At 39.1% G+C, this 136,848-nt stretch overlaps 1 protein-coding gene across 6 annotated transcripts; it reads right to left on the reverse strand.

Annotated features, from left to right (window-relative positions):
• Nucleotides 1-8,446: 8,446 nt before the first annotated feature.
• CNOT6L (CCR4-NOT transcription complex subunit 6 like) lies at nt 8,447-93,402 on the reverse strand. 6 transcript variants are annotated; one of them, XR_014775099.1, is made up of 13 exons: nt 92,576-92,657; nt 64,438-64,559; nt 61,377-61,563; nt 59,772-59,857; nt 46,383-46,472; nt 37,842-37,910; nt 32,689-32,846; nt 29,574-29,728; nt 23,849-24,000; nt 20,512-20,739; nt 17,053-17,255; nt 13,158-15,587; nt 8,447-13,077 (listed from the first exon to the last, which is right to left on the reverse strand). XR_014775099.1 is itself a non-coding variant. In XM_084759925.1 (12 exons), the coding sequence occupies exons 2-12, from the start codon at nt 64,547-64,549 to the stop codon at nt 15,375-15,377; spliced, it is 1,653 nt and encodes a 550-aa protein (XP_084616051.1). In that variant the 5' UTR covers nt 64,550-64,559; nt 92,853-93,402; the 3' UTR covers nt 8,447-15,374. The 6 variants fall into 6 exon arrangements, 4 of the variants coding, with proteins under 4 accessions (XP_084616051.1, XP_084616048.1, XP_084616050.1 ...); XR_014775100.1 differs by having other exon boundaries at nt 13,118-15,587; XM_084759925.1 differs by lacking the exon at nt 92,576-92,657 and adding an exon at nt 92,853-93,402 and having other exon boundaries at nt 8,447-15,587.
• Between the last annotated feature and the right edge of the window lie 43,446 nt (nt 93,403-136,848).

A 136,848-nucleotide genomic window follows, 5' to 3' on the forward strand; every position in this document is an offset into this window, starting at 1 on the left:
GGAATTCCCGAAATTTGTGGATAAATGGATTGAGCTAGAAATGATCATAATGAGTGAGTTAACCCAGAAGCAGAAAGACTCAAATGGTATATACTCACTTATATCTGCATATTAGCCCAAGGGGCATGTCCCACGAAAGCGTTCACTTACCAGGAAACTGAGACAGAGGGGAGGACATTCTAGTGGGACTCTAGATGAGAGAAGCATGGGAGAATGGCAAAGTAGATGGATCCAGAGGGTCCTAGAAGCCTACAAGTAGAACATTATGATAGGCAGATTTGGGCACAGGGGTCCTGCTCAAACTAAGGCACCAGCCAAGGACAATACAGGCGGTAAACCTTAAGCCCCTACCCAGATCTAGCCAATGGACAGAACACTCACCACAGTAGAGTGGAGAGTGGGATATTACCTTCTCACATACTCTGGTGCCTCAACTTTGACCATGTCCCCTGGAGGGGGAGACCTGGTGGCACTCAGAGGAAGGACAGCAGGTTACCAAGAAGAGACTTGATACCCTATGAACATATACAGGGGGAGGTAATCCCCCTCAGGAACAGTCATAGGGGAGGGGAATAAGGGGAAAATGGGAGGGAGGGAAGAATGGGAGGATGCAAGGGATGGGATAACCATTGAGATGTAACAAGAATAAATTAATAAAGTAAAAAAAAACAGTCAACTGGTGAAAAGGAAGTCTATAAAATGGGAGAGAATCATTGCCACCTACACATTTGACAGAGGTTTAATATCCAGAATATACAAAGAACTAAAAAAAAGAAAAAACCTGGGGGGGTGGGGAAGGAGAGGAGAGGAGAGGAGAGGAGAGGGAGAGGGAGAGGGAGAGGGAGAGGGAGAGGGAGAGGAAGAGAGAGAGAGAGAGAGAGAGAGAGAGAGAGAGAGAGAGAGAGAGAGAGAGAGAGAGAGAGAGAGAGAAGAGAGAGAGAAACCTATTTGAAAAATGGGACTCGTGTTCTGTTCAGGAAGTTGTCTCCTGTGCCGTTGTGTTCCAGGCTCTTCTCCACTCTTTCTTCTAGCTGATTTAGTGTCTCTGGTTTTATGTTGAGATCTTTAATCCATTTGGATTTGAGTTTTGTGCATGGTGACAAATATGGGTCCAATTGCATTTTTCTACATGTAGACATCAGTTAGACCAGCACCATTTGTTGAATAAGCTATCCTTTTTCCATTGAATAGATTTGGCTTCTTTGTCAAAAATTAAGTGCCCATATGTTTGTGGATTCATTTCTGGGTCTTTGATTTTATTTCATTGATCAACCAGCCTATTGCTGTGCCAGTACCATGCTGTTTTCATTACTGTTGCTCTATAGTACAGCTTGAGATCGGGTATGGAGATTCCTCTGGAGGATCTTTTATTGTATAGGATTGTTTTTGCTATTCTGGGCTTTTTGTTTCTCCATATGAAGTTGAGAATTGATCTTTCAATGTCTTTAAAATATTTTGTAGGTATTTTGATAGAGATTGCATTGAATCTGTAGATTGCTTTTGGCAATATGGCCATTTTTACTATGTTAATTCTCCCGTTCTATCTCTTTCTTGAGAGATTTAAGGTTTTTTTCAAACAAGTCCTTCACTTGCTTGGTTAGAGTTACTCCTAAGTATTTTATATTGCTTGTGGTTATCATGAAGGTTGTAGTTTTCCTAATTTCTTCCTCTGCATGTTTGTCATTTATATATAGGAAAGCTACTGACTTTTTTTTTTTGAGTTAATTTTGTATCCAGCCAATTTGCTGAAGGTGTTTATCAGCTGTAGGATTTTTCTGGTAGAATTTTGGGGTTCACTTATATATACTATCATATCATCTGCAAATAGGGACAGTTTGACTTCCTCCTTTCCCATTTGGATCCCCTTGATCTCCTTGTGCTGTCTTATTGCTCTGGCTAGAACTTCAAGAACTATATTGAAGAGATATGGAGAAAGTGGGCAGCCTTGTCTGGTCCACAATTTTAGAGGAATTTCCTTGAGTATCTCTCCACTTAATTTGATGTTGGCTATTGGCTTGTTGTATGTAGCCTTTATTATGCTTAGGTATGTGCCTTGAATTCCCAGTCTCTCTAGAACTTTAAGCAAGAATGGGAGTTGGATTTTGTCTAATGCTTTTTCTGCATCTAAGGAGATGATCATGTGGATTTTTTTTTTTTTACCACGTCCCATTGATGGGGAGGCCTGGTGGCACTCAGGGGAAGGATAGCAGGCTACCAAGAAGAGACTTTATACCCAATGATCATATACAGGGGGAGGAGGTCCCCCTCAGTCACAGTCATAGGGGAGGGGAATAGGATGAAAGTGGGAGGGAGGAATGGGAGGATAGAAGGGATGGGATAACAATTGAGATGTAATATGAATGAATAAATAAATTAATTAATTTAAAAACAGTCGGGAGAGATGGCTCAGAACGTTAAGAGAACCATCTGCTCTTCCAAAGGTCCTGAGTTCAATTCCCAGCAACCACATGGTGGTTTACAATCACCTGTAATGAGATCTGGTGCCTTCTTGCCTTCTTGTGGTGGGCAGGCACATGTGTGGGCAGAATATTGTATAAATAACAAATAAATCTTTAAAAAAAAAAAAGAAAGAAAAATGGGACTGGGACCTGAATAGAGAGCTCTCAAGAGAAAAAAAAAAACAAGCACACAATATTTTAAAAATTAAAAAATATGTTTATCTTCTCCAGCAATTAGGAAAATGCGAATCAAAACAACTTTGCAATTCCGTCTTACTCTAGTCAGAATGGCAAAAATCAGCAAAACAGCCATTGACAAAGGCCCTTATTCACTGTTGGTGGGATTGCAAACTGGTGCAGACACTATGGAAATCAATGGGAAGAAGTCTCAAAAAGCTAAAAATAAATCTACCGTATTACCCAGCTATAGCCTCTCCTAGCCATATGCCCACAGGACTCATCATACTCCACAGAGATTTACTTGCTCAGCCACCTTCATTGCTAGGAAGTGGAAACAACCTAAATATGCTTTAACTGATGAACGGATAATGAAAATGTTGTACGTACACATTATAGAATAGTGTCCAGTGGTAAAGAAAAATGAAATAATGAACGTTACAGGTGAATGGATGGTACTAGAAGAGATCATACTGAAAGATGTAACCCAGACCCAGAAAGAAATATACCACATGTTCACTCCTATTGGAGGCTCCTAGCTCCAAATCCTCACATAATAAGTACATGGCCTGAGGTAACTACAGAAACCATGAAGGTAAAATAGGAGCACTGTCAGGACTGAGGGGTGGGGGAACAATAGAAAAAGGAATGGTAGGGTACAAATAATTTGACAGAGAAATGAGAAAGGGGGACTCCTTAGGGAGAATATACAAAAATTTGGAGGAGAGTAAAAAGGAATGACAGGACATACATAAGTGATTTGATAACTGTCAGCCCTGAAAACACACAAACAAGTAACATTATATGAACTCAATAGGTTATATTTGGGAATATATATCTACATTCAAGTGTGTGTGTGTGCGGTGTATGCCTGCAGTAAAATATATATATTATATATATATAGGCTGTGAATTTGAAGGAGACCAGAGAGAAGTATGTGGAGGACTTGGGGGAAGGACAAAATATTGTAATTAACATAAAATCTCAAAAATGAACAAAAACCATGAAAGTGCATTCATATTTCTGCCATAATTTCATCTCTTTTGGATTTATCCAGGAGTAAGATATAGTAGCTTTTAGTTTTAAAAAGGGACCTCAATACTGCTTTCCATAATTGTACTTATTTACATTACTACAGTGTACAAACTTTCTCTGCATCTCAGCCAGGCAGCATTTGTCTTTTCTTTGTGTGTGTGTACATGCCCACACATGTGCCTGTGGAGGTCAGAGGTTGACGTTGGGCATCTTTCTCAATTTCTTCCCACTTTCTATTTTAAGGCAGGATCCCTCATTGTTGGACCAGGAACTCAAGTAGCTAGACTGACTGTCCATTGAGTGTCCCTCCCAATCCTGTTTCCACATCCCCAGGACTGAGGATCTGATCTTTGGGACATCTTCATGCAAGCGCTTTATCCACTGAGCTGTCCGTCTCTCTAGCTGTTTTCCTTTTGTTGGCAGCTACTGTGATGAAATAACTCATTGTGGTTTTGATTTGCCATTTCCTTAGTACCCACATTTCCCAATGGCTTCACAATTGCTGAGATCTTGCATTTTCATGTACTTTTTTTTTTAAATCAATTTGTACATCTTCTTTTGAGGACTATCTAGCTCACTAGCCCAATTTTAATTGGTTCTTGAGGGACTTTTTTGAGTTCTTATATATTGTGGATATCCATCTTGCCTTTTAAATAACTTGCAAATAATTGTCTCATTCTTTAGTTAATTTTTAAAACGGTATTATAGGTATGTATGGTGTATGTGTGTGTGTACTTTATAAATTCAATTCTCTTTTTCCACTTTTCTGAGGGTAGTTTTCAGATTACCTTTATATTTCAAGTACCTTTACTGGCTGAGCTATCTGAGCTACCTTAACAGCCTATTTATTATACAGTTTTCCTGTAATTTCTTTCATTGTGAAAAGCTTCTTAGCTTTACAGAACTACATGTGTCTATTTTTATTTTTGTTGCCTGTGCCTTTGATGTACTCTCTAAAACCATCACAGTCTACACCAAAGTTTTTAAGTGTTTCCCCTGTCAGAAATTGCCAATTCAAGTACATAATTGCCATATAAGCCAGTGGAACTGTACTGGATGGCACAGCACAGAGGACTCTGGAGAATCTTAGATGTGACAGTTTACTGAGAAATCGTCATCTATTTAGCTACTCCCAACTCCACCCTTACCTGCGAGGACTGGATAACACTCTTTTCAGTCAGGTAGTCATGCACTACAGAACAAGGTTTCAGCCAACTATAGGCATTTATACAATGACCACACAGGACAGTATTCCCTAGTGAGCCATGCTTGTGCAGCTACATCATATAAAGCCACACAATAAGACATTTCTCAGAAATTAACTCCATCATTAACTGACAGATGGCTGAATTAAGTGTATCAACAAAGCCATGCTCACAGAGAGGATAGTTGTATCCTGTTACATAGCAGCATTGGATTCTGATGGAATTTACAAGGATTGGATTGTGAGGATGGATGTCAAGTAGTAAAAAGTCTTATGTGCAATCATTTGCTTGCTTGCTGTCATATGCGTGCCACACTAATCCTTTGTTCTCAAAGGATTAAAGCCACATTTTCAGGCTTCTTTACCAGTAAGTTCTGGTCAGCATCATTCACTGGAAAACATGGCAGAAAACAAAAAGGAGGAAACCTGGGGGTTTTTTCTTGTTCTTGTTTCCTTAGGTATCACTTCCAGTCAGCTCTGGGTCTTCACTAAGATCAAACCCTACAGGCCGTTCTTTCCCTGAGCTACAGCCTACTCTGGGAATGTTTTCCCATAGTTCTAGGTAAATTCAGCTTCTCAGATCTGATAATTCTCTGCCTAATTTCAAGTTTACTGCTTTAAAAAAAAATGGTAATATCTCCTAATTGTTACTAGTCTGTTTCTCTCATTTGGAAATGTTTCCTTACCCACTTATGAATTTATGTATTATATTAATGTTGCCTCAAAGTAAATTTGTTTATTCAATGAATCCCAAATGATAACCTTTCACTGTAGACCACCTGCATGATGAGACCACAAATCCCTATAGTCTCCATGGGCCTTTCATTAAGGTCAATGTTTTTACTGATATATTTATGAACTATATATACACAGGATGTAGTGGTTTTAATGAGAATGTCCCTAATAGGCTCATGTATTTGGATGCTCAGTCCATAATTGATGAAACTATTTGGGAAGGATTAAGAGGTGTGACCTTGTCAGAGGTGAGCCTTGAGGTTTCAAAACCCATCTCCTCTCCTCTCCTCTCTTCCCTCTCTGTCTCTCCTGCTCCTCCTCTCTCCAGCATCATGCCTGCCTGCCTGCCTGCCTGTGCTATGCTCCCTGCCATGATGGTCATAGACTCTAACCTTCTGGAACTGTGAGACCCCAAATTAAAACATTTTTAAAAATTGCCTTGATTATGGCATCTTATCACAGCACTTGACAACTAACTAAAACAGAGAGGTTTTATCTTACATGCCAAGGATTAAATCTTTCTACAGCAAGACTTTTTTTTTCCCATAATGCAAGGACTGAGGACCTGGTATATGAAATCTTTCTGCTTGACACATGATGGGCTCTCCAGGAAACGCACTTTTGAGATGGAGGCAGATGTTCAGAAAGCTTCCGTTATAATTTTCAGAGTCAAATTCGTGGATGAAATGATACTGCTGTAATAACAGCCTTAAATGTTTGCACAGGGAACTTTGGGGCATTCAAAAATACCCAAACATTAACACAAGGGAGCTAATCCTTAGCTCTTTTTGCCAGTCACTGGTCTAAGGAACCACCCTACAGTAAGTCATGATGTTGAGTAAGACAAGTTCTCTCTCTTCAACTTCCTACACTCCCAGAGGGGAAAAAAATTAGTGTTTGAATTGTGAAGAGAATCGAGTCAGTATACTACAGAAGTGTCCTGGGCTACTCAAGTCACTTAACTTGTGTACCTTTGGGTATCAAATACATTACAAAGCCTCCATTATATTAAAGCATTGGAGCACTGCAGCTGAATCATGATGCAAGAGCTCTGTGGATACCATGGCCCAGTAAGGCCTCATTGTTACAGTCTGCACTTGCCTCATAGCCCTATCATTCATTCACCTGTGCCTAAGATCAAAACTCAGTTTTAGAGCCAGGTGTGGTGATACACACCTTTAATTCCAGCACTCAGGGGGCAGAGGCTGGTGGACCACTGTGATTTCAAGGCTAGACTGGTCTACAAAACAAGTCCAGGACAGCCAAAGCTACACAGAGAAACCCTATCTTGAAAAACAAAAAAGATTAGATGCAGAAACGACACATAATAAATACCCACAAATGCTGCTTTCACTTTCAAGATATTCCATGATCTCCTAAAATCTAGGATGGGGATGTCTGGTTCTGACAGGTGGAGAAGGTTGACTCTAACTATGTGTTTTACCTTTATGTGTGCCTGAGCACCATATATGCTGGTGCTTGAGTAGGTGGTGAGTCTCCAGAAATTGAACCTGGGTCCTTTGCAACACCATCAAGTGCTCTTAAACCCTCAGCCAGCTCTTCAGCCCCTTCAGTGTCTTAAGAGCTTCTTAATGAGGCAGACACTTTCAAATCTGGACTTCAAGACCCCCTTCACAAGAGCTTTCTTGCTGGGTGGTGGTGGCACACGCCTTTAATCCCAGCACTTGAGAGGCAGAGGCAGGTGGATCCTTGTGAGTTCGAGGCCAGCCTGGTCTACAATGTGAGTCAGAACAGCCAAGGCTACACAGAGAAACCCTGTCTTGAAAAAACAAAAAACCCTAAAAACCAACCAACGAAACCCCCCCCCCCAAACAAACAACAAAAAACAGAAACAAAAGCAAAAAACCCACCACCACCAAAAACCAGACTTCTTAGAGGCTGCCCAACATAATTGCTTCTGGGAAGAGCCTCAGGGCCAATTATAGGCTTGTAGAAAATCCTTAAATGTCAAGTAAGTAAACACTAAGTTCTGTAGCCTTAGGGATCTCTATAGATGCCAGCAATCTGTTCCAAGATAATCTAAAGTGTCCTTTTGAGCACTAAGCTGGTTAGCCCAATTTCCTCTGAATGTGACTCGTGCATCTCAAAATCAATTTTCAGCTGAATTTATAAGTATTTTACTGTATGACCTCTCCTTGCCTTCTTTCCCAGATCCTAAGATTTAAAATTACCTTTATACTAACTAAAACATATTTGGGTATCTTGTGTGATATAGAATATTTAAGAAATTACTTTTTGGAGGATAAGAACCCTATCATCTTTATAACCTCTGGAGCAGCTTGTTCATCACAGATATATAACCACTGAATGAATTTACTCTGAGCCTTGACAGGAACATCAAACTTGTTCAGTAATATTTCACTGGGCTTATTTGTCTGATGAGAGTGCCCTGTGGGTCAGACTAACGACAGTAAGATCTTGCAGTTGCTTCGTATTCACAGTACATTTCCAAAGGTCAACAGGAGACGTCTGCTCACCAGCCACTCAGGGCTCCAGATGAGAGGTTTCTTCTCAGCATAAACTTCCATGATTATCAAATGACATACCATCTTATACATACGCAGGGTGATACAGGTCCTTTTGTTTGGATTTCCTCTGTTAAAGATGTCATATAACTTAAAGATCTAGTCTTTATGAAATCTTTAAGTAATTTTCACCAAACAACAACAAAAAAGCAAAACAAAAATCCTCAAGTAGTATGGATTTGCAATTGTTTCATCTAAATCACCTTGGTTTTCTAGTTTACTAAGAGAAGTACCAACCCCAAAGCAGGAACTTAACATTGCACAAATAATCAAAACCCAAGACAAAAGTATGCGGTTGCAAAATGGCCATTTATTGCCTACAGGGAAAGGAAAAGTAGGAGAGAAGGGGAGAGTACACAGGTGCGAGGAAACAAGCATATATTTAGCCCTATACATCGTGTGTGAGCAGTACCCAATCTCCAAAATGGAAAAAAAGTATTTTGTCATCTGACATATAGTTAAGGTTCTTAAGCACCTCCCTTCTGAGCTGCCACAAGATTTCAAAGGCAGGACTGCTTTGTTTAGTCAATGTTCACATTAATGAAAAAGAATACCACCACCCAACTGTGTCCTTTTGCACGCATATCTTCTACAGTGTCTACTAAGAAAAACACCTCAGCTGAGCAGTTCGGTCAAGATCCCGACCTTATCAACTGTTTAATAAATAGAAAAATAAAGCAGCTGGTGATTTTATCAGAGAGAATAAGAGTAGAACCATCTCCAGAGATAACAAGAAAGAGTTAAATGTTTAGAGTAGCACAGAACCAGTCTATCAAACATTATTAGTAGCTGCAATTACATGGCACTTCATTAAGTCCTCTAATTAAAAAAAAAAGAAAGATAAAAGCTTAGATTGTAAATGATTAACAGAACATAAGTTGATTTAGTGCTTGGCTTTTTCTTAGGGTAAAAATAAAAAAATACACAAATTAAAACAGTAGAATCTGCTTAGAATGGTATTAATAGTAATTACCAAGTATTCATGGGGAAAATTACTAAAACATCTTGCTTAGTTTTAAGATCATGTGCTTTACTTTTGGACCATTGTAATAGTTACAAAAACACTACACAGGCCACAGAATGACTAATGTATGCAAAATAATAAATTAGTCAACTTAATGCCAGGAAAATAATCCCTTTCCTAGTCAAATGGTAAAAAGTCCAGGGACAATTACTTGGCACTTATACAATTGAAAATTAAATACAACTTAATCTCTGGTCAACATAATCAAACATCCTGGCCTTTCAAAGAGAAAAAGTATGTATTTTTTTCTCTTTAAAAAAGGGGGGAAAGGGAAAAAAAAGTGCTACTCCATTTCAGATACAACAGAGTTAATCATTTGCCTTCCTTGAAGTACTCCAAGGACTCCTATTGAACCCAACACCTCAGCTGCTTCTGGATGAGGGAACTGACTGCATTTGGACAACTGTACGAATGCCCATGGTGCACTTTTCAGTGCTGCTGGTGTTTAAGAAATCTGCCGCTCATGCGACACTCAACAATTCCAGATCCGATGTGCAGTAACAGCCATCCAATCCCCTCCTCTCTTTCATAGGTAAGGGAATATACACTTTTAGCAAGTTGAGCACAGAGAAAGGACAGTAGTTTCTGAATAAAGAGCAACCCACACACTGCAACACTTACCGCATTACAATGGAAACAGTAGCAAGACACTTGGTCTATCTGGCAAGAAGCAAAGCCATTGTTTGGTACACCAATGCTAGCCAATATTCGAATTCAAGTAACTACACACAAATTAAACAAATGTGGTGCACTGAACAAGCGATAACTAAGAAAATATGTTAGTACTCTGACATAATAAGCAGGAAAGGATCGCTTTTCGGAGGGCTGTCACCATGACTCCTATGCTTTTTGGAGTGACAGATATACAAGCAAAATTAAATAAACGCAGGAAACCCGCTGATGAAAATAACCAGTTAACAGGTGTCAAATTATACCTTCTAAAATATTTTGAAAGGTGAATGCACTGTGCCACCATGTCAAATCATGGTTTCTGATGGCACACTTCTAATTTCAGTTCAAGGCTACTAATTTTATAGGCTGCACCATTAAAAAAAAAATCAACATTTAATAGGCATGCCTTAATTTATATCCTTTGAAAGTCAGCTTACCTTACTAAAAAGTACTTCAGTTTCTCTTTTGGATCCAAGAATAAACCAAGTCTAGCGTAAACTAAGCTAACCAAACTTATACCAAAACTTCCATGTTAATAAAAGTTCCCCTGGAATCTGTGTCTTCCTACAGGCCTTTTAAATAAGACACTTACATGAATGCATTTAGTCAAAACAAGTACACATGCTCTTCCTTACCATGTCCCTGAACAGGTTCTGTTCCCTTCCCTTCCCCTCCCGTTTTCCTCTTTCTGTGGCTCTTGCTCAGAACACATGAGGGTTTTCTTTTGTCTTTTTAAGCATTTAGGTGACAATTACGAAAGATGCTTTTGGCATCCTTAAAGTTTGTTCTTATACTTTGGTAAATAAGCAGGTTAAAGATGTACTAGCATTTATTTGTGTTTGAATTTAAATTCAGGAATTATGGTGCAATTACAGATTTAAAATCATCCAGAGCAGTCATAAACACAAATGTTCCCTTCTGTCTACAGATTCAAAACTTCAGTGAAGTTCCTGATTTAGGAAAATAACTCTAATTGCTCTACTTAATTTATCTACTTCTAACAGACAAAAGTCATACAAATATGATACAAACCAAACAGAAAGTTGGTAAACAAATCTTTAACACATTAGAAAGGTGTTACTTTGGGTTTTATGGGGGGACAGGGTAAGGAAAAAAAAAACCTTACAAACATTACGGCTCACATTTCAGTGAAAACATTTGTTACTTCGAACATGTGACAAAGAGTTTTTGTTTGCTACAGGACCACTACTGTAATACAATTTATGTTTTCTGTGACTGAAGCCACAAGCCAGTTAGTATACTTTGCAAAACTATTAAAATACTTCAGCAACTCAGAATATAAAAGATGAAATTTTAAATCAGTATTACGATGAAGTAAACTTTTAATATGAGGAAATCTAGCCTTGGACTGGAAATAAAGTTCTATGCTCCCGGCTCCTTCAAAGAACACACTCAGCACACTCAGCCTGTTTTTCCTCTGTGCTTTCCCTTCCCTACTCTATTTGCTATTCGATATACAGGTGGTATTTGTGATTTTCATGAATTCTTGGAAATATAATTTAGACTTAGAATTTCACTTATTGACAAGATATACTCAGGAGTCAGAATTTTTAAACGAAGCACAATTTTGTCCACGTTCTAGCTTTAATCGCCACACCCTCAATCTTAACATAATCTGCCACAGATTCAAGTGATATGAGTCTTGGATAGTTTTCAACTTTCTCCCTTCTCAGTGATTTATGACTTTAAGACAAAAAAAAAAGGGGGGGGGAATAAGTTTCATATTTCTACAAATTATAACACTAAAACATAGTGGCTTTTAAAATACATTCACACAGGATGCTTATTAATAAAATTAAATATCTGCCTATGGATACCAGAAACATAATTTGAAAAGAAAGAGATTGGAACAAGGCAAATGGGAGGGGGTGAGGAAGCTGGTCTCAGAACCCATTGTGCCATACCTGACTTTAACATGTGATATTCAAATGAATGTTCACACGCCTTACATCAAATAAATCAAACAAAAATATTCAGCTATGTTGTACAAAAATTTTTTTTTACATAAAACATCATAAATCTTGAACAGATTTACTGTATCTGAATTCTAAAAAGTTGCCTATAGAATGGTGCTGGGATTCTGTTCTCTGCTTGCTTTTAGGCAGTGCTGTTGCTTAAAAGTTGACACCAGGCACAATATTGTAAAACAAAGTCAACAAGCAAGGAGCAGTAAGTGATTTGAGCCTTTTCCAGATGTCAGTCCTGAGGATGCTGCAATATTCCCCATCAAAGTGTGTAAAGCTATGAGGAGGATACTGATGCTTGACAGTGGGTGACGTGACATGCACTTGTATGACTTATAATGGCAAACAGTGCAGTTTCCTCTTCTTCAAACAACACCACATTTTAATAAACTTAACACTCCAGTTCTTAAGACAATTACTAGAAATCATATTTAACATTTAAAAAAATACATAGCACAATCTAAAATGCCCAAGTTTTCTTTTATCAGATAAAATATGCAGTAGCCCAGTGACATAAAGCTTATTAACTTATTCTGAGAGCTAGAAAGTATATGAGCATATATATTTCACTTTCATTGAATATATACCACGTCATTCACCTTGTCCTTTGGGCTTCTCACTGCCAAAGTTCCAAATGGCATGCATTTCATAAGATAATGCTGAGGAGAGCAGCATTTCTGATCATCTGAACTGGCAGCTCAAAACAAGATACCACTCCTTTTACAAAGGGAACAAAGGGGAAACAGTGTGTGAAATTTGGGCAAGAGGCTAAAGGGAAACCGTGCACATGAAATTTAAGATACCATGCCCTAGGTGTGTGCCACCCAAAACAAAACACAATCACCTACTTCAACAGAGCTACTACCAACATTTACGGGAACCACATTAAACTACACAGGACAAGGAGTGGCTTGGAAGAGTGCACTTGGAAGCAGAGAGACCCAACTGCACATCTTCCTGCAACAGAGTGCCTCGGTCATACACAAAATAAACTTAAGCTGTTTACAATGTTTCCCAATTTTTTTTTTTATTTTCCCCTCTACATTTAACTATTAAAAAAGATTTGTATTAATAAATGGGCTCCTCTGTGGTTCATATACAATCATAAGTGAACTTTAAATTTCATTTTATACAAACATTTCAAAAAATATCGGGAGTGAAGTATGGTAGGAAATATTGCTCACATTGCTAATTAACATGCGTCTATGAAAGAAGAAGAATGTTCTGTTAGTGCATATACCTCCAGAGCAGAAAACAACCTGTTCTGTTAGTGCATATACCTCCAGAGCAGAAAACAACCTGTTCTGTTAGTGCATATACCTCCAGAGCAGAAAACCCACCCGAACAAAAGCCCTAAAACTAAACATACAGTAGCTGATTACAGAAAAAGGTAATGTCCACAAAATTAAGTTTTCCATGCTATTCTACTTTCCAGTACTATGCTTCAGGTAATCAAACTGCATGGCTAGCTGATGGATGCTTGAGGTATATAAGAAGGGATACCTGAACACTGAGGAAAATCTGCCATCAAGGATTTCTTTTGCTTGTTTGTTTATTCAGGTAATTTAACTTTTTAAAATAATATTTTATTTACATCAAACTTTGCTGAACTACAGTGACATTCCAATTACAATAGATGACAACGCCTCTGTCACTAGGCACTTTTAAAGGGGAGTGTAAGCTTTACAGACCTCTTCTGGATGCAATCCTGTGTGGTATTACAATCATCCCACCACCCTCATCCCACTACAATTACCCTTGGGGGAAATATTGTTTCATATAGCCTGATCAGTAAACTATGGAGGAAATTAGTATAAAATGACCACAGACAATGTATCATTTAAGACTAATAAAACAGCCTAAGATGTCAGGTTTGAAAGAGGAGACAATTTGTATATATTTAAAACTAATTAAATAATTTAAATTTGACTTGTACTTTTTATATATTAGTGAGACACAAATATAGGCTATTTTCTTTTAAAATTTCATCACATAATGGAAAATTTCTTGTTTATTAAAAATATCACACTTTGATACTAGAAACAGTAAAGTGCATGAAAAGTTTAAAATATAAATTTCAGAAAACTCTTATAGCAGCAAAAAAGCAGAATAAAGAAAAACTTAAAAACACAGACACAACCTTTTCCAATGTTACTGTGCCATAATTAACATCAAGCAGCCAACTAATTTTTTTCCCCACAAAATGGTATTTATGCTCTCTGCCTCTTAAGTGAGACTTTTAAGTGGCCCCTCCTGGCCAACAACAAGGGGTGGTGGTGGTTCCAATACATCTAGAGGCATCAAACTTTGGGAATAAAACAGTAGCTTAATTCAAATCTAGACAGTATGGCAACAAAGATTAAAAGCATATGATGGCCATTTGGCAGCTAGAGTCAGAGAAAAATGATTTAAGGTTTTGAACTACTTCCCCAAATCTGTCCTCTCCTCAAAATCTTCTCTACTATTACCTTAAAACAAAACAAAAAACAAACAACCATTTTACTTTGGAAAACATGTGTAATATTATATGGCTTTCCCTTTTTTAAACTTTGACCAGGGGCTTTTCATTCATTGCAATTTTCTTTAAACATTAAACTGTAGTAAAGATGATATAAATCATGTTTTTTGCCCCCCTAGTACAACCAGACAGAAAAGAAGAGCGAACAAGGAAAATGAAAAATACCAGACACTAATTTTGTGGGCACCCTAAAAATACCAAATTCTAGTTTCAAGATATATGGCAGTATTATCTGCTATTTCCTTACAAATAAACTGGAGAGACAGATTAGAGTTAATACTTCTAAAAATATTACAACTAAAAGCAGATTTTAAAAAAAGTGATTCCTCAAAACAAACAAAAAAACAAACAAACAAAAAAACAACCAATATTTGGCCAACAAACTGTCACATACTATGCTTGATTTTTAAAGCATGTTGTGCAATTATCTTTCATTTCTCAAACTATCTTGTTATGACTAGTGGCTATATTATATTTAATGTACAAATCAAGCAAATTTAAGTGCTTTGTTAATGTGCAAATGACTTGGGAGCCAAAAATCAGCTTGTTATGAAGGAAAACATAAAACTCGAACGTTTTTCCTATAAGGCATGCCATCATTCAATTGAAAATCTTGTATTTGGAGTTTGTAAAAATCACCTTTTACAAAAATGATTGGCTTATTTGAAAACATCTAAAAGAATGTATTTGTTTTTAGAGAGCAACACTGGTGCTGGGCCTCAAATTAGTGATTTATCAATTGTGAATGTTGGTTCCTAATATGATAGGAAAAGAAATCCAATTTTAAAGTATATTAAACTTTTGGATAGATAAGAGACAGACAGTAATACTTTGGTTCCAGCCCTAGTGCCAAATGATATCAGTATGCACAAAAATATACAAAGTCTTACAGCAAACACATAGTGAAAGGAACCTGAAGAAGCAGCTTAAGGACAGCCATACTTCACTCCTACATACTTTGATTTACAACTGTACAGGTCCATAGCGGCAGATCCCCGACTCTGCGGGGCTGTACTCCACTACCTCCGATTAGGCAAGTGAACACCATTGACAAGAGGCAGGAGTGGAGGGTGGAGTTCAAGTTGTGTTAACAGTGAGAAGTGGTCTGAAGGGATGTGAGGGTGTGGACACCCAGTGATGTTGTTCTCAACCAGCCATTGAGGATCTAAAGGCCCCAGGACACCAAGCACGTTCATATGAGTCTTGGAATAGAAAATGTAGTCAATCACACCCTGGGAAGAAATCAGGGAAACAGGGAGGGGAAAGAAAAACTATGTTTAGAAAAAGAGAAAAACTCCATAAAAAGGACAATCCTTAATTTAGAAAAGCTAAATAACTAACAAACTTGTTCTCCTGGTCCTATTATCCTGACTGTAGATTCAACAAGGCTCTAATCTGTGATGAGTTATTAAATGACTAACGGTGGCTCACTGGAGACACACAGCATCCTACCAAATCATAAAGCTTTCCGTTTGTATATAAATTATAAAACTAAAAAGCTAAACACACAAGTTTATGTCTAGGCACCTACAGAACAGACTTTCTTGGTTTAGTAAAATATAAAATACAACCAAACTACTATACAGTTAACTGTCCTAATTTGCTTAGTTTAAAATACTCATTTCTACACATATATACATATATGTGTAGAATAAGACATACAATTCATTCTGGAAATGACAGAAAGTCAAACAGAGGTAAAGAAAAGAGCTACAAATAGACAAACTGATCTTTTGCTTAATTAATATATTTGATGAAGTATGTACTATATTTGCAAGCATTCCCTAGAAGGACCGTAATAAAAGTTACCCAAGTGTTCAGTAATTAGCTTTTATTGTTGCCTTGGTATTTGTTTAGGTTAAGAGAATTAATTAATATAGATTAACTATATTAATATATACCCAAGTGCTTTTAACAGTGCCTAACACATAGTAAAAAACTAGGAAATATTGGTTATTATCACTAATATCTGAAATGTGAACAAATAAAACTTAAAAAGAATGTAAATGACATCAATAACCACAAGCCTAACAAAATTCTTATTTAGTTTTTTTGTATGTATGTATGTATGTATGTATGTATGTATGTATGTATGTGTATAGCTTTTAAAATATTTATTTATTATTATGTATACACTACTCTATCTGCATGTACACCTGCATGCCAGAAGAGGAAATCAGATCCCAGTATAGATGGCCACTGTGAGCCACTATGTGGTTTCTGGGAACTGAACTCAGGACCTCAGGAAGAGCAGACAGTGCTCTTAGCCCCTAAGAGCCCTCCTTTCCAGCCCTCCTTTAGCTGTATATTTAAACCAGACATTTTGAGACTTGAATTTTTTGTTTGTTTTTTTATTTTATATGTGTGTGTGTGTGTGTATGTGTATTTTACTAGCAGATATGTCAGTGGAACATTTGTGTGCCTAGTGCTGGCAGAGGCCAGAGCCCTGCAAACTTTTTCTTTGTTTTGTTTTGAGAAGTCTCTCTGTGTAGCTTTGGCTGCCCTGGACTCTGTAGACCAGGCTAGCCTCTAACTCACAGAGATCTCTGTCTCTGCCTCCCTGAGTGCTGGGATTACAGGTGTGTGCCACCACACCTGGCTGACCTGCAAACTCCTAATTATAAGGGTTTATATTTTTCTTTTTGACATGCTTTTATTTGAAACAGTTCATATGCCAGTCCAAAGACTGCTACTTACTTTGAAATCAAAGGTGTAATTAGTATAAGGCATCAAGTTATTTTCATAGGCGCTCTTAAGTTGGAAGCCATGTGTGATTCTCCCTTCTGAGCTTCCATTCTTTCCACTACAGCTGAAGTTCATAAGACACTCATTGTACCTTAATTCCTTGAAGTCTTTATGGTTGTCAGCTACTCCTCCATTGCTTAAATATTCCACAACACCTAGCACAATAAAGAAAGGAATACTACCTGTTATTATTTAGTGCAAAGCTGTATCACTAAACCTTACTGTACAGACACACCGGGTTTAGAGAGCTTTGGTTAAGTCCTAGAAAACCCTCAGCTGGGCTTGGTGGTACATGTCTTTAATCCTAGTACTCAAGAAGCAGAAATGCAAGCTCATTTCTCTGAGTTCCAAGCCAGCTTGGTCTATACAGGAAGATCCAGGCAAGCCAGGGCTGCATAATGAGGTTCTGTCTCAGAAACAAAACAAAACAAATTTTAAAAGTGTTTTTGTTGCTGGTGTTTAAAAAAATTATTTTTTAAAAATTTAAACACTAGGAATTTAATTGTCTGTTTCAGAATATAGTATCAGGATTACCTAGGAATACCGTCAATCTTAGTGGTTCTTTAGGTTTAGGTGACTTCACTAGAAAGGTCTTTACCTTATACACTTTGGAAATATTACTCTAAACCACTATTTCTTTAGCAGTAGGCACAGTAGTCAATCAATAACATTAGGGTGTGTATATATATATATATATATATAAAACACTTATAGCCAGGTGTGGTGTCACATGCCTTTAATCCCAGCATTCGGGAGGCAGAGGCAGGCCGACTGCTGTGAGTTCGAGGCCAGCCTGGTCTACAAAGCAAGTCCAGGGCAGCCAAGGCTACACAGAGAAACCCTTTGTCAACCCCCTCCTCAAAACACTTATAATAAAAAAAAAATCACTTACAATAAAAACAAATTATTTTTATCAACAATTCAATGTCCAGGGTTAGCTTAGAAAAATCATTATTTCTTAAATTTTATTTATTTATTCATTTTTGACAGGGTTTCTCTATGTAGCTGTGGCTGTCCTGGACTCACATGGTTGACCAGGCTGGGCTCGAACTCACAGCAATCTACCTGCCTCTGCCTTCCTGAGTGCTGGGATTAAAGGTGTGTACCACCAAACCCAGCTTATTTATCATCATTATTATTATCTTACTATTTTACTTGTATGAGTGTTTTGGTTGCAAGTCTGCATACCACACACATGCCTGGTGCCTCTAGAGGTCAGAAGAGGGTGTCAGGTTCCCTGGAATTGAATTACTGATGGTTGTGAGCCACCATGTGGGTGCTAGGCATCAAACCACAGACTTCTGGGAGAACTGACAGTGCACTGAGCTCTCTCTCCAGCCCCTCACATACTTTGAGTTAGTATGAGTCTCAGGTCTGACACCTATGAAGAACATTTTATGTATAAGTAACATTATATGCCAGAGAACAAAAGTATTAGATGTGTCTAAAAAGTTGAAAAGGGTAACAACTTTAAAAAGTTTCCACTGGGGCTGGAGAGATGGCTCAGAGGTTAAGAGCACTAACTGCTCTTCCAGAGGTCCTGAGTTCAGTTCCCAGCAACCATATGGTGGCTCACAACCATCTATAATGTGATCTGATGCCCTCTTCTGGCCTGCAGGTGTACATGCAGTTAGAGCATTCATATACATAAAAATAAATAAATAAATCTTAAAAAAAAGTTTCTACCAAATTAGCAGACACAAAAGTCTTTCACCCCGTTTATACTTAGTTACCAATTATATTAAATTCATCTATTAGTGATTAAGAATGATACCAAAATATGATGGTGTAAAATGATTATCAGTGTTGTGACTAATTCAAAATGAACTGAAAATTATCTAGCATTTATGATATGCTAGGCTAACAAACAATTTTAATAAGGTCAATAAATGCTTATCTCCTTATTCATACTGAATAACATATATAGCTGCTAAGAAGCAGAATCAAGGTCCAACCCTTACAATCTGATTTGAGCCAGTGAACTATGTTATGGTAACAATTATACTAATAGCTACTATAAATGGTTTCAGGAAATCATATGAAATAACACAAGAAAAACTTGCACTTTTAAAGAAATTAAAATAACTATTTTTTGTAACAGACTAAGAAATAAATGTGGGCTGGGGAGACAGCTCAGTCAGTAAAGTGCCTGCCATGCAAGCATAGGAGAGGCTGAGTTCAAGCTTCAGAATCCATGAAAAAAAGAGCTGAGTGTGGTGGGCAGCTCTTGTATACCAGCACTGGCAGGTCAACCTAATCTCCTGGGTGATCCTTTGGCCAACAGGGGCCCAGTCTCACAAACAAGGAGGATGGCACCTGAGGAACACCCAAGGTTGACTTCTGGTCAGTTGTGTGAGCACACACACACACACCATGTATACATGCACATACACAAGGTAGGCTGGGAGAGGCAGAGGAAGGAAAGGAGTTCAATTGGTCTAGGGGTCAAAAGCAAAGATTTGCAAATATTTCAGCATTTACTTACTATGAACAAGTTATTTTCTAAGCTTGGTGACTATTTAGAAATTCTAAGCATAAGCATTCAAGTTATTTTATATTTGCTACTGAGTGATTATTTTGACTAGTCTAAAAACTGCTAGGGACATAATTTAATGGTAGAACATGTGCCTAACATGCAATAAGCTTGGGTTTGGTCCCTAGTGGGGGTGGGGATTAAACAGCTTAATAAAAATATATAATATTCAGAATGTTTTTGCTAATAGTACCGACTACTCTTGTTTAGCATTTGAAATTCAGGATCTAAAATGGAGAACTAAGTTTCACAAAGATGAAATTTAGGCATAAAGTAGTCCAGTGGTGTAATACAAAGCCTTACTGGAATTTTGATCATTCTATACCTACTAGTAAGAAAAGAAAGATCAATGAAAACTTGCCAAGATTATTAAACGAGACAGCTATCTGTGATGACTATTCTCTGAAGAACACCCTTCTTTGCTGAATTCTGTGCCTGAGGTTGATCTTGCATCGATGAAACCTTTTCCTAGTTCTATGGGTTCTAGGCAAACTTGGTTAAAGGACAGCCCTGGCAGATCAAAAGGCAAGAGCAGAGTGGGGGGGGGGGTCTCATCCTCCAGCTCCTGTCTTTTTATAATTTGGCAGGCTCTGGTTGTACCATTCAATTCCAAGCCACCATTTCAATTATTGGCCGTCTCCTGTAACTGAACTTGCAAGTTCCGATGACAGCTCCCACCATTTCCCAGCTGAGACCAGGAGTGGTTAGAGTACTTCAGCCTGAACACTCCTTTGGAAACAGGTTCCTTATTAAGCCTTTTCAATTAGTCATCAATTCCAACTGATATGTTTCTTGATTTAGAAGAGAAAGCTCTGCTAGGGGCTTTCAACCAAGACTAAAAGTGAAAGTGAAAGCAAGGAAAAAAATGATTCAAATACCTGAATCTGGCAATGAGTTAAGATCTGCACATAGCACCAGCGGGATGGAATTGGGATCTGCAGTTGGGCTGCCAGGCCTACTTGAGGCTTTCTCCAAAATGTTTTTAACCTCTGAGACAAACATCATGGTCTGAATAAGCTTCACATCAGAATACTCTGGGTCCCAATGCATGTGGGCATTTGCCACTATAAGCAGTTGTTTGTCTGCAGCATGAATAGGCTTCATACCTACATTTAAACAGCATAAAAAAGATGAAAAAAGTTATGCTTATGTTTCTTAAAAAGAAGTACCTTAAAATTTTCTGAAAAAGATCCATAGCTACTTCATTACTCTTTTCTATATACATTTATACTGATTTTAATCTCAAACTTATCTGAGGCGCTAAAGGGTAATTCTGAAAACCATGATATATTAGTTATTCACCTCCCATCTCCATCATACTGACAAATGGTAGCTTATGGGCAAAATCTGGTCCAATACATATTTCCATTACAGCCTTTGTGAGCTAAGGACAGTTTCACATTTTTAAACAGACTTTATGTGTCCCATAGAGCCAAAAGTATTTAGTATCTAGACCATTATAGATAGCTTTGCTGATTTTTGCTATATATGCTTAAGCTAGAAATTATTTCATGTATAATCAGTATTTGGGTTACAATACTTTTCATGTGCTATATTCTTAGTTTAAGCAAGCAAGTTATTTATTTTAATTTTAAATGGCATGTGTGTGCATGTACGCTTGAGACAGAGAGATGGGTAGGGAGGAAGGCAGGAGGAGGAGGAGGTGAGGGAGAAAGGGAGGGAGGGAGAGAGAGAGAGAGAGAGAGAGAGAGAGAGAGAGAGAGAGAGAGAGAGAGAGCGAGCGCAAGCATGCGTGCGTGCGTGCGTGCGTGCGTGCGTGCGTGCGGTCTGTGTATGAGTGCAGTGCCCCCAGAGGCCAAGAAGAGAGCTGAAGCTAAATTAAAGGTGGCTGTGAGCCACCCAATGTAGGTGCTGAGAACCAAATTCTAGTCCTCTGAGAAAACAATGTATACTCTCAACTGCTAAGCCATCTCTCCAGCACCAAGCAAGTACTTTTAAGTGGCTCTTATTTAAAGAGCATAATAATCAAGACATGTTTCCAGTTGAATTAACCAATTGTATGAACCTACAGAAAATAAAATACAAAAACAAATTCGCTGTCCAAGTAAATTCCCAAATAAAATTAATTGTAAAATGAAAACTGTAGGACTGGATAGACGGCTCAGCGGTTAAGAACACTTGCTGCTCTTGAAGAGCATCAGGGGCAGTAACTCAGCTGCCTGCAGCTCCACTCCAGGGGATCCAGCACCCTTTTGGTCATCACACAGAGGACATACATACATATATGCAGACATTCACCTTGAAACAAAAATTAAGAGATTGTGTGCTTTCAAGAGTCTGGATATGTTACTTTTAGACCTGGTTTTACTTCTAGTTACTTTTTATGGACTCAGGCTAGTTAGCCACTTAATATTTTTGATACTTGAATTAACTTGGAAAAAGATATTCATAGACTAGCTTATACTATGAGAAATAAAATAGTTCCTCATAATTGAAAAATAAATTGAAAATCCTTTCCCATAAAATTCTGTTAAAAATAAAAATTAACATAGTATTTCCAAATGGTGGACATGGTAATGAATACAAATATAAACTAATAGGCACTGGCAGAAAGACAACCTGAAAAAAAAATCTATTAAGTCTCACCTTTTCATTTTAAAATTAACTTTATTTGATAATTTGTTTGGGTAGCAAATTTGTTTATTTCATTTTCCACAGGTTCATATAATGTTACTGATTTTTACTACTGATCTCTCACTATTAAGCTTGTGAAATGCAAGATGGATAAGTCTTACAAGTGGCAAGAAATTAAGTTCAAGGCATAAAATTCAATATTATGGTACAATGCCACTTTAACATAAACTTACATACATATTTTCTAGATGTTTGGATTTATATAAAGAAATGGATAGGAGCCATTTATAGGGTATGACTGGGATGAGAATTCCTCAGTTTTTAAGTTCATGTACTTTAGAGCTGTTGAAGTATCAGTGAATATTCAAAGCTAAGTTTTCTATTGAAATTTCCATAAAAATACCTTAAATTTTTCTACTGAAATATGAACTCTAAAGAAAAAGGCCCAATTTCTATGTCTGAAATTTAAGTAAAATTACATTTCCTTCTAATCATATCAAACTGTAACTTTTCTCAGTGTTGAGAAAATAACTTACCAAAGTAATATGCTATAGGAAACTGAAGAAATATTTTAAAAAATTTTTCAAAGCTGTCTCTTTTTCTTAGAAGTTTTAGTGTTACTCCTGGCTATAAATGAATGTTCACTATAATTAAATATTAAAAATGTGTCCTCAAAAAAGCCATTTGCTCCTACCCACTAAATTTTCCTTCTACAAGGAAAGGTACATATTTTACAAAGTAGAGATGTATACAATATAATTTAGAATTACTCTTCTGTAAATTAAAAAGGGGTAAAACTTCAAAAGAGGATATTATTATACAAGCAAAACAAAACACATCAGAAGAACAATGTGATGGGAAAAGACATTTAAAAAATGAAAAGGCTAAAAAAGAAGTAAACACAAAATCTCACATTGAAGATTGACTGTTTACTGATAAACTGAAGAACTGTAGAAGAAGGAGTCTGACACTATGTATACTCTAAATAATTTAAACTAGTACTCAAGGCAGCTTTCTTCCATAGGAAGCAGAGAAAGAGAAATGCACTGATGTGGCCCTACCACCTTATTCTTGCTGGAGACATTAATAAGTAATAGAGTGCTCCAAGTCAGGCAGCAGAGAGGCCAACAAAAGACCTTGATAATGCCAAGTACACAATGAGTTTCTGACTCTCTGGGAAGCTATAAATAATCTAAAAACCCTGAAAAGTATCACATAGATAAAAGATGTCATTCTCACCCTGACAAAGACTTGAGATTTAACAAAGAAATTAAAGAAAACATGCCAACTATTTAACCATAAAAACCAAAAGGTTCACAAGAGAGGACTAAGTCACTGTAATGGCTAACTGAGCCTAACCAAAACATAGCCTACTTTGAAGAACTTTTTCAATTATGGTATGTTAAAAGGGCATACGCTACCTCTTATGTAAAAATGCTGATAGAAACCATAGGGTATATCATGAAATCACAAGAATATATAATTAGCACTATTTTCTTGTCCATCTCCTTTAACAGCTCTCATAAGACAAGAAAATAACCTTGTAAAGAACAGTAAGATTCTTTTTCTTAGGAAATCTGGAATGGTGTTTATTTTTAATACAATTTAGATTGCACTCACCTGTTCCAAAGAGTTCCTTGTGGACCTCTAATACCACAGCAACACCAATATTATCTTTTGTCATCACTCTATTCAGCATTGCTTCGGATCCATCTGAATTCGCCATTGCTACCTGATTGAATTCCACAGTATGCTTCTGCACCAATGTAAATCTAAAAGGCACACATGTTCAAATGACTTAGGTAGATACACTGTCATGCTAAGACATTGAAAGTGGAGGGGGCACGAGTACAGACACCACTGATAATCTCTGTAATTTTCTAGGTACAGATGGTCATGTGGCATTCTGGCCAGTGAGAAGGAAGAACTATGGTTATGGGGCCCTATCTAGCAAAGATGAAATATCTATCTCCTTCATCCTTTTTATATCTTTTTCCTCTCTATCTAGCACCTACAGGACTAATAAACAAGTGTGAACCAAGCAGATGGTAAGAGCCAATATTCTAAAGACTGAGTAGCAGCCGAGCCAATTCTATCTATTTCTAAACTGGATGTTGTATATGAAAATTCATTTACTTAAGCTACTGTCCAGATTTCCTGACAATTAAAATTTAAAGGTACATACAATCTTAACTGAGTGAGCAACCTAAAAGAGAAAGAAAAGAGTCTATTTTCCCTATTTGCAGATTTGTTTTTATACCATATCAAGGTAACTGTCAAGGAAATGAAGGAACGCATCTTTTTAGTAGCTAAAAATTATCACTTTTTAAAACTAGGTTTTACAGAGGACTGTCCTCTGTGATGGGTCTCTGTGATGATGGAAAATTGTAAGTATAATAACATTGTAGGATATAATAAAAATGCTAATATTTAAGAGCTGCAAATTTGGTCAAGCCATCTGTATTGGTTTTCAGCTTAAGACAAGTTAAGAGTTATCTGGGGAAAAAAAAAAAAAAAAAAAAAAAAAGAAAAAGAGTTATCTGGGAAGGGAAACCTCAATTAAAACAAACCAACAAACCACCACCACCACCACCACCAACAACAACAACCCAAGCCTCTATCAGATTGCCTGTAGGAAGCTGCTGTGAGAGAGCACAGCTCACTCTTGGACAGGTGGCACTGGGTAGTATAATAAAGCAGACTGGGTAAGGCATATATGGCAAGCAGGAAGCACTGTTCCTCCATGGCTTCCGCTTTAGTTCCTGTCTCCAGTTTACTGCTTGATTTTCCTTGGTGACCAAGTAACTTGCTTCAAGTTACTTTTGGTCATAGTCTTTATCAGAGTATTAGAAACCAAAATAAGATACTACTTAACATCATTTACCCAATTTTATTATTAATTTTTTAAAATATTTACAGAGAACCAAAATAGTACTTTGGGGTAAGCGGGAGTCCCTGACTGGCCTTGAACTTGCAGCAAATTCTTTTTTTTCCTGCCTTTGATTCTTAGTAATGAGATTAGAGCACAAACCATGGTTTAACATGATATTTTTCACTAGAAGTTAAAAGACATTTTTTATTTTCATAACAATCTCTCTACCACCTTAGATTCTTTCTAGCCATGAAAATTAAGCCACACATCCTTTCAAAAAATATTGACTAAAAAGCTTACAGTGCTGCAGTATAGCATGCTAGAAGAAATAGTAGTCTAACCATCAAATTCTTGTTCCAATTCCTCAATGCCTCAGATGCGCTTAGAATGTGTAATGTGTAAACTGTCTGGTCATGTGACCTGTTTCAAACCCAGAGTTCTTAAAGAAAGCAAATTTTACCCTGCACTGGTAAAGAGGTGGTCCTTAAGCTGAAAAGACTACCAATGTGAAGAATGAAGTTAAGAGCATTTCAGGTGAAAGAAGGGGAAAATACTAAGATAACAAATAGCTTGGTGGAAAAAAAACTAGGGAGGAGGAGGAAGGTGAGGAGGAGGAGGAGGAACAGGAGGAGGAACAGGAGGAGGAAGAAGAATAATTAGAAAACAGCAGAGTATGAAATGGTATTGGAGATAAGACAAACAGGACAGCTAAGTAGATTATAGGTAAAGAGCACTTGCTGCTTTTCTAAAGAACAGAGATGGGGTCCTAGCATACAAAGCAGGTATAACACAACCAATGGAAATTCTAGCTTCAAGGTATCTGACACTCTCTCTGGCCTCCACAGGCACCCACATATACACGGCATGTATGTATATGTATGTACATATACATAGATAAAAATAAGAAGCAGGTGTAGTGGCTCACATCTTTAATCCCAGCTCTTGGGAGGAAAAAACAGGTGGGTATAAGTTCAAAGCTAGCCTGGTCTACATAGCCAGTTCCAAGTCAGCCAATGCTACATAGTGAAACTGTCTCTAAATATTTCACTTTTAATTTTTTGAAACAAGGTTTCTCTTTGTAGCTGTGGCTGTCCTGGATTCGTTTAGTTGGCTAGCCTAGCTTCGAATTCACAGAGATTTGCCTGCCTCTGCCTCCCGGAGTGCTAAGATTACTGGTTAGTCTATAAATAAATAAACAAACAAACACACACAAACCGTTTTACAATCTACCAACACTAATTTAACACAGTCACTTACGTTCTTCCCTATCCACCATGTATCAAGTATGTTCCATGTGGCTTCTATTTTCTGTTGCACAGAATGCCATATAGGAAATTTTGAAATAAAGCATTCTTTCTCTATACTATTGGAATTTTTCTTTTGACTAACATGCATTGGTTTATAGTTTCCAGCTATTAATTCAAACTAACAATCTTTGGTAATGTGTAAAATCTTAAGGCTGTCATTTTATTCAGTATTTAAAATTCATTTGGCATTTATACCCTGGTTGGTGTACTCTGTTTTATAAGCATCACTCCTGATACTATTTTATCATATAAGAATTTTTCTGTATGTTTGCCTTTTTTAAAAAATTTAAGCAGCTCAAATGAGTATAACAAAAGAACCTACATAATCAAAATTGAAATGACTAAAAAACTAAAGCTGTAACAGCATAAAAAAATCCTTATATAGTTGATGATTATAATGAATCTCATGTGTAGGAAAACATGTCCAAAACAAGCTTACAAAGAAGAAGCAATTCCTTAACAGTGTGTAGTCTAAAAGTAATTTGCTGTGTTGCCATGTGATCACACTAAAGATAGAGAGACAACACTGAATACCAACTGTGAATAACTAAAATAAGAGGACAGAAATAGTATTCTCCCTCAAATTATTTATAAGTAAAAAGGACACAGAACACCATCGAGAGGCTAGTATGAGCCAGTGAGATGCTCTGTGTGGTAAAGGCCCTTGCCATGGTAACCTGATACCCTGAGGTCAACCCCCGGAATCTGCAGCACACATGAAGAAAACTGACTCTGCTAACACGCTGCAGTGTAACTTCCACACACAGGTAACTGGTGTGTGTGCTGTCACCAACCACCCCACATTCATACAGAAAAAAGGAAGCATGAAAAGAGGAAGAAGTAGAGGAGGGGAAAGTACCAAAAGTTATATAGTATCTTCCTTTCTCTATCATTTCTCTTAAAAACCACAGAGAATTTCTTAATTTATATTTAGCATGAAATGACCTTGAATCTCCTCAATCACTAGTATGTAAGAAAACTAAGCTTGTACATGCAAACTTACAGACTTGAAATAAGTATGGAAGAAAAATAGGCAAACACTATTCTATGTTTGTACAGCATTTAACTATTTGTTATTGTTTATTTGTTGTTGTTGTTGTTTTTAAGGTATCTCTATGTAGCCTTGACTGGCCAAGAACTTACTATGTAGACCAGGATGGTCTTGAACTAACAGAGATCTGCCAGCCTCTGCCTCCAGAGTGCTGGAATTAAAGGTGTGTACCACCAAGGTACTCTTAACATGTGCCATCTCTTGAGCCCCATATTTAATTGATAGCAAATTATCATGAGAAACCATAAATCAAGACCTCATTTTAAAGAATTAAAATCACAGACTACTAAATGCAGTAAAAAAAAAAAAAAATCAATAACACAGCTGGCCAATGAGAAAGGAGTACCACAATATACTTTAAAAAAGGGGGGGAACAGTTTGAAATGGCACTAAAACTTCTAAATGAGGTAGCCTTGTAAGAAGCAAAAGTAATACCAGAGCTGAAGCAAAAACCTAAAAAATTGTATTTGTTATAAAAGTTGATAGTGTGAACTATAAAGGAAGGTCTCAAGTATCAAGTAGCCTTGCTCATGGAACCTGTCTGCCTGTCTTGTTTTCATTATCTAAACAACAAAAAGCAAAACAAAACAAAAAATTAGAAAATGGTTACCTACCTATTTCTGACAGTCACTTTAAAATTTAAACAAGACAATCCATAAATAATTAGAAAGGACTTTTTAACGTAGAAAAATGAAATTTGTAAAAAACAAAACAAGGAACTGAGTATATTCCCCATTATTTATAGAGCTCTACACTATTATTTAGAGATCATGTTTATTAAAAATTCATGGAAAGATAAAAAATTGGGTACATACAAATAAGAAGTGAGCCAAATAGCTTTCAAATTCATTGACTTGTTCACATAAAATAGTATGTTATGATGGAAAGATGTGCTCTCAGAAAAAAAAAACTGACTGATTTTGTTATAATGGGGATTAAACAGGAAAATATTAGAAAAATAGGCACAAACGTGTGTATAGGATCCTGCTAATGTGTCAAGTCCAAGTATTAACCATGGAATTCAACTTCTCTCACGGTTCTATATATTTACTTCTCACTAAGTGGTGTTAATCTTTTAATTCCCTGCTTCCCTAAGTCCTATGCTCTCTATACCTCTACAACTTTCTTATCTACACTGTACTATATTTGGTTGTCCTTTGTTCCTATCTTTTCCTGCTATATTTGAATTTCTAGTGAGATCTGGATTTTTTTATGCCTAGCACAGACAATAAGCATTCAGTAAATAAGTTATTAAGTACATACATAAAATATTAGCTGAAAATAAAAAGGATCATATGAATGAAATCTCAGAACAAAATCCACATCAATTATTGCTATTAGAAGGTACTAATTCTACTTTACATGGAAACAATATTTTACTTTATGATAATATTTTTAATATTGTATTTTAAAATCCATCTATAGTGAGAATTTTAGATTCTTTAAAAACTGTTATGTTATATGAATGTTTTTGTTTTAGTGCCAGGTGTGGGATATGGGGCTGCTTCATACTGTCCACACCTACTAACTAGGATGCGTGTCATGTCTAGCAGGGGTGTGATTTTTGTGCCAGCTGCAGATAGTTTATGTTTGGAATTCTGGGGACTCTTAATGGCTATAAACGTAAGAGTCCTGAGAGGACCTGTGGAGGCTGCTGCTCTCCCTGTTCCTGGAGGTTCCTGTTGCTGCTTTTGCTGTTGTTAGATTGCTGGCTGCTACATGGGAGATATTCTGATGACAAAGAGCAGACTTGCTTCAAGGAACTTGACAGCCTTAATCATCAGGAAGTAGTCTAAAGAGAACTGCGGCCCCTTTTCCCTCTACCTAGCCTTGGGGGGTTGGAAGGAATTGGGGTAGAGATGTGTGGTAGATGAAAGAATCCAATAAAGTAGCCAAAAAGCCTGGCTACATCCAGCTGTGACTATTTTGCCAGTAAGATAGAAATAATACAATAAACATCATCATTTTCAGTATGCTGCCTAAGAAGAATAATTTTAACTACAACACTTGCAATTTCTAGTTTTACCTCTTTATAGTCAAACTAAAGTCTATCTTCAATGTATGAAACATAAGTGTAATTAAGCATACATTCCCGTGATACATCTCTTGACTCACTTTTCTGTTTTGAAGAATATTGCACAACCATCCACATGCTTTCTTTCCTGCTCAGACATGATTTTGGCACGTGACTTTGGGGAAAAAAATCCATCATATCCACGATCCTTCAATGCTGGCAGAAAGAGAGTAAAGTATTGCTCTGTTTCCACTTCCTAAGATGAAAAAAAAATCGTTATCTACATGACAGAGTGAAAATGACTAAGACATAAAAATATTCTGCAGTGGTAAGGCGTGACTAAGACAAAGCACTTCCTGTAGCGTGCTGCCCGGCTACCTTATCATTAGCACTGTACTTGACATGTGCAGCATTTTAAACCTGGCTTTCCTATGTTCACAGCACTGGTGAACCTAAGGATAGGGGTAGCTCTCAGCTCTCTTGACTCCTAAGTTAGGGTTCACTCCAAAATATCTCACTTCCTCCACATTGTAATTAAAGCATGGATGGATGGTAGGTTAGGTGATAGGAAATAGTAAATCTTTCACCTAAAGAGAAAAATGATTACACATTAACTATTCTCTTCCAATTGTGAAAGAAAGAAATGAAACCTGAAGAGTGTGAAAGATACTCTTTCAACAATAATGAAAAAAAAAAAACCCTAAAATTGCTCAAAATTTTAGAAATAGCAATCGTAAGTCTCTTAGTTTAATAGTTAAGTTAGATTTTATTCTTTAACCCATAGAATATTTTAAATAAGCCTTTCCAAATGAAATAATCAAATGTGGAGGTGTTGATATTTACATATGAAGGTAAATATATGTATGTATGTATGTATGTATGTATGCATGTATCTATGTATGTATGTATGTATGCATGTATGTATGTATGTATGTATGTATGTATCTATGTATGTATGTATGTATGTATGCATGTATCTATGTATGTATGTATGTATGCATGTATGTATGTATGTATGCATGTATCTATGTATGTATGTATGTATGTATCTATGTATGTATGTATGTATGTATGCATGTATGCATGTATCTATGTATGCATGTGTGTGTGTTTATTTAATTTAATGGGCACTGGTGTGAGGGTGTCAGATCACCTGGAATTGGAGTTACAGATGGTTGTGAGCTGCCAAGTGGGTGCTGGGAGTTGAACCCAGGTCCTTTAGAAGAACAGACACTACTCTTAACCACTGAGCCCCCTCCAGTCCCATGAACGTGCTCGTAACAACATGATTTTATAACAAAAATCTAAGTGACTGTCCCACTGTATAAAAATTGTATTCATGGAATTATATTCATATACTGATTTTAAGAGTTTGAGGAACATGAAAATGCATTTGCATTAAGTGAACAAACAAAATATGCCAATAGTAGATTCTCTTTGTATTAAAAAAACAAAAACAAAAACAAGAAAAAACAAACATAAATGAAGCGCTGGGCGGTGGTGGCGCACGCCTTTAATCCCAGCACTTGGGAGGCAGAGGCAGGCAGATCACTGTGAGTTCGAGGTCAGCCTGGACTACAAAGCAAGTCCAGGACAGCCAAGGCTACACAGAGAAACCCTGTCTGGAAAAACAAAACAAAACAAAAAAAGTAATAAATAAATAAGTTAATTAAATGAAAAGAACAAAAAGTATACAAAAAATGTTTCAGAGGCTTCAGCATATTGGTTGTCTTCGACATATAGGAACACATGTTTTTCTTGGTCATACTTTGTAATTTTTCGATTTTTCCAGAATATTCTATAATATACTGTGGCTTTTACAAAAGAAAAGCTTTCTTAAATCCTTATTTATCTTTCAAACTACATTTCATATACAAAGGCACAGCATGTTACTACTATAAATACTGTTTGCTTCCTTCTCCCCCAATTCTGGCCATTCTTACTATTTATAAGAATATTTAATCTTTAAAGATTTTTACTTACTACGTCTCAGAAGATGTAAAATACAAAACAAACAACTACCAAGCTATTTTATTTTTTAAAAATGTTTTCCTTGTTTGGTAGGTTCTCTTTTTTGAGATAAGGTCTCACTGTGTAGGAATGGCTAGACTGAGGCCTTTTATGTAGCCAAAATAAATAAATAAATAAATAAATAAATAAAAACGAAAAACAAGTTCAGGTTTTTTCCCAGGATATACTGAAAGTGTATGAAAATACTACAATAATTTTAAAGCATCCTTAAGAAATGGCAACTATTTTAGGTGATAGATATATGTACAAGCCTGACTTAGCCATAACATACTATATAGATATATTAAGATACTAGACTATATCTAAGAAATGTATATAATTGTCAACTTAAAAATTTCAAAACAAAAACACTTAATATGCTTTAAAATTAATAAAATTACTAAAAAAATCCTATTCAAACATTGTGGGCTAATAATTGGTAAATGCTGAAAAGAAATTTTAATATCCAAAGAATACATATTTTTTCCTCAGTTAATTTCAGTAAATACAGTGCTATTAAATACAGTGCTATTAAAGTAGACTCTAAAGTCTACTTCTTCAACTCAAGGCTATGTGACTTTTACAACTGGGCTCTTCTTCTGTGAGTGGCCCACCTCCTGAGCCCATAAAAAGTATTTAAAGGAATTGAAAGGAATTTTTTAAATGATTTTAGAGAAGTCAAACAGATAGAAAAAATTACCAATATAGATCTGTATAAATGTACCAGAAAAAAAGAAAAAAAATTAGATAAGTCTAAGTTTTAGAAATAGTTTATAAAGTAAGGTAAAACTTATGATTGTGCAGTTTTTAAAATGTTTAACCTTAAGAAATATTTTTAAGGAAACACTTTCTTCTGAACTCAACTCTAAGTAAAATTTAAATTCCTGAAAGACTAGTAATCTTTCTGCAATTTTCTCTTTCAATAATTCTAATAAATTGTTCTTGGGGGGAATTGTTAACACGGATAAGAGGCAAGATTAAAATCAGAAAATAGTAAATAAAAATAAGTGCACATGTTCCCAGACAGCAATATAGTCACACTGTGGAAATCTCTAACTTTTATTAAAATTAACCCCCCTTTAAAGGAGTGAAACTTTTTTTTTTTTGAGTTTTGCTCTGAACACAGACTTCTCTCCCAGAGGTAGGATCTTCTACTATTTTTAGCTCACCTTTAAGCTAAGCACAACTTAATTTCCATAGTGTTACCTGAAGACTAATGATATCTGCGTCCCAGTTAACAATTTCTTCCATAATTCCCTTTTTCCTGTATTCCCAGTTTAATGCCCAGGACGGGCAATAGCCATATAGCTGCCGGGTAGCGTATTTATCACATAACACATTGTAACACATAACCGTGAATGATGCTAAGAAGCAGGAGAAAAAAAACAGACAAAGGGAGGAAATTAGGCAATTTTTTGTTAATCAGTATCAAGAATATACCTGCATAAGCACACAAATACAGTTCATATATCATTCCAGGCAAAATGCCAGGAGAAGTAAATTCTGATAAAGTATTTTCCTTTGTTTTACTTGGAATGCAGGATTTCTCAAAGAGATAGGATCTTCTATGCTTTTATGCTCACCTTTTAAGTAAAAGACAATTGCACTTACAGTGTTACCTGATGATTTCACTGAAGTACATTACATCAATGTTTATTTAATAGTCTAGAATTAACGATCCATATTCTAAATTTAAGAAAATTTAATAAATTCAGAATGTGAAAATCAGAGTATCAATTGTTTGCATGTGATTTACTGAGAAGAGGGTTCATTTTAACTAAAACAAAGGCAAATTCTATTTCAGTCAAAGGGTTCTAATTTCATTACTTTTTACAAAAATATTGATAGTTAATATTTTGGGGACCTATTATTACTTCCACTAATCTGAGCCAGAAGAGAATGAACAAAATTTAGCCATAAGAGAATTCTTTTTGCCAATCTAGTGTTCATTTCTGAAATAAAATTATCATTCTATAAGACTCTTACTTAGTGGCACACGCCTTTAATCCCAGCACTCAGGAGGCAGAGGCTGGCTGATGCTGTGAATTCGAGGCCAGCCTGGTCTACAAAGTGAGTCCAGGACAGTCAAAGCTACACAGAGAAACCCTGTCTCGAAAAACCAAAAACCAAAACAAAACAAAACACAAACCAAAAATCCAACAACTATAAGTTAGCTAATAATCCAGGTGCCCTCACTACTCCAAAATATGCTCTAAGACCAGTACCATAAATGATCACTTTGATGATTGGCAATCCACAACTTCTGGCCCCTAAATATCCGTGAAACGGGAAGTGAAGTTTAACAAAATTCTGAACTGACTCAAATTAAAATGCATGTTTAACTATAAAAAGACCTAACTACTCTCAACATTCTCCATCTTGAGTATGCACCCGTCTCACTTTGTAGACAATTAAAAAAAAGCATCATTAACAACAAAAAACCTGATAACACAAATATAACTCTACACTAAGTCCGAGCGTTAGGTTCATGGCATGCATACTTTCAAAAGGGATACCACTTGAGTATAATAAACCTGCCATGTTTAGGAATTACCAATTTCATAAATTTGCAAGCAATTCAACATGAATTATCTTTATTGGAGTTGGGTTCACTTTCAATAATGAGAAAGGCAGGAAAGTATCTGATTCATGGCCATTTTGTATACTGAATGCTAATGTTCGGTGGAGTTATTCATATCCTCTGTGTTTACTTTGGAGATGACCCAGAACCAATCGTAAGCCACTACACTGTGAAGTGAGCACCCTGAGTTTGCCATGTTCTGCCTCTCCAGATTTGGAGTACCATTGTGAAGAGGAAAAGAAAAGGAAACTGTTACTGTTATTGGCTTCATTCATATCTGAGACTTTTTGAGGATTTTTCTAGAAAGGTCTAGCAGAGAAAGTTTCTCTAACAAAAACTAAAATTCTATACCATCAGAATGTTTGCAAGCTTTAGAATGAAAATTAGGCTGCAGTAATAATTTCCTTATCCTCCATTTCTACCTGAAAGATTTTTCACTAACTGGGCTTGATTATTGTATAGTTAATTATTATAATCACTTGATTATAAATTATGCTTAACTACCCTGAGTTATTATACACAGCTCTCTATTCAGTAAGAGAACGGGGCATTTTCAATGCTGACACTCGGCATCTATTCAGTTAGTACCACACTAAGAAAAATGTTTACTAGCTGTTCATCACAGTTAACCCTAAGAATACATTGCTTTAGGAATCACTGACTAGTTAATATTAAGCTCTCTGTATTGCTCCTTTTCTTAATAGAAATGTGGCTGTGTAAAAACCTTTCTTCCAAATTATGTTCATCCTTAATATATAAAACTCATTTTACACTCTTTTTAATTTTAATTAGTATATGCTCATTGTACAAAATAGTGAATCTCATTCTGACTCCTTCATACATCAGATACCTTGTTCATATCCCCCCTCCTGAGTGCTCCCACCCCTGCTGCATCCTCCTCCTATAACGTTCATATCCCCCCTCCTGAGTGCTCCCACCCCTGCTGCATCCTCCTCCTATAATGTTCATATCCCCCCTCCTGAGTGCTCCCACCCCTGCTGCATCCTCCTCCTATAATGTTCATATCCCCCCTCCTGAGTGCTCCCACCCCTGCTGCATCCTCCTCCTATAATGTTCATATCCCCCCTCCTGAGTGCTCCCACCCCTGCTGCATCCTCCTCCTATAATGTTCATATCCCCCTCCTGAGTGCTCCCACCCCTGCTGCATCCTCCTATAACGTTCATATCCCCCTCCTGAGTGCTCCCACCCCTGCTGCATCCTCCTATAACGTTCATATCCCCCTCCTGAGTGCTCCCACCCCTGCTGCATCCTCCTCCTATAACGTTCATATCCCCCCGCCTGAGTGCTCCCACCCCTGCTGCATCCTCCTCCTATAATGTTCCCTTCCTCTTCCCACATAACTTCCACCCTTTCTATCTTCAGGCCTTATGTGATTGTTTTTTTTTAAATCTGGATTTCAAATATAAGAGAAAACATGAAGTATTTGTATTTCAGTATCTGGCTTAATTTCACTTAACATAATATAAAAATCTAACCAAGGAAGGAAAAGAAATTCCATTAAAAAAAGTTTTTAGGGTATAAAGGACATAAACCACACTCCAGAAACCCAATTGTAAAATAAATCCATTTAATTCAAGGCACTCTAGAAAACTTAAGTGTTCCTTTTACATAGATTACTTAATATGCATCATGCTAAAACAATTGTTATTTGTGGTTTTGGAACAATGTCTACTTAATAGGCTGATGCTTTCCTACAGTGTGGTGACTTTAAAATAAGCCTAGGTAAGATGTAAAACTGTTTTGTGCAAAATTATTTCTCAGCATCATTAAAATACAAAGAGAACCATGAAGAAGTTATACTTCCACATAATACTGAAATATTTTTGTTTTGAATCCTCTTATATAAAAAAAAAGCCAAAAGGCCAGGCATGGAGGTACACACTGTTAATACCAGCATGTGGGAGGCAAAAGCAAGTGGGACCAGCCTGATCCACTCAGCAAGTTCTAGGGTAGCCAGACCTACAATAATAAAGAGACCCTGACTTTAAAAAAAAAACCCTAAAATTAAAACAACAACAAAAACAGAAAACAAAAACCCCCCAAAAGGCAAACCAACAACAACAAAAAACTCCTCAGAAACAGAAGAAGAAACTTCTCAAAATGTAGACAGTAACGCCTAACTGCAGTATACCCTTTTAAAATCATTAAAGAAGTAGCATTTGGTGACTGGTCTAACCCATCAAAGTTAAAATTTTCATTTAATTTTTAAATTGAAATTAAGTATCATAAAAATATTTATGGATACAATTTAAAAGGCACCTAAATAATATTCACAATTTTTAATAAAGGTTTTATTTTATGTGTATGCATGAGTTCCTGTACCTATTACACCACAAGCAGCCTTACTTCCTGAGGAGGCCAGAAGAGAACCAGATCCCCGGGAACTGGAATTATGCGTGGCTGTGATGCCATGTGGGCACTGGGAACTGAACCCAGGTCTTCTTTAAGAGCAGCAAGTGTTCTTAACCACTGAGCCATCTCTCTAGCCCCTTCACAACTTATTTTTTTCACAACTTATTTTAAGCAGAATTCCCAAACCTAAAATGTCTTCACATGTAGTTAATGTCAATCCTGTTGACATTTCTACCAAACTCATTTAATGTATAAAACTCATTTTACACTATTTTTAATTTTAATTAATAGTGAGTTTCATTCTGACACTTTCAGACACGAGACACTTTGTTCCTATTGCCCCTCACCTGAGTGCTCCCACTTCCTGCTGCAACCCCTCACCTGAGTGCTCCCACTTCCTGCTGCAACCCCTCACCTGAGTGCTCCCACTCCCTACTGCAGCCCCTCCTCACCTGAGTGCTCCCACTCCCTGCTGCAGCCCCTCTCACCTGAGTGCTCCCACTCCCTGCTGCAGCCCCTCTCACCTGAGTGCTCCCACTCCCTGCTGCAGCCCCTCCTCACCTGAGTGCTCCCACTCCCTGCTGCAGCCCCTCTCACCTGAGTGCTCCCACTCCCTGCTGCAGCCCCTCTCACCTGAGTGCTCCCACTCCCTGCTGCAGCCCCTCCTCACCTGAGTGCTCCCACTTCCTGCTGCAGCCCCTCCTCACCTGAGTGCTCCCACTCCCTGCTGCAGCCCCTCCTCACCTGAGTGCTCCCACTCCCTGCTGTAGCCCCTCTCACCTGAGTGCTCCCACTCCCTGCTGCAGCCCCTCCTCACCTGAGTGCTCCCACTTCCTGCTGCAGCCCCTCCTCACCTGAGTGCTCCCACTTCCTGCTGCAGCCCCTCCTCACCTGAGTGCTCCCACTTCCTGCTGCAGCCCCTCCTCACCTGAGTGCTCCCACTTCCTGCTGCAGCCCCTCCTCACCTGAGTGCTCCCACTTCCTGCTGCAGCCCCTCCTCACCTGAGTGCTCCCACTCCCTGCTGCAGCCCCTCCTCTTTCCACATCGCTCCCTCCACTTCTACCTTAAACACTAAATACCACAGTTGTCTTCTCAAGAAAGATAAGGCATCTAAGAAATTCAACTTTCTTCAGAAAAAAAGTTATTGCTCATTAGATAATTTAAGAATCATCTACGGTTTCTTAAAGAGCTGCATCACAAGGAGTAACTTTCTAGTCCCGTGTGCCAGTGTGAAAAATATAAGATGTTTACTTGTATAATAGGTCTATCTTAATGTTGATGCTGTTTAATCAAGCTATCAATACTTTTGAACCCATCTATACCGATGGTGGACAAAATGTTAATCTATTAATCACAAAGCTCAAAAAAATTTTATTTTAAAAGCCAAAGATGAGAAAAGCTACCTGATGGCAGAATTTGGTCTCGTTCTTTTAATGTAATCCATGGCCTCGGAGGAAGCTGCTCTGGATGAACTGAAAGAAAAAAAAATTAAAAACATAAAGTAATCCTATATGTTTGTAAAATCAGTATCATTTAGTTTCTAATACCAAATCAACCTATTTATTATTTGGCTATAAGGGCCTACAAATGGACTTAAAAATCCAATCCTAGAATTTAATTAAGACTTCAAATCTAAAAGATGTTTAAGAAAAAAATAAGTAGGAATCAGAGGTAAAAACTCCTGTTGTACCAGCCTGAATGAACTCCACCTCCATCCTCGGAGCCTATGTGGAAGCCTCATCCTTTTGTACATGTAATCCCTGAACTCCTCTAGGATGAAAGGAGGCCAGAGAATTGGCTAGAAGCTCAAAGCCCGGTAACACCGAGTATGCAGTACAGTGACAGCAACACAAGACAAGGTGAAAGGAATCTTGACAAAGTTGTCCTCTGACCTCTCCAAGTACACACAGTGCCCACACACAGTGCATACAAATACAATAATGAAATTCATTTACATTTCTAAAAAGAATGATGCAAAGGACATAAAACTAGTATTAGAAAGGAACATTAAGAAACTCATTAATGGTATTTCCACATGTGTGATTTTATGAAAAGTGCTTTAAATTTAAAACCATAAGCAAAATCTTTTTAATTACATAGATAGGTTATAGTGACTTAGCTTTGTTCCCTTCTGCAAAATCAAAGCTATGTGAAATTTTAACAACCTGGTAAATCAAGTATCTTAAAAGAGAAAAAGAAAATGAATGTAAAACAAAACAAAAAATAACCCAGACTTTTCTAATGAAGCTTTCACTGTCTGCTCATTCTCTTCAAAGCTGAGGACACAAAGATAGTAGTTGGAGTATGTTGCTGTGAATTTTCTGAATGTCCTATCCCAGAGTTCCCAAAAGGTCTGCAGACATTTATCTCAAAGCTGCAATCACCTTGGATTCCAGGAAAATTACAGTCTTAGAATAGTCCTGCCCAAGATGAAGCAATTATCTATGATGCTGTGCTACATTTGTACTTCAATCATTCCTTGAGAAACATCGTGTGCTCTCAAGCTACTGGACTTTTTCAAACCCATCTTGTTGAACAAGAACTGAGACCACTGAAAAGACACAAATGTACAAAAATTACAAAAGAAAAAACCATTTACTTTTAGAACAAATGAATGAATACAAGTTTAAAAAGGAAAAAACAACAACAAACAAACAAAAACAAACCCTCAGGAAAAAAGACTTTGAAAATGTGAAAACACACCTGGTGGTGTTGGGGCACGCCTTTGATCCTAGCACTCGGGAGGCTGAGGCAGGCATATCTCTGTGAGTTTGAGGCCAGCCTGGTCTACAGAGCAAGTTGCAGGCTATCCAGACAAACCCTATCTTGAAAAAATAAAAAGTAAAATAAAATGTGAAAATACTTATGGAACTATAAAAAAAATTTAATTCCTATCTTTAGAAGTCTAGAAGAAAGAATAGAAGGCTGAAAAAGTTTTCTAAAAGATAATGGATAAAAATTTCTATTCAACTAGGAATCAAAGAAGTAAACTAAAGTCCAATAATTTTAATGAAATCTATTCCAAGACAGATTCTAACTAAACTTTAAAACTAAAGAAAAAAAATCAGAAATACCAAAGACCTAACAGATTACCTATAGGAAAACACCAGCTTAAATTACATTGAAAGCCCAAGGAAACACTACATTTTAAAATGGCTACATGAAAAGAATTGTCAGCTAAAAGTTAGGTATCCAGCAGAATTATCCTTTGGAAATCAGGAGCTGGTCATGGGTGCATGCATGTAGTCCTAGATACTCCAAACTCTTGTGAGGCTGAGATGAATATGAAATAAGGTCAGTCAGTATGCAATGGAAAACCACAAGACTGATCACTAACAGAACTGCCTTTAAGGATGGCTAGTGCTACAGGAAGCACTCCAAAGAGAAATACAGTAAAATATGAAAAAGAGACAAGGAATGGGCAAAGCTAGGAGCATGAACATTACCTACTTCACTACCTGCTCTTAAACTGCATTTGATGGCCAAAGAAAAGATTATTAAAAACTGTTATGTTACCAAGTATGACTACCTAGACTTTAGTTAAAATAAACTAAAAGGAAAAATATCTTGGTGGGTTGAATAAAAGGTATGGCTCAACTATTCTCCGTATCTTCAAATATAATATTAAAAATTAGAAAATAACTTTTAAAAAAGCAAGAATGGCTATGTAATATTTAATAAAACAGTTTCACAATAAAAAAATAGGAAGAACACAAAGGGCAATTACATAATGAAATAATTAATCCACTAAACCATAAGAATACTTAACAACAGCTTAAAATATCAGAAGCAGGGGCTGCAGAGACAGCTCAGTAGTTAAAATCATTTAGGGCACTAAACCCCAAATGGTGGCTTGCAGCCTTCGGTAACTGGTTTCAGACACCCTTTTCTGACCTCCTCAAGTATCAGACATTCTCATGATAACATGTATACATGCAGGCAAACTCTTATATACATACAAATAATCATATAAAATAAACATGTAAAATAAAGCTTTAAAAAATGAAACTTCGCCGGGCGTGGTGGTGCACGCCTTTAATCCCAGCACTCAGGAGGCAGAGGCAGGCGGATCACTGTGAGTTCGAGGCCAGCCTGGTCTACAAAGTGAGTCCAGGACAGCCAAGGCTACACAGAGAGACCCTGTCTCGAAAAACCAAAAAAAAAAAAAAAAAGAAAAAAAAGAAACTTCTTGAAAGTAAACTTCAGGCCCAGATATATTCTGCAGTAGCAGCAGCAGCAAAAATAAATAAACTCTCCCAAATAATACAATTCTCAACAGATTTCATGAAATCACCACCTCAGAAATAAAAATTGACAATGACAATGAAGAAAAAAGTTGCTTGCAACTCTGACTCAAACACAGATAAAAACAATTCTAAAAGTATTAGTAAATTAAAACTAGTGATACAGAAAAAGAAGTACAATATATTGCAATCTACTTGAGTTTATTTAGAGGATACAAAAATGGCATAACATACAAAAAACAATTAAAGTAAAATAGAAAATTAAGAGAAAAATGACTAACAATATCTATCTCAATTATCAGCATTTAACAAAACTTAATATCTACTCAAGGAAAAACAAACTAGAAAATATCCTCAATAAAACTTATCTATATAAAAGATACAGTGAATATATTTGATTCTAAATTATTCAAAGTAAATTATATTTGACAAGGATAAGCTGTATCACCACTTTCAATTAGCTTTTTACTGCGTATTCTTTGCAAGCGCTATAAAGAAAAAAATAAAACGTGTAAGCATTGGGAAAAAATCAAATTGTACTTGTTGGCAGACAAACATTGTACAAAGTGAAATAAAAATGTATTATAGGAATTTAAAAAAAAAAAGCTTATCAAACTGTGTGGTATAGTATTTCAGGGCACATATACCAAGTGTTAAGAAATATGACTGTTAAGAAATATGACTGAATATCGAAAAAGTGTATTAAAATAGCAATTCCACAAATCAGCAGTAATCATTAAGGTACCAAAGCTTTATTCTTATGACTATAAAAATGTCACAAAGTCAAAATTAAAAAATAAAACATGGAAGACTGATTAAAAAGCCTAAAATTCAAAACTGAAATTCCAGAAGGTCCCAATTAATAAAGCAATAAAATACAACGTTGTTGACATGTCAATTCTTCTAAAGTACTGCATGGATGGATTTAATATAATACAAAATAACATTACTATGCTGAAAAATAGGATCTTATTACTGTATGTATATGAGTGTTGCACCACATGTGTGCCTGGTGCCATGGAAGCCAGAGGGTGTTGGATCTCCTAGAACTGAAGATGAGGAAGGTTGTGGGCTTCCATATGGGTGTGGAAATTAAACCTGGGTTCTCTAGATCAACCAACCAGTGCTTTTAAAGGCTAAGTCACTTCTCCTGCACCTTTCAATGGCATTATGAAAAAAGTGATTTGAACAGTGGCTTAAACACAAACCCACACGCAGTCAAATGTAATCCTACTAAGGAGAAAATTTTACTCTCAAGACTTTTTATACTACTATGATCATACTGTTAGATTACCTAAAGACTATGAAAACCAAAAAGCTGAAAACCATTCTATATAATGGAATTTTTTAAAAAGTTTTTTTGAATCATCCACTACCTCTGGTTCTTAAAACCTTAATACCTCCTCTTCTGCATAGACCTGAAAGCTTCGGGGGGGGGGGGGTTGAGGAGGGCTCCAAAGTCTCTCAGTCTCTGCACATGATCTATCTGTGGGTCTCCAGACACAATAGGACTGATACACACATGAACTCAGAGACTGTGACAACATGCACAGGACCTGCATGGTTCAAACCAGAAGTCTGAGCATTGAAAAGTGAGGTACACAAAGTCTTACTAAGGCTATTTCCAATTGATGCCTTCTAGAAAAGGGAACATCTATTTTTCTCCCAATGGAGTGTCACTGAGTGTATCAACCACAGTCCTGGGCAAGCCCCATCCATGCCCAGGAGTAGCTTCTGGCCAACACAAAATGGACACCATTTGGGGGTGGGATGGCTTTTTATTTTGATTTTTTTAAATTGGTTTTTGCTTTTTGTTCAGTTTCTGTTTTTTGAAGGATAGAAAAAAAACATGTAGTTGGGTGGATAGGATTTGGGAGGAGCTGGGTAAGAAGAAAGAATATAACCAAAATACATTGTATTTAAAATCTTTTAGATAGGAAAATTTGTTTTAATGTATTTCAGGCTAATTTAATTGAATGTCAAATGTAATTGAAGATGACCTTTAACTTCTGATTCTCCTTTGTCCACCTTCCAAGTGCTGAGATTACAAGCATATGCCACCACCATAGCCAGGTTATATGGCACAGGGCTCTTTGAATGCTAGGCAAGCTCTTTACTGAGTAACATCAGCTGCATCACACTTATTTCTGATATGGCATTAAACATCAGCAAGGAAAGACTAGATTAGATTATCAATAAGTGGTTCAGAGTTTAAAAAAAATACACCTATGGGGGTATCATGGAACTTTACTCCTACTGTAGAAAGATTATCTTGTGTACTGTATTGATACATACGCTATCAATTTAAAAAACCTATGGCATATATAAGAAATGATAGAATAAGACGTGGGACATCTGGCAGACTGAGGAAGATGTGAAGAGGACAGATGCATGGTACCTAAGCAGAGGTAACCAGCCACATGGCAGAATGTAGATTAGTATAAATGGGTTATTTTAGGTTATGAGCTAGTCACAGAAGAACCTAGCTATATGGCCTAGGTATTTATAAAATAATAATTGAGTCTCATGAATCATTTATTCCAGAAGCTTGGGACTGGGAGGAAAAACATGCACCCTACTATACCTACCTTATACAAACATCAATTCCAAGGTTATAGGTCTAAGTATTACAAGAAAGACAAAGGAGTTTCTAGAGGATGCATTCATGATCTTATGGTACGGAGACGTTCTTAGAGAGGACTCAGAAGTTGTAACCATACCAGGCCTGCTACTACCCACCCACCCCCACACCCAGTACATTTAGTATGCTAAAAGTATGCTCTTCATCAAAAGATAAGCCAAACACAGAAAAGGGTACTGGCAACATAGATACCAAATAACTCACATAAAGAACTCCTGAAAATATGTAGATGGTCAACTGGCCACACTGATAGAGATAACAAAAATATTGACTGTAAGTTGGGAATAGCATGCATGTATTATATACAGAGCTTAATTAAAAGTTCACATATTACTAGTGTTTTTATTCTTTAAACAGAATTTCAAGAATCTCAGACTGACTTGGAACTTCCCGTGGTCTAAAGATGATTCTGAACGTCTGATCTTTGTTTCTCTATCTCACAAGAGCTAGGATTATATATGTATAATACATACCTAGTTTATTTAGTGTTGAAGACAAAACCAAATGCTCTGTGCATACTAGGCATGCAGTCTACCATCAGAATCACATCGCTAGACCAATTCTTGATTGCGTACTAAAAAAATTCTGGAGATAAGTTTACTAATTTGTTTGTCTTCCATTATTCAAATTCAAGTCACTTTGAGCCAAAAGCATTTTAAGTAAGATTAAGTGCTTTTCCTTTTATTATAAACATTAGATTTTGTAAGGTGGAAAGAAGTAGAAGGTCTTTTATGATAAAGCTCATTTTAAGAGTACAGCTGAAAATATTAACAATGATCTCTATGAAGAAACTTACAATTTCTTTAGCTCTGTTTACAAACTATATAGGGGTAGAAGAAATGGCTCAAAGGTTAAAGATGTTTGTGGTGCAAGCCTGGCTTCCTGACGTTGAATCCTGAAACCTATTTAAAAGTGGGAGAACGCTGACTACAGGTACCCTTTGACCTCTCACCTTCACACGTGTGCCACGGCACAGATGACTACACAAATAACAAATTAAAATTTTGTAGGGTGTGGAAGATCAGACCTTGAGCACCTGGGAGACAGAAACAAGTCTCTGTGAGTTCATAGCCAGCCTGGTCTACACAGTATATGCTCTTGGCCAGCCAAGGCTATAGTGAAACCCTGCCAAATAGATAGGTAGGTAGATTTTTTTTTTTCTTAAAAGAGGCCAGGAAGACATCTCAGTGAGACTCTGATAAACAAACATTTGGGGGGGGGGTAGGAGGGACATGAAGATGGCTCAGTGGGTAAGAGTGCATATTCTACAAATATGAGGGCCTAAAATCAAATCCTCAGCACTACACTAAAAATAGAACATATCTGCACACATTTGTGTGAGAGGGCAAAAACAGGCATATCCCAAGAGACTGCAGGCCAGACTGTCTAGCTGAAAAAGCCAATTCTGGCCGAACGATTGACCCTGTCTCCAGGAATAAATAAGGAGGAAAGAAATAAAGACCCTCACTATATGTGCCCATACGTAGATATTCATATCCGTACAGTCATGTTCACAGACCACAAATACACATTAAACAACACACATATATAACCAAAAAATGTGTATTTTTAGAAATGTTACTCCAAAATATGTAAATCCGAATTAAGATATATAAATCCGAATTAATCTACACACTTATACCCAAAATTTGAATGCTTAAGTAAGCTAATAAAAAGTTGTAACATAAAGAATTGCCTTCTTATGTAAGACAATTATACATATGTACTCCAGTCATTTTATTGCTCTGTAACTCTGGTATTCTTAAAGACTGCTTGTACACTTTCCACAAATGTACAATGAGGGGAACTATGAACACCTTGAGGTATAATGTAATTGTGTTCCAATTAAACCCATAGACTAAATCAAAAGAGTATTTAAAACACTTAACCTGCATCATAGCTTAGCTTAGTAGGCTAAACATGGACAGAATACTTTAGGTAACTTATAGTTAGGAAAACTATGTAACAGAAAGCCAAATGTATAATAAAATGCTTATTATCTTATTTAATTTACTGAACACTATACTAAAAGTGAAGAACAGAATTGTTGTATGGGCAAACTTTTACATAATGCTAAAAACACCTTAAGTTAAGACACCTTGTCTAAGCATTACTGATAGTAATCTTTTCAATTAAAAATATGTGCACAGATCAGGTTGCAGGTCATCTGTATGAAATTTAGGCCACTAGTAACCATTAGTGATTAAGAGTAAGACCATCTTGAGTTCATAGCCTTGGAATTACTAACCACTTTTATGTCAAAATTTGTACCAATAAAATGTACAGATTCTGGGGATGGAGAGGTGATTGTGCAGCTAAGAGAACTTGATGCTGTTTCAAAGGGACCCAAGCTTGATTCTTAGCACTTAACACCAGCCTACAGCCACTAACACCAGCCCACAGCCACTAACACCAGCCCACAGCCACTAACATCAGCCCACAGCCACTAACACCAGCCCACAGCCACTAACACCAGCCCACAGCCACTAACACCAGCCCACAGCCACTAACACCAGCCCACAGCCACTAACACCAGCCCACAGCCACTAACACCAGCCCACAGCCACTAACACCAGCCCACAGCCACTAACACCAGCCCACAGCCACTAACATCAGCCTACAGCCACGTATATAGAACTCCAGTTCCGGGGAACCTGACACTCTCTTCTGGCCTTCTCTAACACCTCTACATACGTGGCATTTACAAATGATCTTGTGCTTCTAATTCCAACACTCAGGAGGCAGAGGTTGCCTGGTCTAGATTATAATATCCAGATGAGCCAGGGTTACACAGTAAGACCCCGTCTCAGTAGTAGTGGTAGTAGCTGTAGTAGTAGCAACAGCAAATCATTTTAAAATGTAAACATTCCACAAGACAGTGTAACTAAAACTCTCAGCTTATCACTTTGTAAACAGAAAGTACCCATACATGAAAAAAAGGAATGTCCTACCTGCATAAGGTAGAAACTCCAAACCTGTAAGTAGCTATAAATGCAATTTGTGATCTACCAGCTACTGGTAACATCAACAGAGTTCAATGCTTTATCACTAAGAGTTACCTGCAAGATTGTCAAGCATGAAGTTCAGTAGCTTTCGAGTTCCATCTGGGTCCTGGTATAAGCTCATAATATCCTGTGATAAAGGATTGCCTTAAACAGAAAACAAAAAACAAGACAGTTACAATTTCAGGGCATACATTATGAAACAACATACTAATATCATAAACTGAATTTTGCTGTTTTATCTAGTATACACATCTAAAGAAAACACTTTAATATATCCATAAGTAGTAACTTCAAGAGTTATTTGCAGATTTCAGTGTATGAGCTTGAAATCTGAGCTTGACAAAAGAAATACACACATGCATATACATAAACACACATATTATTCATTATTTGTTTTAAAATAACCTTGTAAAGTCTACATCACCTTTAAGGATAGAGTGCTATCCAACACATAACAACTCTATTTAGGAAAGAATGAGTGGTTTCATATGAAAAAGCGGTCCCAGGCCAGCAAGATGACTCAGAAAAAGTTGCTTGCTGCCGAACTTCATGACCTAAGTGTTATCCCCAGGAACTACATGGTAAAAGAAAACTCAACTACTATAGCATTGCCCTGTGACTAAAACATGTGCCTCCCTCCCACACAAATAGATAAGAGTAAAATAAAAACAAATTGTTTTAAATAAATAAGTCTCCTTAGAACATCTGTATTAACATATTACATGAGGAAAATAAAGAGAATCTGTTGCCAAAATAACAGCAAAATGTGGAGGGACAATTTTGTTATGACAGTGATAAAAAATATCTTGAGTATTAGTTGCTAGAGACCATGTGGATGTCCAGGGGACGCACATAACTGGCCTACACCCTCACTGGACGCAGCACTCTGGAGAGCCGGGCCCATCTCTCACCAGAGGCACCACTTGGGAGAGCAGAACCTCCACCTTGACTAGGTAGCACAACGGAGCTGACCCTGGTGACAGGGGTGTGGATGAGCCGCTTGTATGGGGGAGGGATTATGGAAAAGGAAGATTAAATAAGAAAAAAGGTAAAAATTATATATATATATGAAAAGGCTGTAATCAAACCCTTAATTTTGAATACTAACTTAGGAAAAAAATTAATGAGTAAGCTGATGCAGGATGTACAACATATACAAATGGGTTTAATAAAGGGTTGTTGTACAAACTAGACCATGATAATGACAGACAGAAGACCTTAAAAATAAACTAGATAAAAGGATCAAACACATCAAAAGATGAGAATGGTGACATCTTTCAAAAGCTAAAACACCCAAGACAATATATTCCCAAAAGGCCATACAAATTATATTAGTAATTTCAAACCTTATTCTCAATTATCAACAGGAAAAAAGTAGACCCAATCCTCCCCCAATATGTAAAAGAGCTTTACAACTTTACCTAATTACTTATATAGCACCAGTTAAAAACCAGAAAAACAAACAAACAAAACAGAACGAAACCTGGCTAGAAGTAGAACTCAGTGGAAAACTGCTTTTGAGAAATGTATAAATTTCTTAAAAGTCAGAAATAACAAGCATTCATTCAAGGATTAAAAAAAGTAATCAAAAGTGGCAGAATATGGACCTTCAAATAAACCTCCACACCCTAAAAGCAAAACTGATAAAAATAAAGTAGGTTTACTATCAGCTTAGATCAGTAACATAGCCACTTCTGTGTCGCAGGGTCGAGAGAATGACTGACTAAAACATAATTGTGGGGACAGAATATTACAAACTGACAGCAGAATTATCCTAGCCTATCTTTAATCCCCTTTCATAGTTATTTATTACCAACCCCTGGATTAGGTCTAACATGTTTGTGACTATTAAGGGAAAGTTTTGGGATATACTATCTTTTTAAAAATTTTACTTTATTGATTTATTCATATTACATCTCAATTGTTATCCATCACTTGTATCCTCCCATTCCTCTCTCCCTCCCACTTTCACCCTATTCCCCTCCCCTAGGTCTATGACCGAGGGGGACCTCCTCCCCCACTAGATGGTCATAGACTATCAAGTCTCATCTTGGTAGCCTGCTTATCCTTTCTCTGAGTGCCACTAGGCCTCCCCACCAAGGGAGGTGGTCAAATATGGGGCACCAGAGTTCATGTCAGAGTCAGTCCCCGCTCTCCACATAACTGTGGAGAATGTGCTGTCCATTGGCTAGATCAGAGTAGGAGTTCGATGTTTACTACTTCTATTGTCCTTGGTTAGTGCAATAGTTTGAGCAGACCCCCTGGGCCCAGATACTATCTTAATCTTAAGTAAATGATCAGCTTCCACTAGCCCTAAAGCTAAGAATAAGGTATCTGAAATCTATGAAGAGAATTCCCACTTAGCTGATACTCCTCTATCAATGTATTCAGTAAATGCATTGATTTACGGTTTCCTTATGCTCTATAGCTATAGAAGTTTATTTGATCTCTTGTTCCATGGAACATGCTCATGGCAACTTGAACAGTCATGTCTGGCCCAGAGTCTACTATCTTATTCTGTCTGGATGCAAGAGCAACAAACTAGTTATATTATGATGATGATGATGTCAATAAGAGATGATATGTAATGGTGGTACCCTAAGAATACAATGAAGCCAAAAACATTTTATTATCATGCAACATTACAGTTTTGCTAACACCAAAGTATGATGTACTCATGTATTTGTAGTAATGTGGTGTTAAACAGCCAGTTGCATAAGATTATAGGATATACAGTTATGTAGAGTACATAATATTTTATGACAATAAAACTGCTAGCAGTTCATGAATTACATTATATTACAACATATTACTCCCACACATTTTTAAAACGTTTATTCTAAATCACATGTCTTGTCATATCATAGCAACTCTGCCATCTCATATTTATCATATTCTTGGACTGAACAAAGAGATGAGACAGGGTTCCTAGCTTTACCATCTAGGCTTATGTAAATACATTCTTTGATATTCACACAAAGATGAAGCTATCTAAAAACATATTTCTAAGAATATATTCCTGTCTTTAAGCAATATATTACTGTATTTGATATCTTGAAAAATGTACCAAATGACTCCAGCACCCAGACAGGATTCATTTAAGGAAAAGAAAAAGAGAAAGAAAAAGAGAAAGAGAAAGAGAAAGAGAAAGAGAAAGAAAAAGAATCTGATTAAGAAAAAAGAGTTTTGAAATTCTGGCTTCTGATCCACACTGTCAGAGCAGCCAGCTGGAGCTCTGTTGCTTCCTCTCATAAACACCCTGGTCTGCAGGGTGTTTTTCTGACTGCTGATAGCTGAAGGATCTCCTCCTCACTCTGCATGTGCTTGAGTAAGGTGAATAGAATGCAGGAAAGTACTACTGGCAAATTTTAACTTTGTGTGGGAGTCGGGACGATGGTAAGAGGTGGAACAAACAATAAGGTGAACAAATGAAAATCTTGAGAATTTGATATCCATGGGGGCTTGACCAGCTCATTTCGTGTTCCTGGCAGTTTAAAAGACCATCATGCAAAGGGCTATATACAGGAAAGACTAAAAACAGCTCAAGTTTCACCTCTGACCTTGACACTATGTGCAGGCAGGAAAGACAGCTAAAAGAAGTTGTCCAGTTCCTGCTCAGTAATGAAAGTATGTTGCAAACAGGACCACAAAGCAAAGAGGGAATATTTATCATTCCAAGCATTTAAAGAAAACTTCAGGCAAATCACTATCTGACTACTACCCTGAGTAAAGAAAATTTCAGCGGTAACAATACAATGTTACTTCTGAAAATTCATTAAAGCAAGAAAAGCTGCAAATAACACTAATATATAACTGGAGGACAAGATAAAAATTTGATTTCTGAATTGTCACTGGACTTAAAAGTCCAGTTCTAATAAAACCCCAAATAAAAACCTATAGACCCCCCCCCAACACACACACAAACAATACAGAATGAGCAAAATTAAGGGAGGGAAAAGCAACAGATAATGAATTTACAAAGGAAAAAGGAAACTGTCCATTGGTTACTTAAATACCAATGGACCTTGGGTGGTTCAATTTAACAGCTGTTGAGTTTTAGAACAGTTCAAAAGCAGTATGCAGTTAGAAGAAACCATACTTCAATTCTAATACTTTATCAGGCTAACAAAATGTAATAAACTCTCTTGTGATGACAGGCAGCTGTAACAAGCTGCAGGTTCCAGGTAGGCACAAGATCACAAGGATCTTCAGTGTACTGTGGCTGAATTTGGTGTGGTAAATATACTTTCCAGTTACAATGGATTTATTAAGGTGTAATTCCATCATAACAGAGAACCAGCTGCAAGTGTAATGAGCTTCTAAAATTGTCTAAACAATTTATAATGCCAGGTGTATAATCCCTAGATTCAGGAGGCTAAGACAGGACGATCTCAAGCTTAGGCCATCATAAGTCAAACAATGAGAAACTGTTTAAAAAACAAAGATCAAAGCATAGTTCGAAATTAATTTTTTACTAAATGAAAAAATATATGTTAAAAAAAACTATAGAAAGAAGCCAAAGAAAAATAAAGAGAGAGATAAAAAACAAAAACAATGAACAATAGTGAAACTCCCTAAACTGGCTCAACAACAGTGAGGAACAAAGAACCAAAAGTAAAGACATGAGACCACACAGTCCAAAAACAGAAAGAAAAGTAATGCTGACAGACATCCCACAGAGATACCATGAAGGAGCCCAACACGACAGGAGTCACAGAAGAGCAGAAGGAAAAAGTTCAAGGGCCAGTGGCCAAACCATCTCAAGCTGATAAAAACCATCAGTGAACATATATCCATCAAGCTTACCAAAGTCTAAGTAACGCAAAATGCAGGAGGTATACAACTAAATAAATACTAGCAAAACTGAGAAATTCAATACTGAGAGAATTTTCAAAAGAACCAGGAAAAGTAAGGTATCATGGACCCATCCTCAGTTAGCTTACTAGCTGAACTGCCGAATGGAAACTCATCCTACCATACATACATTACAAGTGGGCTTCCCCTCTCTACTCCTGCTCACAGCACCATACAAAGACTGCTAGATCCAGAGCCATTTGAGAACTTTACCTCTCAACTCACCACAACCGAGCCAGCAACTTACTCCATAATCATTATTTTTATTTCTTACTTTCTATTATTTAATCTTCACTCTTGCATTTATGACTCATGATGGGTTTGCCTGTGGTTGCTCAGTTAGGCATTGGGGCTTTTTTGTTTCTCTACCCAGTTTACTATAAGCCATTCTTTTTGCTGTTGTTTTCTTTTTCAAGACTAATATTAATTCTTATCCTTACCCAGCCTACTTTGCTCCAACTCCTTATTTTATTATCTAGAATATGAGAATTCTCTATACCATCCTTGGTTGTTTATCCGCCCACAGTTACTAAAGTCAGATGGGACTATTGCTATTAACTGACTCAGATAGCACCTGTAATATCAAGAAGCTGTGGTTGCTCTAGCAGCTAATACCCTATCCAGGCAAGAATACAGAGTTTACACCAGGTACCCTGAGCTCCTAGACTGAGGAGCGGAGGTTTTCACTACATACACATCCATGCCCCACATGAATACTGCAAATACTTCAACTGAAAGAATGAATACCGATAATAAGTAAGTAAAACAAAGCAAAGTAACACCAGGTGCATAAATTAAAAAAGAAAAAAATCTCAAAATCACTGATCCTACAGTAATGGCATCTAGTGATAATAAGTGAGATGAAATCCCAGACACAGAACTAAGGACTGTTGTAAGTGTGCTCAAAAAGATCAAGTAAGAACTAAGCTACTGACTGGGGACACAAACAGCTGAATGAAATAAGCCAGGCAAAGCCAGATACACAAGAATTCAACACAGATTTAAAAAGAAGAAGAAAAACCTAGAAGAAAAAAACCTAAAATCCTGGATATTAAAAAACATACTAAGTCAAATAAAAAACTCTCAAAGGTCTCTGCTTAGATCAAGCACATCAAGGAGACAAAATATCTGGGCATGAAGAAAAGTAGAAGAACTAGAACAATCCGACAGGGACAACGCTCTAACAGCAAGAGAGCTACTGTGGAAATAAGACATACACGGCATTCTGGCGTCATGGGAGACACAGAAGAAACAAAGAACCCAGTTCGTTCGAAAAGCATAGAAACATTTTAAAATAATCATAACAGGAAATTCTCCAGATATAGGAAAAGAGAACTTGAAGAAAGGTTGAGGAAATGGAATACCTAAACAAAGACAATGACTGTATCAATGGGAATTCCAAGGCATATGCAACACTCTGAAAAGATCAAATCTATGAATAATGAACATAGAAAAAGGAGACACAGAAAACATTATTAAACAAATCATGATGGAAAATTTCCCAGAATTAGAAAACAAGGTGCTAATTCAAACACAGGAAGCATTTAAGATACCAAACAGAAAAGAAAAAAGAAAGGAAGAAAGGAACCTCCCTTGATTGTGTGATAACTAAAAGACTAAACACACAAAGTGAAGTTTGAAAAAAGCAGACTATTCAACTGAAAATTTAAAAGCCAGGCAGCCTGGCTAGATGTATTTCAAGTTCTGAAAGATAATTGCCAACCCAGATTAGTATAGGTATACTAACAGGACTATCTATCTTTCATCACTGAAGGAAAAGTAAAACCTTACATAGTGATGAGGAGGAGGATAATAAGCTGAAAGAATGTACACTACTAAGCCAGCTCTACAGAAAACAGAGGAATCCTTGGGACTGAAGAGAAAAACAAATTTATCCACAAGGCCACAGGACATAATAATGCTAGAATAATAAGTAAGCAAAAAAGGAAGGGGGGGAACCAAACACTACAAAATCAACAAAGTAGCAAGAATCAATACATACCTTAAGATTAACTCTCATTATTAATGGTCTCTGAAACTGCTAGAAAAAAAAGTAGGGAGTACATGTCAAGATACAGGTAGGTATCAGTAAGAACTTTCTGAATAGGACTCCAATTGCTCTGGAATAATCAACAAACCGGAGCTCATAAATATAAAAAGCATTTGTGTACAGCAAATGAAACTGTCAATCAAGTGAAGAGCCACAGAATGAGAAAATCTTTGCCAGCTATATATCCATCACAGACTTAGCATCTAGAATATACAAAGAACTCAAGTAGCAAACATTAAAAAACAAACCAATTTTAAAAATAGACCATGGAACTAAACAGAGTTCTTAAAGGGAAAAATACAAATGGCTAATAAACATTTTTTAAAGTGCTGACCACCACCAGACAGCAGGAAAATGTAAATTAAAACTACTTTGAGATTCCATTTCACCGCAGCCAGAATGGCTATGATTAATAAAACAAATAGCAACAAACGCTGGCAAGAGTGTGGGGATAAACTCTTGGTGGTGCTGGGACTGTTAACTAGTTTAGCCACTATGGAAATCAGTGAAGTGGTTTCTCAAAAGCTGAAAAAGAGATTTAAATATGGCCAAGATACACCACTCATGGACATATTATACCCAAAGCACTCCATATATTCCTACAGAAATACATCCACATCCATATACATTGCCCTATTAACAACAGCTAGTTAATAAATACCCATCAACTAATGAATAAATAATGAAACGTGGGACACATACACAATGGGATTTTATTCAGCTGTAAACAAAACAACAACAACAAGGAGATTATAGAATTCGCAGGGAAGTGGATGGAACTGGAATACAAGCAAGTGAGATAACGCAGGCCTAGCAAGAAAAGATCACGTTACTTCTCAGACATGGATCTTAGATGTGTACTTTTAGAACTGCATATCTAAAGTGGGGTGTCTGTAGTGGTCAGGAAGGGGTGAAGGGATAGAATGCATATGATAGGGTTTAAGTGAGGATGGGGGAAGGGGGACAAGGAAGGAGTGCTGAGGGGTAGGGTAAGCAAAACTGAAGATGGATGGAAAGCCCTTACAGAAACCCAAGATTCAAGTCAAAAGAAAATGTTTGAACACAGGTACCCTGTTTGGGTGGACAATGCTTCCCCCAGAAGACACGGACTATTAAAATAAAATATCAGTAGCAGGCATGGTGTAACTCCCTACAAATTACTGGTCAGAGTGCCCAGAGGCCCCAAAACCACACAGTCTACTGCTATTGCTCTTGGCTGCCAAACATAACTAGATGGTAAGAACGTACTGCTCAACACATAGACAATTTTGATTGCAGAACTCAGAGAAATCAAGGTGGAACCAGCCTGAAAACATTCTCCCTGATGGATGATGTTCAGGCTACTGAAAGATGCTAGTCAGGCCAATGGAGAAGCTGTTAGTGGTATTACTCAACAGAGTACCCAGAGTGCTACAATACGTACTTGCCAGGAAAGATGTGCCCACTGGTGTTATAGAAACATGAAGATTATGGAGGGAGCCAACTGCTTTTTGATTGGATCTGAAGTCTCCTCTACAGGAGGAAATTCATGCTTTGTCAGTCAGACATTTTGTCAAACTGCCTTCTAAAATTTTTGTTTATATCTATATATTAGTGTTGCTCGCAGCCTTGACAGAAATGTTCTTTATGTAGTGGGCAAGTTTCTTATACAGAGACTCATAACTGCTCAAAGGGCTGAGAATAAGTGCTTGCTGAGATCTCAACCTTAAATGGGGCATCTACATCAACCCTCTGACCACCAAGGCTCAAAAATACAGAACTAGGGGCAGAAAGAACGCAACAGCTGGAAGACAAGAATTAGTGCTGTGGAAAGCTGTCATCTAAATATGAGCATGAGAGCCGGGCGTGGTGGCACACGCCTTTAGTCCCAGCACTCGGGAGGCAGAGGCAGGCGGATCGCTGTGAGTTCGAGGCCAGCCTGGTCTACAAAACGAGTCCAGGACAGCCAAGGTTACACAGAGAAACCCTGTCTCAAAAAGACAAAAAAAATAAATAAATAAATAAATATGAGCATGAACGCTGGTTATCGCATCATGAACCTAATGTGACTACGGTTATCTACATGAGACTTACACACAATCAAGCCAACATCAGTCAGCATTCCAACAAGAGGCCATCAATCGGACTCAGTGGATCCCTCTCCCAAAAGAAAGGGACAGGACATGAATGTAGGATGGGAACATGTCGGGGTGGTGTCCAGAGAAAGGAGAGGGGAGCAGGGGGCAAATATAATCAATTGTATACACGTATAAAACTGTCAAAGAATAAACAGCATTTTTTAAAAATGAAAGTGTTGGGGGTGAGAGCTGATACTCCATGAAATTGGAGGCCAGGAATGCATGGCTGTATTTATATCAATTTAAATTTAAAAATTACAAAAGAAAAAATCTTTATATAAAGATAAGAACAAGAATATGCAACAACTGTACAATACACATGCATTGAACACCAAATTTCACTATCCCATGATCACCAACGTACAGAACTATCAGAGAGAGAACAGAAACATGCGAGTTCAAGGATACTGTAGACCAAATGCGCCTAACAGACATTTATAGAATGTTTTACTCTACTGCAGAATACACATTGTGCTCATCAGCACAAAGAACATTCACCAGGATAGCCCATAACATGACCACAAAACACTTCTCAACAAGTTGAGAAATACAAAATTACATGTTTTCTCTGACCACATAATGTTTTAAAAGGAAGAACCGCAGAAATTATATGAATATATAAAAGTTAAATAGCATGTCCTCCAAATCTTCTACTTTTAAGAACTTATAAAAAAAACTTAAGCATTTCTTGAAATATAAATGGAAATACAATACTACCAAAACTACTGTGATAGAGCAAAAGTAGTATTAAGTACCAATACTGAAAAAGTAAAATAACATTTTACATAAGGAACTTACTGATGAACGAGAAAAAGCAAATGAGCTCAAACTTAATAGGTTGAAAGATATAATAAAGATGAGACTTAAATAAAAACTTAAAAATAAATATTCACAAAACAAATACTTTAAAATACAAATGAATAAATAAACTTTATGTGTACTAGAGAAATAGAAGATCTCAGTAAATAAAAAGATGAACAAGGTAGTATTATAACCAATACCACAGAAATGTCAGTGGATCATTAGAACTATTATGAACTACTATACGCAAAAAACAAACTGCAAAACTTCACAGAAAAAAAAGTTCTGAATACATATAACCCATGCATAATAAACTGGTATCAAGCAACAAAGCTGACTTAGAATGAGACTAGATCTCCTTCACCAAGCAGAAAAATCAATTCAAGATAGATAAGGAACCTGACATACAAAACTATGATAGTATAATTACAGAGGGGAAAATCCTTAAAGTGTATTTTTGGGAGCCAACTCGTATGCTTTCTTAGTGCACTGTCCTCATTTAGAGCTTTATCTGTTTCTACTAGTAAGTTCCTGTAACTGTTTATATAGGCAACTAAATAAGTCAAGGCAACCACAGTCTAACTACCATGTACCTGTTCCCCAAGGAAAGCATAACTAGCTTTATGTAGCTTGCTATAGTATTTGCTACTTTCCTGCACATGATGAACCCTAACTAGGATTACTCAATTGCACTATATCAGCCACTATGCATAGAAATAGGCAAACAAAAATAGCTATTTCTTAGCATAAACTGTGCCTTGAACTCAACTCATACAGATCCGCCTTCCTCTACCTCCTGAGTGCTGGGATTAAAAGTTTGTGCCCACTCTCTCTTCAGTTAACAGACATTATCAAATTAAATTCAGCAGTGTATAAATCATAAGACATATTAAAAGTTGGGCCATCACTGGAATGGAAATATTATTTAAGTTTTTATGTAAAGAATGAGAAACACGGTATTATTTTGGTAAAGGCATTTGATAAATTATGTGAAATATTATCAAAATAGAAATGAAACTTTCAGAACCTTAAATGTTTTTACTGTTTTTTTTTTAACTCATTTGGTTAAATCCCTCCCTCTTCTCCTCATAAAATTAAATATTAATGATTAAATTTAGTTAAAAATAAAATTAATGTTTATTTTGTTTTTTAATTGTGTGTACTTCTCTGTGAGTGTGCACATGAGTACAGGTGCCTGCAGGGGCCAGAAGGAGGCCTAATAGCCTGAAGCTGGATTTTAAGGCAGCGTGAGGCACCTAATATGGGTTTTGATTCTCTGGAGGAGTCAGAGTGCTTTTATCTACTGAACCATCTCTCTACAGCAACATTTGGACTTTTAAGTGATTTAAGAGAAACACTTTCAGCTCACTGTCTTGCCATACCTATGGTTGTAGGGAGGTGAGTAGGAGGATCTGGGAGTGCTTAAGGAGGGAGAAAGAATATGATAAAACTATACCATATGAAAAAAGTTTTAAGCCAATAAAAAAAATAGGCTTTTCTGAATTTTTCAAATAACTTATCCTCCAAACAGATTCCTCAGATATCAACATATACTTCTAAAAATTAGATTGTTAGAAAAGGACAACACAAATCATTATGAAAATTTCAGTAACTATGGTTCCAAAGAAGGAAAAGCGGTGACGATGTCAAGGCTGCAAGCACAGGCTGCTCATTCCCACTGTATCTCACAGCACCGTCAAATGTTTCATTCACATTTTTCATTATACGTTAACTACTACAAAATAGCTAAAAATACAAAACAAAACAAAAAAACTGACTTAGAAATCATTTCAAAAGTTTTGTTCCTGTGTGTAGAAAGCTGCCATTTGTTTTTACGAGACAAGATCTCTCTGTGTTACCTTGAGAGTCCTGGACTCGCTTTGTAGACCAGGCTGGCCTCAAACTCACAGTGAACCACCTGCCTCTGCCTCTCGAGTGCTGGGATTAAAGGCGTGCGCCACTACACCCGGCTAAAGCTGCTATTTGTTAAGGACATTTCATTGCTTCAAACTACTTAAGAAAAAAGGTTTGAAAGGCAGGAAAAGCTCTAGCTTTCTTTTCTAAAAATTCTCTGCCCTTTGTACATAATCACTTGAACAGAAACTGGAACCGAATGAACACTAATCAGATCCTCAAAAAAGAGAAACCCCTTGATACAGCTTGAACATTCCTATTGAAAAATGAGAATTCAAAAATGCAGCTAGAAATGATGGCATATACCTATAATCCTAGCACTATATGTATGAAAAAAGAAAAGAAAAGTAAGCAAACAGACAAAAAACAATACAAAACCATACTACTGTCAGGCTATGTGTATTATGTAAAAAAAACACATAAATGAATTGTATCCTTAAAACATCTTGTTACACATGTATAAATACTTAAAACTCAAAAGGAAAGAAAAACAAACACTATTTAATCAAAATGTACTACAGAACTAACTGAGGTTTAGTAAGAGGAATGTTTCCATAGGCAAGAACAAAACTCTTATGGTTGGTGGAGAATAGCCAACAATCGATTAACAGAGTAGTTACCTAAGAGATATTTTTAACTTACTAATTCAATTTGTTATTTCCTATAAATGGCACATAAATGAGTATTATTTTTCTTTTATCTAGTCTGACAATCTTGACTGTCTGATGAGAGAAGAGATTTTAACGAACTTGTGTTAGTAGACAAAGCAGCCACTACGGTAAGACAGGCCAAACAGTAGTTACTTTGGTTTTCTATCTTGTTTTTGGTGTTGCTTGAAGATCAAACAAGCACTTCACAACTGAGTTAAATACTCAGCCCTAGAAACTCAGCCCTGAGTTTTAATACTTAACACTTTAAAACAAAGGATAGTAAAACTTACAAATAATCAGAACAATCCATTCAGTTAGTAATATAGCATACATTTTTAGGGATGTGCAAGGTAACATGGAGAATTATCTGAAAGTATTAAATATTTACATTTGCTATTTCAGGAATATGGCTTGGCTTAAAACTTAAGACTTCTAGGTTCAACTTTAAATTGGCAATTTATCATTAATGGGCTCTCTACCAATAAATCACAATGTAGAAAATAGCTGTCCTACAAGTACTAAACAAAGAATTATTTTCATTAGAGACAATCCTAATTAAGAAGGTTAGAACTTATTAATTTCTTAACTCATGATTCTAAGCTTAGAAAACTAATACAAACATTCTATACCATTCTAATCAAGAGAAAGAGACCTGCCCCATCCTCCTCCTCTAGCTAGACAACTGTTTTAAGTCTATAAGATTTAGCATATAGAAAATAAAATTAATCTGAGAGTGGTGGCTCACATCCATAATCTAGCATTTGGGAGGTTAACACAAAGTGAATATGAGTTCCGGGCTAGCCTGGGCTAGAGTATAAAACCGCATCTCCATAAAAAGAGGGAAAGAGGAGAGAGAAGGAGTCAGAGGAAAGTGGGGAGGAAAGAAGTGAGAAGACAAAATATTTCAACTATTACATTTCTAATGCCTTTAACCAAATCCTCCTCATATTCTCAGTCATACTCAAATTGACTTATACTCTTAACAAAATGATCTTTAAAGATATCATAGTATTTCAATACTAAGTATTAATATTATCTTTTTTTATAAGTAACTCACCTGTTAAACCTAGAGTTTGCAGCTGGAAGAGCCGGCCAAGTTCATAAGGCAAAACCCGTAAATAATTGTCATTTAAAAGCAATTCCCTGTTGTAAAAAAAATATATTAAAAAAAGGTTTGAATATAATATAATATGCTTTATTAATACCTATATTTGCCATTCTTAGTCTTTCTTCTAACACACGATGAGTGATATTTACATTCAAGGCATTTCTTCACACTAATCTCAAAATGCTATGCACTACTATTAAAGTGCTACAATTATTATATATTTCTGTGATTTACTCACTCTATAACCCATGCCATCTATTAATACCAAGTTATGCCAAAATAGTATGAGGGAAAAAAAAACCACAAAGGGAAATTCAGAACAAGGCAGTGTATAGCAGAAGTTAATGGTGATTAAATAGAAAACATGAAAAGTGGGCTGGCAAGATGGTTCAGTAGGTAAAGACATCTGATGCCAAGCCTGACTACCTAAGCTACATGGTGAAGGACTCCCATAAAGCTGTCCTCTGATATCCACATGCAGGCTGTTGACTTATGCAAATTCATATACAGAAACAAACACATAAATGTTATATTTTAAAAAAGAAAAGAAGAAAATATGAAAAGATAAAAACAGCTGGGCAGTGGTGGTGCAAGCCTTTTAATCCCAGCACTCAGGAGGCAGAGGCACAGGCAGATCTTTGTTGAGTTCAAGGCCAGCCTGGTCTATAAAGTGAGTTCCTGGATAGCCAAGGCTACACAGAGAAACCCTGTCTTGAAAAAGAAAAGAAGAGAACTCTGGAGAACAATCATTAACACAAAATTTATGTACTAAAGTACAAAATAAAGAAACGATAGGAACAAATCAGCAAAGACAAACAAACCAGAAAACAAACAACACAGATAAGATCTAAGTTTGTAACTGAAATTTTGAACAGATTATGAAAAAAAAAAACCTTTATTAGTAAAAAAGGTAAGCATTCATATAACCAGTTAGGAGATGGCAAAGGAACAAATAAATAACACAATAGTTAATCATTTTAAACATGTGAGCACAACTTTAAAAAAAAAAACCTAATAGATAAGATAAAAAAGAAATTCCTGTTTTGGAAACAGTTAGTAAGATTCTAAAACATTTTCTCCTATAGCAAATGCTGCCAGTGCAGTGGCACATGCCTGCTGTTTCCAACCTTGGAAGGCTAGAGTAGAACTCCTAGAAGCTGAGGCCACTGGGGCACCACAGGCAAGACCCTGCCTCAAAAAGGAAGTCTTAAAGATTCTTGAACTATAGATCCATTTTAATCAAGTTTTTAGATTTCAATAAAGAGTTGTAATAAAAATATAAACATGCATTTTATAATAGAAGTTTGTTCCTGAAAGTTTCATTTATAACCTCCACCTATCTAAAGGCTGTCAAAAGAAACTCACAGCAGAACCTACAATGCAAAGGAAAAGAAATATTAAATGGAGGGCAACTCACACACTGTGCTTAAGACCATTTTTATCTTTTGATCTTCACAGACATGGAAATCCCACCATAAAATAGCATCCCATAGCTTTCTTATTTGGCAAATTCGTACTTTTATACAATGAATCGTGTCGTTAATGTTTCCTCACCTGAGAGACACCATGTTTCCTAGTTCTGCTGGTAAACTTCTGAGTTTATTGGATGACAGATCCAGGTAAACCAGATTATGAAGCTTGGCAATATCAGGCGGAATGCGAGCAAGGTTATTGTCATTTAGGTGCAGCGCTGTCAGGTGTGTCAATGACCAAAGTGATGTACTTAAGCTCCGCACTCTACCTAAAAGGCAAAACACTAAAGCATAAATTCTAGACCCAAGATAAAATATGAATTCCAAGACCTGGTAAGTGCTAGAAAAGGTGGCAAATACACACAGATATCATTGTATCTTTGACATTTCCAACTTTGTATTTGAAGTTATATGATTGCTAAAACATCTATCCTCCTTTAATTTCACTCTATTTTCAACAGTCACTCTTTATCATGGGATGGATGAATAGAGGGATGGAGGGGGAGAGGGGGAGGAGGAAGGAAGAGAGAGAGAGAGAGAGAGAGAGAGAGAGAGAGAGAGAGAGAGAGAGAGAGAGAGAAATGTCAAAGTGAACAAGAGAGAGAGAAGCTGATGGAAGCTGACTGAGACCTCTTTCAGAGCCAAACTGGAGGCTGAAACTGGAGGCTGAATTGAACTTTGGTGGTAAAATAGGCTTGCCTATTTTGTAACAGAAATATTCCTCAAACACTCCATGAAAATTATGAGTGTAAGATATATCCATATCCAGGGCCTGGATTGGTTAACAAACTTTAAATAAACAGTGAATTATTATTATTTAAAACCAGCCTTAGATTAGCCACCAGTAAAACTGCTGTGTCACCAAAGGAAATATCTTCCCTAAGTTTCTGATGTTATAGTTAGAGATTGTACTTTAAAGTTTTACATTAAATGTAACATACTTAAAGAAAACAGTTTCACATTATGATCTGTGAGCAATGGGTTATAAAGCATGTACTAAATCAGAAGACCCATTTCAGAGTTCTAACTTTTACCACTTATTAGCAATATAGGTCTGGGCAAATCGTGTAGGCTAGGGTTTTATAAAATACAATGTTATGTTATCTCCTAAGTTGTTACTATTGTTTTGTTTTGTGATGGAATCTCACGCAGCCCTGAACGGCCTCACTTGCTAGGAGGCTGAGGATGGACCTTGTCCTTCTGATCCCCTTGCCTCTATCTCCCAAGTGGTAAGACTGCAGGCATACACCACCATACCCAGATGATTTGGTGCTGGAAGCTAACTCCAAGATAAGGTTTTACAAATGCCAGACAAATGAGAGACATTCCAGGCCAATTATAATTATTTATTATAAAGCATAATTTATATAAAGATGATAAGAAAGCAAAGTGATCACGTTTAAGATGTATTTTACTTCTAGACAAGTGTGTGTGTGTGTGTGTGTGTGTGTGTGTGTGTGTGTGTATGTGTGTGTGTGTGTGTGTACATGTATCTGTGTTTATGGGTATGTGCCCATGAGTGCAGGTGCTTTAAGAGGCCAGAGTTATTAGCTTCCCCAAGAGCTGACGTCACAAGTGCTTATGAGCCAGCCACCTGATGTGGGTGCTAGGAACCAAATCTGTGTCCTTTAGAAGAGCTGAGCCATCTCTCCAGACCCATAAAGTAATTGTTTAATTATATATCACTTTCCAAAAAACATTTAGATGAGACATATCAATGGAAGCTAGAGAACATAAAGTCTCAAAGGGATATGTTATGTCTTTGTATGACTAGGCTCAGTGTTTATTTCTATCCAGGCTTCTTGTTTCTACACTAGACTCTTTCCTCCTATTTATAATGAAATACAAAGTGTCAGTAGGATTTGCATTTTAATAGAAAAACAAAGTAGTCAATGATGAGGCTATGGGTAAAAGAGAAACTTCCATTAATTTAGGACTTAGCATAACACTCTCAAACATACGAATCAGGAGGAATACTGTTCCTCAAAGGACTTTGGCATTTTGGGTTGATGTAACTAACTCTGGGTAAAATCCAAGTAAGCTACTAACCACCCTATACTCTACACAAAAAATCTCCAGCACAAAGTATTGTATATAGGACCCAAACTGTCAGTAAGCTGAGATTGAGAAATCTTGAATTGACGGGTGTGGACTGCTCCTATCAGAATGATGAACATTCATTCATCTAGCCAGATCCCTTTTAGTGATATGTACAAGCTAAGTCTTGCTGCTGATACTGCAATGCCAACGGAATAGGACAATGACCACATTCCACATATAATCTGTATTGTGGCAACTCATAAAAGAAAATAGTTATCTTCTATTTTAATAGCTTAATTTTATAATAATTTTAGTTGCCAAGGTAATATGGGGTAATATGCTTCAATCCCCTAGCATTAGAATCTTATATGACATGATATATTTATCAAAAGTAAGAATCTAACATTGATACAGTGATAGTCACAAAACTTCAGGTTTTATTCAAAATTTACCAGTTTATATATATTTTTTCTATAATCCAATTCAAGCTATTTTAATTATCATATCTCTTTAACACTCCTCTGACTTAAGGCACTTTCTCTTTTTGTTTTTCACAATCTTGATAACTTTGAAGTGTATCAGTTGGATATTTTACACAATGTCCTTCAGTTTTACTTTGATTTTTTTTTTCATTTTCACAGAGGGTTTGTTACAAGTTTTTCAAATCATATTCTACTTTAACAAATTCTGAGTATGTTCTAGTCACAGCTAGCAAATATCTTATCTTTACACAGATAGAGTAGTTAGCTTTCCTTCTTTGCCAGCACTAAGATAATAGAAGAATATCAAAGACTTTAATTTGCAAAAAATTACTCTAAAAAGTCAACACAAGATTTATGATATTATAAAACCTAATTTTACTCAGAAACTGAACTCTGAACATCTTTAAATGTAATGCAGATCACTATCCTTGCTCAAGACAATCTCAAAAGAAAGAGAAGATATTTTAAAAGATCAAAAAATCACTAGTGCCTCAGGATTCTTACATATTTCTAATTAGTTTATTTGGTTAAAACACAACAACAAAGAGTCTAAAAATACAGAAATACTCTTCACAATTGTTGCTATTATACTGCAGATTACATGCTTCAGATTCCACTCACCCGAGATTTCTAATTCTGCCCAGTGAGATTTTTTCCCATTGGCTACCTCCTCTGCTGACATGATGGTATAAATTCTGCGAGGATCTGGAGGATCATATTTTTCCTTTGGCATCCCTATTAGTCTGTGAAAAAAATCAATAATTATTACAGTCAAGGCCAGCAAGATGGCTCAGGTAGTTAAAGTGCCTGTTGCATAATTCTAACATCCTGAGTTCAAGGCCAAGAACCCCACACATGCACAAGCCCCCCTCCTGCCCCCGCCACATACACACTGCTTTTTAAAAATCATTACTATTGGTATAGTTATTTGAGGAAATCAGTCATTTGGGGGAAAGGGGGAAAATCTATGTGGGAGAATATGAGAAAATAAAAAGTAAATAAAAAATATTACATAGTATAGAAAAAAGGAAAGACACGATGCTGAGTTTTCTTTTTCTCTGCTTTTGCTGTAAGAATCTCACAAATACTCAAAGGCACCCTCCTAGGACAGCGTCTGTGAGTCCAGAGCAAGCCGACTTGCCACTCTCAGAGCCTATCACCTGAGAAATGAGTTTATATCAGAGGGATGCCATAACCGGTTCTGTTCCCCTTTCCTGTCTCCTGCCAGGGAAGCTGAGGACCTGGCTGCAGCTGAACCTCCTCAGTCTCAGAAGGTGTAAGAATCTCCTTCCTCCACTAAGTGGACTCTGATTCTCTTCAGAGAACCCACAACACTGTTTCTGGTGCTGTGGCCTGAACTTACTCAGAGCCCCTCTCTCCATGGCATTAGTAACTCTTCTGAGAAATGCTTTGCTCCCCCAGTAATATGACTTGGTGTACTCTTGAACCACCCACGAAGCTAGTTAAGTCATTTTATACTATATATTCTCATGTAAGGAAAACCACTACAATATTCTAGGCTTTTAGAGAAACTCATTAACAGACACCTAAGGGAAAATGTAAATGAGCAACCATACTAGACTCTGCAGAGAACACTGTCACTCCCCAGTTCCTTCCCCCGTGCTAAGAAGCACTGCTTTGCTAGAAAAGCTGATCTTAAAACAAGTTTCCTTAATGGAACTCCAACTAATCATTGAGTAATGCTCAGATATTTCATATCTATGACTAACAGCACATGCTTTTCCCTTGACACTGGCATTAGTTTAGACAATGCTTGAGACTCAGCCTATGTCTGTGGAAGAAGCAGGATCCTCACTCCGGCTGGTCATAAACAAAGTAGGCTATATCCCAGATTGTTGCACACAGCCTTCCCACTACAAGGAAAGCCGACCTCATAAGGCAGTCTTAAAGACAAATAAAAGGCGGATTCCTCAATAAATCACAGACACGACACAACACTCACACACAGCAAACTGAGTTTTGTTTTCTATTACTTTCTACCAACACATCCTCATCAGGCTAAATGCCTATCTTGATTTGCTGGAGTCAGTCTTAATTTAGACCTGTTGTTCTGAGGTAATACTTGTCACTCCTTTTTACTCTCAGAACTATTAGATAAACTACAGAGCCATGCCAAGTGACACAAATCCATGTGTTGTCTTCATAATCACAGTACAAATCAATCACCGATGGTGACAAAATCAATCATAAAACCACTTCAAATGTGCTAACTATGAAGCAGATGACAAAAAGCACTGAAAATACTTTGAGGGGTCCAATGTAAAACTTACTTCTTTGCTAGCAGACAGAAGAAAAACCCACTTCAGATCAAACAACAGCAAATGGCAAAGCCATGTGAGTCTAATTAAATACCTATGTGTTATCCTTATCACAGAGTACACACACACACACACACACACACACACACACACAGAGTTGATTTTTTACTTTGTCAGTAATAGATCTAACCCAGGGACCTGGCACACGCCATGTAAGAGTTCTACTACTAGGCTGCAAGTTCAGGTCTATAGTTGGTTCTTTGCTTATATTTCTTTGTTCTTCCTCACATGTGCCCTTAAGTCAAGTACCGTAATCTGTGGCTAGTTCTAAGTTAAATACTATTCCAAATGTGAAAGTTACTTTCAGGAGGTCTAAAATCTGTTACATATCAACAATAAAATGAGGTAGTATTCCATCATGCACCAAGAAGTCAAAGCTAGTTATTACATGCACAATAAAAATGTCTCATGTCATTTTCCCTGTACTTAAAGAAGTAGAAAGCAAGTTTTTGTCATGTGTTGATTTCTCCACAGTAAAGTTCCTCAGTCCCTACATTAATTCTTCAATCTCATCATATTGTGCTATTTGGAGTTACAATGTTAGAGTACAAAAAAATCTTTCTGGTCAAGAAAACACAACCTCTGGCATAGGTAGAGATTTAACATTCCAGTATCACCTGGCCAAGGGACCATACCTACAAAGGCTCAAATTGAGCCATGCTAAAGAGCTAGAGAAAATAGATGGAATAAATTAAGCTATAAATTTTAAAAAACTTTAATTTTTTGAAAGGAAAAACAAATTTTATTTTTTAGTATATCAATTCATATTAAAAAAAATAATTACCAGTCACATGAGACTGAAGTCTCTCTCCCGTAAAAAAAAATCAAGCTATAATTTGATGCAAGCTTGGATTGTACTTCTTTTTTTTTTAATATATACTTTTATTTTATTACACATGTGTAAAACAAACTACATATAGCAGGGAGAACCATGTGACAATCATGAGAATACTGAGTACTATATATGCTACATTCATAGTGACTTGGCCATCTGCATTCGTCTCCTTTGAAGTAAGTGTTTTTCCTGTCTTGTTGGGTCTAAATTTCCAAATGAGATTCAATATCTAGCATATCTCAACTCTAATAGCTTAACTTCTTTATCTTGATCTAAAATGATCTTGTCCCCTAACCAGCTAAACTTGGTTATAAAACTATACTATCTTGTCTTCAATGCCCCTCAGAGACCTGAGAAGGAATAAAACTTAAATTCCTGAGTGAACCAGCAGTGTGGGTTAGCAGCTTCCAAAATGTACAAATTGACTTAAGACAGTTTACCTCCTGACCAGTCCCCCAATACACTGTATAACGCTGGAGCCTCATCTTCAGCTTTCTGGCCTAATATTTCTGCCAAACTTGTTCACAGGGCAGGAACTATTGAGGACTTGCTTACCCTGACTTGGCAGAGTGTGGCCGTCGACTCTGCCTGCATCTAAGTTGCCCATTTTTAGGCAGATTCTGTTAGTGGCGGAAAACTTTAATTTTCAGTTCCTGCTCCCTACCCCTTGCAGTCACTATAAGCTACCATGAAGTTGACTGGTCAGCCTATTTTCCTGACGCCTAAGTTAGAAAGCTGTAACTTTGCCATGTTCTTTTCTCTTTCTCTCTCTTTTGAGTGCTGCCCAGAATGAAAATATGCTTTTTTAATACTTTGGGTTTCCTTAGTTTTTTCCTAAAGCTCCCCATCCCTGCCATGTGGCTGCATCTGACCTCCATGGCAGCTTTAAGGACATGGCTTTTTTTCCTTCCCTTCTCCAGGAAACTGTGGAGGATTTACACTTGCCTGCCCTGGGATGTTTTTCCTTTAAACTGTAATAAAACTGCTCTTGAACTTGCATTTAAGTTCATTCTTAAATTCTTTTATTTATGACACTAAGAACTCAAAAGGGCCCCCTAATTTTCTCAGTATAATATGGCAACCCAGTTGGAACCCCAAAACTCTAGTAATAATAATAATGATGCCTATTTTTCAATGAATGTTATATAATTATTTATAAAGTACAGAAATATAAACATTTTTCACCAAGAGAAACTTGATGTCTACCCCATTGGCTTAAATAGTTCTCAAAGTTTTCAGCTACTGAAAGCTTTATTTTCTATATAGTATAACAAGTGAGTTCTGTGGGTATTTTTCCATTCTAAATTTATATAAAATAAGTACTTAGCAAAGCAAACAGACCCAGAAACAAGCACAATACATAATCCTTATCTACAGTAAGGATGGATGAAAAGCATATTTCACTAATACTATGTCATTGTAATACAATTTAACAGGAAGGGAATATGATCAATATTATACATTGTGCAATTTAGATTTTTACCAATTTCACACAAGCCAGATGGAGTCATCTGAAAAGAGAAAACACCTCAGTTGAGAAAATGTCTCTGTGCTGGTTGGTTTTTGTGAACTTGACACAAATCTAGACATATCTGGAAAGAGAAAATCTGAATTGAGAAAATAGTTCCTTAAGATTGTTCTGTAGGCAGCTGAGCATGACGACACCTGTAATCCCAACACTTGGGGAGGCAGAAGTAGGTGGGTCTCTGTGAGTCCAAGACAGCCACAGCTACACTGAAAATTCCTGTCTCAAAAGACTGTCCTGTAGGCAAGTTTGTAGGGCATTTTCATAGCTAATCATTGATGTTGAAAGGTCCAGCCTACTGTTGAGTGGTGCCACCACTCCTGAGCAGGTGGTCCTGTGGTATATAAAAAACAAACAAACAAACAAACAAACAGAGCAAGCCAAGAGGAACAAGGCAGTAAGCCGTATTAGTCTATGGTCTCTGCTTCAGTTCCTGCCTCTAGATTCCTTGAGTTCTTTGTTCAGCTGTGATGTGGAAGTGCAAATGAAATAAACCCTTTCACCTCCAAGCTGCTTTTGAGTCATGGCATTTTATCCTATCAGTAGCATCCCTAAGACAGCCTCCATGAGATTGCCTGTATGCAAGTCTGTAGTTGGTATTTTCTTGATTAATGACTGATGTGGAAGGGCCCATATGCCACCTTTGGAAAGGTGATACTTGGTATAAGAAAGCAGGCTGAGCAAGCAAAGAAGGCAGAGCAGGAAACAGCAATCCTCCCTGGTCTGTGCCTCCGGGTCTCTCTTTGAGCTCTAACCCTAGCTTCTCGTAATAATGTTAGGTGGAAGTATAAAATCAAATAAGCCTTTTCCTCCCAAATTGCTTTTGGTCTTTAGTCAATATTCATCTTGTAAACATACTAAATAAAACTAAATGAAAATTATTAAAATAATAATTCAAACATAACAAATCTATAAATGTGATGCTGATCATGTTTCCTAATAACTATACACACACACACACACACACACTAGTCTAGGGTTTAAATACTGAGTGGTGAGCAGCTTTCATCCAAAGAAAGGGAAATGGTTTATTTTAGAAAACACTAACAGCTAATTCTTCATATTTTCTTTGGAGGATGAGGAGGAAGCAGTTTTAGTGTTGTTGGAGGCGACTGTTTTACACAGCTCTCACTGTTTATCTCAGACTGGCCTCAGTCTCACAGTGTAGTACTGGCAGCCTGATGTTCATAATCCTGATTTAGCTTTCCAAATGCAGGGATTATAGACATGTGCCATCATACCTAGCTGCACAGGTTTTTGCTTTTGTTTCTGTGTGTTTACTTATTGTTGTCCTTGATTTGTATATTTTGTTCTTACAGTGGCAGGCATCAAACCTGGCCTCATGGATGTTAACAAGGGTCTAACCTCTCTACCCTTGAGATAAAACGTTAAATTGGTTTTGCCAAGTTTCCAATTTTTACAAAGGATACTAACATTAGGTCAACTTGGAAGCCCTGATTACATAACAAAGTAAACTAAAGCCCCTTAACAACAATGTAACCTCAGTCTTCAGCCCTACAAGACACTAGGAAAAACACTGTATGCAGTTCTCCAAATACTAACTACACAAGGTGCTTTGAACTTCATCTAGTTTGTCCTTTACTACAGCACCTATGCAGCCCTTGGACACCCCACTGTAAAAGTTGAGAGTGATCACTTGTCCTGAATAAGAAAGCTTATTACTGCTTTTTAGCTTTCCCTCAAGTGTGTGCAAACATCTAAGTCTTATGTATTTAGCCACAGCTACCTTCTTACCAGTTGAAATTTATTGTCTCTGTGGTTCAGCATATTAGAGAATGCTGCAAATCAAGAGTAATTCACAATGAAAAGATTTCTAACAATCCAAATCTAAACAACAAATCATTAAACTAAATGATTACCTCACATACAAAAGCTAGCAAAAACTGTAAGCCCGTATGATATGTCTGTTTTTAGAGAAACTGCAAAAAGTTTGTCATATAATGGCATCTATTCTCAATGGTTAAAGAAGGCAAAACACCAAGGACCATGAAATATTCCTCTAATCTCAGAACTTAATAGACACAAGAGGATCAGAAGTTTAAGATCAGCGTCTGCTACACAGCAAGACTTGTCTCAACAAGCCGGATGTGGTGGTGCACACCTTTAATCCCAGCACTCGGGAGGTAGAGGCAGGTGGATCGCTGTGAGTTTGAGGCCAGCCTGGTTTACAAAGCAAGTCGAGGACAGCGAAGGCTACACAGAGAAACCCTGTCTCAAAAAAACAAAAAATGAAAAAAAGGGGGGGGGAGCTTGTCTCCAAAACAAGGGGATTGAAGGTGAACACATGAATTATTCTTTGCCAGATTCTTGCTGTCTGGGTTTTTGTTTTTGTTGTTGGTGTTGGTTTGGTTTGGTTCTTTTGAGACAAGGTTTTTCTGTGTAGGCTTGGCTGTCTTGGACTAATTTTGTAGACCAGCCTGGCCTCGAACTCACAGAGATCCACCTGTCTCTGCCTCCTGAGTGCTGGGATTAAAGGTGTGCACCACCACCGCTCTGTTACTCTCTGGTTTTAAACACTACAAGGTTTCTTTCTGAGAAAGTAAGTCTAGGTTTACCTTATTTATGCAAACAAAATATTTGCAGTACAAATTTTTGAAGTTATTTTTTGAGGTTTTTATTTCCTAATCAATACCTGTATATTTGACCACTAGTCATTTCTATAATACAAAATTTACATCTTACCTGAAAAAGGCACATTACCCACTATTATCTTTAAATAAGCTGATACTTAAAAAAAAAAAAGGTACCTTACAAACGACACTGCATATAGTCGGATCAATTAAAGATCGACAGCAATCCAAGAACTAAGACATTCTGAGATAAAGAATAGTTCCATTAGCAATTCCACGCCCATACTACAGGTCTCTGAATGGCACTGATCACTCATGATACATTTTACAATGTCTCCACAATACAAGCATTTAAAAGGAACTTTATTCCAAGTTTCTGATGTTTCAAGGTCTGTGATCACTTTAAACAAAGCAAAACCTGTGTAGGTTTATGATAATTCACTCATTATGAAGAAAACAACCTTTCAACTTTTAAAGTACCATGTTTCTAACCCATTTACCATTTATTCAAGAGGTATTTAGTTACTGAACATGGGAGTACATATCTTTAATCCCAGAACTCAGGAGACTGAAGAGTTTGAAGTCAGTCCTGACTAAAAAGAAGACTATCTAAAAATTAATTAATTGCTTTCACGGGGTAAGGATTCATCATTCATTTCCTTAATCCCAACACTCAGGAGGCAGAGAGAGGCGGATCTCAGTCTGAGACCAGCTTAGTCAACACAGGGAGTTCCAGACCTGCCAGGGAGACCCTGTCTTGAGAGAGAAGAGGAGGAGGAGGAAGAAATATTCAGTGTATATATCTACTGCTGTCATTCACTGTACCATGTCCTAATGCTTCAATGTCGCATTACTTGAAAAACAGATACGAATATATTAATTTTAAATAATCCTATAAACAATGACATTTCTTTTTATTACTATTTCCTCCTTCAAATGGTTGCATTGTTTTATCCTGTTATTAGATTGAAATAATAAATGATGAAAAGGAAAACATCTTTATCATAAAGAGTAAGAATGATGGCCAGGTGTGTGGCGCACACCTTTGATCCCAGCACTCGGGAGGCAGAGGCAGGTGGGTCACTGTAAATTCGAGGCCAGCTTGGTCTACACAGTGAGTCCAGGACAGCCAAAGCTACACAGAGAAACCCTGTCTAAGGGGAAAATGATGAATAATAGACAACAATAGTAAAGAAGTTGAAAAGAATAGAGCTCCCTAAACAGGGATAACAAATTTCAAATATCCTATGCTGAGAATGAGATTGAGAACAATGAGGCTAACACATACAGGTATATTTAACTTAAACTTTTCTTAACTCATGTGTGTTGAGTTTGTAATGGAAAGAGAGTCTGTGAGTTGGAGGCCAGCCTTGTCTACAAAGCAAGTCCAGGACAGCCAAGGCTACACAGAGAAACCCCGTCTTCAAGAAAATAAAAACAAAACAAAAAACCAAACAAAAAAAAAAAAAGAAAGAAAGAAAGAAAAGAAAAGAAAAGAAAAAGAAAGTTGTTTGTAGCAAGTATTTGGTCACTAAGACAAGAAAAGCAACTAGCACACTGGCTTTCTACCTTCTCTTTTCATATGCGCTTTCTATTTCACTAGACAGACGTGACAGCCCTCACTTTTTTCCACAGGTCTCAAGTGAGTAGTCTTCTTGGCTTAAGGCATCTATTCACCTTAGAGTGTATCTCCTCATATGGGGGAGGGGGGAGCTGATTCTAAAATATATGGAAAAGGGGCCAAAACTATTTCTTCTCAAGCACCTCTTCTTGTTAAAAAAAAGAAGAATCAGATAAATTTACATGTGCACATTTTTATTTTCAAGACTTATCAGAAAGTACAGTTTCCCAGATAGTTTGGTACTAATAGAGTAGAATTCAGTGCAACAGAACCTGGAGCGTAAACGGAAAAACCAATCAGTATAAAAGGTCTAAAAGAAACTAAAGGAAAAATGTCCTTAATTTACACAAAGACTTAAAAGAAAAAAATTATCTGTTTAAGAAAACTACTAATAAAGAAATACATTCCATGAAGAACTGGGCAACATTATCAGAAAAAGCATTCCAAAGAACTCACAAAATATAACAATCTAATTTTTTAAAAGGCACTACACTTATATCTCAGGATAGAGCATATGCCCTGAATGTGGGTTCACTCTCCAGACACCCTGACATACAGGGGTATAGAACAACACAAGATTTTCAAAAGATTCTTCACCAAACAAGAAACATGGAAAACAAATAAGCATATATGATATAAATATAAAGCAAATAAGTATATAAGATGTTAAACATTAAGCATCACGGAAATATAAACAAGCTGATCGCACATCTATTAGAATGGCCACATTTTAAAACTGATAACATCTACTGTGCAGGTGCGCACGCTGCGAGCGCATACACACACACACACACACACACACACACACACACACACACACAATGACAGTGGAATAAATCTGAAAGACAAGGAATCAGTAGTTGTGTATAGGATGTGGCAGACAAAACAAAAGCGAACAAACCTAGATAAAACACAATAGGAAGGAGGAGGAAAAGGCCAAGTGCAACACTTACAAGCAGTTCAGCCTGGTGCTCCCCTTTAATCCCAGCATTCTAGAATCTGTGAGTTCAAGGCTAGCCTGATCTACATGGTGAGTTCTGGGACGGCCAGAGGTATACAGTGAGACCACTTTTTTCTTTTAGTTTCTTTTAGACCTTTTATGATGATTGGTTTTTACATTTAAGCTCGTGATCCTTTAAGTTGACTTTGATGAAATGTATGGGTCAATGCTTAGTTTTGCATATGAGTATCTCACCTAGCACCATTTGTTGAAAAGTCTATTCGTTACTGAAATCCGTTGATGATATATGTATGAATGTTTGGAATTTCTAAGTTCTGTTGCATCAACCAACTGACAGACAGACTGACAGGCAGGCAGGCAGACAACGTACTGTAGGTTCTCTCCTAAGAAAGCTAATTAATAATAAGTTATGCACACAGAAAATCCCACTAAATCCATTAGCAGTACAATCTGGAAAATTGGCAAACAATCCTACAGCACCAAATTTTTTTCTTCAAATAGTCCTAAAAATGAAAACATCTTCTATAAATAAAGTCAACTATTAATTATATTTAGACCCAAATGACAAATTACAAGAATGCCTATAAAGGGATCGTGCATCGTATAGACAAGTCCAGTAAGAGATTTACATTTGAAGGAGGGACACATGAATCTCACTGTGAAGGGGAAATAAGACAGACATCACTGGTGAACAGAGGGAGGTCTGGGTGGGGGCCGTGGGGATGGGAACAGGAGGGATCAGGTTGGGGAGGACAAGCTAGAAACCTAGGGCGATGAGAACTCCCAGGAATTGATGAGGGTGACAAGCTACGACTCCTTGTGATGGAGGATACAGAGCCTAAACCAGCTCTCTCCTGTAACCAGGCAAAACTTCCAGTGGAAGGATTGGGACACCAACCCACCCACAAAACATTCGACTTATAATCTGTCCTGCTTACAAGATGCGCTGGATAAAGGGGGTGCAGAAATTGTGGAAGTGACCAAGCAATGACTGGTCCAGCTTGAGGAGACTCATGCCATGAGAGGAAGCCCATCCTGGACACTGCCAGGAACCAGAGGCTGGCTAACCCAGAGACCTAGAGTAGAACCAAAAAAGAAAGAAAAGGAGGGAGGGAGGTGGAAGGAAATAGGGAAGAGAAAAAAAGTTAAGGAAATGATTCCTAATGATATTCTGCTAGTCTAATAGATTGGTGTCTAGCCCAACTGTCATCAGAGGCTTAACCCAGCAACTTATGAGAACAGATAGAAAGACTCACAGCCAAACTCTAGGCAGAACTTGGGGAATCCCACAGAAGAAGGAGAAGGACTGTAGAAACCAGAGGGGTCAAGGATACCACAAGAAAACCCACACAATGAACTAACCAGGGCTCACAGGGGCTCAGAGACTGCACTGCCAACCACAGAGCCTGCATGGGTCCTGGGCCCTCTGCACATATTTTACATTTTAGGAACTATTTTAAAGTTGATACCCTTCCTTTCAAACCTTGTTGGCTCAGTACAAAGCACTACTTTTGTTGGTTTTGGTTTGGTTTGTTTGTTTTTTCTCAAGACAGGGGTTCTCTGTGTAGTCTTGGCTGTTCTGGACTTGCTTTGTAGACCAGGCTGGCCTCAAACTCTGCCTGCCTCTGCCACCCCAAGGGCTGGAATTACAGTTGTGTGCCACAACACCTGGTTTAAAGCACTATCTTTTGATAGGTGTTTATATGAGTAGAATAGATACTTTTGTGGATGGTTAAAAAAACAAAACAAAACATGAGAACTTACAAAGGCTTTGAGTTAGAACTTACAAAGGCTCTGAGTCAGGAAAGTTCCTATAATATAACCCAAAATAAATGTCAGCCACTGAAAGAGAAACCTGTATATTATTAGAAGAAAATAAATTTATTTGTTCATTTGCTACAAATGCTCCAGGACCTTTTACTTCAAGTTCTGTTTTCTTGGCAGGTAGGCACTCCACAAAAGCAACAAAACACACAAAATACAATGTTCATCCAAATTTTAGTCCTAGAGTAAAAATGTTCCCATAACAAACTCATCAAAGGTCACAGGAGCAAATGTTTAGCTTTGTTACTTAAAATACATACTTTTGTTTCCTTAGCTAGATAATACAAAATAGTAACAGTATAGGCATATAATAGGATTAACAGGTAGCTAGAGTCAAAGAATCATATTCATCATCAATTTTTGAAACTTAATCATACACAATCCTTATCCACTATTGTAACTGAGAAAATGCTACATTTTTTCCTTAAACTTTATCTTGAAGATAGTTTTGACAAAAAGGCCTAAGAATGTAACATTTTAGATACATTTAGATAAAACCCATGACAGAACTGTTTCTCTTGTTCTAAAAATAAACAAAAAATTCAATACTAGATGTAGCTGACCTTTGCAACTTTGTGGGCTCTTTTCCCCACCCTTTACCCCACCGCCCACCCCCAGCTTCACCTCCTAACACTAGATAAGAGACAAACAAGGTCAGAGGGGAGAGAAATTAGGAAAATCCCTGAATCTAATTTCTTTCCTTTTCTTCTTTGATCACAGCTACTAGCAAACTGCAACCAACCTCCAGAAACTACTAACAATCACACACACCACCTTTCAGGACTACAGCATTTATATAACCTCCGAAAAGCTCCCAGAATTCCACAACATCACAGAACTGCAGAAACTATCTGCAGCTGGCAAAACCACGCTTATGTTAGAGCATGAGGCTGCTCTGGACAGTCGGAAGCAGCCTCATATCCCCAACACCTGGGATTAAAAGGAAACCACATTCTTATAATATTTCTGTATTTTTAAAGAAACCAAAATTCCAAAATTGTCTCTACAACCAGACCTGAGAAGCCCTCTTTTAAGTTGTTTTCCAGGGCTGTCTAAGACTCACAAAACTTACAGCCTACTGTTGTTGTCCTTGTTAACCCCCACCCGCCAGAGGTAGAAGGTGAAGTCCTTATTGCTGAAGACACTTCAAAACCAGGGCCCAGAGACCCAGCTGAACTGACCTGAAGCCCACTCCCTGTGGACTAGCTTTCACAACACCAGTAGGGACCATGGAAGCTTCTACCCAGTGATGATGCCAATGAACCACATCAACGACCTAGCACTAAAAACCTAGGTAACTACTCAGTGCTAGTGAAATTATGGTTACTGGAGGAGAATCTGAAACCAATTTACCAAACCAGCAAAATCCCTAACAACACTCTACAAACAGCTGTCCTTATACACACCCACAGATAAATACAGTCTTTGCCTCTTCAAGAAAACTAATCCTTGTAACAGAGACCGCTGCAGAGAACCACAACCAATCAATCTGCAGAGCTGTTGTGCAGCTCAGTACAATGGGTACATTTACAAGACACTCCCACACCTAAGGCTCAGGAACATTGCAGAAGACAGGGTGGAAAGATTCTAAGAGACAGAGAATCAAAGACTTTGCTATAAGATTTTGTCTCCTAGTAACATCATAAGCTATGCCTGTTAAGTCTCATCAACATAACTGCCTGAACATAAGCTGAACAAAAGATACCAACCAATATGCCAAACTGGACCAGAAAAAGCCCACAAGTCCTCAGCCCTACACACAGAATTACAGGCAACTAGGTAAAGCTGAGAGCAGGAGAGAGGCCTCTCCCCAAGGATGAGCACACCAATTGGCTTTCCAGTGCCAGTCGGTCAGTACTGAAAACATACACACAAGTGATATTATGTAACTAACAGATTGTTTAGGAATATGTACGTGCACAATACATATATGCATGCAATAGCAATTAATGAAAAAAGGGTATGAATTAGAAAGAGAGCATGGGAGATGAAAGGAAAGAGAGAGATGTTGCAATTAGACTACAATCTCAAAAAAGTAAATGAATAAAATTTTAGACTCTACTGTTCTATAACTATTTCTCATTTACAAAATATTTTGTTACTTTCCACAAAGGAAATATAATGTAATGTAATGAATAATGCATGTAAGTATTTAAAGGAGCCAGTAAGAACTAAATCTGGATTGAGTATTTTTTAATCAGGTTGGTGATTGTCAATGCATTATAAATATTATTTATGATAATAAAAATTACCTAAATGTACATATATGCACACATTCTTTATGTGTATCACACAGCTTAATTTAGTCCTTATTTTATTAAAATGTGGCTACTGAAAAATGTTTTTTAAAATGACTTATTTACTAACTGAAGATTTGCTCTCCTTTTTAATCAGTACTAATCCCAAATGACTTCCCTAGATTTGAAAACTGAGGATCACACTATCTTGAAATTCCCTCTTACTTCTGGACCAAATTTTAAGTAGGATGAAAAAAGATGGGATTTATGAGCTGGAAGAAGAAAACATGCACTAAATGCCCATTAGATCCCTAAATAACTTGATAATTTATCTGTATGTACTCTCATTGTTCATTTCACTAAAATTATGAATTATGCATTAACTGTAAATTTATGAATAAAGAAATTGAAATATAGAAACGTTGTGAAATACTGCATAGATGATGAGTATGTGGAACTTCTTTTAAGTCCCCAACAGGGTGCACAACTCCTGCAGTATCAGGTCTGTTCATGGAATGAATGTATAGCATGTTCCTATTCTATCTCCTTACTCCCAAAATATATATACTATGTTATTCTTGGAGAGAGAACACATCAGAAAGCAAAATGATAAGAAGAGACGCTACACTTGATCTTGGCCGAAAGCCCCAAAAGCAGCTAATGGATTAAGTGCTGGAGATACAGCTCAGGAATATGATACTTGCCTAGCATATTATCAAAACACCAAAGCATTAAAAACAAAATAAACCCACAACTATGAAACATAGGTTACATCCAACTATAATATCTAACCACTTACTAAGCTATGCCAAGTTTAGTTCTGCACATTGCTAGAAAAGAAATGCAGAAAAAGAATATTAGTCTTACTGTACAAAGAACCTTTCAACAAGGCAAAGACCACTAGAAATTACAGATGAGCCAGACTTGGTGACACACACCATTAATTCCAGTACTCAGAAGGCAGAAGCAGACAGATCTTAGAGTTCAAGCCTAGCCTGGTCTACATAAAGGGTTTCAGGCTAGCCAAGCCTATATAGTTAAGACACTGTCATTAAAAAACAAACAGAAAGTTTAATTTAATATTGGTAAAGCAAAGAGCAAGGTCAAAGACAACACAGAAACTATACCAAAAAGTCTCTAAAATATTTGTAAGTGGCAGTACAATAGGTTTTTGTTGTTGCTGTTAATATACATCCTCACAAGTCACTAAGAAAAACTGTATATATTCCAATAGTAATATTTAGAGAGAAGGTCACAATCATGCAAGTCATAAAACAATATAGACACATCAAAAAAAATCTTCATTAGCAAAAAACAAAATATTTCAAAATATATGACTATTCTCAGAATGGCAATGATTAACAGCATGAATAAGAGCTTGGAGAAACAAGCATCTTTTACAAAATTGGTGATAAAATATTTTCAGGGGATGTTGTGAACAGAACTCAGGACCTCATGCTTGCTAAGCCACACACTCTACCAGAGTTATGTGTTTTCAGCCCCCAAACACAATGGTAGCACAAATTTATGCATTTCTAAAGAATAATATAATAAGACTTATCAAAACTATGTAATTATTTGATTCTGCAAGTCCACTTGTAGAAATTTATCCTTTAAAAAAAGTATTCAATGTAGGAGCTGCAGAAGGGACTTGAGTAAAGTGCTTGCTGGGAAAGCATGAGGCAGAAGTGTGACTCAGGAAGACATCCCAACATTCTGGTCTTCATACACACCACGTGAGCATTCCAGACACAAGCAACAACACATACACATACATAATAGTCAAAAACATTATATACATTTTCACTTTATTTTGATAATCATAAATTATCAACTATCAGGAAATTGAATAAATAAATAAGCACTGAAGTGAAGCCATTAAAAATTATGGCTTACAGAAACATGTCAATTACTCACAAACTCAGAGAATTACCATATGACCCAGCAATTCCACTCTTAAGTATAAACTCAAGGGGTCTGGAGAGATGATTCAATAGTTAAGGCTACTGACTGCTCTTCCAAAGGAGTAGAGTTCAATTCCCAGCACACACATGGTAACTCACAATTGTCTGTAACTCCCAGATCGGACACCATCACACATACATTCAGGCAAAACACCAATACACATATAATAAAAAACTTTTAAATTAAAAAAAATTAAGTTCTAGATAAAAGAAAATATATACTCGAGAAAAATTAAAGCATATGTCCCAGCAAAAACTTACCAATGTTACAGCAAAAATGTTTAGACTAGTCCAAAAATATCCATATGCAATGCAAACAAAGGCATTTTATTTCACTGTACCAAAGAATGAGGACAACGCATGTAGCTCAGCCATGGAAAGATCGCCTAGTATACACAAAACCCTGGATTTAATCCCCAGCACTGCAAAGCTGGTATGGTGACACACAGGTCTGTAGTCATCCTTGGTATAACCTATACAACATACATGGCATGTTAGAAGTTAGCTTATGATTCAGAAGACCCTGTCGGAAGGAATGAAAGATGGATGAACACTACTACATGTTATCAAATGGCTTATTTTTGAAACATTATGCTCAATAAATCACGCATAAAAGGGTCACATATATGATTCCACTTTCATTAAATGCTTAGAAAAGACAATTCTTTAAAATCCCAAGTATGAATCCCAGCACTTAAGAAGCAATTGCAAGCAGTTTTCTGTGAGTTTGAAGCCAGCCAGAGCTACGTGGTGAAACCCTGTCTCAGAAAAAAAAAAAAAAGAAAAAGAAAAAAAGAAAAGAAAAAAGAAAAAAATTCAAACAACAAAAAATAGCCAGGAAATGGTTGATAGCTGCCACAGAAAGGAGAATTAAGAGCTGATATTTGATATCAAGTTTCTCTTGGGATTGATGGATATTCTATGCATAGGTAATATATTCACAATAATGTGGAGTTACTAAAACCATTGAGATATATTTTAAAATAGAAATTTAGCATTTTGTGATGTGGCACATACAAATTTGAGGCCACAGAGAAGAGGATACAGGCAGTCCAGACAGACTTGATAGGCTGAGGTCAGATGCTGGGGAGGAGGGCTCCCTTTCTGAGGACTAGGAGAGGGAAGGAGAGGGGGTGAGGGAGGGAAGGTGGGATTAGGAGGCAACGAGGGAGGGGGCTACAATCAGGATGTAAATGAATGAATTTAAAAAATATTTTAAGTCATTAAATGAAAAATAAACAAATAAATAAAAGAATTAAATAGGCCCTAAATTCAGAAAATGCAAGCCATTCCAGTAGAGGAAGGTACCAATCTATTTCCTTTTGAGGCAGTGAGATCACTATGTAGTCCTGGCTGGCCTGACTGGGCTCAAACTCAAGAGATCTGGAATGTTCTGCATCTCAAATGCTGAGAAAAAAGCATGTGCTGCCATTAACACGAAACTCTTAATTCTCTTCTCTGAACTGAGTCTTCATCATATTCTGTCATAGAAAATAACCAAGGTGCCTTGAAAGTTTTTTTATCCCAACATAAATATACTTTATTAGTAGAAAATTTCATACTTTTTAATGATATCTACCATCACTCCTTAAAACCTATTTCTTGACTTAACCATTTATACTTTAACTGTAAATTATAAAAGAAACTCTCCTTCTCATTCTCATTTCAACTGATTCCTATTGTCTACCAGATCAATATTTTAACTTAAAATTTTCATTTTACCTAAGACCTTCATATGTAAATATTGGCTTTACATCATTTCCACTCTTTCTCTCTACTCCAATTCCTCCTGTGTCCAACTCCTCCATGTGTCCCAACTCCCTTCCAAATTTAAAACTTATCACATATATGAATATGTGAATGTATACACAAACATGCGTGCGCACACGTACACACGCCCTACTAAGTCCATCATTTAGTGTTGCTCAAATGAACATGTGATTAGGGCTGATGACTAAGGACTGGGTATCAGGGGACCTGTCACTGGATAAAACTCCCCCCCACTCTCAGAAGCCACAGATCACCTAAACCTCCTAGCACAGGAGTGGGATCTTGCGAGCTTAAGCATCCACCTTGGCATATGAAATGGTATCATCATTATGCAGGCCTTGTTTAGATAGGCAACCATATTGTTGAGATGTCACTGTTCAGCTTCCGGTCATGTCTCTGTAGCAGGCAATCTGGTTCTCTGGGCTCTGACCATTTTTCTGACCCCTCTTTTAACATTTTCCCTGAACCTTAGATGTAGAGGGTTGTATTACGGATATACCAATTAGGATTGGGCATTTGCAGTCACTTGTCTTCTGTATTTTGAAGAGCTGTGAATCTCTGTAGTGGCCTCCGTCTACTGCAAGAATAAGCTTCTTTGTTGAGGACGAAAGCTGTACCTCTCAGGCTGGGCTGGTACTCAGGTTGTACAAACAAACCTAGGCCTTCTTCAAGTATCCAGGTTAATATTCTATTTTTTTCTGAATATCACAAAAGTTTATATAGCAAAATGTTTCATATGAAAATGTATATGACTCAAATCTACATCACAATCAAACAGTCCCTTTGGGGAGAGATGTGGACACCTCTGCTAAACAGACATTGTGTAGACTCTTTCCAAGGCTTCAAACATGGTGATGCTGTTTCCTCATATGACACCATTCCGATGTTATTCTGTTGGCCACTGGCTGCCACCTCTACACACATCAATCACAAGGTTCATAAAGGGATCAAAGCCCAGAGTACTCCTTGTACACGTCTGCCACCACTTAACTTCAATGATAACTTCTTGTCTGTAAATTTCTTCAGCTCAGGAGGGTGGACCTTGCTCATGGCGACTCCTTAGGCAGCTTAGCACAACAGAAAAGGGTGAGTGGCTTCCCAAACATGCCCAGGTTAATATTCTTAAAAATAAATTCCAGAAGTCAGGCATGGTAGCGCACAACTGTAGTCCCAGTCCCAGAGGCAGGCAGATCAAGTACAGGACAGTCAAAACTTGTCTTGAAACACAATAATAATAATAACTATAATAATAATGATAATCATAATCATAATTATCATTATTATTATAAATTACTTCAGAAATCGGGGTGTTTACCTGTACTCTACAAGACCCAGGTTCAATCCCTAGCACAGCAAAAAGAATGAGTAAGCTTTTCACTTTTTTATCAACCTGCACAAAGCTATACAGGATAGTATCTATTAGTAAAAGTAAGTGTGTGGTTAATCAATGAATAGCCTCTAAAATAAAGTCACATTACAACTTACAATTTAAGTATTATTAAGAGATCTCAATTTATGTATTTAAAAAAATACTTGTTGCTCTCAGAGGTTGAAATCTGTGTCAGTAACATAAGGACAAAATTAATATCCTTTATTAGGAACATATCCCACTTATAATCATGATTTAATTTGCCCTATTAACTTCATGTTTTTATTCAAGTCATGGAAGTTAACCAGAAACTAAACTGACTCTAAAAACGTAACATCTGCAACTACATATTTGTTGATGTAATTTCCACTGCTTACAATGGCGCTTATGAATTTAATATACATATCCTAAGTTCTTACTATATGCCAAGCATTACGTGCTCCCTATAATGTTTCAAACACTCAAGCCATAAAGATGGAGTATATATCATCTGTACTCTTCAAATTGACATCCTCTGGAAGAAAAGCCAAGGCATAAACCAGGTAATTATAAGACCCTACGGCAAATTTTGTCAAAGAGGAATACACAGGATGCTAAAGGCACACAAGAAAAATCATAAAGCAAAGCCTGGAAGTGTCACATAAGATTTCCCAGAGTAAGTAACACCTGAGGTGAATTATTAAAGAAGTCCGTGGGGTCATAAAGCATAAGGTACTGTAGGCACATTTAAAGCATAGACCGAACTGTAAATCACTCACTATGGCGAAGCTAGGGGATATGTGAGAGGAGAGAGTAATAAAACTGGCAAGGTAGCAAAGACAAGCTCTTGATGGGCCCTCCTAATAATGCTATGAAATGTGCTTCTTACTCTAGGAGACTAGGCAACATCCTGGGATGTCTTTCTTAAACTTGAGTTTAAGAATTACAACAACCTAATTGTCAATCTACCACTTAAAATGTGACCTTAATGAAATCTATTAAACTTCAGTATTCTCAAGTATACAATAAGGATTAGTAATATCAATTTCACCAATACTATAATAAGAAATGTTATTTCCTAAATCTAGGATAGAGATAGCAAACTGCTTATGACCTGACTTGATGGTAGTGATTTTTATATCCTTAAGTAATAAATAAAAAAAACAAAACAAAACTAAGCTGGATATTGTGACTCGTATCTCTAATTCTAATACTACATAGACAGAAGTCTTGAATTATCGGCTAGCCTGGGCTAAAGTCAAATCTTGCTTCAAAAGAAAGAAATAAAATTATAACAACAACAAAAAAGAATGCAACAAAGATCTTCCATGATCCACAAAATCAAAATATTTTTATCTCTTTACTGAAAATGTATTGACTCAGCCTAGCGCATAATGTATAATAAGAAAGTGGTAACTATTATTACAGTTGAAGCATTTTAAGTATGAAATGAAGATGCAATGAAATTTACAAAAATCTGTCCAGTGATAGCATGTATAACTAAACAAAAGGTACAATGACAGAAATTGATTAAAAAAAAAAAGATGTTGCTGTAACCTATTTTCTTGCCTTCCTTTCCTCTCACCATAAAGAGAAAAGAAAAAAAAAAAAAAAGACGTCTACCTCTCCTTACTTGTCCCTGTAAGTTAAAACCTATTATGTACTCTGGAGCAGCACTAAATGTAACTGCCAGTTAGGAAATGCACATGTTTGCTGTAACCATACTTAAATGCCCTATCAATGTAAAAATAAGCACTCTGGAGTCAAACATGACCCACTGTAGTCAGGAATGTTCAATATCTTTATGTGTATTACTACTAAGCAAGCTGCACTAGCTAGCAAATATTGAAGTTATAGCTTTTATTACAGATCTGCTAGGTACTGTTCTAAACACTTTGTGAGAATTATATCATTAAATCATTATTTAACTCTGAGGTAAGTGCTATTACTATCTTTTTATTACAGATGAAGATACTGAAACAGAAAAATTAAATAAATTTCTGATAGGTACAAAATGGAAAATGTAAGTCAAAGTCCTAACCTCCTAGAGAATATGAATTATATTGTCTATCTCAAAATATTTTCAAAAAGATTAACTTAGATTACATGTGTAAGGGTTATGGAGATGAATTTTCTTAGTCCTTGGTACTTAATAATCTAAAAAGTATTAGTTCCATTCCATAGTAAGGACTTGATCCAAAAGGGAAGGAAGGAGGGAAGGAAAGAAAGGCAGGCTGACTACTGTAACTCAGCGGCAGGACACACAGAGAGCATGCTCAGCATCCTAGCTTCCATCCTCAACATCACGTATCCTCATCGTATACAAAACGCTATGTGTGTCTGTCTGTCTTTCTCTCTCTCAGACCAGGCTGGCCTTGAACTCACAGAGATCTGCCTGCCTCGGCCCTCCCTGAATGCTGAGATTACAAAGTGTATACCACTGCATCAGGCTCAGAACACTATTTTAAATGTCTTTTAATTCCCTAAAGCACTAAGTTCAATAGCTTATAGCCATTAAAAAATTAATGAATATGTACTAATTGGATAGATATGGGTTTGATTTTGCCCTCCCCCTTTTAAATTATTTCCTTGAAAAACGGTGGTTTGCTGTATAGCAGAAACTTGACTGGAACTTGCTTCTGTCCTACATGTCTTTTAATGCTAAGACTTCAGGTAAGTCACCATCCATGACAAATAATATATTTGAATGTTTGGTTCCCCATTGGTCCACTGTATGGGAAAGACTAGGAGGTGTGGCCTTGTTGGAGGGAGTGTGTCACTGGGGGTAAGCGATGAAGTTTCAAAAGTCCACACCATTCCCAATTAGCTTCTCTCTCTGCCTCTAACCTGCAGATCAATAAACTCTTAGTGATGGCTCCAATGCCATCTTCCCTGCCTGCTGTCATGCTCCCTGCCATGATGGTCATCACTCTTGTTGATATAAACAAGCCCCAAATTAAATGCTTTTTTCTTTTCGTTTTTCAAGACCAAGTTTTTCTGTGTAGCCCTGGCTGTCCTGGAACTCACTCTGTAGATCAGATTGGCCCCAAACTCAGAGATCAGAGAGGCCTGCCTCTACCTCCTCAGTGCCTCCTAAACTCCTTGGATTAAAAGTGTGGGCCACCACCCCAGCTAAATATTCTCTTTTTTAAGTTGCCTAGGTCATGCTATGTCCTCTTCACAGCAATCCAAAAGGAACTAAGACACCCAGCTAGATATTTTTCCTGATTCAAAACATTTAAAGGTTTACTATGATGATTTGAATCTGAAATGTCTTCCTCTGCAGGCTGTGTTAAAGGCACAGTTAGCAGCTGATGGGCTCCAGGAAGAGGACTGTATCATGAGGACTTTCAACTCAGCAAGTTAATCTAACAGAATCATAATCTGAAGGCATTATGATATGTGAAGTGTTCAAATTTAGGAAAAGGGCCCGAGTGGATCATTGAGGACAAGTCTGGAAGGATATGCCTTGCCCCTGCTTCCTAAATAATAAAAAGTAAACAGCTTTTCTCTGCCTTGCCATGGTGCAAAAATTATGGAGCCTGTCAACTATGGACTGAAATCTTTAAAATCATGAATAAATCTTCCCTCCTTTGTTTCTCTTGGCTATTCTGTCACAGTAACAAAATAACTAGCAGTTTCCATTCTGTACAGAATTCACTATTTTTCATAAATTTATACACAGATGTTGCATTAAGTATGAAACTATAGGTAATTTTGGAAATTTTGTTCTAAGTATAACGAACATTATCTTTAGAAAGTAACAGATACACATGCACAGGTCTCAATAAGCTTTCAATGTCTCCTCTGCATCTTTCATATTTCTCTTTAGAACTGGGTATATTAATGGGTACAGAATGTGTCCTCAAATAGATTTTTAATTTTCAAGATGCAAAAGATTAAAGTTATTTTCCATGAAGAACTAAACTACTCAAAAATCTTCCTCAGAGGGGAGGGAGGCAGAAAGGAAGAGGAAGAGATGGCAGAAAGAGGAAAAGGAAGAGGAAAAAAAGGAGGAAAGGAGTGGAGAGGGGAGAAAGGGTAAAAGGAGAAATGAGATTCATAACCAAGACAAGTAATACTCAAAGATACAAAGTCAAATTCTTAGGTGAAAAGTAAAATGACCCAGAGTTTCACATTGTAAGATTCCTGGGCAATGAAAGAATAAAGTACAGATCAACTAAAAATGAAGTTGCCCAGAGGTAAAATTTACTTCAGGAACTAGATATCCGGTGTAGTAAAGATGTAGTATTTTCATCACAAAGCACAAAACACAGGTTAGTAATTATGTTTTTGTTTTTTACTTGATGACTTTCTAAATTAAGACTCACATAATTATTTTAATGACTTTAAAATTACAAAATAGCAAAAGCAAACAGTAGAACATGGCAAGGTTCACCTAAGTAGTGCTTCTTTAGAGTGTAAAATAGTAAGAGTAAAATAAAATTTTTAAAATGTTCTCTGTGAAATTGAACTCCAGAAACTGAAATTCAAAGTTCTGGCTCACAGATCCTAATTGATTTCAAAACCCAAGAAATAAATCAAACAGTCAGAACCCAGTAAACCACAATGACCACCAATGATTGCACAATAAAGGACATGCCTATCAAATGTAACAAAAACTGTAAGTTCTCATAAAACTGCAAACCTTTAAATAGTTGCTGAAATTCGCTTGTCATTCACATGGCAGAGTGGTGTGTTCCCCATTTTCCTGTGGCTCTTCCCTCCCTTCCTCCTAATTTTCCCTCAAAATTTTACTTTGAAGATGGAAAACAATTCTAAGTATTACAATTCGACTTTCAGATATAATTTTCCAAGTATGTACTATCATCTAAGCTAACACCCTGAAGCCTTTTGTTGCAATGATAAATTGTTTTCTGTTCAGGGCTATTTCTCACACTCATTATGTTTAAATAATGCTCCATGATAAATCTTTGTCAATGAAATTTTGGGAAATGTCCCTTTCCGTTCTGAAGAAATGGTCTGTGAGCAATAGGCAGACTCCCAAGATCCTTGGAGTGAAGGAGTCACAAAATTTAAGGAGCTCTAAAGTACATTACCACACAGAAAACAATCACGCTAGCAAAAAGGACATTCAAACTTCTGTGCACTATGGCACTAAGATTCTGTAGTGACTTTATTACCCTAATTGGCATTAGCAATAAATACAGAATTTCAATCACTCTTAATTAAAGGTATTTATAATGAATATTCTGGAAAGGTCATTTAAATCTCCTTTAGGTAGCATTACATTTTAAACCTTAAACAATATTCCATCTTGATTTGTTATAATTCATTTAGTTTAAACAAAAAGGATGAATATTTCCAGCATTAAAAGTTAGCTATCCAAACACTTGGCTTTTTGTTCGCTTGGAGTAGGTGGCTGGCTTGTTTGTTTGTTTGTTTGTTTGTTTCAGGGAAGGAGTGCTGTGGGTTGGTTTGGTTTCTGTGACAGGGTCTCAATATATAGCCTGGACTGACTTAAACTTCCGGGTTCTCCCTCAGAAAGGCTGGGATTACAGGATGTGCCAGCAGGCTGAAGAGGACGTGCGGAAAGGGGAATCCTTACTCACTGCTTGTGAGACTAAACTATTACAGCCATTGGAAATTACCTCAAAAAGTAAATAAATAAAAACCAGAACTATGCTATAAACCAGCTAAATCAGTCCTGGATATATAACTCTATAAGACTCTATAGCCTACGACAGTGCTAAACATGCACATTCATGTTTCTTGATGCTACACTCATGACAGCAAGGGAATGGACTCAGCATAGATGCCATGATAACAAGGAAAACACAATCAGTCTAGAGGCCTACAATGAAAATGTGGCATACATACACAATGAAATTTTACTCAGCTGTAAAGAAAAGTGAAATATGCAAGGAAATAGACAGGCCTGGAAAGCACTATATTAAGCCAAATGACCCAAGTGCAGAAAGACAGCCAATGTTCTCTCTTCATATGCAGATTCTAGCCTGTGGATATGTATGTGTGTAAGTGGGATAAATGTGGGGAAAGCCTGAAATTCTAGAATAGACAACAAGAAAGAGTCAAGAGATCCAAGGGGAGAAGGGAGGACAGAAGAGCATATGTGACATGGCACCAGGAAGTGGGGTAAGAGAACACAGAGGGTAGGAGGACAGGAGAGCCAGAAGGGAAATCAAAACAATCTTTTGTCTGAAAATGCCATTGTGAAAGTTAACATTTTTATATTAATTTTTAGGTAGATAAAATTATATTTTACCTTCTAATAAACCTGTCCCTACAAACGTGTATGTGTGCATATATATAATTTTTCACTGAATGTTTGTATATTTAAATTTTCACTGGATATAAACTTTAGGAAAACCTCACTGTATACTTTTTAAAAAATTAGAAAATACTAAGATAGTTGTTAAAACAAAGATAAGACCTAACTATGGAAATTGAGTGTTTTAAGATTCATTTTTTATTCTATATATATGTATCTATATGTGACTATGTCCACACAATGTTAAGTGCTCTCTGAAGCCAGGAGCTGGTGTCAGATTCCCTAGAGCTGGCATTGCAGTCAGTTGTGAGCTGCCTAACATGGGTGCTAGGAAGAGGACAGTGTTCTCTTAATCTGTCAACCACCTTTCCAACCAAAACTGGTATTTTTAAAGAGACAAGAACTTAACTCAATGAAATTATTCCCACATTCTCTCTGCTCTGTCTTTACCCCAACCCCTACCCCCAAAAGTAAAACAAACAACAAAAAACTTCTTAAATTCAAACCAAGTGAAATGCCTAGAATCTCAGTAGGGAGGCTGAGGCAGAGGGACTGCAAGTCTGGGGTAAGCCTGCGCTGCAGAGTAGACTCTCAAAACACAACCACACCATTTAAAAAGTATAGTTCTTTTAATCTTTCCTTTGGTTTTACTTTATACTCTTCACCATTTTGGTTTTCCAAAAACACAAATTAAATTTACATTTAAAAAAATTAAAATTCAATGAATAACAACACATTTACTACTCTACCCAAACCAATGAAAATAGCAAATTATTGTAAGATGGTAGAAAAGCTGAAAAGATACTCCTAAAGGTTTTATTTAGCAGAATCAGTCAACCTGAACTAAAAGAATTAAGTAACACTTTTATGACACTTATTCTATATGACTATATATAAAATCTAGTCCTTTGATCCATTTTAGTGTGTTTTTTATTTTATTTTATTGTATTTGCATTGGTATGAAGGTGTCAGGGTCTCTGGAACTGGAGTTACAGACAGTCGTGAGCTGCCATGTGGGTGCTGGGAATTGACCCCTTTGGAAGGGCAAGACAGTGAGTGCTCTTAACCACTGAGCCACCTCTCCAGCCTGAATTTTAATGTCTGATTGTATTCAAACATGTACAGAAGTTAGAATCGCCCCCTAGGGGCTATGCTATAAAATTCATTTAAAAGTAATTAAGCTAAGAGACTGTTCAAAAATAAATATATCATGTTTTGCTTTTTTTTTAAAATAAACATGCAAGGCTACACTCACAATTTTATTTCTACAAAAGGACATCTCATATGGCCACATATGCTTTATGTACATCAAAGGCCTCTGAAATACTTTTCCTTCCAGTGTTGGGAACCAAACCCAGGGCCTCATACACCCAAGGCAAGTTGCACACAAAGCTATATCATATCCCCAGCTGTATTTCTTGATCCCTAACTCACAATTACGCAATAGTGTTCCAGGTAACTAATGAATATTTGTACTTTAAAAAGCGCTTTTCGATACTGACAATCAGAGCTGTAGCATTCAGTAGTAAAAGAGAGCATCTACTATGTGCCAAGCATGTTTTCCCATCCTATTCTCACCACCTTACTGAAAGGTTATTACCTTCTCGATACAACAAAACAAAACAAAACAAAACAAAAAGATTTTCAAATTCTAGACATTTTGAGAATATGAGAATGCATGTGAATGACGGCCATGGTTTGAACGGGTCTGTAAAAGCCAAGTCCTTTTTTGTCATTCAGCGGCACACTTAGGCTGTTCCTCAAGGAGTTTTAATAGAAAACAGCTTTTGACCTTGCTTCTCCACCCTGCACCCCACCTTACTAGCGAACAACGTACTGTTTTTCTTTCTGAGACCAGGTTCAGAAAAAAGCAACCTCTGGCCATTACCGTGGCCTATAAGGCTTCAAATCTGTATTGTGTGACTCCACCTACAGACAAGATCCAACTTTTGTGTAGGCTAACTAAACACAAACGTAAAGAAAGTGAGGTAAGGCAGCAAATAAAATGCCGCTTATTTATAGACCTAAAATCTGCACACTGGCAGATTTAACCTTCATTTCTGTTTTGTTTAGACTCTTCGAAAATAGCTTTCCAGGAGCACACAATGAAATGACCATGGACGCGGCTAGATCTAGGTTTGGAGACTTGAGAAAAACATGTTTGGTTTTTCATGACTCTCTTGATGGACAGTTGAGATAACGAAAAGCTTTCAGGTAGCATCTAAGAATGCTCTAATGTGCTCTCACTGTGTACAAACAGCTCGGCTAAACTCCTGAACACAATCCTCCTAGGCAGTCTAAGCGAAATAAGCTGGTTGGGTTAAGATGACAGCTTTGGCAACTTCCTCTTCCTCACTGACCTCCTCCTCAGTTCGGCGAGTCCACGCCTTTCCCTCTAGGAGGCAGGATATAAGCAATTTCAAATTCACAAAACCGATCCAATCCCACCAACACCACAGGCCAAGAAGGCCAGTTTCCCTTTCTCTCCCCCCCCCCCACCCCAACCCAGGGTGATTTTTCTTAGTGTGGAAAAAATAATAATAATCTTACCAACAATAAAGTATCTACTGCAACAACAACAACAACAACAAAAACAAAGAACGCATTTACTCAATCTCTCCTCACACAGCCTTAAAGGAAGGACGTCAAGAGAAGATCCGAACACCCCGTAATTCCGAGATTTACTGTTTTGATTCACTTTCCCTCGGGTCCTCCCCCAGCCAGCCTGGGAAGGCCTGCAGTTAGAACGCCAAAAGATGCCTCCGTCTCCCCTCGGGGAGACGCGGGGGGGGGTTGGGGGGGCGGCCCAGGCGACCGCCATCCGCGTGTCCCGCCCCCGACCCTCACCTGGCCAGGCCCCGGGACAGCGCCCGGAGCCCGCGCGAGCCACGGCGTCCCGGGAGCGCCCGGGGGGGACCGGCGGGCAGGCGGGCGGGCGAGCGGGCGCGAAGACGGTTAGGCCGCGCTGCAGGCCGGCGCGCTTCCTGCCGCGGCCCCGGCCTCGGGAACCGCGGCCCCCGCCGCTCGCCCGCCCGCCTGCCCGCCGTCCACCCGCCGTGGGGGCCGCGCTCCCTCCCGCGTCCACGCCGCGGCTCCCCGCCGAGCAGTTCTCACCTGCGAGGCTCCGGAGCCCGGGGGCCTCAAAGCCGGAGGACCACGCCGTCGCTCAAGGGGTTCCCGACGCGAGGGGACCCCCTCCTCCTCCCCACACGCACACGGCCGGGAACCCGCGCCCCCTGAGGCGACGCGGGCCGGCTCCCGCCGCCCGACACACACACACACACACGCGTGCACACTCACACACACACACACACACACACACGCACGCACACCCACTCGCCGCGGGGCCGCCTCCCGCCCGTCCGCCCGCCAAAGTCCCAACTCACACACACCCACACACGTTCGTCCCTCGCCCACCTCACTTCCCCGGGGGGTACGCGCTCCCCTTCGCTCTACTCCCGGTCCGACGCCGGAGCACGGAAACACTCTACCTCATTCTCCTCCGCGGGCCCAGAAGGAGCAACAGCAGCCATTTCCCCGCGGCGGCGGAGGGGGGTACGGGGGGGGGGAGAAGAACACACACACACACAAACGCGCGCGCGCACACCAGGCCCCCACGGATGCTCCCCTTCCAGACCTCAGACGCAAACACAAACACCCACGCCCCGCTCGCCCGCTCGCCCGGGGCCGCGGCGGCGGGAGGCCCTGGTCCCGGAAAGCGGGCGAGCGCGCAAGGCCCGGAGCGGTGGCCCGCGTCCCCTTCCTCACCTGCATTCAGCGCGCCAGGGTCCGGGCGGCGACGGCGACGGCGGCGGCGGGGCGGCTGCTGCTGGGGCTGCGGCGGCGGGGGTGGTGGCGGCGGCGGTGGCGGCGGGGCTGAGGGCAGTAAAGACATGCAGGCAGCCCGCCGGGGGGAGAGGCACCGGCCGGAGGGGACGCGGGGCGGGCGGGCCGGGCCGGGCTGCCTTTGGAACCACCGAGGCGGCGGAGGGCGGCCGACAAGGGGGAGAAGACCAGACGGGGATCGGTAGGGGTGGGGGCGACGGGGATAGAGGAAGGGGAGGGGGGACGACGATCCGCGGGCCGCGCCGGACTGGGACGGCGGCGACCGGGGCGCGCAGGAGAGGGCCCTCCCGAGGTCGCCGGAGACGCGGCCGCCGCGGCTCCTGCTGCTGCTGTGAGAGCCTCGCGGAGCCCGGCCTTGGCCTTCCGGCGCTGAGGCTGCCGCGGCTGCGGGGCTTGCTGCCGAGCAAGGGTGCTGCGGAGGCCGGGGCCGAGCAGGGAGAAGGAGACGGACGCGAGCCTTCGGTGCCTTCGCTCTAATTCACACAGGCTCACACCCCCGAGGGCCGGGGGGAAGAGGAGTCCCGGCGCTATCGCTTTAGAGATTAATAACAAGGTGCAGAGAGTGCGAGGAGGAGAGGGAGGAGGGAGGAGGAGGAGGAGGAGAGGGAGGAGGAGGAGAGTTGATTGACGTGGAGGGGCTGGCGGGAGTCAGTCACTCCCCGGCGCGGAGGGGTGGGGTGAGGGAAAGGGGCGGGGCTCCGCGCTGCGGGAGGTGCGCGTGCGCGCCGGGCCGCCGAGCGGCTCGCTAGGTTTCTTCCTCTCGCCGGTGTTTTGAAAAAAAAAAATAATAATAATAATCCTTTATCAAATGGAGAGGAGAGCTGAGAAGACATGCACGGTTGTCAAAAGCTACATGGGGACGGACACGCAGGGACTTGCGTGGACTCCCGCACTGTTCCCCTGATGCAGGCCCACAGCAGAGCTCAGGGCATTCTATGTTGTTAAAAGGAGACGTCGGGTGAGGTGAAGTGACCCAAGGAAATGTTTACTGACATCCTCAGTAGCGTTCTTTTTCCTTTTTCCTTACAGGTAGCATGCGTAAGTTGTATGGCGGGAGGTGAATTTAAAAACCTATGACGCTCTGCCATAACCCTGTCCTTTTTTTTTTTTTCCCCTTCTCCCTTCTCGCGATAAAATTGTATTTGGCAGTTTGCGGCAGTTAGAGAATGAAAACATTTAAGTGTAAACTAGAAATGTTATTGGTTACCCTGTGAATGGAGCTTGCTATTTTAAGTTCGGAGGGATTTATTTTGCCACTTGAAGCTTTTTTCCACCAACAGAAAAGCAAATTGCATATGCTGTATACAAGGCGGAATGCTGCCATGGATTTGCACTTTCAGTCTCTGTGCGTGGCTCTGTGTTGGGCATTTACCGATGTTGGCCCAAGAGTCGCCGTTCAATATATTTTATCCTCAAATATGTGTTGTTTTTTTTAGCACACTAAAGGCACCGTATTGGTTACAGTTTATCCCAGGCCCAGTTACTGAGTGTTTAAAGCCTTTATCTCTTGAGAGGGAAGGAAGAGGGTGTGATTAAAATGCAAATTATTGATGGAGAACTCAACTGCACTTTCATCTTGTCGCCAGGAAGTGTGAATGAGTGAAAAAGCCCCTCAGGGCCAGAAAGATCTGCAAGCTACCTGTTTTTCCATTCTGGTTCAGTTTCTATTTCCTTTGCTAGCAACACCACACACACACACACACACACACACACACACACACACACAGACACTTCTTGTAAAAGGTGTTAAAACGGCCTTAATCCTGCAAGAAGCCTATTCAATCCCACCTATTTTAGTCTAGGCTAACAAGATACTAATAATAATTTGAAATCTTTGGCTTTGTAAACAACAAAGCCACACCAGTCACCTCAGGAGGCTAGGATAGTTAACCTGCCTGCGTGACACCTTATTTATCATCAAATTTCTTGACACATGGCCTCCAAATAGAAATACTAGCGACTGGTGAAAGGGAAAATACTTCAAAATATAATGCATACCTCACATGTCTTTGAATACCTGTAGATAAAGTGCTAACAAGCGCACGATGAGCGAACACATGTGCCAGGTGTGTGAGTCTCTGACAGCACTGAGGAGATAAACACGGATAGGCCTTGTGCCTGTGTACTTCACAGCCCTTGCAGGGGAAGCTGACACATAAACAGGAAGTTCTTACAGAACGAGCCAGAAATGAAAAGTGATACAAACTGAACAATGCCTAGAAGGACAGATTGCAATCACTGACATTTTTACCTCAGCCATCTGATACTACCCACCGTCAGCTGCCTAATAATAGAAATGTTATGAAGGGAAGAGAGAGGGCAATTGTGGGTATGAAAAGCACTAAATAAATGGCAGGGTTTGCTGGTCTTGAGGCTCAGATTTCTAGAGGTAAATGCTCATGGTTGGTGTCTAAGCTTTAAGTAGTAAATGTCTCACAGTCACCGAAGGCAGGGAAGGGGCATTGAGAATGTGAATGTCACTGTAGTAAGCTCCATGGGAAGAGGGGGCTGTAGAGATAGCTCAGTGGTTAGGAGCCCTGGCTGCTGTCCCAGGGCCCTTCTGGTACCCAGCACCTACATGGGGGCTCACAAGCATCTGTAACTCCAGTTGTAGGGGATCCGATGCTCTTTTCTGACTCCCTTTGGTACCAGGCACACGGGTGGTACACAGATGTACATGCAGGCGGGGCAGAGGCAGGCAGATCTCTGAGTGTGAGGCTAATCTACAGGGAGTTCCAGGACAGCCAAGGCTACACAGAGAAAACCCTGTCTCGAAAAACCAAAAAAAGAAAAAAGAAAAAAAAAAAAAAAGAACCACTCATAGACATGAAAGTCAAGAAATAATTTTTAAAAGCTCAATTGAATCCAGGTTGCATTCACATAATCTCTACTCACGGAGGCATTTTTCTCTTTGATTTCAAACAAAACTGAAAAACTAGTTTGCACTAATTTGCCCTTGGTACGTGGGGAACCGTACCCAGGGATTCGATTTGCAAGGCCTCCAGGGTCTTTAACAAGTGTTGCACATCACCAGCTCTAGACAGTTTTTGTCTGTCTGGTTGGTTAGCTTGGTTTGGGGGTTGCTTTGTTTGAAACGCTGTACAGCCCAGGTTGTCCTTAAACTATCCTCCTGCTACCCAAGTGCCAGGATTACAGGCTTATACCACCGCTGGTCTCCCTACACAGTTTTAAATATCAGTTTTATAGAATAACATATGGTGTTGCATGCTTATAGTCCCAGAACTCAGGAGGCAGAGGCAGGAGGATTGCTTCAAGTTCAAAGCAAAGGCCAACCTGACTACAAAGATCCTGTCCCAACAAAAGAAAGCAAGCAAGCCAAACCTGTTTTTAATGTCTCGTTCCCAGATATTTGTCATGCTTGTCAGATTTTTGCCTTTTTTAAAGTATAAATTAGAATAAAATAGAAACTCTCTGCCTTGGCTATTGGGAGTAGAGCTGTAATAAACATAAGGGTACAGTGCTTTCTTTAGCATACTGAAGGTGTTGATGGTTACTCATTTGTTTTTAATTTGTATTTACTTGATGGCTACTCATCTTTATGGTGATAAATATACTAATTTTCCAGATTTATCCATTATACAATGTACACATTTAAAGAAATATATTCTGTAAATATGTTCAATTATAGATCAACAAATTAAAAGAAAGCTTATCCTTTTAAAGAGGAAATTTGGAGCTGGAGACGTGCCTCAGTCGTTAAGAGCACTTGTTCCCACTCCACCATCAGGCATCTCACAATGCCTGAAACTGGCTCCAGGAGATCAGACACCCTCATCTGGCCTCCAAGGGCACCTGCACACATGTGGCAAACACCCACAGAGACACCCACACACACATACACATAAATAAGTAAAAATAAATCTTAAAAAATATTAGTAAGATAATTAAATGCATTTTTCACTCAATTTTATGTTTATAAAAGAGCTTTAACTTGGCATATCATTCTGGAGCACACACTAGGCCCTAGTTTTGATCACCAGCACCATGAGTAAATGAGCAAACAACTTTAACGCTGAAATAAGAATCGTGTTTGATGATGGTTCAGTCAGTAAAGTGCCCACCTTGCAACAAGGAGGATTTGAGTCTGATCCTCCAGAGCCAACCTCCTCTATGTAGTGTGTGGATTAACAGCCATGGGCAGAATCCTTTAACTACTTGTGTGTGTGTGTGTACCTATCTGTCTTATGTCCTATATTATGAGCTCTGTCTTTAGCAAATAATAAAACATATTATTCCTTATCTATGAATGTTCAGTACATAATTGTCAAGAAATATTTGTTCAAGATAGCACTCCTCAAATCATTCCATAAATACTATTTATTTGTTTGTTCCTTAGGTTAGTTAGTTGGTTTTTCAAGACAGGGTTTCTCTGTGTAGCCCTGGCTGTCCTGGAGTTTTGTTTCTTATTTTTCTTTCTTTTTAAAGAAAAATATTTATTTACTTATTTATTATTTGTACAGTATTCTGTGTGCCTTCATGCCAGAAGAGGACACCAGATCTCATTGTAGATGGCTGTGAGCCATCATGTGGTTGTTGGGAGTTGAACTCAGGGCCTTTAGAAGAAGAGATGGTGCTCTTAACCTCTGAGCCATCTCTCTAGCCCTGTTTCTTATTTTTTCAACACGAAGCCTACTATGTAGCTCAGCCCAGGCGAGCCTCAAACTCATGATCCTCCTGCTGTGTCATCCTACTGCTGATTACAAATGTGGTACCACACCTAGCCCACCTTGTCTTCATTTACTAGGAATTATCTGCTAGTAAAACAAAACAAAGCAAAACAAAGTCAGCTAGTGGTGGTCAAAGACAGTTGTGGCCAACAGGACCGTGTTATCCTTGAAGCGTGACTTCCTCTCCTGTCTCATAGCCCGGTTCTTCTGTCAGGGCACGTCACATATAATTGCGCAATTTACTGCACATGCACCTGCTCAGGATGTGAGAAGGAGAGGCATAGTAGTCTAAAGGGTTGCTTGCGTACATAGGACGAACTTCTAACTTATCTACAAGGATCACAACTCAAAGTTTATCTTCACCTGTGGGCATTTTCCTAGAAGGTCTGCCAAAAATACTTGCTTAGATTTCATTAGCTGTAAACGGAATGAAAGATCCTTATCCAGCTGAAAAGGCAACCGAGAAAATTGTTCCTGGTAAACACATTGACACCGTAAGTAAACATCTGGGCAGCATACATGGGATCCATCACACAGCAACACTGAATGGCTCAGAGGTCCAGAAAATAGAGTGAAGACGGTGTGTTTAATTTAATAGCCAAAACGTTTAATGCTAGCAAAGCAAGAATACTGTTGTGCTTGTTTAAATTAGAGCCAGGCATTTTCAACAAAGCCTCATGTTCTGTTTTTAGAAACTCATAATTAATTACTCCCTTTTTTCCTTTTGTTTCTTTATCTCTCCAAAAGGTCAGGAGAGTTTGTTTTGGGTATCCTCAAGAACATCTATATTTAAATTCTGAGATGCCAAATAGACAGATTCCCTTACTCTGTAAATTTAAAAAAGAAAAACCATTTCTCCTAAAAAGTAAGGTCCAGGGTTTTTGTTTTTCTTTTTGTTTTTGGGTTTTGGGTTTTTTTGGTTTTTTCCCAGATACCGTCGGACTTTTAGGAGCATGTGCATTTTATGCTCGTAACTGTGTTTTTAAGCCATGAAATAGTACAGAGCTCCCTAGTGCCTTTCAAGGATGGCTACAACCTGGAATTCAACATGTGCAAACTTAGCACATTTCTCTCTCATTCTTCCTAGGCTATATCCAACCTTGTTACACGTGCCCAGCTTTCCCAGTCTTTTGTTGTTGATGTTGTTGTTGTTGTTGTTGTTAGTTGTTGACCACATTGTTCTCAGTTCCCACTATTCGACCTTGCGTTTCCATACTTTCCAATGAGTTTTCCCTTTCAAGCACCTGTCCCTAGTGGTTCCTACAGCCTTCCTTGACACTCTCACAACAGGGCATATCCTCATCCTCCTTTGAAAACCTGCAGCCCATTGAGAAAAGATACTCTGACATGCAAACTTGGTGTAGTGGAACTTCAGAAAAGGGTCTGGCTTTAGGAAAAGGATATATTTGAACACAGGTTTTTGGATCTGTCACTTATTATATGGTCTTGGGGAAGTTGCTTCACTTCTTCTGAAGCCATGCCCACTTGCAGAGCCACAGCATTTCCCACACTGTGAACGCTGGACTAGCTACACCACAATGTTGAGGCCTCAGTACGGAATCCCTCCTACGAAGGTTAGCTGATCTAGCGAGCCACGGATAAGAAGTTGGGACAGCATAGGCAAAGTTTGTCAACAGACAGCTGTGTGACAGGGAGACAATGGCAGGCTATGTGCATGATGAGCGACGCGTCCTCCAAATACAAAACCATCACCATGGCTTCATTTCCCAACGCATTCTCCAATCTAGGATCCTACTGTGCATCTTGCTAATGTGGCTCTTAAGGCTAACTACTTTATCTGATAGATAGATAGATAGATAGATAGATAGATAGATAGATAGATCCTTGACTTACTGAAGGAACTGGTCATTCCAACTGAAGCACCAAACAATGCCAAACTTCTGGTTTGTCTGATTACTTAGACAAACATATTAGTATTTGTTTTGATCCATTGCCTCCTCTGTTTTCTGGAACCTATATGTTATAGTTAAGGATTAATCGGATTTAAAGTAAACATTTTTTTTTTTGCTATAATACATCATAAGTGTGCTCTGCACTTCACGTTTATCTAATTCAATAACTCAGAATCTAGTTTAGCACAATAAATGAATTTGAATCCCGGATTGAATGATGACGCTGCACGCCCAACCCCCCAGAAGTCAACCTTAGTGATGCATGCATGTAGGGCCTTAATCCTTTGGCAAAGTGTAGGATTCCATATTCTTTTGCCCTCAGGAATTGTCTGTGTTATGAAAGAAGCCTTGACCTTGACCTGGTGACAACTTGGTGGTAGACCAGATGTTTACATAGTCAAGGCCCAGGTTCAGTCCCCATCACCAGCAAAGAAGGAAATGGAGACAGAACAGGGAAAGGAGAGGAGGGAGGAAGAAACCAAGTGCTAACACACCTAGGTCAGACACATTTGGGAAACTTCCAATAGCTGACCTTTAAGATGATCTTGATCAAAGGGACTGTGCTCTTCCTGTGTAGGGATAATCGCATTCCTGGGTTTCTTTCGGCATTGTATTTCCCTTCTTTGTTTAGCTTGTCTCTTCTGCTGGCCTGTCCCCCCGCTTCCCCCCCCCCCAAAAAAAAGACCCAGGAAAGAACAATATTTCTAATATCACAAATTTCCTAAGTCCTTCTTGTTACTTTCCATATATAATAACAAATTCTATATCTGCACCTGCTCTTCAGAATCTCAGTATTCGAACTGACTGGCCAACCACACACTTTTCTCATGCATATGTGATGTAGTTTATTTTTACTGTAAAGAGGGAGCCCGTATTTTACTTCTAAAATGACTCATGCTCATCACACGTTCCAGTTCGTGTTCTCTGCTTGACTGTCTCAGTTTCAAGTTAGGATCCCTTCCTAAGATGTGAGTTAGGAGAATCACTACCCACAACTCTTTCCCGCTTTGCCTGCTACAGTGCCTGAAAATGCACCCTGGGAAGTGGCATTTGAAGAGAAAAACTTCCGACATACCCCCACATTACTTTAATTAGTCAGCCGCCACACCTGCTATACTAAACATCCTTTCCCAGAGATTCTCAGTGGGTAGGGAGAGGGGAGATGATGTGCAAAAATAATCCTGACCTGCTGGCTGTCCACTGCATTTTTTGAGCTCAGAAACTGAGAATACTCTTCAGTTAAGTAAGAAAATTAAGAGGTCTTGGGTAGTGACAGTGCTTAGTGAAAAGGCATGAGGTCCTGCTACACACACACACACACACACACACACACACACACACACACACACACACACACACACACACCACTCACACACACGGTGTTTCAACATGTTTAGTTTTGTTTCTCCTGAGGTTTTCTCAAATATGTCGTGATAGCTAATCTTCATTGTTACCTAGACTGGATTTTGGTTTGCCTACGCAACACCCCTGTAGGAATGTCTGTGAGGGAGGATTGACTGAGAACCCAAGACCCAGCCTGTATATGGTAAGCACTACTCCAGGGCGTGGGATCCCGGACCGAATAAAACAGGAAGGGGGAAAGCCAGGCAAACACCTCCATTCCCCTGTCTCTTTCAGTGGTTTCCTCAGCTGTGAGCTTCTGCCATGCCTTGCCCTCCAAGCATCCCCATACTCACCTTCCTTCTGTTGCCTCTTCTGGTGAGGTATTTAACAACACCAGCTAGAAAAGTCATTAGTGTGCATACTGACCACAGACACCTATTAGAGCCCATATGTCCTGTCATACTGGTCTTTGTTGGCATGTATAGTGGGAGACACAATGTAAACTTATACCTAGCAATGTTTTACTGCTTTTCGTTTCTTGTTTTTGTTTGTTTGCTTGCTTAGAATGGCTATTAGTTTATTTGTGGATTTTTTTTTTTTACATTGAAAATAGGTGGTTTTTGTACAACATATTGGGATTGTGGTTTCCTCACAGGGTCTTCCCACCTCTCCTCCAATCTTGGTAGCCCTTTCAGTAAGAAGCCGTATGTTATTGTAACAGTTTGAATCAGGAATGTTACCTACCAGCTCATGTTTTGAGCAATGGGTCCCCAGCTTGTAGCATGGCACAATTTTGAAGGCCCTGGAGCCATTAGGAGGCGAAACCCAGCTGGTAGAAGAGGCCCCTAGGGGTGGGCCTCTTGAAGGTCACACCTGCTTAGATCTAGGACCTCTACCTCCTGGTCTACCCTGATGTGAGCCTGAGCCTCTATCACCATGAGCAGAGCTACTCTCTCTCATCCTGTCTTCTCTACTGTAAACGGACTGGGGACGATCTGAAACTGCAAGCCAAAGTAGACGTTTTGGTCCTTGTTTATATGGTCAAGTTAACAGTGATCCAAAGGTAACTAATATACAGCGGAAATCTCTGTTTTTCACGCTGAATCCCGAGGGACTACTGGCAGCTGATGATGTTTGTTAGGTGGTTGTTGGTGGGGGAGTCATTATCTTCAGTGGTGTATCCTCTGATAAGTTAATAACCACACCCACCCCTAGCTAAACTCAGAGGCACTCTTGCTCTCTCTTCCTCTTACCAATGCCTGCATGTTCATATGTGTGTGTGTGCATGCACACACACCAAGGCATGAAAGTAGGAGTGGGGCTTAGGAAGAAGAAGCATTTTCAGTGTGAGGAGAGAGATGAGAGAGGGTAAATGGAAGGTGAAAATTATTAAAATTCATTTTACACGTACACATATATGGAACTCAAATAATTAAAAAAAAAGAAAAGATAAGAAAGAAAGAAAACTGATGGAGTCAGTCATGGTAAAAGGATTAGAACATAAATTTTGTTTCCCATCTGACTCCTGGAAATCCAGACAATACCCTGCCACAGTTCTCTGTTTGCAGTGAAGGACATGAATTAAAATATTACAGGAGTGTAACAAGAGGACTCCAGTGTGGTTACTGGTGTGCACTCTCTCTCTTTTAAATAGTCCGTAACATATTATCAAAGGAGTGTAGGTTCTTCTGGGGTGTGTCTGTTTCTGCATCTCTGTGTGTGCTTGTTTGAGAATAAGCCATAGCTAATACTGTGAAATGTACTCTTTCCAGTCACTGTTATAGAGTTAGTGTAATGTAATGCCATTAAGTATAGTGCTCAACCCCTACAGATCCAACATTCTCATTTCGTAGCGAATATTTTGTAATCTTTCTTTATTATCCTAACCTGTTCTGACCTGGTATGCGTAAACAATATGCTTTATGTACATAAATGGTTTCTTTAAAAATAATATAATGCCTTACTTATACGCTATAGGATAATTAAAAGCAAAGTAATTTATCACTAAATACTATAATGCAATGCTCAGACTTGACTACAATGGATGCCAAAATAAAGACATTAGGAACTTGTATCTACATGTAGCTTTAATGTGAATCCCATGACTATAACAACAGACTGACAGATCTAGGTGTGGCAGGTCATAAAAATGACAGGCCATGATATTTCTAAAATGGTAAATTACTCTTGGTAAAGTTCCAGGCAAAACAATTATATTGCTTTTTAATTACATAATAGTTGTATTTCTTTTTTTAAAAATGTGTTAACCTTCTTCCTCAAAATCCCAAGTCATTTATAAGTAAAATAGAGCTTATCCTAGACTCAGATCATTGTAAACACGCTTTTCCTGTTTGTCCAGAGGGAACTGTTCCTACCAGTGCTAAGGATTGAACCCATGGACTCACAAATACTAGGCAAGTGACCTAACACTAAGCTACAGGGCCAGCCTTTGTGGTGACTTTTGATGCAAGGGCTGGTGACCCAGCCATTTAAAGGTCCTGTATGAGGTGCATCCTGCCATGTATATGACTTTCCTGAGAATTTCTGGATCTTCATTTATCTCAAATATTATTTCCTAGTGATAGGTCCCTCTCCTGGTTGTGGTATCTAAAAACATTTCTTATCAATTCTCAATGTTCCTCCTCATAAGCAGGGATATACCAGTCACAAGCTATAATTACAGAAAATATTTTAAAGATCACCTAATAACATTGTTATCATTTAATATGATGTTGGGGTTACCAATGAATTAGCTATTTACCCAATTCAACACCATTTCCTTAAACCATGGAATGATAAAAATGACTTTTTATCAGTTCTCTTCTTGAAGTGGTTACTCTGGCTCTCTCTCTCTCCCTCTTTTTTTTTTTTTTTTAATAATCTGCAAGATACTGTCAAAGGAGTATAGATTCTTTTGGTGTGTGTCTGTTTGTACATCTTGGTGTGTGTGTGTGTGTGTGTGTGTGTGTGTGTGTGTGTGTGTGTGTGTGTTTGTACATTTGACCTTTACAGGCACCATATAAGGTAAGTAGTAGTAGTATTTCCCCTGAGAGATGTCATGTAACTTTCTTCAGGGGTCACAGGGTCCAAATCAGGCCATCATCATGTTGTTGGAATTCATGTGCTTAGCCACTACAGTGTATTACCACATGTAGTCTTAGTGTGGCCAGGCTCCTTCATCCAGACTCTGCTGACCTTCTGATAAGACCTCTCTCGGAACTCGCCTTTCCTTTTTGATCTCTGCAGAACAATTCTTGTCTGGAAGTACTGGAGGTTCTTCCCCACCCTTCTTCCTGCAGCCTTTCAAGTGCTCTGTGCTGTAGTTGGATTTGCTACAATTGGGTTTTATTAATGTCCCTACCCTAAGGCTATCTCCAAACGAATGACTCAATAAAACTGAGAAAATTCAATTTTTAAAGGAGCTTGAGAATTGTAATCCTGCACCAACATGCCTAGGGAGTATACTGTTTCATATTCATCATCTCTTTTTCCTCATCAGCTGTTTGCTTTTTAAGATAAGAGATGCTTGCATCTCAAAATATTTTTTTCCTTGTTATAAGTAACCTCATTATTAGAGTCAATCTCCCCCTCCTCCTCCCGTGTGTGTGTGTGTGTGTGTGTGTGTGTGTGTGTGTGTGTGTGTGTGTGTGTGTTTACTAAAAGGGAAGCAATTTGGGGACAGGGAGTGCATACTGCTTTCTTTCTTCTGTAATGCCTTGTACATAAAGAATTCATAGTAACTATTTGTTGACTGATTTACATGAAGCTGAGTTCAATGTAGTTGGCACAACAGTCTTGGCTGTAGTTTGGGTCTATGAAGGTTTCCAAAGGCTCATGTGTAGGCGCTTGGCTCCAGCTTACTCCCACTTAGGATATGTTGGACACTTTAAGAGGTGGTGCAGAGGGGGAGGTCTCCAGGCTACTGAGTGACATTGTCAGAGGGGGTGTGGGAAGGGGTGAGTTCACTGGTAGAATGCCCGCTTAGCTTGTGTGAAGTCCTGAGTCCAGCAGACTCCAGCACACAATTCCAACACAAATACAAAAACAAGGGAACAAGAACAAGCAAACAACACAAGAGGAAGAGCGAATGGGAGGAGCACTGGGAGAAGGAAGAGGAAGAAAGCGGCTGTGGGACCCCAGTCTCTTCCTCTTTCTCTCCTCTAAGTTTAGGCTATGAGTACGCCACGTTTTTGTTCTGCCACGTGCTCCTGCAGTACTATGCTGTCCCAGGCCCAACCCAACAAGGACAACCCATCATGGACTGAAGCCTTGAAATTGATGAACCCAACAATCACTTGCTTTTGACAAGCTGGTGGTCTTGGACCAGCAGTGGAAGGTGACTAGGGGGTTCACTTACATCTCTGCGTTGTCATTTCAAGCCTTTAGAAAGAGCATAATCATTTCTACTCTGTGGAGTTGAGGATTCCATGAGATGGTCTTCGTAAGCATTCCTGGGATTGCACCAACACCAAGATGGCATTTCAGAAAATAGAGGAGCTGAGTTTCTTTCTCTTTGCACTTTCCGCATAACCCTCTTCCCTCTATGAGTGCAGCTGTGATTTAAATATGGTTTGTCCTCCTTAGCCTCCAAATTATGCCAGGTTGATCCTCAGATGTTAACAGTAATTTATTTTTATTTATTTTTATTTATTTATTTTGGTTTTTTTCAGACAGGGTTTCCCTGTGTAGCCTTGGCTGTCCTGGACTCGCTTTGTAGACCAGGCTGGCCTTGAACTCACAGCAATTCACCTGCCTCTGCCTCCTGAGTGCTGGGATTAAAGGCATGCACCACCACTGCTCAGCCAACAGTAATGTTTTTAAGATGGTAAAACTTGATCTGGCTGTAACATTCAGAAGTGGGACCTTTAGTGTCACAGACACGAGGACAAATCGTAGAGGCTTTACTTGACAAAGTTCCAGAGACCTCCAGCTGTCCAGCATGATCTCTAGACATCCAGAACAACTGTTGAAGCTTTGCTTGACAAAGTTCCAAAGATCTCCAGCTGATCACCACTGTCCTTAAATATTGTGTATGGTCTAGGTATTGTCAAAAAAAAAAAAAACTACGTTGAAATCTACCCTTTCTTCTAAAACTGTCTTTCTCTCTATTTCTCACTTTGACTATGAGCCCTAATGAAATTCACACAGGGAAAATTTTTTCCCACAGAGAATGTGGAAAGAAGGCATCTGGCCAAAGGCTTGAGACGATGAGAGAGTTCTTGTATCTGACTGTGTGCAGTCAGGCAGAAACTGCTTGGAAGAAAGTTAGGCCCTTGACATAACAGTACCTGGCTAGATATTGTTAGCTGTAGAAAAGATTTAGAATTTGCTTTAAGAACAAATCAAGGTGGGCTAGGAATGTCATACTTTACAGCTATTTTACAATAGAGGACCCTTTGGCAGTTAGCCTAGGCTGGCATAGCACATCTCTGTTGGTTTGGGACTGGGAGTAAGTCAAGTTTTTTCTTTACTAGGGGACATTTAGTTCAAGCTATGTTGCTATAACAATCTTGTGAACACAATGGTTTTAGCCCAGGGAAATTTATGATTAAACGTTCCTGAGTATTGTTTAAGAAATTATAATCAGGTCATGCTGACCATTGGTTAGATATTGATTTTTGCTCTTTATTGTGGGTTATATAAAACTGTTTGTATTTCCTTGTTAGACTGTTCTTTTGCTTTGTTGATTTTTGAATACCCTATTGATTGTAAAAGATGAGAAAATCATGATGTGCTCTGTAATGAAAGAAAAAATTGAACTTCATTTGAATAAAGTACTGGGGTTGGCCCAAGGAGTATCAGAGTAAGAGAGACAGCAAAGAGAGCAAGTAACAGCAAGCAACACGGGGAGACAGAAAAGTAAAGTTCTCTGCAGCTTTAAGGCCTTTTGGTTTGTACTGCATGTGCCTGGATCTAGTAATTTTTTTTCCCTCCGTTCTGCAACCTCTCCTCACAACAGCTGGTTCCTATAGCTAGTTGTTCCCCAACAGTTGGTTTCCCTTAGCTAGTTGTTTGCCACCTGCTCAATTCTCCCTACCGCGGATCCACAAAGACTTTCTCTTCCCTCCTCTTCACTGTTTCCTGGAGCTGGTCTTCGGGACTTTAGAAAGAGAGTAGATTATATGTGGGTCTTAGGGTGGAACCCCTATAACTGAACTTTGTGGTTTTACAAGGAGTAAAGAACATACATGAGTGTGCACATGCACACACACACACACACACACACACACACACACACACACACAAACTCAAATGAAAATGACAGACAGCCCTGACACTTGCCAAACAGACCCTGCTCAGTGCTTTTTGGACTTCTAGTCTCCCAAACTGTAGGCTAAAACACTTCTTAATAAGGTCACCCTATTGCAGGTATTTTGTTTTAATGACAAAGGGTTGACTATCACACATGTTTTCAACCAGAGTATGGGGATCAATTTTGAACCTAGGTATGTACATTTATTCCTGTACTATATTAATATGGAAATATAGAGGGAGCATCAGGCCATAATCAACTATTTTACATTTTAAGTTTGTTTTTATTTTATATGCATTGCTATTTTGCCTGCATACATGTCTGTATTAGGGTACCAGGTCCCCAGGAAATGGATTTACAGAGAGTGCTGAGCTGGGAATTGAACCTGGGTCCTCTGACTATGTCCCATCCATCTAATGAGGAATAAAAGAAGAAATTAAGGAACTATGCTTCATGGTAGAGAATCAATTTTTCCACTTATTCTATAACTATACATGTACATGTCTTCGAAGGGATGTTCATCTCATTGTGTTATGATGTAATTATCATGAAGTATCCACAACCAGCAAGAGTTTTGTCTGAAGAACTTGCGTTTTCTTGCTAATAGTTTCCAAGGGAAAAAGGGCAGTCTTCAGACAGCAAAGCTTTACTGAATGAGCCAAAACTGACAGGGCATGAGATCTGATATTCAAAGGCCAAGGAATTCAAATGCTTGGAAATATACCACCAAGTAATTGTTAAAGATGACTCCCCTTCGGTGATGTTCTGCCCATCCCTTCTGCCCCCTACAGTAATCCAGAGAGCTTGCCTGGAGGGCATGAAAGTGGGAGAGCTAGTCGTGTCCTCTCACTGGCTGTAGCACTCTAGAGAGCTGGCCCAGCACCTCAAGTGGACAACACAGTGAAGCTGACCCTGATGGCTAAGGCACAGGTGAACCAGCCCAGAGGGTGTGAGACCAGGAGAGCTGGCCCAGCCCCTTACAAGCTGCAGTACTTAAGAGACTGGGTCCCAGACCTTGACTGGGCAGAACAGTGGAACCAGCTCTGTAGGTGTGGGTGCAGATAGGGTCACGAGAGCAGGAGAGCTGAACCTGCTTCCTGCTGATGGCAGCTTTAGGTAACCCAGCCCGAGCATTGCTGGAGAGATCCCCCTGTTAAGTGAAAATAAGAGAGAGCCCTGACCAGCTCAGCTGCCACTCAGGCACAGATCCAGGGCTCTGAGTTGGCCCACCCCAAAATCTATACCATCTAAGGACAGTTGGGACGGTTGAAAGGGCCAGTCCTACTAATCCAAAGCTTCAGGATCTCCATGACATGGGGATAACTAGGAGGAGGCCAGGTGAGGATTCAATATTAATGGTGTCACAGAAGCCAGAGACCTCAAACCAGACCAACAACTCATGGCAATGAACATTTGCAAGTGAAGATGTGTGGGCAGAGGGCTATACTGTGGGACACACTGTGTCCAGATGGAATGCTTTTCTATTCCTCTGTCTCTGTCTCTGTCTCTGTCTCTGTCTCTGTCTCTGTCTCTCTCCCTCTCCCTCTCCCTCTCTCCCTCCCTCCCTCCCTCCCTCCCTCTCTCTCTCTCTCTCTCTCTCTCTCTCTCTCTCTCTCTCTCTCTCTCTGTGTGTGTGTGTGTGTGTGTGTGTGTGTGTTTTATTTCGGGAGGGGGGTTGCAAGAGAGAAGGGCAGATATGAAGAGACACGGAGATGAGTGGGAATGGGGTACAATAAAAAAAGTTGTGGGTTTTTGTTTGTTTGTTTGTTTGAGACAGGGTTTCTCTGTGTATCCATGGCTGTCCTGGACTCACTCTGTAGACCAGGCTGGCCTCGAACTCACAGAGACCCACCTGCCTCTGCCTCCCGAGTGCTGGGATTAAAGGCGAGTGCTACCATGCCTGGCCAAGTGTTTTGGTTTTTGTTCCTTTTAATCAAAAGAAAAGAAAAGGTGACTCCCCTCATTTACCATATTATACCAAACAGGAAGTTAAGAAGTAAGGATACAGATCATATCTGTTTGTATTTTTTCAACGGTCCCTTTACCACCCCTATACTCCCCACCTGTAATCTTATACTGGAGTATTACATGAACTTTACAAAAATGTATAACTTCAACACAGATTCTTAAAATGTATGTTATTACTTAGGCTTATTTGAGAGAGAGAGAGAGAGAGAGAGAGAGAGAGAGAGAGAGAGAGAGAGAGAGAGAGAGAGAGAGAGAGAGAGATGGATGGACGGATGGACGGACAGACAGACGGATAGACGGACAGACAGACACACAGACACAGGCACAGACACAGACAAAGACAGTCATGGGTGGGGTGGTCTCAACATGAAGCCCAGTCTAGCCCAGGTTGTCCTTGGACTTCTGACCCTACCGTTTCATTCAAGGCAGGATGGTAAGTGTGCAACAGTACACCACCATACTCAGAGGATCCTTTGTTTGTGTTTGTTTTCAAGTCTCATTATAGTGCTCAAAGTGGCCCCAAATTCTTGGGCTCAAGCAGTCATCCTGCGTCAGCCTTTTGAGTAGCTAGTTAGTTATTAACTGGTTGGTTGGTTAGTTGTTAGTTTACGGGCAGGGTCTCGCTATGTGGCCCAGGCTGGTCTCCAGGTTCTGAGCTCTACTGGACATCCTGCTTAGCCTTAGACACTGGCTCAGGGACTTACCCACTGTTCCTGGGATAAAATGCTTTGAGAAAAGCAACTCAAAGGAGAAGGGGCTTGTCTACCTGGACTCACATTTGAAGAGTGCCGTTCATTACCACAGGGTTCACTTCCACAAGAGGAGCTTCCACAATCAGGATGCAGAGAACCATGAGTGTTTGCTGCCATTCAGCACCTCTTTCTCTTAACTAGACAGCCTGGAATCCCAGCTAGGTAGCAGAGCAGTGCTCAGTGAATGCAACACTTCCCCACAGGCATTCCTGGATGCCTGTGTCCAAGATGCACTGGATCCTATCATGTTGACAATAAACACTGAACCTCATCCACCTCCCCCCCCCTACTCTTTAGTAAATTAATTTTGCTGTAACCTGGGACACTAGGAGCAAGTAATTTATCCACAGTGTTTGGTTCGGAATCTCTTTCTCCCTGTATGTTTCAGTATCATTCCATTTAGAGACCTTAACACGGGGAGGAAAGTGGAGGGAAATGGCATGTCTGTGTGGTACAGTTCTTTCCCAAACATCAGGAAATTCTAATGCTAGGAACGTATGGGTTATAGTTTTATGAAGAAAAACAGATCTGTTGCTATGTCTTCAGTGCCTCCCTAGCTTCTGGAAGAATTTGTGGGATGAATAAAGGAGCCAGTGTGTAATTATAAAGCTTTATCTCTGGCCTTTTTGGTGTATGAACTGCAGTGCAGGTCACTTTTATTCCTGTTCAACTCAACACCCACAGAGTGCTTTTATGAGTTAGGAACAAGTATGCTGCTCTGGAGGACACAAAGATGATTAAGATATGGCAGCTGTCTTAAAGGAGCCAAATACCTAGTTGACAGACACACAGATACTGACACAGACATTGGCTGGTCTTCCTTATGTAATCCCAGGATGTGAGTTCCTGGGCTTATTACCTTTCTCTTCGTCTGAAGCATCTTTCAGCTTTTTCTCTCCTGTAAGGACACTTGTGTTTTTGATGCCTCATATCCTTTGCCCACTTCACTCCCTTGGCATCTTCCTTATATTCTTTTTTATCAACTATTCTTATTACAGTAATAGCTCTTTTCTCTCTCTTTTAAATAAGCTTTGAGATCATCCTTCTTGGCAGGAGAAGAGCCTTCCCTGGAGGCGTTTCTTTGATTATCTTTTTTTTTTTTTTTCATTTTCTTTCAACTTTTTCTGTGCTTCAAGTCAGCTATTCTTAACTTTTGGTACAATAATCTTTTAGATTTTTCCCCAGAAGCTATTTCTCTTTTTTCCCCTTCTCCTCCTCTTCTCCCTCTAACTACTCCTTTTCCTCCTCTCTCTCATTCTCTTCTTCCTCCCTCCCTCTCTCCTTTCCATGTATGTTGCTAGGTACTGAACCCAGGGCATCTCACAGGCCAAACATGAGCTTTACCACTGAATTATGTTCCCAGTCAACTCCCATAAGATATTTATAGTAAACAGTTTATCAGTTAAAATATTAAAGATAGAGATATGCATATATCTTATAGACAATATATACAGTATTTTCTCACTAAAACTACAGGGATAATAGTCACTTCAAATCTTAACTATATGGCGAAAGTCCAATAAAATGAGTTAAAGCCAAAATGAAAACGCCATCCTAAATCTCTCCTGTTATCATGGTATAAAAATGAATGAAATGGTACTTTGAACAGACATTTTATTACTATATTTCTGATTTTGTATGCTGCTTTACAATTTATGAAATGCTTTTGACATTCAATCAGCTCTGTTGATATTCATAACAATATTGCATCATAATCTTATCTATCATTTTTAGCAGAAAATTTAGAGGTGGTTGGAAGAGGAGCTGAGTGGTAGAGTGTGTGATGGCAAGTGTGAGGCCCTGAGTTCAAGCACCCATGCCCCATCTCAGTAAATAGACATATTAAATGAGGTCTCCTAATTCATAACATTTGTTTGTATGTGGTAGATTTGGTTACAAATTCAAGCATTCTTACTTCTAGGACATGAGCCTTCTGTTTTTTCTTTTTGTTTTTCTTTTTTTTTCTTTCTTTCTTTCTTTTTTTTTCGAGACAGGGTTTCTCTGTGTAGTCTTCGCTGTCCTAGACTTCCCTTGTAGACCAGGCTAGCCTCAAACTCACAGCGATCTGCCCATCTCTGCCTCCAGAGTGCTGTGATTAAAGGTGTGTGCCACCACCGCCTGGTGAGCCTTCTGTATTTTCATGTGCTATGTTATTTCACCAAGTCATTTATATTTACATTTAAATATGCTTTTAATTGGGAGTGGTGGCACATGTCTAAAGTTTCAACATGGGGGGGGGGACATGGTGAGACAAGAAGCCCTCAGTGGGTTCAAGGCCAGCCTCAGCTACACAATGAGCTTTGGACACATAACAGGACACTGGCTAAACCAAACAATGGAATAAATAAGATAAAATAAAAATTTACCTATTTGAAATATTTGAACCACAATTTCTACTGCAGGAATACTTTTCACTAAACCTTCATGTAGAAAACTAATAGCAACTATTTCTATTGTAGTCAAGAGGCCTAAGCTTTTCACCATATGAAACGCAAACCTTACCAGCCATTACTGAAGACAGTGTTACCCGAGACACGGGAACTCGGGAAACCAGATGGTGTCATAGAGATCTAAATGATGACATTAGACCCCAAGAAATTAGCCTCAAAGGCCGCATTAGTGAGCATTTAAATTGGCTTTGCCAATGGCAATACCACAATACAAGCATTGGAAAGTTAAGGAGTGTCCCAATGGCACCTGCGCCTCTCTCTCTCTCTCTCTCTCTCTCTCTCTCTCTCTCTCTCTCTCTCTCTCTCTCTCTCTCACACACACACACACACACACACACACACTTCACCCAGGCCTTGCACATGCTAGGTAAGTACTCCACCAGGACAGTACTAGATCTTTATAGTTTCGAATTTTGAGTCAGGGACTCACTTAAGTATCTAGGCTGGAATCCTCCTGCCTCAACATCCCAAAGTAACTGAGATTGCAGGGATTTGCCACCATTCCTGGCTGACCTAATTTTTCATTCTCATTCACAGTTTTGTGGGCTATTTGTCTCAGTGGAATGGCATATGGCAGTTGACAATTTTTTCCCTTTTCCCTCCTTCCTTGTTCCCTTCCTTCCTTCCTTCCTCCCTCCCTCCCTCCCTCCCTCCCTCCCTTCCTTCCTGTTTATGCATGTATTGATGGTCATTAAACACAGGACCTCACTCATGTCAGTCAAGTCCTCTTCCACGGAGCTTCTTTCCCATCCCTCACAACTTCCTTGAACTCTTAAGTGAATATGAATCATTGGTTTTCAAATTGAAGCATTAGATGGAAATTATAAGGTAAAAATGAAATAAAAGTGAAAGACTTATGGCTGTTTGAAAATGTCTTCAGCAGCTGCACACATGTCTACATTACTGACGGCTGACACTCAGAATGCATTTTTACTGCCTGCTGTATTGATAAACTACAAACCAGCTAAAGGCAAAGAAAAATATAACATCTTTTCTTTACTAAAACCGCCACATAAGAGCAGCCCCCAACCCAAAATATTTTTAATGATAATTCATTGTTCGTTTGTTTTGTTTTCCTCATGATTTACCCCAGGGTGGCATTAACCCTCATAGCTCAGCCTCACAAATGCTTACATTACTGACATGCATCATCATGCCTGTTTTAATTTGTCTTTTGCATGAGTGTGTGTGTGTGTGTGTGTGCGCGTGCGTGCGTGCGTGCGTGCGTGCGCGCACATGTCTGCAAATGGAGGCCCAAAGTTGACCATGTTTGTGCAGGCATTTGTGTCTGTGTGCTCATGGAGGCCTGTAGTTGACATCGGGTGGAATTTTTGGGTTTTTTTGGGGGGGGTGCGGGGGGTTACTCTCTACTTTATTTATAGAGTCAAGGGCCTCTTACGTTGAACCTAGAGTTCAGCGATTGGCTGCTTCAGCTAGCCAGCCTGCTCCAGGAATCCCTTCTCTGCCCCTTGAGTGCTACAATTACAGGTAGTTCACCACATCCACCCAGCTCTCTTGTGAGTCCCGGGATCTGAACTGCAGCCCTCACATTTGCAGGGCAAGAACTTTATCCATCGGGCCAGCTTCTCAGCCCTTCAAAACTGTGTTTTAAGACGGTTATATAACTGTTCGTTTTTATGTCTTAGGTGTTTGAGAACTGTTTGTCTCCCCCAAGAGTATGACATTGTCAAAGTTATATTTAAAAAGTCAGCGAGTCCCTTCAGATGTGGATCAGGGGGCTGGAGAGATAGTTCAGTGATTCGGAGCAGGCACTGAGCTTCCAGAGGCCCTGAGTTAGTTCCAGGGCATCTGTGTGAGGTGGCTTGCAAACGCCTGAAACTCCAGCTTCAGGGGAATTCAGTGCCTCTGGCTTCCACAGGTACCCGCACTTAAAATTAAAAATAATAAAAATAATGTCAAGGATGTGGATTAAAATATCAATGGGCTCTTATTTCTATCATAACACATTCTCCAGAATCAGTTGACAGACTAAGATGTGGCTGTTTAAACAAAGACATGTCAGTCGCCTGTTACAGAACAGGGTGTAATGTCCAAGATGTGTAATCAGTGCAGTAGGCTCTTCCTGTACTCCTGGCGCTGGGGGCTGTTGCTGTTTCCTTTCTGGTAGCTAGAAAGTCTTTTGAAGTAAAACCTCTTAAGAATAGTTTGCATGGAGAATTTAGAATGTTTTTCTCAGAAAAGGGAGTAATTGTTTGTCTTACCCTTGATGTTTCTTGTACAAGACTCTTATTTTTCTGCTCTCAGCGGTAATTTCTTGGAAGCCACAAAAGATTATTAAGCATCTAATCATACTGCATTTAGTATAGTTTTTAAATTTTTTTCTTTTAAAGCTTTTGTTTTATTTTCTTGGAGAGATTATACTTGTTCCTAGAATTTTTTTTTTCCTGGACATGTTCTCTGCCAGGCACAGACCCACAAGGTCTTGGTTGATTGTCTCTGCCTAAACAGCTATCTGATTTGGGAAATAGCCTAAAATGGAAAGTTTAACTTTTGTGTCCTCTCATGGTATTTGTTTTTAGTATAAAGCAAATATTCAAAAACAGTCACCAATGCAATAACATTAGCACTTATTGACATGCATGTCAGGCCATGCGCTCTCTCTCTCTCTCTCTCTCTCTCTCTCTCTCTCTCTCTCTCTCTCTCTCTCTCTCTCATGAGTAGCATGGCTGGGAATGGGGACATCTTGAAGGCCTTCCTACTGGAAATATTTAACACTTGATACCATGAAGTCCAAGTCTACGAATTATTAACAGGTTGATATAAAGCACTATCAAAAGTGTGATCAAACATCAACTGTGACACCATTTTGAAGTTTTCAACTCTTCTTTTATGGACGCACACACGAGTATGGTACAGAAGCCCAGCAGATTGCAGACCATCGGAAAAGGCTGACACTATTAGCTTAAGGTTCTCTGCTGTATCCTTAGATGGCTCCGGGGACTGATGTAACTACAGCAGTAAAGACGCACAGATGCACAAAGGCTGGGACCTGGTGGTGGGGGCTTTCTGATGGAGAAGCTGCAGCACCTGCAAGCTCAGCATGTTTGTTACAAAGTTGAACAGGGAGGTAGAGTTATTAAAAGCGCTGAACAGGAGGGTTGGGTTATTGTTTATGGCTGAACAAGGAGTCAGGGACAGCTAATCTCAGTAGGAGCATGCTCTCTTCGGGTCATACACATGGGTGTGTATGGTAGGGGTAGGCACGTTCTGCATACACTATCAACCTCTGCCTTCAAAGCAGGGAAACGCGTTGCCATCCACTGAGCCTCACCAGGGGGAAGGCTTTGCCCCTCTCCTGGAGCTGAGTCATTGGTCCTCGACATGGCCCTGCCCTGGCAAACAGTGTGTACCAGGGCTCCACTAGCTCACCACAGTTCTCTAAGGCTCTCCGCAATTACTCCCGAGATGGACTGTCAGAATTAGGAGGATGTTGGAAAATTGCACGTTCCTGGATCATTTACCATAAATTGGTGCATGGAGAAGTCTGGACACAGAAACACAGCCACAGGGTTGCTTCTGTGCGTAACGGAGGTTATTGTGTAGGGAGAAACATTCATTTTTCTTTGGGGTTTTTAGTATTATTTTTATTATGCCATCTTTAAAATCCAAAACTGAAAATAGACTTGGCATCCAGATAATTTGGGTAATGGGTATGATTCTCAGACTGAAGAAAGAAAATTGTCTTGGGGCCCAGGAGTGTGGCTCTGTGGTACAGCCCATGCTTAGCACGAGCAAGACCTTGGGTTCCATCCCCAGTGCCACAGAAAAGGATATTCTCTATTTTCCAGATTAGCGCTTCCAACTTGGTTTATATTTGTAAGCATTTGGACGAAGATCTTTTCCATTTTTCTTCTTGATTGGCACATCCAAAGACGTATGCCTACATTTTTGAAGTGAGAATCTATGTTTGTATTCAATTGTGGATGATCAGTAAACACTTGCTGGGTGAGTGAAGAAACCCGACCTCTTCCGTTTGGAAACCACAACAAAACCTAAGAGATAAGGATTTAAGTTTGTGGTCCAAGGTTTCCCTGTTTAGTAAACTAAGAGTATATGTCTCTAAAATGTATCTTACAAAAATCCCTGACTTGTCTTAGTTAGGTTTTCTACTGCTGTGAGAAAACACCATGACCAAAACAACTTGAGCAGGAAAAGGTTTATTTGGTTTACATGTTACAATCCATTGAGGGAAGCCAAGGTGGGAACTCAGAACAGGGCAGGAACTTGGAGGCAGGAGCTGATGCAGAGGCCATGGGGGGGTGCTGCTTACTGCCTTGCTCCCCATGGCTTGCTCTGACTGCAGTTTTATAGAATGCAGGACTACTTGCTCAGGGAATGGCACCACCCACAATGGGCTGGGTCCTCCCCTATCAATCAATAATTAAGGAATTGCAGTACTGGCTTGCCTACAATCTAATCTTACAGAAGCATTTTCTCAACTGAGTCCCCCTCCTCTCTAATGACTCTAGCTTTTGTCTAGTTGACACAAAACTAACCCATACCCTAATATCAAGGATTAATTTATATAATAAATATGACTAGATAAGTAAGCTAAATATAGTATTTCAGTGTCTAAAGAAATGATTGAGCTGGGTGGTGGTGGCGCATGCCTTTGATCCCAGCATTCTGGAGGCAGAGGCAGGCAAATCGCTGTAAATTCAAGGCCAGCCTGGTCTACAAAGTCAGCCCAGGACAGCCAAAGCTACACAGAGAAACCCTGTCTTGAAAAAACAAAAAACAAAAAACAAAAACAAAAACAAGAGAGAGAGAGAGACAGAGAGACAGAGAGACAGAGATAGAGAGAGAGAGAGAGAGAGAGAGAGAGAGAGAGAGAGAGAGAGAGAGATGATTAAACAGCAATTTATGTTGACAAATCCTGGGCCTTTTGAGTGCTAGGAAAGCACTCTACCACAGAGCTATACCCCAGCCTGATAAAGCTCTTTCACATTATTTATTAGCTATTTTTTCATAACATCTATGATGCTAACATCTGAGTTCAAAGAGAATACTCAAGTAAATACATGGCTGAATAAGTGCTTTACTTAAGAGCCCAAAGGCAAGGAAAGACACAGATAGGGTTATGTCCACTGAATGCATCTCCCCAGGCTTGTGTTTGGTCCCCTAAGGTGTGCCATGTTGCTTTTCAGAACAAAAAGATAGCCCTGGAATCTTTGCCTTTTCTTCAAGGTTTTTCCCTGAAGAAATAAAATAAGTGGACTTTGCCTCTGATTAAAAAGAAAGAAAGAAAAAAAAAAGAAAAAAGAAAGAAAGAAACAAAGAAACAAAGAAAAGATGACAAGAGTAAGTCAGATAAGATATGCCTGCTTGGCCAGACTTCCGATGTGGGCATCGGGACACCAACCTAGCCACAGAACCTTAGACCCACAATTCGTCCTGGGCTGCCTTATCTAGCCTCAGGAGAAGACAGTCTTGCTGCAACTTGATCTGTAAGGCTGGTTGATATCCATGGAGGCAACCCCTATTTTAGGGGGAAGAGGAGGAAGGGCAGGTGGGGGAGGTAGGTGAGAGGGAGGGACTGAGAAGAGAGGAGGGAGGGGAGGCTTCTGTCTGGATGTAAAGTAAATAAATAATTTGATTATTAAATAGGGGAAATACCTGCTTAGGAGCCCACTGTGGTAGTGCATGCCTGTGGTCCTCGTACTCAGGATGCAGTTAGGGGGATTGCCGTGGGTTCAAGGCTAGCCTGATTGCCTGGTCAACATAGTGAGTCCCTGCCCAGCCAGGGGTATACAGCAAGAGACTGGGTCGGGGGTGATGAGGAGGGGAGACAGAGAGAGAGAGAGAGAGAGAGAGAGAGAGAGAGAGAGAGAGAGAGAGAGAGAGAGAGAGAGAGAGAATGAATGTGAATATGGCTTCATAGACCTTAAATGTAGAAATTCACACTTATTTTTTAATGCCAAGAGATAATTTCACCCTCACCCCGTTCTGCCATTCTGTCTGGAAAGAGCAAGGGAGGAAAATGAAAGATTGAAGAGACTGAAAAAGAAAAAATAAAGTTTAAATGGATCTGGACTACCCAGATACAACTTAAGTATTTTACTGAATTTCACATTTTATTTTTTTTCTCCTTTATTAATTTATTCTTGTTACATCCCAATGGTTATCCCATCCCTTGTATCCTCCCATTCTTCCCTCCCTCCCATTTTCCCCTTATTCCCCTCCCCTATGACTGTTCCTGAGGGGGATTACCTCCCCCTGTATATGTTCATAGGGTATCAAGTCTCTTCTTGGTAACCTGCTGTCCTTCCTCTGAGTGCCACCAGGTCTCCCCCTCCAGGGGACATGGTCAAAGTTGAGGCACCAGAGTATGTGAGAAGGTAATATCCCACTCTCCACTCTACTGTGGAGAGTGTTCTGTCCATTGGCTAGATCTGGGTAGGGGTTTAAGGCTTACCGCCTGTATTGTCCTTGGCTGGTGCCTTAGTTTGAGCAGGACCCCTGTGCCCAAATCTGCCTATCATAATGTTCTACTTGTAGGCTTCTAGGACCCTCTGGATCCTTCTACTTTGCCATTCTCCCATGCTTCTCTCATCTAGAGTCCCACTAGAATGTCCTCCCCTCTGTCTCAGTTTCCTGGTAAGTGAAGGCTTTCGTGGGACATGCCCCTTGGGCTAATATGCAGATATAAGTGAGTATATACCATTTGAGTCTTTCTGCTTCTGGGTTAACTCACTCATTATGATCATTTCTAGCTCAATCCATTTATCCACAAATTTCGGGAATTCCTTGTTTTTAATAGCTGAATAGTATTCCATAGTGTATATGTACCACAGTTTCTTTATCCATTCTTCTATTGAGGGACACTTAAGCTGTTTCCATGTTCTGGCTATTATGAATAAGGCTGCTATGAACATGGTTGAGCAAATTTTCTTGCTGTGTGCTGGAGCATCTTCTGGGTATATTCCAAGGAGTGGAATAGCTAGGTCTTGAGGAAGCCCTTTTCCCATTTTTCTGAGATAGCACCAGATAGATTTCCAAAGTGGTTGTACTAGTTTGCATTCCCACCAGCAATGAAGGAGTGTTCCTCTCTCCCCACATCCTCGCCAGCATGTGGTGTTGCTTGAATTTTTGATCTTAGCCATTCTGATGGGTGTAAGATGGAATCTCAGAGTTGTTTTGATTTGCATTTCCCTGATGATTAAGGAGGTTGAGCATTTCTTTAAGTGTTTCTCAGCCATTTGATATTCCTCTGTTGAGAATTCTTTGTTTAGTTCCAAGCCCCATTTCTCAATTGGGTTATTTGGTTTGGTGGTGTTTAATTTCTTGAGTTCTTTATATATTTTGAATATTAGACCTTTGTCAGATGTAGGGTTGGTGAAGATCTTTTCCCAGTCTGTAGGCTGTCGCTTTGTTCTCTTGACAGTGTCTTCTGCCTTACAGAAGCTTCTCAGCCTCATGAGGTCCCATTTATTAATTGTTGACATTAATGTCTGGGCTGTTGGTGTTCTGTTCAGGAAGTTGTCTCCTGTGCCAATATGTTCCAGGCTCTTCCCCACTTTTTCTTCTAAGTGACTTAGTGTCTCTGGTTTTATGTTGAGGTCTTTAATCCACTTGGATTTGAGTTTTGTACAAGGTGACAAATATGGGTCCAGTTGCATTTTTTTTACACATAGACATCCAGTTAGACCAGCACCATTTGTTGAAGATGCTATCCCTTTTCCATCGAATGGATTTGGCTTCTTTGGAATTTCACATTTTAAAAATTGATACACACTTTGAAGAAGTAATGAATATTAAGTTTTTGGCAGTTTGCCGGCTTTTGCTATGTTTTTCTTATTACATGCTTGTTGGGTCCCCTAAGATTTTGTTGTTGTTGTTGTTCTTTGGTTTTTTTTGTTTTTTGGGGTGTGTGTGTGTTAGAATTAAGCTAGTTGCTATGGAGGAAACTTGTTTCTTGAGTGGGAATGAACCCTCCTCTCTACCCCCACATACCCACAGTTTATATGATGTTCCCTTGAGCTTTTATTACCCTTCTTTGGCTTTAGATATGTACTTTCTTTGTGCTTTGAAAAGCAGTTTTCCTCCACGTGAATTTGGGTACTTACATTACAAACTGTTCTCAAAAATACAAATTTCCCTTGTAGTTTTGTATAATCGTTAGAACACAACCTACCTTTCGTGGTTGCCTCTTATGCCTGGCACCTCCCCTACCTATATAAGCAGCCCGTAGAGCTGTTTGCCTGACATCAGTGTTGAATTACAGCTTTAGACTAAAAGGCACAAAATCTCTCTTGTTTCATAGTTGTGTGTAGCACTTGAATGTTCTTTAAATTATTTGTTTTTTCCTATTCTTAACTCTTATTCTTAGTTTTATTTAGTTCTTTATACTGAGTATTTGCGGGCATTATGTTTTTTTAAAAAAAACCTGATAACTGTGTATTATTATTCTGACTCTAATTTTCATACTAAAACATGAATATATTTGAGGCATTACAAACATCTATTTGTGCTATTCTTTTAATCTATGGAACAAATGCTTCTGGATAACATTATACAGACCTGCAAGTCAGTTCACTGAGGGCAAATCTAAGTAATGAAAATTCTTACACTTTGGATTTATACATTCTTTTAAAATGTCAAAATTCTGCTTAGAGTTAGGAAGCTAACTCAATCAGTGATGTACTTGCTATGCAAGCTTGAAGGCTAAACCCACATAAAAAAGCACCAGGCATGGTAGTGCACCCTTGTAACTTCAGATTTGGGGAGGGAAAGATGAGCAAATCCCCTAAGTTCCCAGGCCAGCAAACCAAGATTAATCAGGGAGTCCCAGGCAAGGAGAAACTCTGTCTCAAAAAACAAGGTGAGGGCTGGAAAGATGACTCACCTAGCAAAGCCATAAGCTGCCAAGCCTATGAGTTTGTGCCTCAGAACCCCAACAATGGAAGGAAAAATTCTACTCCTGCAAACTGTCCTCTGATCACCACGTGTGTGTAATGGCATATGCTGTCCTGCCCCAGTTAAAATGTAATAAAAATGAAAACAAAACAAGGGAGACAGCTCCTGAGGGATAACATTTAAGATGGACCTCTGGCTCTCTCTCTCTTCCTCTCTCTCTCTCTCTCCCTCTCTCTTTCTCTCTCCCCACATGTACATACCCGAACACATACATGCATCATGCATATATGCATAAACATATATGCACATACAAAAATCTACTCAGAAATATTTAATTGTATCCCCTTCTCTTCTTACTTCTTACAAGATAGTTGTAACTTGGAGGGAAACAAATAGAAATGCTTTTAATTTAAATATTATGACAGCATTAAAGATCTTTAATGAGTTTCTAATTTAAAGTGGCTAATAAAAGTCCCCCTATGAAAAGGATAACAGCCAATTTTGGATGTTTTTTTCTGGGAAAGGATCATTATAAAAGTCTGTTGCACAATTCACTGGGTTTTTTTGTTTGTTTGTTTGTTTGTTTTGTTTTGTTTTGTTTTTTTAGGAAAGCATCAGATGTTACTAAATTTTATGGGGGGGGTCTAAGAAACACTATGGTAAATTATTACTGTTTCTCCTTTGTCTTAAGCCAAACCTGTCAGTCCTCAAACCCTGCAGTGTGGAACTCCTTGACCTTGCAGGTAAGAGTGGTTTCCTGTCAGGATTCCCAGGATCCTTTAATTCCCAAATCTCCTAAACTATCTGCCTTGCCAGGACTCTCTCAGACACTCCCTGCTTCGGGAAATGCTTAACCCTGCCAGCATCTCCCAGGCCTTGGCCTTCTACTACAGGCTCAGCTGTCTCTCTTCCAAACTCTTTCCAGTTTGTCCTGCCTCAGGGCAGGCAGCACCAGCAGCATGGAGATACTCTGCTGACACCCCCAAACCCAGAGATCTGGAAAACCTGGGGTGGGGCCTATTAATGTGAGTTTAACTAGGGCTTTGGGCAATTCTAATTCTCAGTTTATAGCACAAATAACTCCTGTTGTTGTTGGGAGACAATGTGTACGCAACCCAAGCAGGCCTCGAACTCATGTGTCTCCTGCCTCAGTCTCCCAAGTGCTGGAATCACCAATAGAGAGGATTTATAGCCATCTCAGCACTCGACTTTCTAGTAGCTTCCCAGTAAGGCTTTCATCTGAAATCACTCCTTCTAAACAAGCACAACTAAAGCCATCCACCTAAAATTGGTTAATTACAATGTAATTATTCTGATGTCATTTTGTCCAAAGCTTGCTTACTTCCTGATCCCGGAGGCCAATGACCAACTTACCCAAAACTCAGTGTTCAGTGTTTTTTTTGTTTACACCCACACCTGTTCACAAAGCTACACCCTCTTCAAGCCAGTAATAAGACCTCAGCTCTCATTAGAAACATGATATGTCTACCAGAAGTGAAGCTGCTACCTCCTGTTTTCATATTGGAGTCACTTAGATATTTCTTATGATATTAGTGTCTGGTAAGAAAAATACTCTTTTCTTTTCTTCTGTGTCTAATACAATGTCCACTGAGTAGATACTAGACAAACGCTTGATGATTTTGAAAGTTAGGATTCAGGGACTAGTGAGATGCCTCAGCACCCAGCTATATTTGCTGATGCACCTAACAGTCTGAGAATGTTTGCTCATAGGGAGGAAGGGGAGGTAGAGGGAGCACTGGACCAGAATAGGTCCCATCACGGTGAGAGTCTTGTCGAATGATCAGATTTGGGGGGGGTGGGGGGGGAGTTATTTCCTGAAACAGTTCAATCAGGAGGGCTCTGGCCTAAAGGATGTTTTCAGAATTTGAACAGACTATTGGAAGATGCTAGAATTGCAGAAGGCTGAGCTTAGGCAAAGCAGGTGTCTGGTAGCTTGTCTTGAGAGGACACACCTTGCCCTGGTCCCTTCCTGTCTTTGTTCTGCTTCTTGGCTGGCGGGAGCTGAGCAGTTCCGGTCTGTTGTACCCTTTGTCCCTGCTCTGCTAGGCCAAGACCACGGAAACTTTCAGCAAAATAACTCCTTGCTCCTCCTTCCAGTTGCTTTTCCCCAGCATTGGGTGCAAAGAAACAGCTAATACAGTTGTCTCAGGGAGAGGAAGCAAACAGTTTATTGAGGACATCCCAAGGGGCCAGGCCAACCCTTGCCTGTCTTACACTGGGGGAGTGCTGATGGGCACAAAGAACAGTTTTATTAGAAGTTCTCAGGGCGTTTTCTCTGACATGTGCTATGATAGAGGGGAAGAAATCATGGGCCAAGGCTGCTCCCTTATCCAGGGGAAAAGTCTTCAGCAAAAACTCATGCAGCGTGGCTCATTGGAAGCAGCATGTTCTCAGCGCAGGACACAGACTTCAACAGATTTAAGTAGTAACATCAATTTTAAGAGGATCTCGAAAATAATTTGACTTTTTCTTACATTTCTTTTGAATTATACAAAGTATTAGTAGTGTAGTGTTTAATTATTTTCCCCATCATAAATAATTCCATTTATTTATCCTATCCCTTAATATAAATCCAGTGTAGCTAAATTGACTAAGTGTCTGTTGGCCAATGAACCAGTAGGAAAACTCAAAGAAACTTAAGACGACGGAGTTTTAATAGCTTGGAATGTTTACAGAGGTGTGAGAAGGATTAAGGATGTCATGTTAAAAATGTCAAAATTAATATCGAAAATAAATATTGACTCAGTGAGGGAGCTACAGTGACACATAGGTCACAAGATCATGTCACTGGAACTCGATGAATGCTCTTGCTATAAACAGGGCGGCCACTGAAACAATGGAGGCATCTACATGGCTAACCAGAAGGGAGGGAGGGGCCAACAATCTGCCTTCCCTTTCCTCCTGCACTGTGTTTACTTCTGGTACTCCACGTGGCCAAACGCAAAGAGAAGCCAGTGAGTGGGTAAGCGGTACTAGGCTGCCCACTTAAAAGGATGTCACCATGGGCACCAAGCAGGGTGGCAAGGGAGAAGAAAGGGTGCTATTGGGATGCAGCACAGTCTCTCTTTGGTTTTTGTTCCTGCTGGTTGCTGCTTCCAGTGCTCTCTTTTTATGCCAAGAAATGAACCAAGGACCTCATGTGTACTACACGTGCACTTTACTATTGAGCAGCATCGCAGCCCTACAGTGTTTCTTTTTTTTTTTTTTTAATTTATTTATTATTATGTATACAGTGCTCTGCCTGCATGTACACCCGCAGGCCAGAAGAGGACATCAGATCACATTATAAATGGTTGTGAGCCACCATGTGGTTGCTGGGAATTGAACTCAGGACCTCTGGAAGAGCAGGCAATGAGTGCTCATAACCGCTGAGCCATCTCTCCAGCCCCCTACAGTGTTTCTTAAGATGACAAATTACTGGCAATTCACTGGAATTTAGAAAGAATGAGAAAATCTATCAGGGGGGAAAAAAAGGTAATGAAGCAGGGAAAATTTTACAGCTGTCTATAAAAACAGTGACATGAAAAGTAAATAGTTACCTTCTAACCTATTAAAATGATTGGAAAGAGGTAGCATAAACGACAAATGGGTTATGCAGTGCATGTAACTTAGATTTTACAGTGAAACTGGCAAGATCTTATTGTAGCCTATGAAAGTTACTTAATTCTAGTCAGGTGTGGTGGCTTGGCTCTCTAATCTAAGCATTTGGGTGGCTGACAGGGATTAATGTAAATTAGAGGCCAGTCTGGACTAAGTTCCAGGCCAGCCTGTGCTACAAAGTGAACCGCTGTCTCAAAAGGTGAAAAGCAAACATCGCATTTAATTGTCATGCAGGGAAGGGTAAGGTAAACAGTCAACATCTGCGGGTAATTCCATCTTTAACAAGGCAGGGGAGGTCTCCATGGCTAGTTCAGTTAATAATTAGTTAAGATACAAGGCACAACCTGCCATCTTAATTCCTGACCTAAAATTAAAATCTTTTTTAAAAAAAATCTGCAACGAGATAAACTGCTTATCCCGGTAAAAGAAAACTTAGGAAAATGAAACAGCAAACAAAGCCTGGCAAACGTCATCATGCCTGTAGTAGTTGTACCTGCTTATGTCACTAGATGTCTGAGTCCCCACCGCAGCTGGTATTTTTCTCAGCCATTTCTCTGCTTTTGCGACCCCACCAGAAGTGGTTAGTTCCATTTCACACCTTCGAAGGCCCCTTAGCTCTCGATGCATGAGCCAAGTGGGTGCATACCCTGTTCAGGCTGCTACTGCATGGCATCAGTCCTTTTGGTTTTCCCCTGAGGCATGCATCTTGTTACCTTCTAAAAAGCAAAGAGCCAGAGCCATGGAGATTGTCAGCTGGGGTTAAAGGTGTGGACTACCACACCCACACATATTTTTATTGTTTCACTCCTGGGCTCTAACATTGATCCTTGGAAGGCACTGGGCAGAGCAGATTCCCTGAGCTACACACTTAAGCATCCCCTTCCCTTTTCTACTGGTCCCATGCCTTTCAAATGCTCTCACTCACCCCAGGGAGAGTTGCATCTCATCAGAGCCATGCAAGGAGCCTTGGAGGATGCCAGGGTGTAGTTTGTGTGTCTGGTGTATATTTGATTCTCAGGATGTGTGAGGCTTATATATAGTGGAACACTCCTTTTACGCATAAAGATGCTAATTCCTGGGCTCATTGTATGTGTTTACTTGGTGAGTTACGGCAACATTGAAAAACTCCCCGTGCATATTATCCACCATTAAGGCTTTAGGCCTTCATCTACGGCAGAGCCTTGAGAACCACGCCTCTTCTTCCCTCTAGCCTAGTGTAGCCAATCCTCTGCTGTATTTTCACGGAGGCACTGTATTTGGATATATTTTTTTTAAAGTATCACATGCTCTGAACCTATAATGGTACAAACTAAGAAGTTACATGATTTAGGGCTTAGAGCATTTTTTAAGTTTTTAACCAAAATTATATTCTATTTATATGCCTGGCCTGGTCATGATTATTTTCCTTTGGCCTTTGAGTATTATTTTTTATAAATAAACTTGGCTCTTCCAATGGCTTAGGATGCTGAATATTTCCTTTTACTGGTCATTTGTATTCCCCCTTGGTTCTTTCTTTGCTAGAGGACAGGGCTTGCTTGTCTCTCCCAGAGAAGATAGAAACATATATTTTCTTTAAAGTTATTGTACGGGTATGGTTTTTTTTTGTTGTTGTTGGTGGTGGTGGTTTTTTCCCTTCATTTGTGTCTGTGTGAACTCAGAGGCCAGAGGGAGTTGGATCCCTTGGAACTAGAGTTAGTTAGTTGTTAGCTGTCATGTGAGTGGTGAGAATTAAACTAGGACCCTTTAGAAGAGCAGTTAATGCTCTTAGTCACAGAGCCATCTCTCCAACTCCTAGAAAAAGATCTTCTATTTATACATTAAAAATAAACTTTTTTTTTTCCCCCGAGACAAGCTTTCTCTGTGTAGCCTTGGCTGTCCTGGACTCTCTTTGTAGACCAGGCTGGTCTCGAACTCACAGAGATCCACCTGGCTCTGCCTCACGAGTGCTGAGATTAAAGGCGTGCGCCACCACACCCAGCTTAAAAACGAACTTTTAACAAGTTATACACAGTCATTCAGAATAGTCACCAAATTTTAGAAACTTCAGTGGAAAATCATGTTGCAAAAATATTGCCATCTCTGTTTTCTGATGGAGAAACTGAGGCACTGGGCAAGGGCATACCTTTGTAGCTGATCATGCTAGGAAAGTTTCGCTTGAACCCCTGGCTCCTTGAATTTACCTTCTTAGTTTGTTTTCTCCTGGCAATTATTAACTTTCATTATTCAACCTGACCAGATTTAGAATCACCTAGTGAGCATTTCTTTGAGGGAGTTTCCAGAGGAAATAAAGCGAAATGACACATCTTGGTTGTGAATGTCACCATCCCATGGACTTAGGTCCCAAACTAAACAAAAAGTTTGGAAAGAGAAAAGCCACCTGAGCACTAGCATTCCCCCTTTTCTGCTTCCTCATCGGCACCACAGACCAAATTATTCCATTGCCACTTATCTGTGATGAGAGACTGTAACTCTCTGAACTATGAGCCAAAACCAACTGTCTTCCCTTAAGTTGCTTCTGGTCAGGTGTGTGATCACTGCAACGAGAGAACAAATCTCTAGACTCTTTCTCTCATTGCCTTCTACTATTCCTGTCTTTATCACCCAGTAACTGCAGTCTAGTTGTCAGATTTTTTTTTTTTTTTTTTTTTTTTTTTTTTTTTTTTTTTTTTTGTTACTGTGGCAGACTCCTAAGATAAGAACTTCAGGGACAAAAAGGTTTGCTTTTGATCACAGTTGCAGAAAGTCCATGTGAGGTTTGCCTCACATTTCTGGATCTGGAGACAGAATACCACAGAAAAGGGTGTGGTGAAACAGAGATGCTTATCTCTGAACAACTAGGAAACAACAGAGGAAGACAGGAATTGTCCTGGATCAATCAGCCTTTAAAGACGCACCTCCTGTGACCTATTTCCTTGAACCATGTCCCATCTCCCACTTCTTTTTAATTATGCCATCAAAATTTAAATCCATCAATGGATTAACCTATTAATTAGGTCAGAGTCCTTATGACCCAGTCACCACCCAATTATTTGCCCCACAAATAGGACACCAAGCCTTCATCACATAAGTCTTCTGGGAAAATACTCCATAGCTAAGCTATACTATGAGGAGAAAAATGCTAACCAGTAGCAGCAACAGAAAAAAAAAATCAGAGGAGTGAGTAAAACAGCTGTGACAAAAATGGGACACTACTGTGCACAGGTGAGCCTAAAGTATTTGAACTCAATGTTCTGAGATGAAAATAATAATAATAAAGGCAAAGTCCTACTGTTTGTTTGTTTTTTTAAGTTGCTGTGACCAAAAACAACTTGAGGAAGAAGAAAATGTTTATTTCATCTTACACACTCAGGTTCCGAACTGAGGGAAGTCAGGGCGGGTTCCAAAGCAGGAAGCTGCAGAAAGGTTCTGAAGCAGAAAGCACAGAGGAAGTCTGCTCGCTGGCTTGCTCCCCATGCCTTGCTCAGCCTGTATTATTCCACCCGGGACCACTTGCCCACTGTGGGCAGACATGGTAGCACCAGTCTACGATCCTAGCACTTGGGAATCTGAGGCAGAAAGATAAACAGTTCAAGGTCAGCCTGAAAAACATAGGAAAACTCTGTCATTAAAAAAAAAATAATTAAAAATAATTTTCCAGGTTTCACTAAGGACTGATTTCCAATTCTGTCTCAGGTCTAAGGGCGGAGAGTGGGATGAAAGAGGGAGGGAGGCGGGAACGGGGAGACACAAGCAAGAGGATAGTAATCAGGATGTAATCTGAATAATAAAATTTAATAAAAAATGTATTTAAAAACCAACCAACAAACGAAACAGATGCCTAGAAACTGGGAAGACCTTATGCTGGAATTTGGTGAGGGACTCAGCCTCAAACTGACCGAACTGTCTAGAGAAAAAGCAAGCTCTAGAAGCAGGGTAACAACAGAAACTCAGGGTTACAAAAGAATAAAGCCACAGAGAACGAAAAGGACGAGGAGAGTCACATTCTTCCAGTTCCTTACTGCCTCCTTTCTGAATCTGAGCACTGCAGCAAAAATAATCTGCCTTTCTGAGAATTGTTTTGTTGGCATTGTTACTCTGTGTGCGTGTGTGTGTGTGTGCGTGTGTCTGTATTGCATCGTTTTAAAATGCATGTTTCCATTTTAGATAAATATTTGAAACAATATTTACCCCTCATGTGTTAGAGATAAATAGTTAACTCTAATTAATGTCTTGTCGGAGCTTGCGACTCAACATACTTAGCTTGGAAGATCAAAAATTAGTGTGTGTGTGTTCCTACCTTGCTTGCTTTCTTCCCCACACGCTGATGTTATCTGGTTGTTTTCTCATTTAAAATATCAGCAACAAAAATATTGACTCATGGGTGTAACTATGTGTAAAAACACTAGAATTTTGGGGTAGCAGTGAAGCTGAGGAGGCGAGTCAAAGGCTAGCTACACTGGCTCTTATGCCAAAGTCCCCTACCAGCTTGTGGTCTTGGGCAAGAAGCTCACGTCTTGGGGCCCTATTTCTTCCTCTGTAAAAGGCAACTACCCATAATGCTTTATGTATAGTGCTTAGCACAATGACTCACGTGACATATGTGTATGATTTATACACAGGAAGGATGTGAGCCTGGAGCCAGTCATGGTAGATTCAAGTATCAACTTAACTAGGTAGACCAGTTAGTTACCTAACTTCTCAGTGACTCTTCCTCTTCCTCTGTGAAATGAGGATAATTACAGTGTCCATCCCAGAAGGGTGTAGTAAGGATCTAAGGTGCTAAATTACATAATCCCTTGGAAAAGTGGCTGCAGTCCAGTAAGTATTCAATAAGCACCAGCTGTCACAATTATTATTATTATTATTATTTGAAAATTATGCTGTAAAGTAGGCACAGATACACATTTTAAATGTAGTCTTGTGCTTCAAGTGAAAACTACATACAGAATTTCAATTACTTAATATAAAAAGGACGCAAAATATCTCCATTTTGTGTTGAACACATGTTGAATTTATAGAGATATTTAGTTAAATTAGTTATAAAAAATCAGTTTCCTTTTTTTTTTTAACATGTATTTATTTGCATAGTGTGCACAGACGTGCCGTGGGGCAAGCCATATTGTGGGCATGCCATGGTCCATGTTGCCGTGATGCGTGTTCCCATGGTGCACAAGGGGAGGTTAAAGAACAACTTCCGGAAGTCGATTCTCTCCCTCCTTCCATGATTTGGGTCCCAGGGAGCAAACACAGGCTTTGCAGCAAGAACTTTTACCCACTCAGCCATATAACCGGCCCACTTGCGTCTCTTTACTCCTTAAATGTAATTATTAAAAAAAAAATTAAAGCATGTGGCATGTATTTGTGTTGGTAGTGCTACTTTAGAAATAGGGCCTTGATTGGAATCTGTCTTGGCCTCATTACCGCCCCCCCCCTCCAAAAGAATATAGAAATAGTAAAGCAAAAAAGCTCATCAAAAAGCTTCCTTTCAATTTATTTCAAAATTCAAAAATATCCGTGGTATCTTTTCATTGTAAATGTAGAAATGCAGAGGAAAAAACAAGATAATTACAAGGAGGTAAGAGAAGCTGTTGAAACTACAGAATAAGTTAATGCAGCTTTAGATCGCAGAGATATTTCTTTTTTAATTTTTTTATTGAAAAATAAAATATTTCATATTACATCTCATTTGCTATCCCATCCCGCGCATCCTCCCATTCCTTCCTCCCTCTCGCTTCCACCCCATTCCCCTTCCCTATGACTGTGACTGAGGGGGACCTTCTCCCCCTGAATATGATGCTCGGTATCGTCTCTTCTTGGTAGTCTGCTGTCCTTCCTCTGAGTGCTACCGGGCCTCCCCATCAAGGAGACATGGCACCAGGGTTTGTGTGAAAGGCAGTCCCCAGTCTCCACTTAACTGTGGAGAATGTCCTATCCCTTGGCTAGATCTGGGTAGGGGTTTGATGCTAACTGCACATATTGTCCTTGGTTGGTGCCATAGATCAAGCAGAACCCCTGGGCCCAGATCCACCCATCATAGTGTTCTTCTTGTAGGTTTCTAGGACCCTCTGGATCCTTCTATTTCCCTATCTCCTATATTTCTCTCACCTAGAGTCCCAATAGGATGTCCTCACCTCTATTCCACTTTCCTGGTAAGTGAAGACTTTCATGAGACATGCCCCTTGGGCTAGTGTCCAGTTATAAGTGAGTATATACCATTTGAGTCTCTCTACTTCTGGGTTAGCTCACTCATTATGATCATTTCTAGTTCAATCCATTAGTCCACAAATTTCAGAAATACCTTGTTTTTATTAGCTGAGTAGTATTCCACAGTGTAAATGTACTACAGTTTCTTTATCCATTCTTCTACTGAGGAACACTTAGGCTGTTTCCATGTTCTGGCTGTTATGGATAAGGCCGCTATGAACATGGTTGAGCATATGTCCTGTTGTGTGCTGGAGCATCTTCTGGGTATATTCCAAGGAGTGAAATAGCTGGGTCTTGAGGAAGCCCTATTCCCAGTTTTCTGAGGTAGTGCCAGATAGATTTCCAAAGTGGCTGCACTAGTCACAGCGATATTTCTTGAATCAATATTACTGCCTTGGGGTGTTTTGTTCAGTTTGTGACTATACTTTAAGGAACCATAGGCAAACCAGAGTCCTTGGAAAGTGAGTTTCTTGCTACTCCCACGCGCATCCCCACCCCCCAGACACAGAAAGGAGAAACTGCATAATTAGGCTTAGGAGCATATTCAGTCAAGTAAAGAGAAGATTGAAAAGAGGGCACATACATGTTTTCACATTCCAGAAGTTTCCCCATGTGGAACTGGAACTGATGAAACCATTCCAAAAGGTATAAGTTATGGAGACATTTCAGACTTACTATATGCAAGAACCCTTTAACAATTAGAATCAACCACAAATGTAAACGAACGGCCTCACAGAACACTTAACATTCTCACTGGGATTGATCTGCGAATTCCAATGAGTAAGGTAGCTGAAAGAAAATCCCAAGTGCTTCAAACTCTGAGATTGCGTGGCTAGGGCTTTGTTACTCTTTCTGGGGTAGCACTGACGGTTCACACATCACTAGAAGAATAATGGGAAGAGCTCGTGTGTGTGCGCGCACGCATGTGTGTGTGCATGCTTGCGTGTGTGTGCGCGTGCGCGTGCGTGTGAATGCGCTTTTCCCTCTTTCCCTTTTCTTTGTTCTCATTAAGGGCTTTACTCTGTAGCTCAGGCCGGTCTGGAATTCACTGTGTAGTCCAGGCTGGCCTTCAAGCTTAAGCTGGTGTCTTGCCTCTTGCCACCTAAGTGCCAGGGTCACAGACATGTACCTTCATACCCAGCACAGTCCTACCGGTTTCCTTTTTTTTTTTTAATTTTATTTTTAGAAGATACAGAAATTCATGAGTACTATTTGGAGGGGATAAAGAGTTCCCGCACACTGGGTAGACAAAGGATCTCACAAGAACATAAGAGATGAACATTATAGAGCAACTTGACCGACCCTGTCACAGGAACTGAGGCAGCCCTGGTTATCTTCCTCTCTGAGAGCAACTTGACCGACCCTGTCACAGGAACCGAGGCAGCCCTGGCTATCTTCCTCTCTGAGGCCAGGGATCCCTTTCTTCCTTGCATTATCGCTTCTTTTTTCACCATCCCTGCACCATTTCTATTCTTGAAACTGAATGATTCATATCACCCAGCTCCCTCAGCACGTCTATTCCCTGACAGCGGCAGTGTGCCTTTCAAGATTTTCTTGGCTCCGCCATCTACTTTGTGACTTTACCAGCTTAAATCCTCCCTCCTAAAAATGTCTGCCTTTTATTTCCTCAATCCCAGTGTCAGGAGAGGAGTGATTGGTTCAGGGTTGTTGTTTTTTTTTTTTTGTCCCTGTTGTTTGTTTTCTTCAAGCCAAATTATGATCGCAGATGAATAGACAGACAACCCTTGTGTCAAATGGTACCTCGATTTGTTTGTCTTTCCTATAGAAGAATGCCCGAGGCTCTGTGACTTATAAAGAACAGGGCTTTATCTGACTTGGTTCTGGAGATGACTAGGAAGTTCATCACCATGGAAATAGCATCTGCGTGGCTTCTGATGAGAGCCTTGTGGCAGGAAACCAAGTGGGACCCTTAAGAAGAGGGAAAGGGAAGACCAGGAACATGTAAGAGAGAGAAGGGCTAAGCGCCCTGACACAGTCGCCCCACCCCAGAAGATAGCTTTAACCCACCCAGTAGGAGGACTCTAGCCCGTTAAATATCCCAACACGTCCGCTGGGTCCAACCTTCCAACACTGCGTCATTGAAGAATTAAGCCTTGACACTAGTTCTGGTGGAACTAAACCACATTTCAAATAACTGGGCCTGGAGAGTTTGGTCTAAGGGAGAGGGGAAGTTTAGACCAGAAGCAGATGTGGGTGGGTGGGAAGGGATGTCTACTCTCTCCAGTGAAGAAAGGAGCCATGATGGGCCCAGACTCAGAAATGCAGAAATCCACCTAAGTTTACTCCTTACTAGGAGAGAGAATCTATGCAAAACAATATGGTTTAGAATTAGTCACAACAATGTAGATTTTTGTCCCAGAACTTGGGAGGCTGAGGCAGGAGCGTTTCTGTAAAATGGAGATCCGTCTAGGGTATGTGGTGAGTTTCAGGCCGGCCTGATCTGCACTGTGAAACCCTTTCTCAAAAAACACAAAAACAAACAAACAAGCAAATAAACCCGAAGAAATACAGATTTTATTGTTTGGTGTGTTGTGGAAGCTTGATACTTCAGGTACAGTCCACAGACTAGCCACAAGGTTATTTCCTAGAAATCAGCATCTCGATCCTGCTCAAGATTTATCAACTCAGAACCTACATTTTAATCAGATTTCCCAGAGACTTGTATTCATAAATCTTGAGAAGTGTGGGTTAAGAAAGGATTGGTTTTGATTTAGAGGTCTTTAAAAGTGTCTTACTAAGAAACTTCTTACGGTGTGGAATAGCCACATGAGAACCACGTTCTGAATTATCAAAGGTTTGGGGAGGTGATTGACTTTAACAGTGAAACTAATTGTTGTGAGAGAAGTTACCACATGGAAATGTGCAAGTGCTACAGATTCATTCCTTTGTACTGTGGGAACAGTTGTTAGGCTTTTTCTAGCATACCACTGCACAGCTCTGAATCTCCTAATTCAATCTGTAAGTAGACTAGTCTCCTGAGAGACAGCATCTTCCATATAAGGAACCAGGTAATATGAACTTCAATCTGTCACTCCCAGAACTTTCAGCCTTTACACTGAGATGCTATTATTTGGGGTGGTAAAAATGTTGACCATAACCTGAGTCTGACATGACCACAATGTGGGCAGGGAACATAAGTATTGGTAACGCTTAAAATCAGAGTAGGCAGGCAAGCATTGGGATCTGTGCATAGGCAGCATTGGCAGCAAAGTTTTGATGCTGAAATGCAGAAGTCTGTGTAGAGTTAGAAAAGATAAAAGTAGGCAGATCCTGATCTTTGATGCGATTGTCCATGGGAGGATTTTATAGTTTTATATAGAATAACCATTCCTTTCCAAGTTAATGAACATGTGTGCAAATGTTTCTGAGTTCCTTAGGGAGTTTTCTATGTGTGGTCCCTAGGTCACTATATTAGCATCACCTCAAAACCTATTGTAAATGCAAATTCCCAGGTTCCTACCAGGGCTGATGGATCAGAGCATTGTGGAGTAGAAAGCCACCAATTGAGAAGGCCTTCTTAGTAATTCTCACACACTAGCAAAATAAAAATATCTTAGATTTCCTTAATTTTGTCTGATGAAAGAACCTTTTTCTCAACTCTGACCTCAAATAGGAAGTGACTATTCTTGAAGTACAAATTTCCAGATCAACTGGGAAACACTTGAAGAAGTCCGGGGACGTGGCTCAAAACAACTGCAGGCTTGAGCGCATGGTTAAACATTGTTTTTCCCCCAGGGAAGCTGGCCAAGTAGGGAGGCTGTTGGCATTTTGCCAAGACTCCTGGAGTGGCTAAACCTTCCTAGAAACCAACTGGCAAGGCTTGCATTTAAAGACGAACTACATAGACAAGTGACTTTGCAGATTCTAATAAAAGCACTATCCTAGCATGTGTGGGGACAGAAATGTTGGGTGTAGTTTTAATAAGCAGATGCTTTGCTTTTTTCTTTCTGCTTAAGAACTTTATCTGGTTCTTTAATAACGACATTTAGTGTTTGCCGAGGATTGACTCTGTGACAGATACTATAGTCTTCTTCTCTGAAAATGATCTCATTATTAGCTCCATGTCACAAATTAGGAAGTGGGGCCCAGCCGGTTATAGCTACTTGCTCCATATTGCACAGGCAGGAAGTTTGACTCCAGTATATCTTCCACTTAATCAAAATACCTTTCTTCAGTAAGGAGAAACTCATATGTATTGCATATTCAGAGGTTTGGTATATGTTAACTCTTCCTCACCGTGACCGAAATACCTGGCACACGTCTTAAAACAAAAGGATTTAGTTTGACTCATAGTTTTACAGGATTCTGCCCATCACAGCTGTGGAAGACATAGCAGAGTAGCTTGTGCACAACCAAAGGGAAGCAGAAAGAAGCCAGCACTCAGCTGCCTTTCTCTCGTCTCCCCTTTGTTCTGCCAGAGCTCACAGCCCACAGGATAGTGGTACCCACGTTCAGGATGGGTTTTCCCCATCCATTAATTCTCTCTAGAAATAGCTTCACAGAAATACCCAGAAGAACGCCTCAATTGCCTACGTAATTCTAATTCTAGTCAAAATGATAATGAAGTCATTATCATTTTCATCGATTGCCCATTTCAGAGTATGTCGTATTATTTTGATTTTTGGAGACAGGTTCTCTCTGTGTAGCCTTGGCTGTCCCAGACTCACTCTGTAGACCAGGCTGGCCTCAAACTCATAGTGATCCACCTGCCTCTGCCTCCCAAGTGCTGGGATTAAAGGCGTGCGCCACCAAGCCCAGCTTCAGAGTATGTCTTTTAATTAAGTTATTTTATACTTTTATAAAGTCTTATGCAGAAGAATATCTATCTATCTATCTATCTATCTATCTATCTATCTATCTATCTATCCACCCACAAATAGCGGAACTCTGGATCCTACTTGACTTGGGCCATCAAATTCTGATGAACAAACAAGGCAATCAGGCACATTGAGCTTACACAGGACATCGCTTTCATAACAATGCTGCTGTAGACATACTTCATTTTATTGAGTCCTGACTGGATGGTTATGTCCTCATGGTAGGTATTTTCAGGTCAGGGCTGACTGAACTCAGCTGTGGAGACAAGAGGTGATGAATTGAAGGCACAGCAATAGGGGAGCTTGCATACATCCATCGACTGAATTATCTTTTTAACTATCTTGAGATACCTGCCAGTTCCCCCTCTGTCATCTATGCATGTAAGTACAGCGCTTGATACATAGCAGTTGCTTGCCTGTGTGTGTGAAAAAAAATGAGCATAGAGGGAAAGAAGACCAAAAAAGTTATAAAAATTAGATCCAAGTTCTTCTATTTATTTATTTATTTATTTATTTATTTAACAGTCACAGGGGAACTGCTTAGACGTTAACAAGAAAGGTCAACATGTTAGAATCTTATTCTTCATTTAGATGGCTACTACACATACATATGAAATAAAGCTTCTGGGAAACCCAGCTTTGATCCAGTCAATCTTCTGCGAGTAGCTTCATGAGACCAAGTAAAGTTTTGCAGGCTTGGCATTCTTATCAAGTCCCTAATTCATGTGTGTATATATTCATTTTCCCCAACAAACATTTACTGCAGACCTTTGTTCTTGCCTGATGCTGTGTGTAGTGTGTGTAAGGGTTAAAAAAAAAAAGGATGATATGATTGCTGTCCACAGAGCTCAAAGTCTTGGGGAAGGCAGATACTTTAGGACAGTTGCACAACTCTGAATTCTCTAAAACCCATTAAATTGTACAATTTAGTGTGGTTAATTGTATTTATATATAAAACAGGTCTCGGAATTATTTCAAATAAACACATACAATTCTTGTTTATTATACAAAATCAGGGAGAAGTGGCCATA

This window comes from Acomys minous (assembly GCF_964271855.1).
Source record: "Acomys minous genome assembly, chromosome: 15".
NCBI classification, from domain to species: domain Eukaryota; kingdom Metazoa; phylum Chordata; class Mammalia; order Rodentia; family Muridae; genus Acomys; species Acomys minous.

Bases quoted from the DNA above. Each gene is read 5' to 3' on its own strand.
- CNOT6L (XM_084759922.1), bottom strand. The intron at 37,911-46,382 runs GTAACTCTTAGT...TTTTTCTTTCAG, and splicing joins CATGCTTGACAATCTTGCAG to TTCATCCAGAGCAGCTTCCT. The intron at 32,847-37,841 runs GTAGCTTTTCTC...CCTGCTTCTTAG, and splicing joins AGACCAAATTCTGCCATCAG to CATCATTCACGGTTATGTGT.